We start from the raw sequence: 131357 nt of genomic DNA on the forward strand, positions 1-131357 counted from the left end.
CAGAGAGAAGGAAAGGGTCTTATCCCAGCGCACCAAGCCCGCCACCAGGGTCTCCTTTCCCACCCACGTTCACCACAGCCCCCGGCATGTTTCTTTTCTTTTCAATAATATATTTTTATTGATTTCAGAGAGGAAGGGAGAGGGAGAGAGAAACATCAGCGATGAGGGAGAATCATGGATCAGCTGCCTCCTGCACGCCTCCCACTGGGGATGGAGCCCACAACCCGGGCATGTCCCCTTGACGGGAATCGAACCCGGGACCCTTCAGTCCATAGGTCGACGCTCTATCCACTGAGCCAAACCGGCTAGGGCATGTGTTTCGAGTCAGCTTGGTTGCATACATCCATTTAGGGTCCTCCGTGTTCCTACAGAGAAACTTTCAGAGCCCCCTGAGGGCTCTGTGTTGTTGTTGTTGTTTTTTAAATATTTTATTGATTTTTTTTACAGAGAGGAAGCGAGAGGGATAGAGAGTTAGAAACATCCATGAGAGAGAAACATCGATCAGCTGCCTCCTGCACACCCCCTCCTGGGGATGTGCCTGCAACCAAGGTACATGCCCTTGACCGGAATCAAACCTGGGACCCTTCAGTCCGCAGGCTGACGCTCTATCCACTGAGCCACACCGGTCAGGGCTTTGTTGGTTTTGTTTTGTTTTGTTTTAGATCCCTACGTATTCTCTGTACCCACCACAGGGTCCCCTAGATCCTCACGTGGGTCTGGATAGGATTGTATGTCCCCACGATAGCATATCCATGGATCTGATCAGCTGGATTTCCACACCAGCCAGGGCTCCCCTATATCAGGTACCCCAAGGTGCAAGGCATCCATGGAACCCCAAATCCCCTGCAGAGTGTACCCGGGAGCCTGCAGTCTCCTGGCCATGCACCCTCATTCCGTGGACCTCCCTGAGCACCAGGCGCGCTTGCACGTGGTGGGGGCCGAGAAAGATCCTGGCCCTGTGGCCGAGGCAAAGGATAAAACAAGATAAACAAGCAGAATATGCCCTAATCAGCTTGGCTCAGTGGATAGAGCGTCAGCCTGCGGACTCAAGGGTCCCAGGTTCGATTCAGGTCAAGGGCATGTACCTTGGTTGCGGGCACATCCCCAGTAGGGGGCGTGCAGGAGGCAGCTGATCGATGTTTCTAACTCTCTATCCCTCTCCCTTCCTCTCTGTAAAAAAATCAATAAAATATATTAAAAATAACACAAACAGAATATAGGGTCCATCCAATGGCCACGCTGAGTGCTAAAGAGGAGACTGGAGCAGGGAAGGGAACCGGAAGTGTTTGCGGAGTGCGGTATTTTAGTTACAGTGCCGGCAGGAAACAGGAAGTGAGAAGGCCCCGAGTGGGATTGTGCCAGGCGGGCGATAGGAGTGTGGAAGGGGCCAGTGTGGCTGGAGGGGCTGTGGGGGTGGGGGGTGGCACCAAAGCAGGTGAGGACGCAGGACGTCAGGGGCCCTTAGAAGTCCTGGTTTACTCAGGGTAGTCTGTAATTATTAATAGGGCCTGCTTTCATTCTCAAGTGTCTTTGCCATTAAATGGAAAATTATAGGATTATCCTACCTAGAGGTCATTGTAACCTGAAACCTATATGTGCGTGTTAACCAACATGATCCCAATAAGTTCAATAAAAAAATAAAAATAAAATCTTCAAAAAAAAAAGGTCATTGTAAAGACTATGGCTTTTTAAAAAAAAATCCTCACCTGAGGATATGTTTATTTATTTTAGAGAGAGGGGAAGGCAGAGAGAGAGGGAGAGAGAGAGAGAGAAACATTGATGCAAGAGAGAAGCATCTATTGGTTGCCTCCTGAATGCACCCTGGCTGGGGTTTGAACCCAAACTTAGGTATGTACCCTGACTGGGAATTGAACCTGCAACCTTTTAGTATACGGGATGCTCCAACCAATGGAGCCATCCAGCCAGAGCAAGACTATAGCTTTTATATGCTACCTGGGACCACCATTTAGGCCACTATTATATTATACTTAAACCTATATCCACATATATAATGTTATCTATAGTTACATGTGCATATATACTATATAGTATGATGTATAATTTTATATGTAAATATACATTATCTATAAATAGGCTTGTGCATAGGTGTAGTATTTAGGTATGGTAGGCCCCCAAAGATGTCACATTCATATTCCCAGAACCTATGAATATGTCCCCTTACAGGGCAAAAGAGACTTTGCAGATGGGACTTGAGTCAAGATGATCCAGGTTATCTGCGTGGCTCTAAATGTAATCACAAGAGCCCTTAGGAGAGGGAGGTGGGAGGTTCGGAGTCAGGATATGCGACAGGGAAGCAGAAGGGATGTGCCCACAGTCCAAGGAATGCAGGCGGCCTCCACGAGCTGGACAAGGCAAGAAGGTAGGTGCTCTCCTGGAGGCTCCGGAAGTCACACAGTCTGGCTGACACCTTGATTTTAGCCCAGTGCAAGTCGATGAGTCCAAAACCCATTTAGGACTTCTGATCTCCAGAACGGTAAAATAATAAATCTGTGTTGTTTTAAGCCACCAAGTTTTTTAGTGATTTGTTAATAGCAGACATAGGAAATGAATACAATAGGGTGCCCATGGGTCCAGACCTGTGTCTGATAGTTATCCTACTACCAACACACACACACACACACACACACTCAAACAGGACCTATATGTTTGTCTTCCCATCTCAGCCCAAAATACTGCCCTGCATACCCCAGGCCCAGCAGCTCAATACATTTGAAATGGAGGGCCCCAACTAAAGCTGGCTACAACCTTTTCCTGGATTGGGGGCTCTTATGGAAAAGACTAGAACTAGGGTTTCCTTAAGCCCAGCCCGAAGCAAACACTTCTGCAGACCAGGCCTGCAGGGGCTCCTTCCCAGCCCCGAGCTCCGAATCTGGTGCGTGGAGGCTGTGAGCTTCCTAGACAAACTTGCCTGGGCATTTTGCTTCAAGAATCCCCCTCCTCTGCACCTGGCAGGACCCAGGGAAATTTTTACCGGGTAGAGAGGGGTGATAAGAAGGGTCTGCACATGCCCGGCCAGTACGGCTCAGTGGTTGAGCGTCAGCCTATGAACCAGGAAATCACAGTTTGATTCCCGGTCAGAGCACATGCCCGGGTTGTGGACTCGATCGCCAGTGCGGGGCCTGCAGGAAGCAGCCGATCCATGATTCTCTCTCATCACTGATGTTTCTATTTCTCTCTCCTTCTTTTCTCTCTGAAATCAATAAAAATATCTTTTTAAAAAAAAGAAGGGTCTGCACAGGAGCTGCTTCGTGGAGAACGGGTAGGTGGGGAAACTGAGGCCAAGAGAAGGAGTGGGGTGAGTCAAAAGCTGCCTGGGTTACCCCAATGCGGGGTTTCAGTAAATGTGGGGCGGAGCCTCAGATGCAGGGGAAAAGGCCTGCAGGTGAGGGACCAGCGCAACCTGCAAATAATAGGGGCGGGGCGGGGCCAGAGCAGGGGCGTGGCCACGATGAGGGCGGGGCCGAAAGGCCTAGAACAAGGGCGGGACCTCAGGTGGTGGGGAGGAGCAGAGTGGTGGAGAGGGCGGGAACATGGATGTGGGCGGGGTCTCCTGGAGGCGGGGCCAGACCTGGGAGGGGCGGGGCATACACCAGGGCAGGGGTGGATCTCGCCAGGAGGATGAAGAAACAGGGCTCGCTAAGGGGCGGGACGCGGGACGGGGCGGGGCTTAGCGGGAGAGGCCGCGAGGGGCGGGGCCTGTGCGAGGGGCGGGGCCACCGCGGTAACCGGTCGGGTGGGTCGGGCTTAAGGGCAGAGCAAACGCCGCCGCCCCAGCTACGGAGTTGGGTGGGTGCGCCGGAAATGTTCCCGATGAGACCTGCGTATTTCCGGTCAAGATGGCGGCGCCCACGAGAGTCAGGTGCGGGCGACTCTGTCTTCAGTAGCGGCGGCGACTCGAGGCCCGGAGAGGTGAGGCGCGCCCCGCTCTGGCTCCCCTCTTCGGAGAGGAGGGAGGAGATTCGTTGATAGGACGACCCAAGGGGGGAGCTGGTTGCTTTGGAGGCGGGACAGCGGCGTTGCTAAGAGACGGGGACGCGCGCACTGGACATCGGGGAGGGGGTTGCTAGGAGAGTGGGTGGGGCCTGTTGCTAGGGAGGGAGGCGGGGCTAGTGGCTTTGGGGAAGGGTCCCGCAGGTTTGAAAGAAGGAAAGGAAGCGGGCAGTGGTTAAGTGGGTGTGGGCAGAGCGGTTCCGTGTCATGGGGGGGCGCCGGGCTCCCCTAAAACGCCACCTTCTCAGCAGACCCCCAGGAGTCGACCCTCCAGGACACCAGAGCTCCTTCCGCGGTGACCCTCCCCTACCCCGCAACACACGCTCCCCTTCTCCACAAGCAGCCCATGGCGGACCAAGGCTCGGGGGGCAACCGCCTCCCCCTGGCGCTGCCCCCAGCCTCCCAGGGCTGCTCCTCCGGCGGCGGCGGCGGCGGCGGCGGCGGCTCCTCCACGGGGGGCTCGGGCCACCCCCCGCACCCGCGCAACCTGCAAGGCCTGCTGCAGATGGCCATCACGGCGGGCTCTGACGAGCCGGACCCCCCTCCGGAACCCATGAGTGAGGAGGTAAAGGGTGGGGTGCAAGAAGCCGGGGGAGGGGCGTGGGGACAGCTATATCTGGGGAAGCATGGCTCGGGGGGCTGGGAGCTGGAGTTTTCCGGGGTTTGGGGGGGGGGTGCGGGAGGCCGGGTGTGACGGCGCATCGGCTATTATCTGTGCTAGATGCGGTCCTTGTAGCCGAGATGAGGGTCAGATCTCAGAACTGTCGGAGGGGGCAGATCCCCGGGGGTTCCATGCTGGGAGGTAGACTAGCCTCGTGGGAGAAAGAAAAGCAGACAAAGCTGGATTCCGCCGCATCCAGCTGTGTGACCTTGGGTATCACTCAGTCTCTCTGGGCCTCAAGGTCCCCATTTGCAAGTTGAGGATGATAAGAGTAACGGCACTCAGGGCGGTTCTGAGGTTGCAGTTGCAGTAGCGCTCCTGCAGGCAGCTGGGGCTCCCAGCGGGTGTGGTCAGCTGGTTGAGGGTGGTCCCAGGCACCCAGAGGTCACCTGTTTCCTGTTCCTGGTCAGGGTACATGCCCGGGTTGTGGGCTTGATCCCCGGGTGGGAGGGTTGCAGGAGGCAGCTGATCAGCATGTCTCTCATATCAATGCTTCTAATCTCCTTTCTCTGTCTAAAATAGATAACAATAATAATAATAATAATAATAATAAATATTTTTTTAGCCCTAGCCGGTTTGACTCAGTGGATAGAGAATTGGCCTGCAAACTGAAAGGTCCCAGGTTCGATTGTGGTCAAGGGCACATGCCCGGGTGGTGGGCTCGATCCCCAGTGGGGGACTTGCGGGAGGCAACCGATCCATGATTCTCTCTCATCGTGGATGTTTCTATCTCCCTCTTCCTTCCTCTCTGAAATCAATAAAAATATATTAAAAAAATAAAAATAAAAATAATTAATATTTTTTTAAAAAGAGCACCAGGCTCTGTGGACCGACTGTCTGCTTAGGTCTGACCACAGGCTTTATAGATGGCTGACTGTGTGATCTTGGGCAAGTCACAGCCTTTCTGTGCCTCAGTTTCCACATCTGTGAAGTGGGTTGTTTTGGAGGTTAATAGCAATATTGCCTTTAATGACATTTCGTCAGTGATGGTGGTTGCCGTTCAGGCATACCTCCTTTTACTGTGCCTCACGGATGCTGTCCTTTTTACAAACTGAAGGCAAGATCCTCCACCAGCAAAAAGATTAGGACTGGCTTTCTTGTGATCCTCGCTTTATTGCTGTGATCTGGAGCCGAGCCCCCAATATCCCCTGTATACAAAAACTCCTGCTCATGCAGCTACATCCTCGATGTCTTTGAACCTTAGGACAATGAGCTGGGAAACAGGCCCAGAAGGATTAGCCTCCTGCCCACATTTTCCCAGTGCTGTGTCCTCAGAGCCCTCAGACGAGTACAGGCAGTTAACACAAACACTGTGCATCCGAGAAATAGAAGGAAAAAATTCCAGTGGCCAGTTCTCGGCTCTCACCATATCGGATGGAACAGCAACATCAGTTACTGCCCCTTCCTCGATCTCTTTCTTCACTTCGCTTCCGGAGCAACACAGTGTCCTGGCCCTCCCCCTCCCCACTGGCCCTTCCCCCCATTTCCTCTCGGTTCACCCATGTTCTCCAGCCTCTGAATAGTGGAGGCACTGGGACTCTCCTTTCTCATTATCTTTTATTTTCTTAAAATTATATTTTTATTGATTTCAGAGAGGAAGGAAGAGGGAGAGAGAGAGAGAAACATCAAGAAGATTGGCTGCCTCCTACCCATTCTGCACAGGGAATCGAGCTCAAAACCCAGGCATGTGCCCTGACTGGGAATCGAACCGTGACCTGGCTCACAGGTGGAGGCTCTACCACTGAGCCACGCCAGCGGGGCCTCATTATTTGTTTTAAAATATATTTTTACTGTTTGTTTGTTTGTTTTTAAGAGAGAGAGGGAGGGAAAGGAGAGAGAGATAGAAACATTGATTGGCTGCCACATGCAGGCCCCGTACTGGGGGTCAAATCCGAAACCCTGGACATGTGCCCTGACCTGGACTCGAACCTGTGATCTCTTGGTGCTTGGGTTGGCGCTCAGCCAACTGAGCCACATGGGCCGGGCCAGGCCTCTCCTCTCATTTGCACTCACTTCCTGTGTGAGCTCATGTCCTGTAGAGCTTTACTCTCAAACGTGTACCTATCCACCAGACGACACGGGCAATGTGTGGAGACATTCTCGGTTGTTGCAAGCTATGGTGTCTCACGGGTCGCGGTCAGGGGTGCTGCTCAGCCTCTGGCACCACGCGGACAGCCCCCACCACGGGACTGTCCCGCTCAAGGCTGCGAAACCAGGTGTCGCCTGGGCCTTCCCTCTGAACTCCAGGCAGCCTGCTCAGCACTTCACCTCAGCGTGTAATAGATCCCTCAAACATAACACATTAACAGCGGCTCTAGGCTCTGGACAGGTACTAAGTGGGTTAGAGCATCGTCCTGATGTGCCAAGGTTGCAGGTTCGATCCCGGGTCAGGGTGCATACAAGAATCAACCAATGAATGCATGGATGGGTGGAACAAGAAGCCATTGTTCCTCTCCCCCTCCCCCTCTCTCAAAAACCAAACAAACAGCTCAGATGGTCTGGCTCAGTGGTTGTGCGGCGACCTATGAACCAGGAGGTCACGGTTCGATTCCCAGTCAGGTCACGTGCCCGGGTTGCGGGCTCAATCCCCAGTGTGGGGCGTGCAGGAGGCAACCGATCCATGATTCTCTCTCATCATTGATGTTTCTCTATCTCTCTCTTTCTCCCTTCTGCTCTCTGGAATCATAAAGAAATATGTAAACAAACAAACAAAAAACCAAGTTCTAATCTTCTGTCCTACACCTGCTGCCCTGGCATCTCCTTCTAGGGAGTCAGGACAGACACCGGGGAGCCCTGCCTCCTCTGCCCCCCGCCCCACATCCCGTCTCTCTGTAGATCTCGTGTCTAGACACGTCTGTCAGTAGAAATGAAGCTCCATAGATCGTGTTGATTGAAGGAACTGTCGGCGCTCGATGTTGGCAGTCATTGACAATGACCGTGATTCCTGAATGAACTTATTGATGAATTCACCCACCTTGTCCCCAGAGGCGCCAGTGGCTGCAGGAGGCCATGTCGGCCGCCTGCCGGGGCCAGCGGGAGGAGGTGGAGCAGATGAAGAACTGCCTCCGAGTGCTGTCCCAGCCCACGCCCTCCTCGGCCGGTGAGGCTGAGCTGGCCGTCGACCAGCAGGAGCGTGAGGGGGCCCTGGAGCTGCTGGCTGACCTGTGTGAGAACATGGACAACGCCGCAGGTACCCCCCCTGCCCGCCCCCAGCCGCCGGTGCCACCCCGCTGCCTCCTGCCTGGCCCCCTCCTCAGCGTGTGTGCGGCTGGGCTGCGGCTCATGGCGTATGTGGCCTTCCCCACCCAGTGTGAAGTGTTCAGGGTCCTTCCCGGCTGTTGCCGACCTTGAACTTGATTCCTTTGGGCGGCTGGTGCCCCTGGTGTGGATGGAGAGCGCCGGCCACGGGCGCCTGGGGCGTGTCCCCTTTGGCTGTTCTGAATTCTGCTGCTGTGAACGCAGCAGTCCGAGTTTCTGCCTGAGCCCCCAGGCTCGAGTCCTGGGAGTGGCCATTGGTGACTCTGGGTAACTCTCTCCCCAGTACCACCTGATCTATGCAAACGTGGCTTGCCGACCCCGGCCCAGTATGCGGTTCTCCCACAGGGGTTGTGCTGGTTGTAGGGTGTGTGGGGGTCAGCGCTGGCATTTCATGGGCTGGAGCCTGGGACCTAACCCCCACATGCTGATTTTGTGGAGACACAGCGACCTGGGAGGGACCCCGCTGGTGCTGGAGAGAGCCAGCACAGGTCGGCCTGCCCCTCCGGCCTCACCTGGAGCGCTGGTTTGCTCTGGCTGCCGTAACAAAGGACCACGGGCTGGGCAGTTTAAACAGCAGACGTGGCCCGGCAGGCATGGCTCAGTGGTTGAGTGTCGGCCTATGAACCAGGAGGTCAGGGTTCAGTTCCCAGTCGGCATATACCCGGGTTGCAGGCTTGATCCCTGGCTGGAAGTGCAAGATCAAGGTGTGGGCAGGGCTGGCTGCTTCGGAGGCCCCTCTCCGTGGCTTTCACATGGCTGTCCCGTCCCGTGTCCTCACTTGGTCTCCCCCTGGGGTGTCCGTGTCCTGTTCTTGTCAGGGCACCAGCCATGTGGGGCCAATCCGGTGATGTCATGTCACCTTACGCACCTATCTTAGGCCCCATCTCCACATACAGCGCATTCTCAGGCACTGGGGAGGGGAGGGCTTCAAGGAATGGATTTGGCACAGCTCAGCCGTAACACTGGTTCTCCCCCCCTCTCTGCGACACAGACTTCTGCCAGCTGTCGGGCATGCACCTGCTGGTGGGCCGGTACCTGGAGGCGGGGCCCGCGGGGCTGCGGTGGCGGGCAGCCCAGCTCATCGGCACGTGCAGCCAGAACGTGGCGGCCATCCAGGAGCAGGTGCTGGGCCTGGGCGCCCTGCGCAAGCTGCTGCGGCTGCTCGACCGGGACCCCTGCGACTCGGTGCGCGTCAAGGCCCTCTTCGCCATCTCCTGTGAGTGTCCGGGCTGCGGGGGAGGGGCCTGGAGCTGGCCCGGGAGGCGGGCCCTGTAGGGATCCCCTGGGGGCAGAGGGAGCGGGGCCTCCTTTGTTCATTCACCCCCAGTACCAGTCAGGGTCTGTGCTGGGTGCTGGGAACAGGGTGGTGAGTTTGCCGACCTCCTGCCGGTCGGAGAGCCAGGTCCTAGGGACTCAGGGCTGTCACTCAGCTTAAGTGACGGTGCCATCGGGTTCTCAGCCTCCGCCTGTTGATGGTCCTCTCCCTGGAGCTTGTGGGCGGGGCTGGTTTCAGTTTCTCGTGTGGGTTGGTCTTTCTGGGGACCCGTCCTCATCCTGGAGCCCACCCAGAGCCACATCATTAGAAGAAGGAGGCTCGCCTGGCTGGGGTGGCTCGTTGGTTGGAGCGTTGTCCCACGTACCGGAAGGTTGTGGGTTCGATTCCCCGTCAGGACACATACCTAGGTTGTGGGTTCCATCCCTGTCAGGGTGCACGAGGGAGGCAGCCAATTGATGCACCCCTCACACCGATGTTTCTTTCTCTCTAATGTCAATTTTAAAAAACATTTAAAAAGAAGAAAAGGTGCTACTATCACCAGGAAATTCCAAGGGAGTTGGGGACTCGGTGTCAGGAGTGGAGGACAGAGACCAATTACAGTGGGGCCTTGACTTACGAGTTTAATTCGTTTGGAGACCGAGCTCCTTAAGGAGCTCGTTAAGGAGCTCGTTAAGGAGCTCGTTAACTCAAATTACTCTGTCAACTCAATGCAAAAAACCGGAGGAGAGACAGCTGGTATCTCAAAAAACTCGTTAGTCAGGACACTTGTAAGTCAAGGCCCCACTGTATGTATTATGTTCCCTGGGATAAGGTGGGGGAGCGTGGATAGGAGATTCTGGGGGGAGGAAGGAGTTCTGGCGAGGGAAGGAGTCTTGGAGGAGACGGCATTTGGAAAGTCACATCCAAAAGTAGGGAGACAGATGGACAGACTGGCCCGGGGCAGCCCCGCGGGGAAGGGCGACAGAGGGACTTGGGGCCCCGGAGGTACCACGACCAGAGGCTGGTAGGGGACAGATGGACAGTTTTCTTTAAATGGCTTAATTGTATCAGTGAAAATACACCTTTAGGCCCGGCCAACGTGGTTCCATGGTTGAGCGTCGACCTGTGAACCAGGAGTCACAGTTGATTCATGGTCAGAGCACATGCCCAGGTTTTGGGTTCGATCCCCAGTGGGGGTGTTCAGGAGGCAGCGAATCAGTGATTCTCTCTAATTGTTGATGTTTCTCTCTCTCTCTCCCTCTCCCTTCCTCTGAAATCAATAAAATAGATTTAAAAATACATATACCTTTAAGAAAAGATAATGCTTGTGAAGCACAGGCCCATAAAAATTGATGATGGTGATGATGATGGCGATGATGATGGTGGTGGTGGTGGTGATGATGATGATGGTGATGATGGTGATGATGGTGATGATGGTGATGATAGTGATGATGTTGGTGATGGTGGTGGTGATGGTGGTGATGATGGTGATGATAGTGATGATGATGATGATGATGGTGATGATGATGATGTTGGTGATGGTGATGTTGGTGATGGTGGTGATGATGATGATGGTGATGATGGTCACTGTGACTTTGAGGCCCATCCTCTCTCCCCTCCCCAGGCCTCGTCCGGGAGCAGGAGGCTGGGTTGCTGCAGTTCCTCCGGCTGGACGGCTTCTCGGTGTTGATGCGGGCCATGCAGCAGCAGGTGCAAAAGCTCAAGGTCAAGTCAGCCTTCCTGCTGCAGAACCTGCTGGTGGGCCACCCAGAACACAAAGGTGGGGTGGCCAGGGCAGAGGCTGGGATGGTCCTGGAGGATGGTGGTGGGGGCAGGGAGTGCACAGAGGGGGGGGCGCCCTCTGACCCCGAGTCCTTCCCCCAGGGACGCTGTGCTCCATGGGGATGGTCCAGCAGCTGGTGGCCCTCGTCCGAACAGAACACAGCCCCTTCCACGAGCACGTGCTTGGAGCTCTGTGCAGGTGCGCGGGGGCGAGGGAGCACGTTCCGGGGCGGGTGCCCCCCTCCCAGAATGCACCACTGGGCTCCGGCCTCCTTTTTCCTGGGTCCCAGGAGTGTGGGGCTTCCCCTGCGGAGTGCTGGCCCTCTCCGAGCCTGTGTCCTCACCTGTAAGGGGAGTGACGCAGCAGCCCACGGAGGAGTGGGGGGAAGGCTCTCTTTCACCCCGCACCCCCCACGGTCCAAGGGAATCAGCGTCTGAAAATGACTGGATGGGGCAGCCGAGCAGGCGGGCAGCGGCCCCAGCCAGGCCCTGTGCTCAGTGCCCTGTTTTGTGCAAGTCCCATGAGATCCGCTTTGCAGCGGGGGAGACTGGGGTTCGGTGTGGGGCGCTGTCTTTCCCTGGCCGCCAGGGCGTGTGTGTGTGTGTGTGTGTGTGTGCGCGCGCGCGTGTGTGTGTGTGTGCGTGTGTGTGTGTGTGTGTGTGTGTGGAGGGAGGTGCCAAGAACTGCTGTCCTGTGCCCGCAGCCTGGTGACGGACTTCCCCCAGGGCGTGCGGGAGTGCCGGGAGCCGGAGCTGGGCCTGGAGGAGCTGCTCCGGCACCGCTGCCAGCTGCTGCAGCAGCACGAGGAGTACCAGGTGGGCCGCCCTCCGCCCTTCACCCGCCTCCGGGTCTGTTCTCCACGCTGGTCATGTTCATTCACGTCTCTCCCATCCCCTGTGCAGCCAACGCCCCTGCCACCTCCCATGTGCCTCACACTGTCCCAGGGAGTTTCTTAAAGGGCTAACAAATTCATTTAATCACTATCCACGTTATTTACATTGCATTCAAGTATTTAGTAATTAAATATTAGATCAATAAATACATAAGTGATAAATAGCAGGCAATTACATCTTGAATTAAATAGGTAAGTAACAAGTACATGGTAAAGAACTCCTTAGATATTAGATAACAGTGATCCAGCTCAGGAGCCAATGACATAGATAAGAAATCAGTGGTAGCTCATTTGATAGTTAATTGTATGGATAGTAAGTAACACGTGGTAAGTAGCTCAGGTATTTACATCGATAACGAGCCGCAGATAAGCGATGAGCACAGCCTGTTCCGAGCTCCCCACCTCTCGCGGTGCATGTGGCTTCCGAGGTGCTCTGTGCACAGACAAGCACACGTGCCTGTGACTTCTCCTTCCTTCCCCGCGTGCTGCCCGTGATCGTGTCCTGAGCGCCGTGTGCTCCTGGCCTCGCCCCTCTCCTGGCGTCTCAGGTGCACACTCTTTCCCCTCCTCCTGTCGCTGCCCTTCTGGATGGACATGTTTCCACGCTGAGCACTAACACTGCTGACAGAAGAACCTCTCGCGTATGTTGCTTCCTGTGTGTACGTCTACAGAAGTTCTAGGAAGGGAGAGGCCGAGTTAAAGTGCCATAAGGGTCAAGTTACGCTCTAGCCAGTTTGGCTCAGTGGCTAGGTCATCGGCCTGCGGACTGCAGGTTTCCAAATTCGATTCCGGTCAAAAGGCACCCACCTCAGCTGCAGGCTCGAACCCTGGCTCTGTGGAGGCAACCAGTCGATGTCTGTCTTTCACATCAATGTTTCTCTCTCTCTCTGTCTCTCCTCTCCCTTCCGTTTTCTCTAAAAATCAATGGGAAAATACCCTCAGGTGAGGATTAACAGCAACAAAAGGTGAGGTTACAGGGCTGCCCAGTTGCTGTCCCTGGAGGTTGCACAGGTCCGCGTGCAGCCACAAGGGTCCCCAGCGGCCTGGCCAGGCTGGCCCCAAACCATTGGGCCTTTTTCCAAGCTGATGGGTGGATCCAGCTGCCATTTGCGTTTCTCCCGAGTGAAGTGGGGCCTCTTTTTCCTTTCTTGTTAACCGCTCATGCACATCCGGTGTGATGAGTCGCAATTATTTTCACCACCAACTTGGTTCTCTTTCCGGCATCTCGGTGCCAGGCAGACACCTTGTATGTTTCTGCGTCCAGCCCTTCAGTGCTTGCTTTCCCGGCTTCTGGAGTCTGTATCCGGGGGAGGGGTTCTCAGTGGGATGAGTAGGGTGAGTGGTGGCAGGGAGTTAGAGCCTGAGTGAGCTGATGTGAGGGCAGACCAGTGGGGAGTGACCAGAGGCTGGAGACCCCGGGGTCCAGTTCAGGAGACCAGACGTGGGTGAGAAGAGAAAGAGGGAGCCGGGGATCTGAGCAGAGGTCGGAGAACCCGGGAGGCTTCGGCCGGCAGGGGCCGAGCAGCGAAGAGGAGTGGTCTTGGGTGGGGGGTTTAGAGGCACTCAGGGCGCCCGCTCTTGCCCCTGATCCAGGAGGAGCTGGAGTTCTGCGAAAAGCTGCTGCAGACCTGCTTCTCCAGCCCCACGGACGACAGCATGGATCGGTGAACCCGGCGCTTCCGGCCCCCTCTCCGTGGGAACCCTAGGCCTCTCGCCTCCCGGCCATGGGGCCCTCTCCCAAGGGAGAGCAGGGCCTGCTGGTGCCGGGCCACCCCGTGCCAGCCCGTCTCTGCTCAGCCCCCTGGAGGGGCCCTGGGAAAGGCACCGGCCCCTCGGACCGCCCCCCCCCCCCCCATGCTTTCACTCCACCCCCCATAGCGTCCACACTGTCTTCCAATAAAGGTGTCGCTCTCCCTCCTTTGCAGCAGCCTCTGTCACCTCCCCTGGAGGGTGCCTGGGGAGGGGAGGTGGGGCTCAGTCCTAAGGGACCCGGGGAGCCACCGAGGGGACGGAAGTGGGCGGGACCTGGGAATAAAGTGCTGCTCTCGGAAACCCAGAGCCATTGTCGCCTGTCATTTCCCAGCCCCTCGAGGGGGAGTGTGGGGCGCACCCACTCCTTTTCTCGGCCACCATCCTCGCTGATTTCTCCTCCATTTGGGGAAACCCCCACGGTAGATTCTCACCCAGCAGGCCCCAAGGCTGAAGCCCTCTTCTTGCCCAGCATCCAGGGCAAGGCGTGTCATGTGACTGCAGCCCCACCAATCAGAGCCCTCCCTGCGGCCTGCTGGGCAGCCACTGACAAGGTGGGAGGGAGCACGTGTGCCAACAGCGGGTGGCGCTGCCCAGAGGGTGGAGGCTGGTCTGTGCGCCCAGGACAAGCCCCTGGTTGGGCGTGGGGTAACTTCCCATCTGCAAAGCACCGAGCCTTCTCTCCAGCCTTCTCAGATTGGGGGGGGGGGGGGGGGTTGCCTTGCCTCCTTTAATAAATTGCTTTTCAGATTAAAGGAGGTTTCACGGGCAGCGACCAACAGCCCTGACCGCTGTCATTTTTCAGACGCGGAAGCTGAGCCCAGGATGGTTAGTCCATGGCCAGGTTCACTCGGCCAGGATTCAGACCTGGGCTCACCCCAAACCGGGTTCCTCTGCCCTGTACGTACACTGGCTTCCTAGCCCCGTCTGTCGCCAAACTAATTCCTATGCAATTTCCTGGCACCCCTGGAACTTTGGAGGGGCCCGTTACTTTCACCCCTCCTCCCACATTCAGGATAAGTGGAAGGTGGTTACAGGATCCAAGAATCGGAGGTCAAGTGCCACCTCCGTTCCTGTTAACGCCACTCACAGAAGGTGGCCGTAGCCTTGTGCTTCTCCACCCCAGCATCTGACACCCTCGTCCACGTGGTCACAGGCAGCCCTGGGCGAGCGCGGACCTCTGACTTCACCCCCGCAGCTCCAAGCTGTGAGCATGCCACATGCCCCTCAGGTGGCGGTGGACTGTCACTCCACATTCCCACCTGAGGCAAGGACCGCAAAAGCACCCCATGGCAACAGACACCCTGGAGATAGCAAGGACCAGACGAGGCATGGCGGAAAAATCTAATTACGGACATGTGGTCATCAGTGAGTGCAAGGAAATGAGAACCATTAGGGCAATTAGAAGCTAACAGATGTAACAGGAGAGTGTTTTCAACATGACTCAATTACTCGTAAATGTCCTTGAGCCCTGGCCGGTGTGGCTCAGTGGATAGAGCGTCAGTCTGCGGACTGAAGAGTCCTGGGTTCGATTCCGGTCAAGGGCACATGCCCGGGGTTATGGGCTTGAGCACCACTAGGGGGCGTGCAAGAGGCAGCCGATCAATGATTCTCTCTCATCATTGATGTTTCTATCTCTCCCACTCTCTTCTTCTCTGAAGTCAATATATTTTTAAAAAATGTAACTGAATTGTAAAAGGTCACTCTGCAGGCTAAAAACAGAAGTTTTAGCCTGGCGGTTGTGGCTCAGTGGTTGAGCGGCCACCTATGAACCAGGAGGTCACGGTTCAATCCCAGTCAGGGCACATGCCTGGGCATTGGGCTCCGTCCACATTGTGGGGCGTGCAGGAGGCAGCCAATCAATGATTCTTATCATTGATGTTTCTCTCCCTGAAATCAAAAAATATTTTTTAAAAATAAATAAATAAAAGTTGAGGCCTTACACAAATTTACTCTTCTTACCCTTGCAGTGGGCCTGCAACATGGGCAAGGGGTGGCTATGAAAGTTGGGGAAACTGAGGCTCAGAGCCAGATGGGACCCTGCTGAGCATTGACACAAGGCCTGGGAGAACCTTTCCAGTCGATGCTGTTAGAGGATTTTTTGTGCGGCAATGAAGGCACGGCCGGGGCAAATGCCTGGTGTTGGGACTGAAGTCAGCCCGCAGCCAGAAAAGGCGTCGGGGAAATAGAGAAATAAGATGGTGGGCCCTAGCCGGTTTGGCTCAGTGGATAGAGCATCAGCCTGCGGACTCAAGGGTCCCAGGTTCGATTCCAGCCAAGGGCACATGCCCTGGTTGTGGGCTCCATCACCCCAGTAGGGGTCGTGCAGGATGCAGCCAATCAATGATTCTCATCATTGATGTTTCTATCTCCCTCTCTCTCCCTTCCTCTCTGAAATCAATCTTAAAAAAAGGATATTGTTTTTAAAAAAGAAATAACCGGGCGGGACCCCCGCACGAATTCCCCAGGCGCTGGACCCCGAGCCTAGAAAGGAGTGTGAATGGAGAGAGAATAGAGACCGGCTTCCAGCTGAAGCAAGTGGGAAAAGAAATCCTGGAGCCGGATTTCCTCCGGTTTTGGAACGGAGTCGTAGAGAACGCTGGGTGTGCTTTGGCGCCTGCGCGTTGGGTTGCCAGGGTTTATTCCGGGAGAGACCGTTGGCACCAAGCGGCGCAGGCGCATCCGAGGCCGGGCTGGTCTAGGTGGGCGGGGCCGGGAGAGGCCGGGCCGCACGCGCACGCGCACTGCCGCCCCGGCGCGCGGCCTCCCCGCGCACCCCGACGGCCGCGGGAGGGCGGGGTCTCCTGCGTGCCCCTGCGCGGGGGGGATTGTGGGATAGTGGGGGACTGAGCCGGGCGTCGGAGGCCCTGAGCTGACTGCAAAGCCGGGAGACGCCGCGGGTGTGAGGAAGAGGCGGTGGAGGAAGCGGGCCTCGGCCGCCGCTCAGCACTGCGGCCTGCGCGGAGGACGTCTTCCCGACCGGCCTCGGCTCTGCCGCGGGGCGCTGGGCCCGGCTTCCCGGCTGAGAGCCTGCGCGGGCCTCGCGACCCCGCCGACCGCACCCCTGCACCCCTGCACTCCCACCCGCAGCCGCCGGCGCGGACACCCGAACTCCGGACCTCGGCGCGCGAGGGCCCCCCCGGAGGCCCGAGGGCGCGTGCGCGAGACCCCGCCGCCCCCCGCCCCCACGTACCGGGCCCTGAGCAGGGCCGGAGCCGCCAGCGGCGGGGCGGGGGGGGCGCCCCGATGAGCCCCGAGTGCGAGGAGCCGCCGCCCCTCCGCGCAGGTGAGCTGCCGCCCCGGTCCCCCGGGCCGGGCACCCCGAGTCCCGCACCCCGTCCCCGGGAGCCCCGCCGGGTACCCTCGGGTCCACTCAGCTCTCCTCGGACCCTTCTCTCCTCCTGGGGCTCCTTCCAGTCGCGTCCCTCAGCCCCCCAAGTCCCTTAGACTTCTCAGCCCCCCAAGTCTCTTTGACTCCTCCTCAGCCCCCCAAGTCCCTTTGACTTTTCCTCAGCCCCCCAAGTCCCTTTGACTCCTCCTCAGCCCCCCAAGTCCCTTTGACTTCTCAGCCCCCCAAGTCCCTTAGACTTTTCCTCAGCCCCCCAGTTTCTCCCCTGTAGGTCATCCCCACTCTGCCTCTTGGCCTTCCCCTCCCCCATCCCCTCCCCCTGTCCCCCCACCTCTCCCTGCCCCCTGGGACTCAGCCCCCACCCCCATCTCCCCTCCTCAGACCCTTCCCGTGGCCGCCACCACCCCTTCGCCCGCCCCTGCCCCCCGAACTCCGTGCTGTCTCGCTCTCACCCCGGGGGCTCGGCAGGCAGGGGGGGCTCCCTCGGCCCTGCCCGCTCTCTGGCTCCGGCTTCCTGGGCGCTGGGTGTTGGGGGCACTTCCGTTCTTGACGCTGCGGCCTGGAGGGCAGGGCAGGGCGCCTGGCGGGGAGCTGGCTCTGGGCACCGAGCAGGGCGCCAGCCTTGGCGACCCCAGCCCTGGGCCCCCCGCACCTGCAGAGCCTGCAGTCCCAGTGACCGGCCGAGGGGCAGGTCACTCGGTGCCGGGTGCCGTGGGAGGCCGGGCCAGGCGGCACCGGTGGAACTGGCTCAGCGGGCGGGTGTCTCTCTAGGAAGGAGGCGTAGGTGTGGACAGACGGTGCTGGGAAGAAGGGCCTTCCCTGTGGCAGGAGCAGCACGTGCACACACGTGTGCGCGCACACATGAAGGCGGGGGCCCGGGAGCCTGTGCACCGGGCCTGCGTGTGCGGCTGGGGTGCTGGCGTGTTGGGAGGCAGGGGCCCCGATACCTCAGGGGGCTGCTCATCGTTGTCCTGGAGGGTGACCTGGCGGGGTCTTGTCTTCCTTTTTTTTTTTTAAATATATTTTTATTGGTTTCAGAGAGGAAGGGAGAGGGAGAGGGAGAGGGAGATAGAAACATCAACGATGAGGGAGAATCATTGATCGGCTGCCTCCTGCACACTGGGGACCGAGCCTGCAACCTGGGCCTGTGCCCTGACCAGGAATCGAACCCGGTTCCTAGGTCGATGCTCAGCCACGGAGCCACGCTGGCCGGGCCAGGCGAGGTCTTTCTTGCTGCTCTTGGACGTACAGACGATCCCTTTACCACCAGCCTGGAAAGCAGGGTGCTGCTGTGAGAAAGCGGGGCTGTCAGGTGTGGTTTGGGGTTGAGAGCTGTAAAGCAGCATCCGTGGGGGGTCGGGTGGCGCTGACCCCCACGCTCCCCCGAGGCTGCTCCTGGTGGGTTGGCCGCTCTGGGTACGAGCCCGGCGCAGGGTGCGGGGCCCCGAAGGCAGTGACTTGGTTTGGGATTATCTCGTGTTGTGGTTTTCAACTGGGGGTGATTGTGTCCCCCCAGGGGACACGACATTGGCTGGAGGCATTTTTGGTTGTTAGGACCAGTGTGGGGTGGGGGGGTGGGGGGGGGGTGCGTCCGATGGGTAGAGTCCGCGATGCTGGCGAGCAGTGCCCGGGGCGGAGCCCACACAGTGTCTGCGGGGCCCCGGGGGCTGCACCCTGCCCTCGCTTGGGTGCGATGTAGTCTTGGCTTGTCTGCCCTGTTGCCACCCAAGAGCGGCTGTGTGTTGTGTATTTTGACTGACTTTTGTGATTTTGGTACGTTTTGTCCGGCCGTCTCCGGTCCCTCGGCCCCAGCAACTGCTCCTCAGGATCTGTGGCCCCGGGACCTTCAGTTTTCATTCATTCACACCCCCCTCCAATCCCCTCCAACCCCCGGGTCTGGGGGCCTGCCCTTGTGCTGGGTCCTGGGCACCGGGCAGGGGAGGCAGGTGACCAAACAGACAGATGCTGTCACAGAACCCCCGACGCTGTCACAAGGCGGCCACGGAAGCCGTGGAAGCGTGGAACCGGCCCCTCGGCAGTCAGGGGAGGCTTCTTGGAGGAAGTGGTGCCTGCGCCGAAGCCTGAAGGACCCCGGAGGAGCTAGTGAGGCTCGGAGAGCAGAGCTGGAGGACAGAGGCGGGAGCGCCTGGGCCAGGGCGAGGCCAGGGCGCAGAGGAGCAGTCAGGTGTGGCAGGAGTGTTGAGCGCCATGCGGGTGGCAGGCAGAGATGAGGTGAGAGGCCAGAGTGTTGGTGACAGTGAGGCCTTCCTGTCTGCTGGGCTCCCGGCCCCTCAGTGGGCAGGCTCAGCACGGGGGTGGGGACACGCCACCCTTCAGGGCCAGGCCGTGGTTTCCCTCGGAACCCCCGGCCGTGGCTCTTCCCCGGGAAGTGCGGTCAGCTGGGCCCCGCGGGCTTAGGTCCTGGTCTCAGGCCACGGCGATCTCCATTTGGACAGGCAGGACTGGAGCCCGGGCCTTTCTGACTGGGCCCGGCTAGCACTCACTCTGCCCCTCTCCCTTCTCCAGCGGCCGTTTCAAAATCTGTGTGTTGTGCTTTTTCTTTTTTTCCTTTGAACCCATGTCCCATCCCCGAGACTGTACTGAGTGTGAGCTTTCGGGCCCTGGTCGGCCTCGGCCTGGTGTCCCAGCCCCTTCTGTTTCCTGATTGCGCATCCTCTGGGGTGGGACCGGCACAGCCACCCTCTTAGGGGGGTCAGCTCTGGGGTCAGAGGGCAAGGCACCTAACTGGGGACGCCCAGCCTCCCGAACCACATAGGTCCCAGGCCGTCCTGCCATGTGGCCTGGGCCAGGTCCCTCTCCGGCCTCCTGTCCCCCAGGGTGTCCCACCGCCTACCTTCCGGGGTCTGTGTCGGGTTGCATGGCAGCACACGTACGGAGTCCTGCTGCTACCGGCTCCCCGTCCGTGGAGTCAGACGTCCCCCGTCCCCTTTCCAGATTTGGCTGAGAGGTGACAGTGGGTTGGGGGAGTTAGAGGGAGGTGGTCTTGCTGCCCTCCGACCTGCTGGGCCCTGTGGGGGACGGACTGGCTGCCAGCAGCGGGGTCTCCCCTCTGGGGCTCGCCTGGCCTGCGTCTCACTAGAGCAGCCAGTGTCCCGAGGTGGCAGTGGTCAGCAGGTCCCCGGTGGCCTCTCTGGACACTGGAGCCTCTGCTGAGCCTCCCGGCAGCTCAAGTGGCCGCCTGGAGCCCTCCCAGAGGCCTCCGCACCCTTGACCTCCACTTCCGGGTGCGTGGGGCCGGGGCCGGTGAGGAAGGGGTGTCAGATAGAGGATCTGCCCAGGGGCTCCCGGCAGGCGGAGCTGTGTGGACGGTGGCCCTGCGGGCACTGCAGTCAGGCCCGTCTGGGGGACAGGAGCCCGAGAGCCACGCAGCCGCGCGAGACCCCGGGCGCTGGCAGAGCCAGCCGAGGGGGAGGTGTTTGTGCTTCATGGCTTCCTTTCTCACTACAGTTCCCCCTTCTTCCGTTTGCAGGCAGTCTTCGTTTTCAAACGGTCGCTAAAAACTAGCGGTAGTCACTTCCGTTTTCTTGGTTTGCTACAAGTGGCAAAGGGTGGGGGTGGCGGGGAGTGTGGTGCCCGACAGTATTTGAATGACTCGAGTCACTCAGGCAAACGGGCCCTTCTTTCCCCTTCGGTCACCCAGGGGTGTGGGGCCCCCTTCGCTCCCACAGTGCCCTGGCCCCGCTGGCCCCGGGGACTGACAGGACGGGGCCAGCACCTGCTGGGCTCTGGCCTGTCACCTGCCTGACCCAGCTGTCCTTACAGCGTGGCCCTTCCGGCTGGAGGTGCCCCATTTCGCCGACAGGAAACGAGGCTCCTGGATGCCAGGTGCCTGGCCCAGGCGCACCCCATTGAGAGAAGGAGAGCCACCCTCCTGTCCAGGCCCCAGGAAGGCCCGGAGGACTGGGCTGGAGTGAATTGAGAGTTTGTGGCCGGGAAGGTTTTCCTTTTCCTGTTTTGTGTGTGTTCTCCTTTCCAGTTCGGTTTGTCATTCTGTGCAGCGTTGAGAAGTGACGTGTGTAGGGCACCAACCACTACTCGGTTGCGTCTGGTCCTTGCAGCCTCCTGATTTTCGGAGGGGCAACCTGAGGTTCTGAGAGTTGAAGGGGCCATTGGGTTGTGTGGATCCTGGATCCACAGTCCATGTCACCTAGCTCCACCCCCCCTATCCACCCCCCCTACCCCCAACCCCCGTCTTATTGCAGCCGCCCCCTCCTTACTGTAAATCTCTGGAAAGCCAGCTTTGGGAGGGAAGCCCACCTGTCCAAAGGGGTGGGGCCTGGGGGGATAGCCTGCACCCTCTAACCATGAGCTTTGGAAGTGGATGGGCCTCTCGTCAGGACAGTGGGGCTCACAGGGTCTGGGATCGGGGGTCTGCCTCTTGGCAGTCGGGGCTCCTCCCTGGGGGCCCACGTCCTGCACCTGTCAAATGGGAATAAAACCTGCTCCACCTCCTCACTACGGGCAGTGACGCAAGGTGCCCCACGCGGGTTCAGGTTCTCTGCAGGGTTGGCTGGGTCCCACCCTGCCCCACCCGGAGGGTACCCAGTTCGGGGCCTGTGGTGGTGAGGTGGGACGGGGAGCCTGGGTGGGCTCCGCCTTCGTGAGCTTCAGCTCCGCGGGCAGCTGGCGCCCTGTCAGCCGGGTGACTGCACGCTCGGCAGTCTGGTCTGTTTGTTTTGGTGACGGTTTTTGTTGAGATGTAATTCATACACCGTATGATTCACCCGTTACAGTGCGCAGTTCAGTGGCTCCTCGCACAGCCGCAGAGCCGGGCAGCATCACCACAATGGGTGTTTGGGTGGAGGCATAACTGACAAGGGAAATGGTATGTAATTGATTTTAGAACTTTGGGGGGACTTCTGGTGAACATCCTGTTCCCGAAAGGAAACCCCGTGCCTATTAGCAGTCATCTCCCCGGCTCCTATGGAGTCACACGGCGTGTGGTCCCGGTGACTGCTCTGCCCACTCCGCTTGGGCGGCCTTTTGGCCTCTCTGGGCCCCTCACTGCCACTCGAAAGTCTCCGATGTAAACAGGTGGTGTTCTTCCCACGTCGAGATCCTTGCTTCTCGTGGCCCAGGTGACGGCTGCCCAGCTCAGGTTCTGCCAGGCTCTGCCTCGCGGGGGAGGTGTGGTGCGGTTCTGTCATGCAGTCAGGGCGCGTGCAGTGCCTGTGGATCGTCCCTGTGACCGCGATGTGCTGGGCACTTTGGGACACGTGTCCCGGAAGTGGTGGGCAGGGGCCCTTGGTGCTTAGAATTCGGGGACTGGAGAGGCCATCATGGGGCTTTGGGCCAGGAACCAACGTGAGACACTCAGATATGTGGCTCAGAAAAGTGGCCTGAATGGGGGTGGGGTGAAGGCTGGACCGAGTCTGACTCTGTGGTAGGATAGGACCCTGTGAGGTGCTGTCCCCTCCTGGCTGGCCCTGCACTCGGGCCACACCTCCAGGCGTGTCGGCCGGGGCGTAGGAGCAGACACGAGACCCTCAGGATTGTTGTGGATTTAAAGCCACTTGTTCCTGGGCACGGCCAGGAGGTGCCCCGGACGGCCGAGGGGACTGAGGCTCCGTGGAGGCCAGAGAGGAGAGCCAGGGCAGTGGTGTCTTGAATGGACGGAGACTTGGACAGCTGGTCACCTGCCCCCACTGGCTCCACCTGGCTCAGTCCGGCTGCTTCCCCAGTCAGCGTCGTTCTCCTCGGGCTGTTGCTCTGTCCGTGGCTGGCGTGCCGTCCATGCCGGGCGGGCGGTGTGGGGCAGAGAGGACTTGGGCCTCGGAGAGGAGGGGCTGGCTGGTGGGTCTGGAGGTGCCCAGGAGGGGCTCGTCCTCTAGGTCCGTCCGCGGTGGCCTCTGCCTCGGGGGTCTTCACAGGGCAGGTGACAAGCGTGAGCTGGTCAGGGCCTGTGCTGGGCTGCAGAGCCCCCAGCTTCCCTGGGCCTGAGTTGCCCATGGGTGACGGGGTGATGCATCCCTCAGACGGCCGTGGGGACAGCAGCCCGGGGCCTGGCTGCAAGCTCAGGGGGTTTGCAGCTGGTGGTCTGGCTGTGAGGGGCCTGTAGGGGACACTGAGCTCATGCGCACAGGGGCTTGGGTCCACCCGGTGCCTGGTGAGCGCTCCGCAGGAGGTGCTCCTGAGGCCACAGCCAGGCCTGAAGGTCAAAGCCAGGGCGCCCTCCTCCGGGAGTAAGAGCCGGCCTGTCCTCCCTGCTGAGCCGGGGACCCTATCTGTCATGCATCCTTTGGGACCATCAGTGGCTGTACTGGGAACACCGCCCCCCCCCCCCCCCCATTTCCCTCTTCCCTGTCCTGGGCTGTGGGTGGGGAGGGGGTTGGGTGTATTTGTGTGTGTGTGTGTGGCATCCAGGCAACGGCACAGACTTCCCTCTGCCTGCCACCGCCCCACGCCCTGCACCACGTGGCGATTCGCTGGGCTGGATGGTAGCTGCGTGCTGGCCGTCATGGGCACTTGAATCTGTTCAGCAAATAAATTGAAGCGAGTTTGATGGCCGGGGTTCCAGGATGAGCACAGCTCTGGCCCCGCCTGGGGCCCCTGCCCAGCTGTGGGGACAGTGGACACTGGCCCTGGTGGGGCAGGACCTTGGTTGCTTCCTGCACAGGACTCTCCCTCGCGGGCCCTGAGCACGGTGCACACTCGGGCTTTTCTGGGCCTGGGGCTGAGGGTTGAGCAGGACAGTTGGCCCCAGGGGTCTGGACCGGAGGCAGCTAGGGGAGACACGGGGTCCGGTGCTTGCTGAGTTGGCCGGCGGGCTCAGCGGTGACAGCCCCTACCCGCAGGGCGCCATGTTTTGGAAGTTTGACCTGCACACGAGCTCGCACCTGGACACGCTGCTGGAGCGGGAGGACCTGAGCCTGCCCGAGCTGCTGGACGAGGAGGACGTGCTGCAGGAGTGCAAGGTCGTCAACCGCAAGCTGCTGGACTTCCTGCTGCAGCCGCCGCACCTGCAGGCCATGGTGGCCTGGGTCACCCAGGAGCCGCCGGCCAGTGGCGAGGAGCGGCTGCGCTACAAGTGAGCCTGCGCAGTCTGTCCCAGGGGCTCCTGGTGGGGACGAGGAGGCCGAGGCGGGAGGCCAGGCGCCGGGGTGCAGACCTACAGCCTGGGCGCCAGAGCACTCACGGCAGGGCTCCGTGGAAGCGCCTTTATTGTGGGGAGCAGCGGCTGGCCAGTCTGGTTTCAGTGGCCCCGTCCCCACCCCACCCCAGATTCTTTCTCCTTGCGTTTTCTTCCATTGGGTTTTTGTCGAGGTGAGTGTAGCATCGCGTGCAGTTGTGAGGAGGAATACTGAGCTCCCTGTGCACTGCCTGCTTCCCCGTGGTGACACTGCGTGACACAGACCAGCGTCACAGCTTCTGGTGTGGCTTAGAGCAAGTCCTCTAACTCCAGACAGAACCTTTGTACCTGTAGTTCTCTCGTAACTTTCCCTTCTTTGGAGTATGAGTTGGATGAGATGTGCCTGGTGCCAGGAGCACAGGGCATGGCTGGGAGCAGAGTTGGCATGGACCCTAGGTGGCCGCCGCCCCCTCCTGCACACCCCTCTGCCCTTCTCTCCCACCCACCCCGTCACCCCACGGGTACTTAGGGCCCTGGGTGTGCTGGGGCCAGGCTGGCAGGGCCCCGTTGGCACGATGGGAATCGTCTCCACAACTGGGCACTTCCGTCTGCCCTGGTCCACCGCCCTTCTCAGGCCCTGCACAGCCCATACCTCACTCGGGCTCCCTTCGGTTCATCCTCCCTGTTCCCTGGTGCCACCCTCTGCCCAGCCCCTCACCCCAGGGTGGTATGCGGGCCTCATCTCTGCGACTTCTGTGCCTGAGGCCTGAGCCAGATGGTGCGTGGGTGAGGGCTGCCGTGCCCTTTGTAAAGTGGGAGTTGGTGAGGGTGCGGGGATCTCTGGTAGGGTCGGCCGAACCCTCTGATGTCCATCTGTCTGTCATATACCTGCTCCCACATGTGTTTTCCCTCCTTCGCTCTGACCTCGGTCCGTCGTCCCCCTCCCAGCATCCCCCCTCCTTTGAGTGTGTCCAGTGGCCCCAAGGACTGGGTCTTGCTCACAGAAGCCAGGAACACAGGGAGCCTCCATTTCACCACCTGTGCCCTCCTGGCCCTGGATCCCTGCCCTGCTCCCAGGAACCCAGGGGAGGAGGCACCCAGGGCGCCTACAGCTCACAGGGCATCTCAGCAGGTTGTGGTCCCCCCGGACCAGGGCGGCCTACTGGGCAGAGCGGCCCTCGAGCCAGTATGTGGAGAAGGTGGTGGGTGAGGGTGGTTTTAGATCACTGGACAGACTGTGAAGGGGAGGCTCTGGTGGTGACCAGCAGGCAATGTCAGGAGGGGACAGGCTAGCTCGTTGGGGTCAGGAGGGTGGACATGCTGTGGGGTTCCGACAGGGAGGTGAGAATGGCGCCGCTGGCTCTCCCCCTTATCTGTTTCCCTCTCTGGATGTGACAGCCCCCTGCCCGCCCCCCAGGTACCCCAGTGTGGCCTGCGAGATCCTGACCTCGGACGTGCCCCAAATCAATGACGCCCTGGGCGCCGACGAGTCCCTGCTGAACCGGCTCTACGGCTTCCTGCAGAGCAGCGGCTGCCTCAACCCGCTGCTGGCCAGCTTCTTCAGCAAGGTCATGGGCATCCTCATCAACCGCAAGACAGACCAGGTACCCGCCGTCCGGGGTGCCCCTGCGGGTCGGGGGGCGCCTCCCGGTCCCGCCGTCTGACATGGCCGTGCCCGCAGCTCGTGTCCTTCCTGCGGAAGAAGGACGACTTCGTGGATCTGCTGCTGCAGCACATCGGCACCTCGGCCATCATGGACCTGCTGCTGCGGCTCCTCACCTGCGTGGAGCGGCCCCAGCTGAGGCAGGAGGTGGTCAACGTGAGCTCCAGGGAGGGCCGGGCTGGCCGGGGGGGGTGGGGCCTGGTGGTGGGCCAGTGAGCGGAGCCCCATTTTTTTCTCACCCCAAGTGGCTCAACGAGGAGAAGATTGTCCAGCGGCTCATCGAGCAGATCCACCCATCAAAGGATGACAATGTGAGTGTCTCGGGCACACCAGGCCCCTCCCTCCAGAGGGGGGTTGAGGAGAAAAGGAGGCGCTGGGAACCCTGTGCCCATCTCCCCGCTCCCTGACGTAGTGGCAGAACTGAAAGGGGTTGACCCACATGGACGTTTCTGAGCCAAGAAGTTGGCACATCCTCCCTTGAGCGAGCAGGTCTGGTGAGGGTCCTCTGGGTCGGGGCTCTGTCCCTGCCTCCTCGCTGCTGCCCTCCCCTCCCCGGGGCCACCCACCTCCTCCCCTCCCGCTGGCTCTGCCTGGAGAGCCCTGCTTGTTCCTCAGAGAACCCACCTGGGCCCTCGGCTCTTCCCCGGCCCACAGGTGCAGGTAGTCAGCCCCCAGGGCCAGCCCGTACCCATCCCAGGAGGGTGGCGGCCGTCCAGGCCTCTGTGGCAGAGGGACCAGGGTCCCCACTGTGAGCCTGCCCGGACCCAGGGCTGCCTGTGGGTCCCGGGTCTGTGTGTCCTGGGTCTGCCTACAGCCCATTGGGTTAGGCTCTGCGTTCTGCTCATGTTCTTCCCTTGCTTGGCTTTTCTGGCAACAGCTCTATTGAGACTGAGTTATGCACTACGCCCGCCCACTCCTCACGTGGGACTCAGTGCTCCCGTGTCCTCACAGAGGGGCAGCTGTCACCTTTTGGTTTGCATCGCTCCAAAAGGAAGCCCTGTGCCCATTAGCTGTCACGCCGCTTCCCCTGTAGTTCCCAGCCCCTGGCAGCCACCAGTCTGCATCCTGTCTCTGGGTTTGCCTCTCCTGGGTGTTTCATATACATGGAGTCGCACATGTGGTCCACGGCTGACCTCTGCCTGAGCGCCGTGTCCTGTGCATCCGTGTTGTAGCGTGTCGGTGCTTCATCCTTTGCTGAGGCTGAGGAACGCTCTGCTCATGGAAAGAGCACGGTTGCTTCCCCTTCAGTAGTGGGCGGATGCCCCCTCTTTGGCCACTGACTGGTGCGGGTTTCTGTGGGACGTCTCCTTTTCCAGGAAGCCTTCCTTGGTTTCCCCTTTTCTCTGCCGTCTCTCCCCTCCAGTGTTTGGTGCCTGGAGCTTCCTCCCTAGGTACTTGTGTCCCTGTGCCTGTGCCATTCTCCTCCCTGTTCCTAAGGGCCGGGGCCAGATGGTCAACTCATGGGGGGGTCCAGACACCGGGCCGTGGGGGGCCCGGCAGCCAGGCTGGGGTCCTCAGCTCGCTCTCCCCGCCTCCCCAGCAACATTCCAACGCGTCCCAGTCCCTGTGCGACATCATCCGCCTGAGCCGGGAGCAGGTGATCCAAGTCCAGGACAGCTCGGAGCCCGACCAGCTGTTGGCCACCCTGGAGAAGTGGGTTTGCGGGCAGCGCCCTGGCCCAGGGAGGGACGCTGGCCTGGGAACCTAGGTCCCAGCCCTTGACCCTGACCCCTCTGCCCCAGGCAGGAGACCATCGAGCAGCTCCTGAGCAACATGCTGGAGGGGCAGCTGAACCCGTCCGTGCTCGTCAGCGGGGTCCAGGTGCTGCTGACGCTGCTGGAGCCCAGGCGGCCACGGTGAGGGTGCCTCCCCGCTCTGCGGCTCCCGGAGGGCACGGCCCCTTTCAGGGGTCACTGTGGCCTGACAGCCGAGGAAACAGGCCGAGTCCACTGCCCACAGCTTCCAGCTGGCGTCCCCACCCAGGGCCCCTCGGGCGTCACTGTCCAACACGCAGTGGGGCTTCTACCCTAGGGCCCTCAGGCCCCGGGGTGCCTCCCGCAGGCCCGCCCTCACGTCCTGGCCGCCTCCTGGCCGGGAGCAGCCTCAAGCTCCTCGCTAGGCATGTTCTGCACACGCATGCGCACAGGCTGTCTGGGCCGCTCACTGCCCTCGCCCTGCCCTGCTGCAGGTCCGAGTCTGTGATCGTGAACAACTTCTTCAGCAGCGTGGACGGGCAGCTGGAGCTGCTGGGCCAGGCGACCCTGGACAGCTCCGTGTCCAGCATGGGCGCCCTGCACGCCCTGCGCCCTCGGCTCACCCACTTCCACCAGCTCCTGTTCGAGCCACTGGAGGTGGGCTGGGCAGGCCTGGAGGGTGGCAGGGAAGGTTGCTCCTTAGCCCTGGGCAGCAGGGGGCCAGGAATTGAGCCTCCTCTATGTCTGCAGCTGGAGCCACTGCATACGACGTGGGGCACCCTGGCCCCGCCTCTGGGCAACACACGGCTGCACGTGGTCAAGCTGCTGGCCAGCGCCCTGAGCGCCAACGACGCAGCCTTGACCCAGGAGCTCCTGGCACTGGACGTGCCCAACACCATGCTGGTGCGGGGGCAGGGCAGTGGGCACGGGGGGTGGGTCGGGTGGGGCCTCTGGGATCTCTCCCTGCCAGCCTGCACCTCCCCCCCCAGGACCTCTTCTTCCACTACGTGTTCAACAACTTCCTGCACACGCAAGTGGAGGTGTGTGTGAGCGCCATGCTGAGCGCCGGGCCCCCTGCCGACAGCAGCCTCGAGACACCCGCCCCCAACCTCGGCGTGAAACACGTGAGCTGGGGCTTGCGGGTCCCCTCCCCCTCCACAGGCTGGGCTCTGCCCGTGTCTGTCCCCCGTGTCTGTCCCTCGCCTGCCTGGAGCCAGTGCTTGGTGTGACTTCGCGTCCTGGGGGTGGGGCCTCCGACTTGTCTTTAGGTCAGGTCTGGGGAAAAGTGGGTGACGCGGGGAGCTGAGTGGACGCGGTGAGCTCTGGAGGTGGGGTGTCCTGAGAAGGACTCCCCGGGGTGATGGCTGCCCAGCCATGGGTGTGGCCCAGCCCCAGGGAGGAGCAGTTCAGCGGGAGCTGGGATTTATCTAGATCAGCGGTTCTCATCCTGTGGGTCGCGACCCCTTTGGTGGTCGAACGACCCTTTCACAGGGGTCGCCTAAGACCATCCTGCAGATCAGATATTTACATGACGATTCATCACAGTAGCAACATGACAGTTATGAAGTAGCAACGAAAATAATGTTATGGTTGGGTCACAACATGAGGAACTGTATTTAAAGGGCCAGAAGGTTGAGAACCACTGGTGTAGATGGAGTGGGGTGTGGACAGGCCGAGGATGTTGTGGGGGAGCAGAGTGGGCAGCAGGGGAGGGGCAGGTGCGTGCGCGGGCTGTTTGGATGGGCGCTGCCCGTTCTAGAGGGAGCAGAGGCTCGGCTGCCAGGCGCTGTGGGGAGGCCGCCTCAGTCCCTGGCTGGCCTGCGGGCGGCGCTGTGACCCTGGCTGGTCCCCCCACAGCTGCTGCAGCAGTGCCGCCTGGTGGAACGCATCCTGACGTCCTGGGAGGAGAACGAGCGCGTGCAGTGAGTGTCCCTCCCGCCTTCCTTCCGGGTTGGGGGGGTGGCCGGGTGACCAGTGTCCAGCTTCGGCCTCCACCCCCACCCAGGTCCGCAGGCGGCCCGCGGAAAGGCTACATGGGCCACCTGACGAGAATGGCCAACGCCCTGGTGCAGAACACGGAGAAGGGGCCCAATGCCGAGCAGCTGGGGCAGCTGCTGAAGGGTGAGGGGCTCGCCCGTGGAGGCGGGGCAGGTGGGGGGAGGTGGAGGCCGAGGGCTGCCTCACGTCCTTGTCCCTGTCCCCTCCTGCCGAGCAGAGATGTCGGCTGAGCAGCAGGAGCAGTGGGAGGCCTTCGTGTCGGGACCCCTGGCCGAGACCAACAAGAAGAACATGGTGGACCTGGTGAGGCCCCCGCTTCCCGCTTCTGCAGCGCCCGCTCCCTCGTCCCCCAGACACAGGCCCTCACCCGCCTCCTGCTCCTGCCCCAGGTGAACACCCACCACCTGCATTCCTCCAGCGACGACGAGGACGACCGGCTCAAGGAGTTCAACTTTCCCGAGGAGGCCGTGCTGCAGCAGGTAGGCTGGGGCTCCGGGGGCTGGCCCGCCTGCCTGCGCGCCCGCCCTCCCGCCCTCCCGCCCTCCCGCCCTCCCGCCCTGACCATCACCGCGCTCCTGCAGGCCTTCATGGATTTCCAGATGCAGCGCATGACCTCGGCCTTCATCGACCACTTCGGCTTCAACGACGAGGAGTTTGGGGAGCAGGAGGAAAGTGTGAAGTGAGTGTGCCGCCGCCGGAGGCTGCCTGCGCGTGGCTTCTGCCATCCCCGCCCCCGGGCCTCCCTGGTCGCTGGGAGTGTTGGGAAGGGCCACCTGGCCCCCCTCCAGAGGCCTGTTCAATGGCCAGTTCTGCTTGTTGGTATTTGTGGCGGCAGCACCTTAAAATCGCCTCTGGTGTGTGGGCATGAACATTCTTTCCATCTTCCGAATTTCCTGCCACAGGCACCTGCAGCGTTTACAGTCAGAGAGAAAAATTCCAGTTGAGGAACGTTTTTGTAAACCGTATGGGCAGCCTTGTGACAGCACCACATAGCGAAGGGGCAGGAGCGGCCGGCTGGCACCACCTGCCCAGGGGGCTCCTTGCTGAGTCTGGTCCTGACACTGTCAGCCCTCGGCCAGGAAGGTCACTCAGGGCCTGGTCTCCTCGGGTGGGGTGCTCCTCGGGGCCGCGGGGCCCCCAAGGGAAGTGTCCGCTGAGCGGAAGAAAGAGGTCACTTTTGAAGAAGGAGCCTGTGATGCCCTGAGGCGGGCAGTGGGCTCCAGGGACGGGCAGGCAGGCACAGCTCAGACAGGGTTCCTGCTCCGCTCGGTCCCCTCGGGCACCTCTGCGAGGGCTGGGCAGGCAGGACGTCAGCTCTACGAATGTCCCCCCATGGCGGGCCTGCGCCGCGAGCGGGGAGTGTTAGCCAGTGGGGACGATTGCAGAGACGCAGCTGTGGATAGGGGATAGCCAGGGCGCGTGCCTGAAGGAAGGAGCAGCAGGAGGCAGCCTGTCTCAGCCTCCTCCCCGCCCCTGCTCCTCCCCCAGCGCGCCTTTCGACAAGACGGCCAACATCACCTTTTCCCTCAACGCCGACGATGAGAACGTGAGTGGCGCCCCGTCCTCTGGGGGTGGGGGCTGTGGGCAGTGCCGCCCACCCACCCTGCCGCCTGCACCCCGCAGCCCAACACCAACCTGCTGGAGATCTGCTACAAGGACCGGATCCAGCAGTTCGATGACGACGAGGAGGAGGAGGGCCAGGGCTCTGGGGAGTCCGATGGGGAGGATGGCGCCTGGCAGGGCAGCCAGCTGGCCAGGGGGCCCCGCCTGGGCCAGCCCCTAGGTGTGCGGTGAGTCCGCCCCCCCTCCTTTTCCGGGCCTTGTGGCATCTCTGCAGCTGCAGGGCAGTTCTCATGGGCTCGAGGGCACGAGCAGCCGTGGGAATGGAGTGTGTGTGCCAGTTGGGCCTCTCGGTGCTGAGGGATGGATGCCCCGCGCTGGTGGGTTAAGCTAAACAGGAGTCGGGTCACGGCTGTGGCTGCAGCTCACGGGGGCTCCCTCCGGTCTGGCTGCTCCAGGTGCGTCTCCCACCCTCCGTCCCTGGACTCCGCTCTCAGGGCCGAGCTCATGCAGGCGTTCCCAGAACGGCGGCAGACGGTCCCACCAGCTGCCCCACCCCCTCATTTCAGTCACATGACAGGTGGTGATGGTCCCTTCCTCCCAGGCCGAGCGTCAGGAAGCTGTGACCAGCTCCTTGCGCGACGTTGCCTTGTTTCCCTCCATACTGGCTGGCCCAGCGTCCCTGCCCCGGGCGCCTGCCCTGGAGGGTTCCTGGTGGGAGCACTAGAGGGTTTTACCTTTTTAATGACGGGGACCGAGCATGCAGGCGCGGGTGTGAATCCTGAGGTTTAGCCAGTCCCTGTCCCCCTGCGGACTGCTGCCTGCCCTCCCAGGGGTGCTGCTGCCCGGACCCCTGCTGGGTAGGTGGGTGTGGCTCTCTGCGCCTGAGGGCCATCGCTGTCGGGGTGCTCCCTGGCCCTCCCAGGGGAGCCGCTGTGTGAGCAGCCAAGGCCCAGGTTGTGCTCCCCATGTTTTTCTAAGAGTTTACAGCGTTGGCTCTCACGTCCGGGTTTGGTCTCCTCTGAGCGGCGGGCGGGTCCGCCTTCATTCTTTCACGTGGGCAGCCCCGTCCCAGCAGCCCTTGCTGAGGGGCCTGTCCTTCCCCCACGACTGGGCGTTGGACTGCGTGAGGGTCTGTCTGCCCTCTGTGTCCCGGCCCGGCGGCCCGATGGCCATGTTCGTGCGCACGCTGCCCGGCCTGGATCCTGCTGTGTTGCAGCAGGTGGTGAACCTGGGAGGTGTGAGTCCTGCCGCTGGCTCAGGGTGTGTTGAAGGTTCGGAGTCCCTTGGGATTTCCTGTGAATTTTGGGATCCGCTTGTCAGTTTCAGCGAGAGCGGCCGTGGCCCTCCGCTGGGGGTGGCGTGGGTCCTGGTCCCTGAGCTGGGGTGTGTCTCCATGAATTTAGGTATTTTTCGCTTCCAGTAGCATTTTGAAGTTTCCAGAGCGTAGGTTTTGTTTCTTTTGTTGAATTTATCCCTGAGTGTCAGGTTCTCCTATGCAGCGGTGGATGGCATTGTCTGTCACTGAGGCGGCAACAAGTGGATAGACACGCAGTAGCTTTGGGCGTCGGCCCGCGTCCTGTGCCCTCGAGGAACTCCCCGATCCCTCAGCATTTCCTGCTAGAGTTAAGGCGCCTCTGGGGGCGGCTTCCTCCTTCCTCCGGCCTGGACGGCGTGGAGAAGTGGGGGCGTCTTGTTCCTGACGTGTGGGGACTGGGTATGGTGTGCGTGGTGGGTTAGGAGCGGCCTTTCAGGTTGCAGAAGCTCTCCTCTGTCTCCGTTTGCCGAGTGTCTGGTCTCAGTGATAGCAACACACTCCTTCCAGCCTCGGAGACGGGCCCTGCGCTCAGCATTCGCTCAGCCGCCCCGTCGGCGGGCAGGGTGGCCGGGTGACTTGGTCGTATCTCAGTCACGTCGGTGTTTTTGGAGCAGCTGCACGTGCTGACGTTGCTCTCAGCCAGGGACACAGCCGTGACAAGAGTCCCTCCCAGTCCCCAGCCAGTTTGGCCCATGGGCTGAGTGGTCCTGGGTTAGACTCCAGGCAAGGGCACCTACCTCGTCGCTCAAGCCCTGGCCCTGGCCCTGGTCGGGGCGTGTGCGGGAGGCAGACAGTTGAGGTGTCTCTCTCGCATTGATGTTTCTCTCCCCGCTCCCTTCCGTCCTCTAAATATCAGTGGACAGACATCTTCGGGTCAGGACTAAACAACACAGAGTCCCCCGAGTTTGTCGCCGGGGGAAGCGTGTCCCCTGAGAAGGCGGTGTGCTGGGAACAGTCTGTGAGGGAGGCGGGTGGGGCCTGCCTGCCCTTGTGTGGTGGCGGCTGTCCCCATCCCCACGAACTTCCTCCACCCTTTTATTATCTGTTGTCCCTTCACAGATGCTGGGGGCGGGGGAGGGGGGGAGCCCTGTGGCGTTGGGAGGTGCTGTGGCGTTGGGAGGTGGGGACGGGCGCTTCCCGTTCTCCCTGCACCAACAGCGCTCATGCTGGTTTCTGGGGCAGGAGTGGAGGCAGCACAGATAGCGAGGACGAGGAGGAGGAGGACGAGGAGGAAGACGGCGAGGAGGACGGCCAGGGGGCCCAAGATGGGGCCGGGCCCCCCTCTTACCCCAGCCCTGGCCCCCAGCCTCCCAGTGAGTGACCGCGCCGGCTGGGGGGTCTGGTGGACACAGGGTCTGCCTGCCCTGCTCACTGCTGCCCTGCTCTTACCCCAGGCTCCAGCTGGGCAGCCGCCTTTGACCCAGTGCCTACAGACACCCCGACCGGCCCCCAAGACTCTGGGGAGAAGGAGCCTCGCTCTGGGCCCCCTGCCCCTCAGGGGCCCGTCGGTGTGCCCCAGGACCTCCCCACCCCGAGCCCGGCCGGCCCGGTGGCCCCCCGCACTCTGCAGCTCAGGTGAGGCCACAGGCCAGGCTGGGAGCGGCCCGGTTCTGGTTCCGAGGGTCCAGCCCAACCGCCGGCTCCTTGGCTGCTTCTCCCCTTCAGGTCCCAAGACCCCGCACCCTCCTCAGCACCTCAGGAAGCCTCAGGTGGCGGCAAAGTAGCGGAGCCCTCAGGTCAGCACGGCCCCCTCCCTCCCCCGCGCCTCCCCACGCTGTCCCCCCCGCCTGGCACCCGCTGCTCAGGCTGCGCCTCTGTCTTCCCCAGCCCCCTGCCAGGCCTTGGTCAGCGTCAGGGACCTCCAGGCCGCCCTCCGAAGGACAAACTCCACCCCCTGCCCCTTGGACAGGTGACCTGCTGGGAACAGCTTCGGGGGGGCCGCGTGGGGAGGTGAATAAAGCCTGGCCTTTGGGGTTGTCGCCCTCGAGCTGCTCCAAGGGGCCCTGGCAAGACCGGCCAGGGCTGTAGGGCTGTGCCCGTGCCCACAGGAGTCACATAGGACCCTGCTGCCCAGGGCCTCCAGCCCACGCTCACCTCTGGCTCTGCGGGAGCCCCATGGCGGGAGGGGGCCTCACGAAGGGCCAGGAGGGGAAGGAGCGTGCAGACCCCATGTCCCCGACGACAGAGTTCCTGCCCAGCGGCCCCCGGGGTCTGCGTGTGGGGTCAGGGCTGTGCGCTGCTTCCCTGCCCCCGGGCTGCGGGCGAGGGCCTACACCGGGCGTGAGCGCCTGACCCCCGACTCCCCACAGTGCAACCAGAGACCCTGCTACCTCTGTCCCAGCCCTTGGGGCCCCCCAGCCCCCTCAGACCATGGAGAGGGAGAAGAGCCCAGAGCCCATGGGGCTCCCACAGAACCAGAGGTGAGCATGGGGTGGCCACGGCGGGTGGGGGGCCATCGTGGAGGAGGCACTGACCTCTCGTGTCCCCCTCTCCTGACAGTGCCCAGGCCCTGCAGCTGCCTCCAGTGCCCAACGGCTCTGCCCAGGGAGGGCCGGCGTCCCCAGGCTCCCAGTGAGTCGCCGGCCAGGGCTACAGGTGGGGGTGAGGGCAGGTGGGCCCACGGCTCCTCACCCCCGTCTCCCTCTTGCTTCCCAGGTAGCTGCCTGGTTCCGGTGATGGCGGCCAAACCTGTGCGCAGATCCTGCCCGGGCGGGGTCAGGGTGGGTCCCGTGATGGCCTGTTGCCCCATCACCCCATCCCGTCTCCACCCCCACCCATGTTCTCTCCTCTGGACTCCCAGGAGGCTGGTGCCAGGGAGACAGGCCCCACCCACCCCCATTTGCACTGAGAAAAAAAAAGATGGAGTTTTATCTCCTTGAATAAAGATATAGAGTCAAGTAGAAAGAAAGGAGAAAAGATTGAGAGAGAGAGAGACCTATATTCTATATTATATGTATGTCCAGGGAGGAGAGGGTGGAAGAGCCAGACGGAACGAGGCCTGGGCAGGTGGGGGGGACCTTCATCCCTTCCCAGCGGGGCTGTGTTGGGGTCCCCGAGGCACTGTCCCCCCCTCCCCAGCTGCCGTGCCCCCCGTGGCTCAGATGCCCACACCCACACTCGGCCTTTCAGCTCAGGTCCACCTGGGGGGTCCGAGTGGGGCCGTGCCTTCGCCCAGCCCCACGCCCCAGGCCTGCACTTTCCCCCGGGCCGGGAGCTCAAGGACCCTCGCCTGGCCCGCGGCTCTGGGGGCTGGGGTCCCGGCCAAGGCGCCTCTCCGGTGACATTCCCACGAGACCCCTGCGCCTCCCACAGGCCCTGGGCGGGGGTTTGGTGGGGGTCCAGCTGGGGTCCCCCTCCAGTGCCTGGAGGTCTGGGGTCCAGCCCAGTTGCCAAGTGACCTTGACCCAGCTCCCTCTCCGGCCGCGTGAGTGTGGGTGCCCAGCTGTTTCATACTGCAAATACGAATGAATAAAGGAGACAGTTTAAGACCCTGCTGCTCAGACCTTGAGTTCTGGGGGTGGGGCAGCGTCCTGAGCATCACCCGGCCTCGACTGGGCCTGGTCTCCAGAGCCGTGGCCCGGGGTCCCCTTAGTCACCCCAACCTCACGTGTCCACTGTTCAGCCGCCCTCTGTCCAGCCGCAGGGAGACCCTGCAGAAGCCACGTGCCCAACCCTCCCCCCTCGGGTGGGAGGTGACCCAGGAGCCAGGCTGGCCTCTCGGCGGTGCCTGCCAACGGGGTTCAGTTAAAGAACAGACCAGGCCTGGCCGGTTTGGCTTACTGGACAGAGCCTCTGCCTACGTGTGGAAGGGTCCCGGGTTCGATCCCGGTCCAGGGCACGGACCTCAGTTACAGGCTCCTCCCTGGCCCAGGCCGTGGTCTGGGCTTGTGCAGGAGGCAACCAATGGATGTTTCTCTCACATGGATGTTTCTCTGTCTTTCCCTCTCTCTTCCACTCTCCCTAAAAATCAATGGGAAAATATCCTCAGCTGAGGATTAACAAAAAAAAACATCGGCCATTTCAGCCCCGGTGTCTGCCTCCCGCGGAGGGTCTTTCGTGCACCACACGGTGGCAGGTGGATTCCAGTTCAGGCACACACCTAGGTTGCTGTTTGATCCCCGTCATTCAGTTTGGGTGGGGTGCATCCAGGAGGCAGCCGATCGCTGTGTGTTCTCTCTCTCTCCCTTCCTCCCCCCCCCTTTCCTCTTTCTAAAACCAATAAAGTTCTTCAAAGAAGTCAACCATTAATTTTTTTATTTTTGTTTTTTTTTTTGTTAATCCTCACCCGAGGACACTTGTCCATTGATTTTTAGAGAGAGTGGGAGGGGGAGAGACTGAGAGAAAGAAACATGGATGATGTGAGAGAGAGACAGCGATTGGTTGCCTCACACTCCTGCCCTGACCAGGGCCAGGGATCAAGCCTGCAACCGAGGTACGTGCCCTCGACAAAAAGAAGGGACCGAGAGCACCCCCAGGAAGCCGTGGTCCTGGGCCTCCCAGGCTGGTGCTGACCCGAGAGGGCAGGTCATCCCTGGCATTGATTAGATCAGGAAGTGTTTGTGTGGAGGCGCTGGGCGGGTGCAGGGCCTTGCAGGTTCTACAGGAGGGAGGCCAGTGCAGGAGGACCCAGCGGGGGGCGGCGGGGGGGCAGAGGGAGGTAGAAGGGGTTCCTCCGCCGGCCACAGGGTGATGGTGGCCCCGTCCCCTGGGGAAGGAGAGCTGGGCCTGGCTGGGGGGGGGGGGGGGCTATTGGGGAGGAAGGACCCCGGCCAGGCATAGCCATCCCTGGGCGGGGCAGCATTTCCCAGCGCTGAATCAGTCCCCGAGTTCATCCATAGGACACTACACGGTTAACCAGTAACCACATGCCCTCACTCCACCCACAAAGCCATTACTGCCCATGTCCAGGCCGAGGGAGTGTCACAGGCGAACATGGGCGTCCGGAAAGAGGTGCTGTCCCGATATCCTCACTCAGCCCAAGTGAGAGCCCCCGAGTGTGGGAGGGAGGCTGGGCCTGGGCTCCCGGGGACCCCAGGAGGCTGGAGGAATTGGGGGTCCTGGCCTCCCGAGACACTGGATTTTATGAGGCTTGATATCCTGAGTGAGGGTGGGGCGGGAGCCCCGAGACCTGAGTCCTGGCCAGGTGGGGCCTGTCCTGGGGTCCCTGAGTGGGGGTGGGGTGGGGCGGGAGCCCTGAGACCTGAGTCCTGGCCAGGTGGGGCCTGTCCTGGGGTCCCTGAGTCGGGGTGGGGTGGGGCGGAAACCCCGAGACCTGAGTCCTGGCCAGGTGGGGCCTGTCCTGGGGTCCCTGAGTCGGGGTGGGGTGGGGCGGGAACCCCGAGACCTGAGTCCTGGCCAGGGCTGGGGTGGCTGGAGCCTCCTCCGGGGGCTAAGCTGCGCCTTGTCCGGTAGCAGCCGCACCTGGGCAGCCTGAGCCTCTTCTTCCTCACCTGCACCGCCTACTTCTTCCTCTGGATCCCCGAGGACCCGCCGTCCAGGCTGGGCGCCCTGGTCAAGTGCCTGCCGGTGCTGTGCCTGGTGGGGCTCCTGCAGGTGAACCCCGGCTCTGGCTCTGGCTCCCGCCTGCAGGTGGCCCTGCTCTTCTCGGCCCTCGGGGATGTCTTCCTCATCTGGCCCGAGAACTTCCTCTATGGTGAGCGGGGGAGTGGGCCGCACTGTCCCTTTCCGACCCCCACGCTAGGGCCCCGGGTGTGGGGGCGACTCCCTGATAGCCTCTGCTGGGAGCCAGGGGGCGTTCCCAGGCCCTGGGGCCCAGCAGTGACCAGCACACCCCAGGCCCCTGCCTGGGTAGCTCAGCCTGACCTGGGCAGCTGTGAGTGGCGGGCGTGGAGGGAGGGTGGAGTCCCGGAGTCACAGTCTTGAGTAGGACAGCCTCACACAGAAGGGGGTGCGGGAAGGATGGATGGTCTAGGCCAGTGGTCGGCAAACTGCGGCTCACAAGCCACATGCGGCTCTTGGGCCCCTTGAGTGTGGCTCTTCCTAAGCCTTAGGAGCACCCTAATTAAGTTCATAACAATGGACCTACCTATATAGTTTAAGTTTAAAAAATTTGGCTCTCCAAAGAAATTTCAATCGTTGTACTGTTGATGTTTGGCTCTGTTGACTACTGAGTTTGCCGACCACTGGTCTAGGCCAGTGGTCAGCAAACTGCAGCTCGCGAGCCACATGGGGCTCTTTGGCCCCTTTAGTGTGGCCCTTCCACAAAATACCACGAGCGGGCACGCACGTACAGTGCGATTGGAACTTCGTGATCCATGCGCAGAAGTCGGTATTTTGTGGAAGAGCCACACTCAAGGGGCCAAAGAGCCCCATGTGGCTCGCGAGCCGCAGTTTGCCGACCACTGGTCTAGGCAGAGGGACCAGCAGGTGCAAAGGCCCTGGGGTGGGTGTGCCTTGTGTGTCCAAACAGACTCCATGCTGAAGCCAAGTGGGGAGCAGAGACGTGGGGGTCGAGAGATTTTAGAATTCTGAGCAGAGTAAGGACAGACCCTGGACAGCAGGGGCAGTGAGAAGCGGGACCACCAGGGGACCGTGGGAGCTGGCAGGGGTGACGCAGGGAAGCGGGCCTCACGGGTGCCCCACCCCCTGTCCTCCAGGCATCCTCGCCTGCGCCATGGCCCAGCTGCTCTATGTCTGGGCCTTTGGGTTGAGACCCCTGCGGCCCGGCCTCCTGCTGCCCATCATCCTGGCCTCCCTCCCGTTCTCCGGCCTCCTGCTGCTGCACCTCTCCTCAAGCCTGGTCCTGCCCCTGTCGGCCTACGTGCTGGCCCTGTCCACCGTGCTGTGGCGTGGCCTGTGCCCCTTCCATCTGCTGTCCATCTTCCTGGCCTCCCTCCCGTTCACCGGCCTCCTGCTGATACACCTCCCGCCAGACCTGGTGCTGCCTGTGTCGGCCTACGCGCTGACCCTGTCCACCATGCTGTGGCGTGGCCTGGCCAGGGGCGGGAGCGCCCGCTGGGGCGCCCTGCTCTTCGCCACCTCCGACTCCCTGCTGGCCTGGCACACCTTCATCGAGCCCCTGGCCCACGGCCGCCTGCTGATCATGGCCACCTACTACGCGGCCCAGCTCCTCATCACCCTGTCGGCCTTCCAGAGCCCCAAGCTCAAGACTGACTGACCAGGGCCCCGATGGGCCGGCGTCCACCCACTCCCTTCCTGCAGGGACCCGGGACCAGACACCCGTGGGGGCTGGAGCCAGGCTCGCGGACTCGTGCCTGCAGGCCTCCGCCCACCTGTGGGAACCGTTTGCAGAATTCCGGATGCACCGCCGAGTTCCAAACGCCTTCCCTCGGTTCTGATTCCGGGTTCCAGGCCCCTCAACCAGGCCCAGGCTGGGCCTCCCCAAGCCCCACCCGCTCCTGTGACCTCCGGGGGCCCCAAGTCTGTAGGGAAGCACGGGAGACTCGGCTGGAAAGTCTGTAAGAAGGAAATTCCGAAAAGGGGCGTGGGCTGAAGGTGGACCACGCTGTTTATCGGAATTCCGACTTGGAGTTTGGCCAAGGCGGCCGCCCCCAATTGTTCCGTGACCTTTCCCACCAAGTCCGTGCACGTGCGGCCCCCCAGGTGTTTGCCGGATCCTTATGCTTAATCTTTGCATGTCCTTGCCTAGAGGACACTGCATTCACATGTGCCCTCCCAAGATTGCCCTACTGATCGTATCTAAAAGGTAAACTGTATCTCAAACTGTATCTCAAAGCTGCAATAAAAGCCTGAGGAGGCAGGCGAACGGGGCTGTCTGGTTCCTTCAGCCAGGCCGCCCCTTAGCCCTCTCTTTCACAGCAACCGTGTCAGAGGAGTCATTCATCCGTCGCTCCGGGGCTGCTGGTCAGCCAAGCAGGAGGCCGCTGGCCCCCTCCCTCTGGCCTTTGAGCCAAACCACTATCCACTGAGCCAAACAGGCTAGGGTGGGGCCCGCTGGCTGAGTCTGGTCCTGCTGCTCTCAGCCCCCTGCCGGGCAGGTCACTCAGGGCCTGGTGTTCAGGGCATCTCGGGGCTGCAGGGCCCCCAAGGGAAGTGTCCGCTGAGCGGAAGAAAGAGGTCACTTCTGAAGAAGGAGCCCGTGATGCCTGAGGCGGGCAGTGGGCTCCAGGGATGGGCAGGCGGGCACAGCTGAGACAGGGTTCCTGCTCCACTCGGTCCCCTCAGGCACCTCTGTGAGGGCTGGGCAGGCAGGAGGCGAGGGCAGGACGTCAGCTCTACGAATGTCCCCCCATGGCGGGCCTGCGCCGCGAGCGGGGAGTGTTAGCCAGTGGGGACGATTGCAGAGACACAGCTGTGGATAGGGGATAGCCAGGGCGCGTGCCTGAAGGAAGGAGCAGCAGGAGGCAGCCTGTCTCAGCCTCCTCCCCGCCCCTGCTCCTCCCCCAGCGCGCCTTTCGACAAGACGGCCAACATCACCTTTTCCCTCAACGCCGACGATGAGAACGTGAGTGGCGCCCCGTCCTCTGGGGGTGGGGGCTGTGGGCAGTGCCGCCCACCCACCCTGCCGCCTGCACCCCGCAGCCCAACACCAACCTGCTGGAGATCTGCTACAAGGACCGGATCCAGCAGTTCGATGACGACGAGGAGGAGGAGGAGGAGGAGGGCCAGGGCTCTGGGGAGTCCGATGGGGAGGATGGCGCCTGGCAGGGCAGCCAGCTGGCCAGGGGGCCCCGCCTGGGTCAGCCCCCAGGTGTGCGGTGAGTCCGCCCCCCCTCCTTTTCCGGGCCTTGTGGCATCGCGGGGGCTGCGGGGCAGTTCTCATGGGCTCGAAGGCTCGAGCAGCCCGTGGGAATGGAGTGTGTGTGCCAGTTGGGCCTCTCGGTGCTGAGGAACAGGAGTTGGGTCATGGCTTGTGGCTGCAGCTCCTTCAAGTCTGCCTGATCCAGGTGCATCTGCAACCAGCACCCACCCTCCGTCCCTGGACTCCGCTCTCAGGGCGGAGCTCATGCAGGCGTTCCCAGAACAGCGGCAGATGGTCCCACCAGCTGCCCCACCCCTTCATTTCAGTAACATGACAGGTGATGCCCTGGCCAGTGTGGCTCAATGGATAGAGCATCGGCCTGCAGACTGAAGGGTCCCGGGTTCAATTCTGGTCAAGGACACATGCCTGGATTGCAGGTTTGATCCCCAGTGGGGTGTGTGCAGGAGGCAGCCGATCCATGCACCTCTCTCATCATGGATGTTTCTCTCTCTCTCCCCCGTCTCCCTTCCTCTCTGAAATCAATAAAAATATATTTTTAAAAAAGGTGACAGGTGCCCTGACCAGTTTGGCTCAGTGGCTAGAGCGTCGTCCTGTGGACTGAAGAGTCCCAGGTTCAATTCTGGTCAAGGGCATGTACCTTGGTTTTGGGCACGTCCCCAGTAGAGGGTGTGCAGGAGGCAGCTGATCCATGTTTCTCTCTCATGGATGTTTCTAACTCTCTATCCCTCTCTGTAAAAAAGCAATAAAATATATACATTAAAAAATAAATAAATAAATAAAAAGATGACAGGTGGTTATGGTCCCTTCCTCACAGGCCGAGTGTCAGGAAGCTGTGACCAGCTCCTTGGGCGACGTTGCGTGGTTTCCCTCCATACTGGCTGGCCCAGCGTCCCTGCCCCGGGCGCCTGCCCTGGAGGGTTCCTGGTGGGAGCAGCTCTGCCCTGGGCTTCTGGTGGGAGCACTAGAGGGTTTTACCTTTTTAATGAGGTGGGATGAGCATGCTTGCCTTCCCGGGGTCCCCTTAGTCACCCCAACATCACGTGTCCGCTGTTCCGCCCTCCTCTGTCCGGCCACGGAGAGGACCCTGCAGCTGCCAAGGGCCTGACCCTGTCCCCTGTGGTGGCGCGGTGGGAGGTAGCCCGGGAAGCCGGGCTCTAGGCGAGCCTTCCAGGGGGGATCCAGTCCAAGAACAGACCAAGAGCCCTCACCCCCAGGCCCCGGGGAGCCTTGCTTCGGAGCCTCCCAGGCTGCCTGGGGCTGCGGGGCCCAGGCCGGTGGTGACCTCGGGGGTCATGGGCATTTGTTAGATCAGGAAGTGTTTGTGTGGAGGCGCTGGGGGGTGCAGGGCGGTGCAGGCCCCACAGGAGGGAGGCCAGTGCCGGAGGGCCCGGCGAGGTGGGGGGGAGGCAGGGGGAGGGAGAAGGGGTTCCTCTGCCAGCCACAGGGTGATGGTGGCCCCGTCCCCTGGGGAAGGAGGGCTGGGCCCGGCTGGGAGCGGGGCTGCGAGGGGAATTGGCCCCCACAGCCCACTGCGATGGGGAGGAAGCCTGGTCCCCGGGGTCCAGGGCAGGGGCTGTGGGGGAGGAGGGACCCCAGCTTGGGACGGGCACCTTATCTGCAGGTGCCAGTGAGAGCCATCCCCGGGCGGGGGCAGCATCTCCCGGCGCTGTTATCAGCCCCAGAGTCCACAGGACGCTCCCGGGTTAACGTGTAACTGCTCGCCGGCCCTCCACCCCCAGAGCCATTGGTGCCCAGGCTGCGGCCACTCTGCGTGGGGGTCTCAGGCTGTCATGGACGTCCGCAGGGAGAGGCCGTCGCACAGCCCTCGCTCCTCAGCCCAAGTGAGAGCCCCTGAGTGTGGGAGGGGTGCTCGGGCTGGGCGTGGGCTCCTGGGGACCCCAGGAGGCTGGAGGAATTGGGGGTCTTGGCCTCCCCAGAGGCTGGGTTCTATGGGGCTGGATGTCCTGGGGTCCCCAGAGGCTGGGTTCTATGGGGCTGGATGTCCTGGGGTCCCTGAGTTGGGGTGGGGTGGGGGGGAGCCCCGAGACCTGAGTCCTGGCCAGGTGGGTCCTGTCCTGGGGTCCCTGAGTGGGGGTGGGGTGGGGGGAGCCCCGAGACCTGAGTCCTGGCCAGGTGGGTCCTGTCCTGGGGTCCCTGAGTGGGGGTGGGGTGGGGGGAGCCCCGACACCTGAGTCCTGGCCATTTGGGGCCTGTCCTGGGGTCCCTGAGTCGGGGTGGGGGGGAGCCCCGAGACCTGAGGCCTGGCCAGGTGGGGCCTGTCCTGGGATCCCTGAGTCGGGTTGGGGTGGGGGGAGCCCCGAGACCTGAGTCCTGGCCAGGGCTGGGGGTGGCTGGAGCCTCCTTCTGGGGCTGAGCCGTGCCTTGTCCGGTAGCAACCGCACCTGGGCAGCCTGAGCCCCTTCTTGCTCACCTGCACCGCCTACTTCCTCCTCTGGATCCCTGAGGACCCGCCATCCAGGCTGGGTGCCCTGGTCAAGTGCCTGCCGGTGCTGTGCCTGGTGGGGCTCCTGCGGGCGAACCCCGGCTCCGGCTCCGGCGGGGGCTACAGCCTTCGCCTGCAGGTGGCCCTGCTCTTCTCGGCCCTCGGGGATGTCTTCCTCATCTGGCCCGAGAACTTCCGCTATGGTGAGCTGGGGAGTGGGCCGCACTGTCCCTTTCTGACCCCCAAGCTAGGGGCCCCGGGTGTGGGGGCGACTCCCTGATAGCCTCTGCCAGGAGCCAGGGGCCGTTCCCAGGCCCTGGGGCCCAGCAGTGACCAGCACACACCCAGGCCCCTGCCTCGGGGAGCTCAGCCTGACCTGGGCAGGTGTGAGTGGCGGGCGTGGAGGGACCAGCAGGTGCAAAGGCCCTGGGGTGTGTGTGCCTTGTGCGTCCAAACTGACTCCATTCCGAAGCCAAGTGGGGAGCAGAGAAGATGGGGGTCGAGGGACAGTTCTGAGCAGAGTAAGGACAGACCCTGGACAGCAAGGGCAGGGGGAGGCGGGACCACCAGGAACCAGTGGGAGCTGGCAGGGGTGACGCAGGGAAGCGGGTCTCACGGGTGCCCCACCCCCTGTCCTCCAGGCGTCCTTGCCTTCGGCATGGCCCAGCTGCTCTACTCTTGGGCCTTTGGGTTCAGCCCCCTGCGGTCCGGCCTCCTGGTGCCCATCCTCCTGTACTCCCTCCCGTTCTCCGGCCTCCTGCTGCTGCACCTCCCGCCAGACCTGGTGCTGTCCGTGTCGGCCTACGGGCTGGCCCTGTCCACCACGCTGTGGCGCGGCCTGGCCAGGGGCGGGAGCGCCCGCTGGGGCGCCCTGTTCTTCGCCACCTCCGACTCCTTCCTGTCCTGGCACACCTTCATCCAGCCGCTGGCCCACGGCCGCCTGCTGATCATGGCCACCTACTATGCCGCCCAGCTCCTCATCACCCTGTCGGCCTTCCAGAGCCCCAAGCTCAAGACCCACTGATGGGGGCCCCAGCGGGCTGGGATCCGCCCACTCCCCTCCCGCAGGGACCCGGGCCTTGCAGCCGGGCCCAGACGGGGAGCCGCCTGTGGGGGCCAGAGCCAGGCCCCTGGACTCCCGTCTGCAGGCCGCTGTCCACCTGTGGGAACTGTTTGCAGAATTCCGGATGCACCGCCTTCCCTCGGTTCTGGTTCCAGGTTCCAGGCCCCTCAACCAGGCCCAGGCTGGGCCTCCCCAAGCCCCGGCCGCTCCTGTGACCTCCAGGGGCCTTCAGAGTCCGCTGGCCCCTTCCCCCTGGCCTTGATCTATTTCCCTGTTGCCTGAGTAAAAGGAAGGAGGAAACAACATCTCCTTTATTTGGGGAAGGGAGGGGGGAGGCATGGTCAGAGTCACAGCAAAAGGGTATTTCTTCTTTTTCTTCCTTACAACAAAATTTTCCGTTAAAAAAAAATCCATGTTTTTATTGATTTCAGAGAGGAAGGGAGAGGTAGAGAGAGACACATCAGTGATGAGAGAGAATCATTGATTGGCTGCCTCCTGCATGCCCCCTACTGGGGATGGAGCCAGCAACCCAGGCATGTGCCCTGACTGGAAATCAAACCCGTGACTTCTTGGTTCCTGAGTCAAGGTTTAACCAATGAGCCACACTGTCCAGGCAAAATTTTTCCTTTAAAAAAAAATATATATTTTATTGATTTTTTTTACAAAGAGAAAGGGAAAGGGATAGAGAGTTAGAAACATGGATGAGCTGCCTCCTGCACACCTCCTACTGGGGATGTGCCCGCAACCAAGGTACACGCTCTTGACTGGAATCGAACCTGGGACCCTTCAGTCCGCAGGCCGACACTCTATCCACTGAGCCACACCGGCTAGGGCAGATTTTTCCATTTTTAAGTGAATGATTTGGTGACATTAACTTCAGTCACAGTGGCATGCACTGAATTTTTTTTTTAAATATACTTTTATTGATTTCAGAGAGGAAGGAAGAGGGAGAGAGGGATAGAAACATCAATCTGCTGCCTCCTGCACACCCACACGGGATCGAGCCCGCAACGCCGGGCACGTGCCCTGATGGGGAATGAAACCATGAAATCCTGGTTCATAGGTCGGTGCTCATCCACTGAGCCTCGCCCAGCCAGGCCCTTTTATTGTTGTAGTGAGAACACTCACTGTGAGGTTCACCTCGGGTGACGTTTTTGTGTGCACCTGGCAGTATTGTTGGCTATACACACAGTGAATTTGCCCCTGGGCCCAGGGTGTATGGGACATGGACTCACTCCCAGGGGCTTCGATGGCGGTGGGAGGCGGGATTCCTACGTCCCGGTTGGGATGATGAGGGTCGAGATCGGAGGCCCGGAGGACACTTCGGTCCTTGTGTGTGTTCCTGTGGCTGCTGTCACAAATGACCACACACGGGGGCTTAAAACATCAGGAGTTTGGCCTCTCACAGTTCTGGTGAGCAGGCGTCCAATGTCAAGGTGTGGGCGGGGCCACACGGCGCCCCAGGCCCTGGGGAGGGTCCTTCCTGCCTCTCCAGCTTCCGGTGGCCCCTGCCCCCCCCCCCCCCCCCCCGCCCGCCCCGCACCCCCCTCCATCCCTCTGAGCCTGGGCCTCCGTGTTCACATGGCTTTCTCCCTCTGTGTCCCCTCCCACGGACATCGGTGGTTGCATGTAAGGTCCACCCTAAATCCAGGATGATCTCGTAATTATGTCTGCAAAGGCCCGGGTTCTAAATGATGTCACATCCATAGGGACCGGGACTTAGGACTTGGATACCCATTGTTTTTTGTTTTGTTCTTTATTGTTATTGATTTCAGAGAGGAAGGGAGATAGAAGCATCAATGATGAGAATCATTGATTGGCTGCCTCCTGCACGCCCCCTACTGGGGATCCAGTCTGCAACCTGGGCATGTGCCCTGCACCTGAATCAAACCTGGGACCCTTCAGTCTGCAGGCCGACGCTCTATCCACTGAACGACACCGGCCGGGGCTTGGACACCTGTTTTTAGGGGGCACAATTCACCCCACTGCAGTGACAGACAATACCAGGAGAGGAGGTGGGGAGGTGAGGAGACCCAAAGATGAGGGGTCTTTAGGAAGGCGTTAGAAGCAAGGGGGTGGGAACAAAGACATAAGGGAGGAAGAACCCAGGTGTGGCCCTTGTCCTGCCTGTGACCCTGGCAGCCCACTGCCCCTCTCTGGGCCTCGGGGTCTGCATTTGAGGACATGAAGGGGTCAGAGCTGCTCTCCAAACCCTGCCTGACTTCTACAGCTAGGATGTGTCGTAAGGGACTCTTACAGCAGAGAGGAGACATTTCCACCCATGAGATGCCTTAGGGGACTCTTACAGCAGAGAAGAGACTTGCACCCATAATGTATTTAAAGGGTCCCCCAGAGCCCACCCCTGATTTTTAGTCCCTGCTCCACCTTCAGGCCAGAGCCCCCACTCACCAAGAGGAAAACCGTGGGCCTGAGGAGGCATGACTGCGCGGCACAGTCTGGAGAGGGGCAGGTGTTCCGGGCGGGCACCCTGCTCTTCTCAGTCTCTGATGCCCTGTGGGCCTGGGATGCCTTCATTCAGACCCTGCCCCCCACAACCCCCCACACCCGCCCCATGGTCCCAACCACCTGCTACCCAGGTCCCCATGACCCTGTCCGCCTTCAAGAGTGGGGGGCTCAGGACGGACTATGTGGGGGTAATAAAGTGAGCACCTTCTCTCTTCCCCTCTTAAAGGGCCCCCGAAACCAGCTCCCGCCCCAGTGGAACGTGCTAAGGAGCCACATTCCACCTCCGTCCGTCTGTCCATCCGTCCGTCCGTCCCTCTGTCTCAGACCACATCCTATTATTTTCACGCACAGGCCTGCTTCCCTCTGCGGTCTGTGAGGGACTGTGCCCGCGCCTGCCCCCCAGCTGCTGGTGGCGTTGGAGTCCTCGGCGTCACCAGGGCCAGCCCTTTGGAGCAGCCATCACCTCCTGCCACTCAGCCCCTTCAGGTCACGGGTCTGTGGGGCGTTATTTGGCCGTAAATAGGACTGAAGCTCCCTTACACCTACAAGATGCCTCCTCGCCTTTGGAAACCTCCCCCGAGTGAAAGGGGCCCCTTCCAAAGGCCCCTGTAGGACGGGATGTCCTGGCCAGGGGAGTCAGGAGACAGGGCAGGGTAGGGGCTGCCTAGGGCTGGGGGTGCGGGTGGCAGGATTGGGGGGTGGTAGCTAAATGCAGAGACTGGCCCGGCTGGACTGACTCATTGGTGGAGCGTCGACCTATGAACCAGGAGGTCAGGGTTCAATTCCAGGTCAGGGCACATGCCAGGGTTTTGGGCTCCATCACCAGCAGGGGGTGTGCAGGAGTCAGCCGATCCATGATTCTCCCTCATCATTGATGTTTCTCTCTCTCCCTCACCTTTCCTCTCTGAAAGCAATAAATAAATATATATATCTTCTATCATAATAAAAGCATAATATGCTAATTAGACCGGACGACCTTCCGGGTGTCCTTCCAGACGACCTTCCGGAGGAAGCTGGGGCTGCAATGGAAGCCTGGGTCCTGGGTCCTGGGTGCCAGAGGAAAGCCGGTGGTGGCAGCCAGGGGAAGGAAGGACCTACTCTTGCACGAATTTCGTGCACCGGGCCTCTAGTATATGTATTAAATTGAAAGAAAGAAAAAATTTTAAGAAAGGCAGCGATGGCTTTACCCAGGACCCCAGGGTGTGGTGGCCGCTTTGGGGAACTGAGCTGGGGGCCTGGATGTCACCAGGACCCTCCCTTCCACAGGCCGCCTATTTCTTGCTCAGTTCGTGAGAGAAGGGAGCCAGGACCCCCATCCCCCGCGCCCCCGCACTCAGCCCCAACCCCCATCCCCAGCACCCCATCCTCCTGCAACGTGGCAGGGCAGCCCGATGTTCCCTGGGTCCCCGGAGCCTGGCCCCCGCCCGCCGGGAGGGGCGCGAAGGGAGTCCCGGCTGGTTCCCCGGCGCCAGGCGCAGCGAGCCCGGGTCCCAGGTGCGGGCAGGGGGGCGGGCGCAGTGCGCCTGCGCGGAGCCCAGTCCGGGTCTGGGTCTCGGGTGAACCCGCCGCGCAGAATCCAGTCCCCACGCAGCCGCGAGGGTCCCGAGGCGCCGCGGGCTCAGGGGCTGCAGGAGGAAGGCCCCCCATTCACCCGGGGCCCCCCGCGCTGCTCGGAGGGCGCGGAGCAGACACTTGGGGAGCTCCCGCCGGAGGGGTGCTCCATGCCGCGGCGGCCGGGCCAATGCCGGGAGGACTTGCCAGGCGCAGGGACCGGCACGTGCAGAGACGCCTGGGGTGCCCACCCCCCAAATGCAGAGCCGCGGGGCAGCTGGAGCAGCGCCAGGACAGGCGGGGGCCCGCGAGCGCGCCCCCCCGCGCGCAACAGTGCGCGCCCCTGCGTGTCCCTCGGGGCAAAGGAGGGTCCAGAGGCCGCGACCCGGGGCGAGGGACGGGGCGGGGCGGGGCGCGCTCCCTGCGCTCCCACTTCCTCCTCCGCCCTCCCGACCCGACCTGTGGCCTCGCGGCCCCGGTGCTGGGAAAGGGGAAATGCCTGCGATTAAAGTCCGGCAGGTGGAAGGCCCGGCACTGGTCACCTGGGTCCCTCCGAGGGCGCAAGGATCCCGGCGGGCATGACGGGGGCTGGAGGGGGCCTCGGGGCCTGGGGGCGCCTGGTGCTGCTGGTGAGTGGGGCCTCCGGGAGGGACCGGAGGGAGGGACAGGAGGGGGAAGCCAGGGCGGGGTCTGAAGAGGGGGAACCGGGGTCCCTGAACTCGTGTCCTGAGAAAAAGGGTGCAGGTTCCCCGAAGAAGAAAGCTGGCGTCCAGGTTCCGGGAGATTGTTGGGGAGTCTTACACCTGGGCTCACAGGTGTGTCCTGACCCGGGTGAGAGTAAACTCTGGGTGAGGAAGACCCTGGAGCCCCGGCCCCCAGCCTCCTCCTCCCTCTGACCCAGGAGCCCAGGCCCCCACCCCTCCTCCCTCAGACCCAGGAGCCCAGGCCCCCAGCCCCTCCTCCCTCAGACCCAGGAGTCCAGGCCCCCAGCCCCTCCTCCCTCAGACCCAGGAGCCCAGGCCACCAGCCCCTCCTCCCTCAGACCCAGGAGCCCAGGCCCCCAGACTCCTCCCTCAAACCCAGGAGCCCAGGCCCCCAGCCTCCTCCCTCAGACCCAGAAGCCCAGGTCCCCAGCCCCTCCTCCCTCAGAACCAGGAGTCCAGGTCCCCAGCCTCAGACACCAACAGACCGGGTGTCTGGCCACTGGTTCCCAGCCTATCTCTCCTCCATTTCCAGTTTGTTAATGACTTTTCTTCTTTTCTTTTCCTTTTATTATTATTATTATTATTATTATTATTTACTAGTGGCCCGTTGCACGAAGATTCGCACAATAGGCCTTCCTTCCCCTGGCACCGGTATTCCTCCAGCACCCAGGACCCAGGCTTTTGGCCCATCCACAGCAGCGAGGCTTGGCTTCTCTGCTCCAGCTGCTCCCAGCCCCTCCTTTTTCTTTCTTTCCAACTCCTGGACTGGAGGTCTGGGCGGGCTGGAAGCCTGCGTTGCCCCCGACGACCCAGACCCCCAGCCCTTCCTTGAGCGGAGTCCAGGGCCCGCAAGAAACTTGGCTTCCTCTGTCACCGGGAGCAACCCAAGCCTCCTGCTCCTCCAGCTCCGTGGCCGCTACCATCTTCAGTCATCTTCTGTCTTGGCTCTGTGCCTGCCTATGCAAATTAACCACCATCTTTGTTGGGTTAATTTGCATAGTTTCTCTGATTGGCTGGTGGGCGTAGTGGAGTGACACCAATTTGCATGTTTTTCTTTTATTACTGTAGAATTTTACCAGCAATACGTTGCTTACTTTTCTGCTCCTAGGTGTCCATAGTTTTCGGGAAGTGAAACCATTCACTTTATCTCTGGGCCTTGCCTTATCCGCACAGGTGGAGGGCAGGTGTCCAGCCCAGTTCCTGGGTCCCTGGAGCCCTAGCTGGTTTGGCTCAGCGGATAGAGCATCGGCCTGCGGACTCAAGGGTCCCAGGTTTGATTCTGGTCAAGGGCATGTACCTGGGTCCCTGGAGCCCCACCTGTGCCCCTCCTCTCCCCTCCCCTCCCCACACACCCAGAAAAGGCAGCTGGCCCTGGGGTGACCTTTGTCAAGGCTGAGCCTGGGGGAGCAGTCACCTGCAGTGTCCCTCCCCGGGCTGTGCCTCTGTGGGGCTGAGGCTGGGAGGGTGCGGCTGCTCCCCAGCCCCCCAGTCTCACCTGGGCCTGGAGGGGAGGCTGGGCTCTGACCCTCCCCTGGGCTCCCCCCAGGGCCTGTGCATCTGGACGGGAGCCAAGGTAGCCGGTGAGGAATCCTTGCTGAGTCCACCACCCGCACAGAGAGGTAGCACCTCAAGTCTTGTGTGTGAGCTTTGGGGGGGTGGGGAGGGGTCTCCATGGAGGGCGCCAGGATCCCTGGCAGGCGCTGATGGGAGCCGTCTATCTGGCCTCCTGAGGGGATTAGGGACCCAGTTTGCTCCCCAATTCCCAGCACCCAAGGCCGCCATCAGGAACCTGAATGTGTGGAATCAGACCAGCAGCTCCATCACCCTGCGCTGGGAGGCCCCGGAAGACCCCACCCTGCAGAACTACACCTACTGGGTCAGGTGCACTGGAGACGGTGGCAAAAATGAGACCCGAAGCACGACAAACGTCACTTACACGGCGGAGGGACTCGAACCCGCGTCCCGCTATGAGTTTTCCGTGTGGGTGGAGGGAGGTGGAGCCAGCAGCTCCGAGGCGACCCTCAATGCCAGCACAGGTGAGAGCAGCCGCTGCTTAATCTGTTGTGGTTGGTTGTTTGTTTGTTTTTTTTTTTTATATGTGTGTGTGTTTTAAAAAAAAACTTTTAAAAAAATATTATTTATTTACTTTTTAATCCTCACCCGAGGATATTTTCCCATGGATTTTTAGAGAGAGTGAAGAGACAGAGAGGGAGAGACAGAGAGAAACTTTCATATGAGAGAAACACGTCGATGGGTTGCCTCCTGCACGCACCCCGTCCAGGGCCTGCCCAGGGAGAAGCCTGCCACCAAGGGACATGCCCTTGACCGGAATCGAACCCGGGGCCCTTCGGTCCACAGGCTGACACTCTATCCACTGAGCCACACCGGCCAGGGCGGTTGTTTGGGTTTGGAGGGGGGGTGTCTGGTGGGGCTGGAGCACCCACAGGCGTGCCCGGCAGGTTCCTACACCCACAGAAAGAGGATGGGGGCCCCGCCTGTACCTGCCAGGGTTCTATCAGCCACATTGGCCCCAGTCAGAGGAAAGGGGACCAGCAAGTTCCTTTAGCTCAAGTGGAGTCAACGAGTCATCCTTGTGACCTGTGGCCCGTGTAGTACGGGAGGACCGAGGAGAGATGGTACAGGCTCACCGTCCTCCCAATTCTTCACGCTCCGTGTGTGTATCCATTATGTATTCATTTGTTTCTTTATCCTCACCCCAGGGTATGTCTATTTTTATTTCTTAAAATATATTTTTATTGATTTTACAGAGGAAGGGAGAGGGGGAGAGAGAGGGCAGAGTCAATGATGAGAGAGAATCATTGATCCGCTGCCTCCTGCCCGCCCCACACCTGGGATGGAGCCGGATACCCCTGCCTGTGTCCTGACAGGGAATCGAACCATGACCTCCTGGTTCATAGGTGGACGCTCAACCACTGAGCCACACCGGCTAGGCACAGCTGCCATTTTGGACTTGAGGGTCTAGCCACCGCCTCAGGCTTCCTGGGCCCAGCGGGGAAGGAAGGCCTGGACATGTGGGCCCAGAGTCCACAGCTGATTCCCTCTCCTGTCCCCTCCTCAGCCCCCAACCCCGTCAGGAACCTGACCGTGGAGAGTCAGACCACCAGCTCCATCAGCCTGCGCTGGACAGCTCCCCAGGGCCCGGATCACCTTCCCTACACCTACTGGGTCTCCTGGACCATGGAGGGTGGGGTTGCCACTGGGACCCAGAACACCCCGGATACCAGGGTCACAGTGGACACAGTGGATGCTGGGACCCAGTACACCTTCACCGTGTGGGCGGAGAGGAACGGAGTCAGCAGCAGCAAAGAGACCCTCATGGGGGCCACAGGTGAGACCCTGTCTAGGTCCGGGCCCAGCATACTGGGCTGGGGGGAGAGTGAAGGGGGCATGGTGCAAGGTTCCTGGGAGACGAACTGTGCTTGGCGACCCCTCACCAGCCTCATCAGACCTTGAGCCTGTAGGTCTACCTCCTAGGGCCGTGGTCAGCAAACTGCGGCTCATGAACCACATGTGGCTCCTTGGCCCCTTGAGTATGGCTCTTCCTAAGCCTTAGGAGTACCCTAATTAAGTTAATACAATGTACTTACCTATATAGTTTAAGTTTAAAAAATTTGGCTCTCAAAAGGAATTTCAATTGTACTGTTGATAATTGCCTCTGTTGACTAATGAGTTTGCCGACCACTGTCCTAGGGGGTGTCTGTCCTCAGCGACCCGGGTTTTCTGATTGGAGGGTCTGTCTTTGGAGACAAAGAGAGCCCCTGGCTGTCCAGGAATCTGTAAAGTCACCAGCTATACCAGCGGTTCTCAACCTGTGGGTCGCGACCCCTTTGGCGATTGAACGACCCTTTCACAGGGGTCACCTAAGACCATCCTGCATATCAGATATTTACCGTAAGATTCATCACAGTAGCAACATTACAGTGATGAAGTAGCAACGAAAATAATTTTATGGTTGGGTCACAACATGAGGAACTGTATTTAAAGGGCCAGAAGGTTGAGAACCGCTGAGCTAGATGGTCGCCCACAGCTTGTCCTGGTGAACTGTTGGGTCCAACGGGGCCCCGCCTCCCAGCCGGCAGGTGTGGGTCCCGAGAGTGAGAGGCAGCAGAATGACCCCAGGGACTAGGTGCACTGCTGATGCACCGGACCCGGAACTCTTCAGTCTTTGGCCATTTGGGCTAAGAAGACTGAAGTCAACAGAACGGTCTAGGAACTTGTTGTGTGTGGAAGGGTGGTGAGTGGGACCCCGGTATGTGGACTTAGGACAGAGAGGACCCAGCGACCATGGTCCCCACCTCTTGGGAAGTATGCGATCCGATGGTGGGGGCAGCTGCAGGGAAGGGGAGGTGAGCAGACTCGGTGTGAGGGGCCTTGGGGATCCGCCCCTTGAGTTGTCTCTCTCAATTCTCAGCTCCTAACGAGGTCACAGCTCTGCAGAAGGAAACGCAGACCAACAACTCAATCGCCCTGCGGTGGGCGGCCCCGGCAGACCCCCGCTCTCAGCTCTACATATACTGTGTCCGGTGGGCCGGTGGGGGACCTCCCCAGGGGGAAGGAGACCCCCAAGCACACCAGGTCGACCAGATAGCCAGGACCAAAGAGACTTGGTATGTGGTGAAGGGCCTGGAACCTGGGACTCCATACAACTTCAGCGTGTGGGCGGAGAGGAGCGATGTAGCCGGTTCCACACAGAGCCTCCGCGCATCCACATGTGAGATGGGCCTCCTTTTACCCCTTTGCGGGGGGGTGGGTGGGGGTTTGTGGATGAGAAGTGAGTGGACTACAAATCCCATCAGGCCATGGGGCCCTGACTGTATAAGCTGCAGTGATCCAGAGAGTCAGAGCGCTCATGGGAGTTGTAGTTTTGGGGGACCTGTTGGGAGTCCGTTTGGGTAGAAAGCAAGGGATGAAGAAGTATTTGGATTTGGGGAAGGGAAGGATGAGCTCCTTGTCGAGGTCACAGAATTGGCATCACTGGCGGTGAAGCAGGGGAGGGAGGGAACACCATCTTGGCTGGCACCTACCGAGTCCTCTTGTCTCCGCCTCCCAGACCCAGACCCTGTCACCATCATCTCCTGCACCAGCATCTCTGGTGGCTATGGGGTCACCCTGACCTGGACCTGCCCCCAGGGCGGCTATGAGGCCTTTCAGCTGCAGGTGGGCGGGCAGCAGGTCTCCGGGGACCAAGCCTCCTGCGGGAAGGACAGGGGTGTGTCCGTGTCCAACCTCCAGCCCGCTCAGTCCTACGAAGCCACAGTCAGGACCATCTGGGATGGACTGAGGGCCCCAGCTGCCTCCGTGACCTGCCACACGGATAGTGCAGGTGAGCACAACCCCAGGGGACGCACAGTCTCTCTAGGCCCCCTCAGGCCCTGTGTGGAGGAAGTCTGACCTACCCAGGGGGTCCTTCCTGTTTGTTCCTTTGTGTTTTGTTTTCTGCTGTCTTTAAAACAGTTTTATTTATTTTTAAATTTTTATTTATTGATTTTAGAAACAGAGGAAGGGGGAGAGAGAGAGGGAGAAACATTGAATTTTGTGGTTCCACTTATTTATGCATTCATTAGTTGATTCTTGTAAGTGCCCTGACCGGGGATCGAACCTGGGACCCTTCAGTCTACAGGCCGATGCTCTATCCACTGATCCAAACCGGCTAGGGCATGACTCACCCATTTCAAATGTGCAATGGTGCCCTAACCGGTTTGGCTCAGTGGATGGAGCATCATCCTGCAGACTGAAGGGTCCCAGGTTTGATTCCGGTCAAAGGCATGTACCTTGGTTGCAGACACATCCCCAGTGCGGAGTGTGCAGGAGGCAGCTGATTGATGTTTCTCTCTCATAGATGTTTCTAACTCTCCTTTCCTCTCTGTAAAAAAAAAAAATCAATAAAATATATCTAAAAAATAATAAAGTGTGCAATGGTTTTAAGTGTACCGGCGGTATTATGCAACCATCCCAGTATCAATTTTAGAATGTTTTCATCACCCTATAAAGAAAAATTACCTCCATAAACCATCGCACCCGAATGTCCTCAATTCCCCAGCAACCAGGCCTAGGGAATCTGTAATTTATTTTTTGTCTCTATAGATTTTCCTATTTTGCACCTTTCCTGAAAATACAGTCATACGCTGTGTTCCTCTGTGACTGCCATCTCTCACTTAGTATAATTTTTAAAAATATTTTTATTGGTTTCAGAGAGGGAGGGAGAGGGCGAGAGAGATGGAAACATCCATGAAGAGAGAGAATCGTTGATCTGCTGCCTCTTGCTCACCTCCTACTGGGGATCGAGCCTGCAACCCAGGCATGTGCCCTTGACCCTGGAAATGGAACCCGGGACCCTTCAGTCCATAGGCTGACGCTCTATCCACTGAGCCAAACAGGCTAGGGCTCACTTGTGCACTGTTGTCATTGGGGCTGGATTATTCTTTGCTGTGTGGGGCTGTCCTGTGCATTGTGGAAGGCAGAGCTGCTTTCCTGGCCTCCACCCCTTCAACATGAGTAGCACCACCACCCCAGTTGTGACAAGCCACAGTGTCTCTAGACCTTACCCATGTCGCCAGCAGGGCAGCATCTCCCTTGCTGAGAACCATTGGTTTGGGCCAACCATGTCAAACTCACAGGCTCCCACGGGCCAGATAAACAAGGTCTAAGTGGATGTGGCTGCAAAAAAACAAAAGCTTCCGTTTTCATAGAAACGTAGGTTTATGTGGATAGAGACGTTCTGAATACAAAGGGGTGAAGTAAATGAGTCATTGTTAACATAAAATAGTAGAACATTTTATTAAAAACTAGTATTTTTTCTTGAACATGAACTTCCCAGACACTGAAGAAATGCACAAATTCCTGAGCGTTGCGCAAATAAACCTATTTTTCTTGTTCTCCGAAAGCGAAATATTTCATTGCGCACACCCAACAAGCCAGTCTAAGACGAATGACGTGGCCATCGGCTGCTAGAATATTCACTGCTGGTATTAGTGGAGAGAAAATGGTGCGCCTGCCTGTAAGGCACGTAAGGAAATGAATGCAACACGATGATAGTCATCAGTCATTAGTGAATGTTGTAGCTCGCTATTAATAACCAGAGGCCCGGTGCACAAAAATTTGTGTATGGGGGGGGGGGCCTTAGCCCGGCCTGTGCCCTCTCACAGTCTGGGATCCCTCGGGGCATGTCCACCTGCTGGCTTAGGCCCACTCCCTGGGGGTTTGGGCCTAAGCTGGCACTCAGACATCCCTCTGGCAGCCCGGGAATCCTTGGGGGATGTCCACTTGCCAGCAGGGAGTAGGCCTAAGCTGCAGTCGGACATCCTTAGTGCTGCTGAGGAGGCGGGAGAGGCTCCCGCCACCACCACTGTACTGGCAGCCCTCAGCCTGGCTTGTGGCTCAGCAGAGATCCCCCTGTGGGAGCACACTGACCACCAGGGGGCAGCTCCTGCATTGAGCGTCTGCCCCCTGGTAGTCAGTGTGTGTCATAGTGACCAGTCGTTCTGCTGTTAGGGTCAATTTGCATATTACCCATTTATTATATAGGATTATGTATAACAGGATATTGTAAAAAGTAAGTTATGAAATTTTTATTAAACCGTCCCTTACATGCCGTTATATTGGCTGGGCTGCAAAAATATTCATTGTGGGCTGCTTGCGGCCCGCGGACCGTGAGTTTGACATGCTTGGTAGGCCAAGGAGGGGAGTGGCCTTTAGTAACCAGGTCACCTGAGAAAAGGATGCATTTTTTTTTCTTTTTAAATATATTTTATTGATTTTTTACAGAGAGGAAGGGAGAGAGATAGATAGTTAGAAACATCAATGGGAGAGAAACATCGATCAGCTGCCTCCTGCACATCTCCCACTGGGGATGTGCCCGCAATCAAGGTACATGCCCTTGACCGGAATCGAACCCGGGACCTCCCAGTCCGCAAGCCGACGCTCTATCCACTGAGCCAAACCGGTTTCGGCGAAAAGGATGCATTTGGACCAGGCTCCTGGGCGACTGAGAGATTGAGAGGAAAGGTTGTGGGGGAGATGGGGCTCTCTCCAGAGGTTTCTCCTTTGTCCTCTCAGCCCCAGCATCTATCCCATAGGCCCTCTGGTCACAGTCTGGATGCAAAGATAAGGCCCAGCCAGCGTGGCTCAGGGGTTGAGCATTGACCTGTGAACCAGGAGGTCACTGTTCAATTTCTGGTCAAGAGCACATGCCCAGGTTGCAGGCTCCATCCCCAGTGCGGGGCGTGGAGGAGGCAGCTGATCCATGATTCTCTCTCATCATTGATGTTTCTCTCTCTGTCTCCCTCTCCCTTCCTCTCTGAAATCAATAAAAACATTTAAAAGTAAAAAAGGTGGAGGCAGGAGAGATGGGGTGTCAGGAGCTAGGAGAGCTAGGACCTGGGCCCTAACGGCTCCCCGTGCCTCCTCCGCCAGGGGTCATCGCCGGGGCGGTTGTCGGGGTCCTACTGTTCCTCATCCTGGTGGGCCTGCTGATCTTCTTCCTGAGGAGGTGAGACTCCGTGCAGGGCTGGGCCGACCGAGGGCCCGGAGGTGGGGGCCGGGGCGGGATCAGGGCCTCCGGTCCCAACCTCACTTCCTGAGCCTCTCCTCCCAACATCCTTCTCCCCAGGTATAAAACGAGCCTGGAAGAGGCAGCACTCAGGTGAGCCGGCGGTTGGGGGAGCATCCAGAAGGATCTCTGTCAGGTCAGTCGAGAGGTGTTCGCTGGGCACTGGGTGGGTCAGAGAGCAGGATCCGAAACCCCCTGCCCCCCCTGACACACATACTAGTCTCAGAGGGGCCTGATGCCCTCTGTGCCTGTACAGGGTGACAGCCCGTTCTTTAAAAATATTTTGTAGCCCTAACCGGTTTGGCTCATTGGATAGAGCTTCTGCTTGCCCGGCTTCTATTCTGGTCAAGGGCATGTACCTTGGTTGCGGGCACATTCCCATGAAGGGGTGTGCAGGAGGCAGCTGATCGATGCTTCTCTCTCATCGATGTTTCTCTCTATCCCCCTCCCTTCCTCTCTGTAAACAATCAATAAAATATATTAAAATATATATATATATTTTTTAAAGTATTTTGATTTATTTTTATGCTAGAGGTCCGGTGCATGAAATTCGTGCACTGGCGGGGGGCGGGGGGGTGTCCCTCAGCCCAGCCAGCACCCTCTCTAATCTGGGACCCCTTCGGGGATGTCTGACAGTCAGATGCCGACAGTCAGACATCCCTCTCACAATCTAGGACTGCTGGCTCCCAACCGCTCACCTGCCTGCCTGCCTGATTTCCTGCCAGCTTGATCACCCCCTAACCACTCCCCTGCCAGCCTGGTCAACGCATTACTGCTCCCCGGCCATCCTGATCGCCCCAACTGCGCTCCCCTGCTGCCCTGGTCATCCCCAACTGCCCTCCCCTGCTGGCCCCGCTCCCCCAACGGCCCTCCTCTGCCTGCTCGGTTGCCCCCAACTACCCTCCCCTACTGACCCAGTTACCCCAATTGCCCTGCCCTGCCAGCCTGGTCGCCTCCAGTTGCCCTCCCCTGCCAGCCTGGTCACCCCCAACTGCCCTCCCCTGCTGGCGTGGTCGCCCATAACTGCCCTACCCTGCCAGCCATCTTGTGCCCAATGGGGGCGGCCATCTTTGTGAGGGCATGATGATCAATTTGCATATTACCTCTCTATTATATAGGATATTTTTATTGATATCAGAGAGGAAGGGAGAGGGAGAGATAGAAACATTAATGATGAGAGAGAATCATTGTTCAGCTGCCTCCTGCCCGCCCCCTACTGTGGATCAAGCGTACAACCGGGCATGTGCCCTTGGCTGGAATCGAACCTGGGACCCTTTAGTCCGCAGGCCAACGCTCTATCCACTGACCCACACCTGCCAGGGCTTAAACACCTGTTTTTAGGGGGCACATTTCAACCCACTCCAGTGACAGACAATATTAGGAGAGGAGGTGGGGAGGTGAGGAGACTCAAAGATGAGGGGTCTTTAGGAAGGGGTTGGTAGCAAGGGGGTGGGAACAGAGACATAAGGAAGAAAGTACCCAGGCGTGGCCCTTGTCCTGGCTGTGACCTTGGCAGCCCACTGCCCCTCTCTGGGCCTCAGGGTCTGCATTTGAGGGCATGAAGGGGTCAGAGCTTCTCTCCAAACCCTGCCTGACTTCTACAGCTAGGATGTGTCATAAGGGACTCTTACAGCAGAGAGGAGACTTTTCCACCCATGACATGCCTTAGGGGACTCTTACAGCAGAGAGGAGACGTTTCCTCCCATGATATGCCTTAGGGGACTCTTACAGCACAAGAGACTTTTCCGCCCATGACATGCCTTAGGGGACTCTTATAGCAGAGAGACTTTCCCACCCAGGACATGCTTTAGGGGACTCTTACAGCAGGGAGGAGATGTTTCCACCCATGACATGCTTTGGGGGACTCTTATAGCAGAGAGGAGACTTTTCCTCCCATAACATGCCTTAGGGGACTCTTATAGCAGAGGGACTTTTCCACCCAGGACATGCTTTAGGGGACTCTTAGAGCAGAGAGGAGACTTTTCCACCCATGACATGCCTTAGGGGACTCTTATAGCAGAGAAGAGACTTGCACCCATAATGTGTTTATAGGATCCCCCAGAGCACACCCCTGATTTTTAGTCCCTGCTCCACCTTCAGGCCAGAGCCCCCACTCACCACAGAGCAAAGCCGTGGGCCTGAGGAGGCATGACTGCGCGGCACAGCCTGCAGAGGGGCAGGTGTTCCGGGCGGGCACCCTGCTCTTCTCAATCTCAGATGCCCTGTGGGCCTGGGATGCCTTCATTCAGACCCTGCCCCCCACACACCCCCACACCCGCTCCATGGTCCCAACCACCTGCTATGCTACCCAGGCCCCATGACCCTGTCCTCCTTCAAGAGTGGGGGGCTCAGGACGGACTACGTGGGGTAATAAAGTGAGCACCTTCTCTCTTCCCCTCTTAAAGGGCCCCCGAAACCAGCTCCTGCCCCAGTGGAATGTGCTAAGGAGACACATTCCACCTCCGTCCGTGCGTCCGTCCGTCCCTCTGTCTCAGACCACGTCCTATTATTTTCGCGCACAGGCCTGCTTCCCTCTGCGGTCTGTGAGGGACTCTGCCGCACCTGCCGGGGTTGTGGGCTCCATCCCCAGTGGGGCGTGTGCAGGAGGCAGCTGATCCGTGATTGTCTCTCATCATGGATGTTTCTATCTCTCTCTCCCTCTCCCTTCCTCTCTGAAAGCAATAAAGAATATATATCTTCTATCATAATAAAAGCCTAATATGCTAATTAGACCGGACGACCTTCCGGGTGTCCTTCCAGATGACCTTCTGGAGGAAGTTGGGGCTGCAAGGGAAGCCCCCAGTCCTGGGTCCTGGGTGCCAGAGGAAAGCGGGTGGTGACAGCCAGGGGAAGGAAGGGCCTACTCTTGCACGAATTTTGTGCACCAGGCCCCTGGTATGTGTATAAAATTTAAAGAAAGAAAGAAAAAATAAAGGCAGCTATGGCTTTACCAAGGACCCCAGGGTGTGGTGGCCGCTTTGGGGAACTGAGCTGGGGGTCTGGATGTCACCAGGACCCTCCCTTCCGCAGGCCGCCCCGACTTCTGCTCTATTTCATCCTCAGTCAGTGAGAGATGGGAACCAGGACCCCCCCACCCCCCACCCACGCTCCCAACCCCAACCCCAACCCCAAGCCCAACCCCCAGCCCCACATCCTCCTGCAACGTGGCGGGGCGGCCGGTTGTTCCCTGCGTCCCCCGAGCCTGGCCCCCGCCCAACGGGAGGGGCGCGAAGGGAGTCCCGGGTGGTTCCCCAGCGCCAGGCGCAGCGAGCCCGGGTCCCGGGTGCGGGCAGGGGGGCGGGCGCAGTGCGCCTGCGCGGAGCCGAGCCGCGGTCTCGGGTGAACCCGCCGCGCAGAATCCAGTCCCCACGCAGCCGCGAGGGTCCCGAGGCGCCGCGGGCCCAGGGGCTGCAGGAGGAAAGCCCCCCCATTCCCCCGGGGCCCCCCGCGCTGCTCGGAGGGCGCGGAGCAGACACTTGCAGGGGGGGTCCCGCTGGAGGGGTGCTCCGTGCCGCGGCGGTCGGGCCGATGCCGGGAGGACTTGCCAGGCGCAGGGACCCGCAGGTGCAGAGCCTCCGGCGTCTGGAGCCGCCCGGGGTGCCCGCCCCCCAAATGCAGACCCGCCGGGCAGCTGGAGCAGCGCCGGGACGGACGGGGGCCCGCGAGCGCGCACCCCCCACGCGCAACAGTGCGCGCCCCCGCGTGTCCCTCGGGGCAAAGGAGGGTCCAGAGGCCGCGACCCGGGGCGAGGGACGGGGCGGGGCGGGGCGCGCTCCCTGCGCTCCCACTTCCTCCTCCGCCCTCCCGACCCGACCTGTGGCCTCGCGGCCCCGGTGCTGGGAAAGGGGAAATGCCTGCGTTTAAAGTCCGGCAGGTGGAAGGCCCCGCACTGGTCACCTGGGTCCCTCCGAGGGCGCAAGGGTCCCGGCGGGCATGACGGGGGCTGGAGGGGGCCTCGGGGCCTGGGGGCGCCTGGTGCTGCTGGTGAGTGGGGCCTCCGGGAGGGACCGGAGGGAGGGACAGGAGGGAGGGACCGGAGGGGGGCGCCAGGGCAGGTTCTGACGCGGGGTGGGGGGAACTGGTCCCTGAACTCGGGTCCTGAGGAAAAGGGTGCAGGTTCCCCGGAGAAGAAAGCTGGCGACCAGGTTCCGGGAGATTGTTGGGGAGTCTTACACCTGGGCTCACAGGTGTGTCCTGTCCCGGGTGAGAGTAAACTCTGGGTGAGGAAGACCCTGGAGCCCCGGCCCCCGGCCTCCTCCTCCCTCTGACCCAGGAGTCCAGGCCCCCAGCCCCTCCTCCCTCTGACCCAGGAGTCTAGGCCCCCAGCCCCTCCTCCCTCTGACCCAGGAGCCCAGGCCCCCAGCCCCTCCTCCCTCTGACCCAGGAGTCCAGGCCCCCAACCCCTCCTCCCTCTGACCCAGGAGCCCAGGCCCCCAGCCCCTCCTCCCTCAGACCCAGGAGTCCAGGCCCCCAACCCCTCCTCCCTCTGACCCAGGAGTCCAGGCCCCCAGCCCCTCCTCCCTCTGACCCAGGAGTCCAGGCCCCCAACCCCTCCTCCCTCAGACCCAGGGGTCCAGGCCCCCAGCCCCTCCTCCCTCTGACCCAGGAGTCCAGGCCCCCAACCCCTCCTCCTCCCTCAGACCCAGGAGCCCAGACCCCCAGCCCCTCCTCCCTCAGACCCAGGAGCCCAGACCCCCGGCCCCTCCTCCCTCAGACCCAGGAGCCCAGGCCCCCAGCCCCTCCTCCCTCAGACCCAGGAGTCCAGCCCTCAGCCCCTCCTCCCTCAGACCCAGGAGCCCAGGCCCCCAGCCCCTCCTCCCTCAGACCCAGGAGTCCAGCCCTCAGCCCCTCCTCCCTCAGACCCAGGGGCCCAGGCCCCCAGCCCCTCCTCCCTTAGACCCAGGAGCCCAGGCACCCGGCCCCTCCTCCCTCAGACCCAGGAGCCCAGGCACCCGGCCCCTCCTCCCTCTGACCCAGGAGCCCAGGCCCCCAGCCTCCTCCCTCAGACCCAGCAGCCCAGGACCCAGCCTCAGACATCATCAGACCAGGTGTCTGGCCTCTGGTTCCCAGCCTGTCTCTCCCCTGTTCCCAGGTTGTTGATGACTTTTCTTGTTTTCTTTTCCTTTTAGTATTATTACTATTTCTTTTACCAGCAATATGGTGTTTACTTTTCTGCTCCTAGTCGTCCATACTTTTCGGGAAGTGAAACCATTCACTTTATCTCTGGGCCTTGCCTTATCCGAGCAGCTGGAGGGCAGGTGTCCAGCCCAGCTCCTGGGTCCCTGGAGCCCCGCCTCTGCCCCTCCCTTCCCCACACCCAGAAAAGGCAGTTGGCCCTGGGGTGACCTTTGTCAAGGCTGAGCCTGGGGGAGGATTCGCCCGCAGTCCCTCCCCCCGGGCTGTGCCTCTGTGGGGGCTGAGGCTGGGAGGGTGCCGCTGCCCCCCAGCCCCCCAGTCTCACCTGGGCCTGGAGGGGAGGCTAGGCTCTGACTCTCCCCTGGGCTCCCCCCAGGGCCTGTGCATCTGGACTGGAGCCAAGGCAGCCGGTGATGAATCCTTGCTGAGTCCACCACCCGCCCAGAGAGGTAGCACCTCAAGTCTCGTGTGTGAGCTTTGGGGGGGTAGGGGGGGTCTCCATGGAGGGTGCCAGGATCCCTGGTAGGCGCTGATGGGAGGGGTCAATCTGGTCTCCTGAGGGGATTAGGGACCCAGCCTTGCTTCCCGATTCCCAGCACCCAACGCCACCGTCAACGCCACCGTCAACGCCACCGTCAACGCCACCGTCAGGAACCTGAATGTGTGGAATCAGACCAGCAGCTCCATCACCCTGCGCTGGGAGGCCCCGGAAGACCCTACCCCGTCGAACCACACCTACACCTACTGGGTCAGGTGCACTGGAGACGGTTGCAAAGATGAGCCTCAAAATACGACAGACTTCACTTACACGGCGACAGGACTCAAACCCGCGACCCGCTATGTGTTTTTTGTGTGGGTGGAGGGAGGTGGAGCCAACAGCTCTGAGGCGACCCTCAGTGCCAGCACAGGTGAGAGCAGCCCCTGCTTAATCTGTTGTGGTTGGTTGTGTGTGTGTGTGTGTGTGTGTGTGTGTGTTTTGTTTTTTAAAAAATATATTTTATTGATTTTTTACAGAGAGGAGGGGAGAGGAATAGAGAGTTAGAAACATCCATGAGAGAGAAACATCGATCAGCTGCCTCCTACACACTCCCCACTGGGGATGTGCCCACAACCAAGGTACATGCCCTTGACCAAAATCGAACCTGGGACCCTTGAGTCCACAGGCCAATGCTCTAGCCACTGAGCCAAACTGGTTAGGGCTGTGTGTGTTTAATAAAAGTTTTTTTTAAAATTATATATACATTTTTTAAAACTCATCCGAGGATATTTTTCCATGGATTTTTAGTTATTTATTTATTTATTTATTTATTTATTTTTTTAAATATTTTATTGATTTTTTACAGAGAGGAAGGGAGAGAGATAGAGAGCCAGAAACATGGATGAGCGAGAAACATCGATCAGCTGCCTCCTGCACATCTCCTACTGGGGATGTGCTCGCAACCCAGGTACATGCCCTTGACCGGAATCGAACCCGGGACCTTTCAGTCCGCAGGCCGACGCTCTATTCACTGAGCCAAACCGGTTTCAGCTAGTTATTTATTTTTTAAAAATATATTTCTTTATTGATTTCAGAGAGGACAGGAGAAGGAGAGAGATAGAAACATCAATGATGAGAGAGAATCATGGATCGGTTGCCTCCTGCACGCCCCCTACTGGGGATGGAGCCAGAAACTCAGGCATGTGCCCTTGACTGGATTCGAATCCACAACCCTTCAGTCCACAGGTCGATGATGGCTGATGCTCTACCCACTGAGCCAAGCTGGCTAGGGCTCATTTGTTTGTTTATCCTCACCCCAGGATATGTTTATTTATTTTTTTAAAAAATATGTTTTTATTGATTTTATAGAGGAGGAGAAAGGGAGAGAGAGACAGAAGCGTCAACGATGAGAGAGAAGCATTCATTGGCTGCCTCCTGCCTGCCCCACACCTGGGATGGAGCCCGCAACCCCGGCATGTGCCCCGACCGGGAATCGAACCGTGACCTCCTGGTTCATAGGTGGACGCTCAACCACTGAGCCACGCGGGCCGGGCATGGCTGCCATTTTGGACTTGAGGGTCTAGCCACTGCCCCAGGCTTCCCAGGCCCAGCGGGGAAGGAAGGCCTGGACATGTGGCTCCAGAGTCCAGGCTGATTCCCTCTCCTGTCCCCTCCTCAGCCCCCAACCCCGTCAGCAAACTGACCATGAAGAATCAGACCACCAACTCTATCACCCTGCTCTGGGAGGCCCCAGACCCCCAAAGCTACACCTACTGGGTCCGGTGCACGGGAGACGATGGCAAGAATGAGACCCGGAACACGACAGATGTCACGTACACGGTGCAGGGACTCACGCCGGCAACCTCCTACCTGTTCTCCGTGTGGGCGGAGAAGCACGGAGTCCCCAGTTCCGTGCAGACCCAGGAGGGCTCCACAGGTCAGCCGCACCCCGTCCGATGGCTGGGTTCCCCCCTGGGGGTGGGAGGAGGCGGCTGGGACCCGGTGGGAGCAGGGCCAACCCAGGGCAGCCGGCAGGACCTGCCGCCGGGCCCCAGGAGAGCTGACCACAGCCCAGGGTTGTCCCTGGGTCCTCCTGCCTCTGAGTTAGGGCTGGGGAGCTTTCTAGACCATCATGCTAGTGGGGGGGGCCAGGAGGGTGTCTCTGTTTAGCACCCAGAGCGGGCAGGGGCCACACTGGGAACTGGGAGGGTCAGCGATGACCGGCTCCCCTGCGGACACTGAGCCTTCCTCCTGTCGTCCAGCCCCCAACCCCGTCAGCAACCTGACCGTGGAGAATCAGACCACCAGCTCCATCACCCTGTGCTGGGGGCCGCCCCAGGGTCCTGACCGGAACTACACCTACTGGGTCGAGTGGACGGGTGGCGGTGGCGAAACTGGGAACCAGAGCACAACACACACCAGTGTCACAGTGGACGGACTGAAACCTGGGTCTGCCTACGAGCTCGCCGTGTGGGTGGAGAACGGAAACATCAGCAGCTCCCGGACCCCTCTCAGCGCAGCCACAGGTGACGGGGGGGGGGGGGGGGGGGGGGTATTGATTTTGTCGTCATTATCCTGTTTTTGTTTTTTAAATATATTTTTATTGATCTCGGAGAGGAAGGAAGGAGAGAGAGAAAAACACAGTGATGAGGGAGAATCATGGATCTCCTGCACGCCCCCTACTGGGGATGGAGCCTGCAGCTTGGCATGAGCCCTGATGGGGAATCGAACCCATGACCTCCTGGTTCATAGGTCAACGCTCAACCGCTGAGCCACGCTGCCCAGCTTTGTGGGGGTTTTTTGGGTATTTTTTTATGGGAGGTGATAGGTGGAGGTGGTGGGTCATCAGGAGAAGGTGGCAGAGTCTCTAGCCCCACGTCTCTCTGGGTCACGTTGTGCAGGAGATGAAGAAAGAACATCCATGGGGCCCTGGCTGGTTTGGCTCAATGGATAGAGCGTCGGCCTGGGGACTGAGGGGTCCCAGGTTCGATTCCGGCCAAGGGCACATGCCCTGGTTGTGGGCTCGATTTCCAGTGGGGGACGTGCAGGAGGCAGCTGATCAATGATTCTGCCTCATCATTGATGTTTCTCTCTCTCTCTCTCTCTCTCTCTCTCTCTCTCTCTCTCTCTCATTGAAACATTGATCATCCCCCTCCTGCACACTCCCCACTGGGGATGTGCCCGCAACATCATGGGGTTCTGAGCTGGGATCAGTCCGGGTGTGAGACTTAAAGCCCAGTCCAGGCCGGGGAGTGTCTTCCTCAGCAGCCATGCTGGGTGGGGCAGGGCCTGTTCCCTCCGCTCTGGGGCGGGGGGCGGGGGTACTGTGGCCTGTGGACACGCGGACCCTCGGCTCTCCTAGCTCCCAGCTATGTCAGGGTCTAGAGCAGCGGTTCTCAACCTGTGGGTCTCCACCCCTTTGGCGGTCGCACGACCCTTTCACAGGGGTCGCCAAAGACCATCCTGCATATCAGATATTTCCATGACGATTCATAACAGCAGCAACATGACAGTGATGAAGCAGCAACGAAAATAATTTTATGGTTGGGTCACAACATGAGGAGCTGTATTTAAAGAACCACTGGTCTTGAGGCTGGAAGCTCAGGCCACCAGCTCCACCCCCTCCCCTGCTCCACCCCCTCCCCTGCTCCCGCTGGCCACTCGTCATGCTTGGCTGTTTACATGTGAGCTCGCTCTAACGGCAAAGCCGGTTCCTCATTTCACGGGCCCGAGAGCTCAGGCCAGGGGCCCCCTCCGTCTCCCGCTGGCCCAGAGCCTGCTGTGTGGGGCCTCGGGAGAGCACTCCCCTCCTTCCCTGCAGAAATGTGAGTGGGGTGCTCCGGTCCAGAGCCTTGCTCCCCAGAGCATGGTCCCTGGGGGGGCCCCCAGCGACCCCGGAGGACTGCCTGGAGGGGCAGCGTCTCCGTCTGTTCCGGACCCACCGAGTCAGGACCTGCGTGTGAACAAGATCTCAGGGTCCCGTGTGCACATCGCCCCCGTGCAGACCCCTCCCCTCCATCTCCTGGGACCCCTGGTGGAGGCAGGACCGGGAACTGTGAGGGTTAGAAATGCCACCGGTCCCGGCCCCCCGAGTGGCTCCGTGGTTGAGCGTTGACCTATGAACCTGGGGGTCACGGTTCAATTCCAGGTCAGGGCACATGAAAGAGTTGGGGCCTCGATCCCCAGTGGGGGACGTGCAGGAGGCAGCCAATCAGTGACTCTCTCTCATCATTGATGTTTCTCTCTCTCTCTCTCTCTCTCTCCCTCTCTCTCCCTTCCTCTCTGAAATCAATACAAATATTTTTTTAAAGTGCCCACCTTGTGTCCCCTCTGATCGGCTCCCTGTGGACACTGATCCTTCTCCCTCATGTCTCAGCCCCCAACCACGTCAGGAATCTGAACAGCACGAAGCAGACGCCCGGCTCCATCACCCTGAGCTGGGAGGCGCCCGAAGACGATGACCCTGACCCTCAGAACTACACCTACTGGGTTGAGTACGCTGGCGGCAGTAGCGAAACTAAAAAGCAAAGCACGGCTGACACCGATGCCACGGTGGAGGGACTCGAACCCGGGACCCTGTACGTGTTCTCGGTGTGGGCGGAAAAGAACGCCGTGCCTAGCTCCAGGCAGAACCTCAGCGTCTCCACAGGTGAGCGCCGCCCCCCTGTGTCCGCTCTGCTTTGGGGAGAGGCCTGGGACGGCCGCAATGGCACCTTCTCTGGGCCCCACGCTCTGGCTTTAGCCTCAGTGAGCCGGACCCACCCACCGAGGAGAGATGTGGCTGTATCTGGGGACTGACCGGGCCAGGAGGGTGACACTGCGCATAGTTTATTGATTTATAGAGAGATGGGAATGGAGAGGGCGCGCACACGAGAGAGAGAGAGAGAGAGAGAGAGAGAGAGAGAGAGAAACAATGTGAGAGGGAAACATCAATCTGCTGCCTCCTACATGCTTCCTACCTGGGAATGAGCCTGCAACCCAGGCGTGTGCTCTGACCAGGAATTGAACTGGTGACCTCCTGGCACGTGGGAAAAGGCCCTACCAACTGCGCCACACCTGCCAGAGCAGGAAGTGTTTCTTTCTTATATTTCTTGATTTTATTTAAAAACATTTTTTATTTTATTTATTTATTTATTAAATATATTTTATTGATTTTTTACAGAGAGGAAGGGAGAGGGACAGAGAGTTAGAAACATCGATGAGAGAGGAACATCGATCAGCTGCCTCCTGCACATCCCCCACTGGGGATGTGCCCGCAACCCAGGTACATGCCCTTGACCAGAATCGAACCTGGGACCCTTGAGTCCGCAGGCCGACGCTCTATCCACTGAGCCAAACCAGTCAGGGCAAAAAAAAAAACCCCCATTTTTTAAATATATATTTTTTACTAGAGGCCCAGTGCACAAAATTTGTGCAAAGGGCTCAGCCTCTCGCAGCCATGGCTGCCTTGGGCCCTCAGCCCTGCCTTCATCCAGAAGATCATCTGGACGGTCGTTCTGCTGTTCAGTCTAATTAGCATATTAGCTCTTTATTATCTAGGATTGATTTCAGAGATGAAGGGAGGGGGAGAGAGAGACAGATACATCAATGATGAGAGCGAATCATCGATTGGCTGCCTCCTACACACCCCACACCGGGGATCAAGCCTGGCACCTGGGCATGTGCCCTGACCCGGAATCGAACCGGGACCTCCTGGTTATACGTGGATGCTCAACCACTGAGCCACGCCGGCTGGGTGGTGGGAGAGGTGGGCAGTGAGAGAAAGAAACAGAAATATGGATTTGTTGTTCCCCTGGATGCATTCATTGGTTGATTCTTGTATGTGCCCTGACCGGGGATCAGACTCCAATCTTGACATATTGAGACAACACTCTAATCCACTGAGCTACCCAGCCAGGGCCAGGAAGCTGGGCTGCGCAGGGAGCAGGAACATGGCTGTGTCCGGATCTTGCGGACGAGGGGCGAGGAAGCCTGACTTTCCCTCTGTTCCTTCTGCCAGTCCCCAATGCGGTGACAAGTCTCGGGATCCAGGACCAGACCACCAGCTCCATCACCCTGAACTGGACAGCTCCCCAGGGCCCAGATCACCCTCCCTACACCTACTGGGTCTCCTGGACCATGGAGGGCGGGGTTGCCACTGGGACCCAGAACACCCCGGATACCAGGGTCACATTGAACGCAATGGAAGCTGGGACCCTGTACACCTTCACCGTGTGGGCGGAGAGGAACGGAGTCAGCAGCAGCAATGAGACCCTCATGGGGGCCACAGGTGAGACCCCATATAGTTCCGGGCCCAGCATACTGGGGTGGAAGGAGAGCGATGGGGGCATGGTGCAAGGTTCCTGGGAGACGAACTGTGCTCGGCGACCCCTCACCGGCCTCATCAGACCTTGAGCTTGTAGGTCTGCCTCCTAGGGTCGTGGCCGGCAAACTCGGCTCGAGAGCCACATGCAGCTCTTTGGCCCCTTGAGTGTGGCTCTTCCTAAGCCTTAGGAGTACCCTATTTAAGTTAATAACAATGTACCTTCCTATATAGTTTAAGTTTAAAAAATTTGGCTCTCAAAAGAAATTTCAATTGTTGTACTGTTGATATTTGGCTCTGTTGACAAATGAGTTTGCCGACCACTGTCCTAGGGGGTGTCTGTCCTCAGCGACCGGGTTTTCTGGTTGGAGGGTCTGTCTTTGGGGAGGAAGAGAGCCCCTGGCTGTCCAGGAATCTGTAAAGTCACCAGCTAGACCAGCGGTTCTCAACCTCTGGGTCGCCACCCCTTTGGCGGTGGAATGACCCTTTCACAGGTGTTGCCTAAGACCATGATGAGAGCGAATCATTGATTGGCTGCCTCCTACACACCCCACACCATGGATCAAGCCTGGCACCTGGGCATGTGCCCTGACCGGGAATCGAACCAGGACCTCCTGGTTATACGTGGATGCTCAACCACCGAGCCACGCCGGCTGGGCGGTGGGGGTGGGGTGGGGGTGGGGTAGACAGTGAGAGAAAGAGACAGAAATACTGATTTGTTGTTCCCTTTGATGCGTTCATTGGTTGATTCTTGTATGTGCCCTGACCGGGGATCGGACTCCAATCTTAACATATTGAGACGACACTCTGACCCACTGAGCTACCCAGCCAGGGCCAGGAAGTATTTCCTAACAAGCTGGGCTGCGCAGGGAGCAGGAACATGACTGTGTCCAGATGAGGGGCGAGGAAGCCTGACTTTCTCTCTGTTCCTTCTGCCAGTCCCCAATGCGGTGACAAGTCTCAGGGTCCAGGACCAGACCACCAGCTCCATCACCCTGAGCTGGACAGCTCCCCAGGGCCCAGATTACCCTCCCTACACCTACCGGGTCTCCTGGACCATGGAGGGCGGGGTTGCCACTGGGATCCGGAACACCCCGGATACCAGGATCACAGTGGACGCAATGGAAGCTGGGACCCTGTACACCTTCACCGTGTGGGCGGAGAGGAACGGAGTCAGCAGCAGCAAAGAGACCCTCATGCGGGCCACAGGTGAGACCCTGTCTAGGTCGGGGCCCAGCATACTGGGCTGAGGGGAGAGTGATGGGGGCATGGAGCAAGGTTCCTGGGAGACGAACTGTGCTCGGCGACCCCTCACCAGCCCCATCAGACCTTGAGCCTGTAGGTCTGCCTCCCAGGGTGTGTCTGTCCTCAGCGACCAGGTTTTTCTGATTGGAGGGTCCGTCTTTGGGGACAAAGAGAGCCCCTGGCTATCCAGGGATCAGCACAGTCACCAGCTAGACCAGCGGTTCTCAACCTTCTGGCCCTTTAAATACAGTTCCTCACGTTGTGACCCAACCATAAAATTATTTTCGTTGCTACCTCATCACTGTCATGTTGCTACTGTGATGAATCATCATGTAAATATCTGATATGCAGGATGGTCTTAGGCGACCCCTGTGAAAGGGTCGTTCGACTGCCAAAGGGGTCGCGACCCACAGGTTGAGAACCGCTGAGCTAGACGGTCGCCCACAGCTTGTCCTGGTGAACTGTTGGGTCCAACGGGGCCCCGCCTCCCAGCCGGCAGGTGTGGTTCCCAATAGTGAGAGGCAGCAGAATGACCCCAGGGACTAGGTGCACTGCTGATGCACGGGAACCGGAACTCTTCAGTCTTTGGCCATTTGGGCTAAGAAGACTGACGTCAGCAGAACCGTCTAGGAACTTGTTGTGTGTGGAAGGGTGGTGAGTGGGACCCGGGTATGTGGACTTAGGACAGAGAGGACCCAGCGACCATGGTCCCCGCCTCTTGGGAAGTATGCGATCCGATGGCGGGGGCACCTGCAGGGAAGGGGAGGTGAGCAGACTCGGTGTGAGGGGCCTTGGGGATCTGCCCCTTGAGTTGTCTCTCTCAATTCTCAGCTCCTAACGAGGTCACAGCTCTGCAGAAGGAAACGCAGACCAACAACTCAATCGCCCTGCGGTGGGCGGCCCCGGCAGACCCCCGCTCTCAGCTCTACATATACTGTGTCCGGTGGGCCGGTGGGGGACCTCCCCAGGGGGAAGGAGACCCCCAAGCACACCAGGTCGACCAGATAGCCAGGACCAAAGAGACTTGGTATGTGGTGAAGGGCCTGGAACCTGGGACTCCATACAACTTCAGCGTGTGGGCGGAGAGGAGCGATGTAGCCGGTTCCACACAGAGCCTCCGCGCATCCACAAGTGAGATGGGCCCCCTTTTACCCCTTTGCGGGGGGGGGGGGGGGGGGGGGGGGGGGGTTTGTGGATGAGAAGTGAGTAGACTACAAATCCCATCAGGCCATGGGGCCCTGACTGTATAAGCTGCAGTGATCCAGAGAGTCAGAGCGCTCATGGGAGTTGTAGTTTTGGGGGACATGTTGGGAGTCAGTTTGGGTATTTAGAAAGCAAGGGATGAAGAAGTATTTGGATTTGGGGAAGGGAAGGATGAGCTCCTTGTCGAGGTCACAGAATTGGCATCACTGGCGGTGAAGCGGGGGAGGGAGGGAACACCATCTTGGCTGGCACCTACCGAGTCCTCTTTCCCCTCCTCCCAGACCCGGACCCCGTCACCATCATCTCCTGCACCAGCATCTCTGGTGGCTATGGGGTCACCCTGACCTGGACCTGCCCCCTGGGCGGCTATGAGGCCTTTGAGCTGCAGGTGGGCGGGCAGCAGGTCTCCGGGGACCAAGCCTCCTGCGGGAAGGACAGGGGCATGTCCGTGTCCAACCTCCAGCCGGCTCAGTCCTACGCAGCCACGGTCAAGACCATCTGGGACGGACTGAGGGCCCCAGCTGCCTCCGTGACCTGCCACACGGAGAGTGCAGGTGAGCAGAGCCCCAGGGGACGCACAGTCTCTCCAGGCCCCCTCAGGCCCTGTGTGGAGGGAGTCTGACCTACTCAGGGGGTCCTTCCTGTTTGCTCGTTTGTGTTTTGTTTTCTGCTTTCTTTAAAACAGTTTTATTGAGATGTAAGTCACAGGACATAGAACTCACCCATTTATATATTTAATTATTTAGAATACTTTTTTATTGATTTCAGAGAGGAAGGGAGAAGGAGGGAGAGAAACATCAATGCTGAGAGAGAAGCATCGATCGGCCGCCTCCCTCACACACCCCCACTGGGGACCGAGCCCACAGCCCGGGCATGTGCCCTTGACCAGAATTGAACCTGGGACCCTTCAGTCCACAGGCGCACGCTCTATCCATTGAGCCAAACCAGCTAGGGCTCAACTCACCCATTTAAAGTGTACAGTGTGCCCTAGCCGGTTTGGCTGAATGGATAGAGCATCGGCCTGCAGACTGAAGGGTCCCAGGTTTGAATCCAGCCAAGGGCACATGCCTGGGTTGTGGGCTCGATCCCCAGTAGGGGGTGTGCAGGAGGCAGCCAATCCATGATTCTCTCTCAACATTGATGTTTCTATCTCTCTCTCTCCGTCTCCCTTCCTCTCTGAAATAAGTAAAAACATATCTACACTAATAAAAGACAAAGATGCTAATTGACCATACCTTCGCTATGCCCTGAGCCATGCCCACCAGCCAATCAGAGTGGCTATATGCAAATTAACCCAACCAAGATGGCGGCCGGCAGCCACGGAGCTGGAGCAAGCAGGAGACTTGGTTGCACGGGTGATGGAGGAAGCCAAGCTTCCCGCTTGCCGTGAGCCTGCTGTGGCCTCCGCTCATGGCAACAAAGTTTCAATTATAGAAGACAAATAAATCCCAGATACTTGCTTCCAGCCAGCCTCCACTGAGAGTTTGGGTGGCTGGGGCTTGTGGCCAGCCTGCAAACAGCCATCAGCCCCTCACCCAGGCTGGCCAGGCACTCCTATATAATAAAAGGGTAATATGCAAATTGACTCTAAAAGCAGAACCACTGGGAATGACTGGTCACTATGACACACACTGACCACCAGGGGGCAGACGCTCAATGCAGGAGCTGACCCCTGGTGGTCAGTGCGTTCCCACAGCGGGGGCTCTGCTCAGCCACAAGCCAGGCTGAGGACTGCCAGTACAGCGGTGGTGGTGGGAGCCTCTCCCGCCTCCTCAGCAGCGCTAAGGATGTCCGACTGCAGCTTAGGTCTGCTCCCTGCTGGCAAGTGGACATCCCCCAAGGATTCCCGGGCTGCCAGAGGGATGTCTGAGTGCCAGCTTGGGCCTGATCCCCCAGGGAGTAGGCCTAAGCCAGCAGGTGGTTATCCCCCGAGGGTTCCCAGACTGAGAGAGGGCACAGGCTGGGCTGAGGGACCCCCCCCCCCCCCAGTGCACAAATTTTTGTGCACCGGGCCTCTAGTTTAAAAATAAAAAAGGTGGAGACAGGAGAGTTGGGGTGTCAGGAGCTAGGACCTGGGCCCTAATGGCTCCCGTGCCTCCTCCCCCAGGGGTCATCGCTGGGGCCGTTGTCGGGGTCCTGCTGTTCCTCATCCTGGTGGGCCTGCTGATCTTCTTCCTGAGGAGGTGAGACTGTGCAGGGCTGGGCTGACCGAGCGCCCGGAGGTGGGAGTCAGGGAGGGATCAGGGCCTCCGGTCCAACCTCACTTCCTGAGCCTTTCCTCCCAACATCCTTTCCCCCAGGTATAAAAAGAGCCTGAAGGAGCCAGCACTCAGGTGAGCCGGCGGTTGGGGGAGCATCCAGAAGGATCTCTGAAAGGTCACATGGGAGGGGGGTGTTCGCTGGGCACTGGGTAGGTCATAGGGCAGGATCAGAGACCCCTCCCCCCACACTAGTCTCAGACGGGCCTGATGCCCTTGGTGACAGAGATCACAGGCCTTTCTTAAAATATATTTTTTATTTTTTTATATGTTTATTTTTATATATTTTTATTGATATCAGAGAGGAAGGGAGAGGGAGAGAGAGAGAAACTTTTATGATGAGAAAGAATCATTGATCCGCTGCCTCCTGCGCGTCCCCTACTGGGGATCGAGCCTGCAACCCGGGCACGTGCCCTTGACTGGAGTTGAACCTGGGACCCTTCAGTCCCCAGGCCGACGCTCTACCCACTGAGCCACACCAGCCAGGGCATAAAAATATATTAAGAGAAAGAAAAAGAGCGTTGATAAGACTATCTTACAAGGAATGGAGTGAGAAAGAGCTGCAGTTGCAGTGACACAGGGTCAGATGATTTCTTTTTCATGAGAGAGATTAGCAGGGTTACAAGCTCAAGGGAAAGAGAAGTGGGTCCCAAAACGGAAGGCAAGGAGGGGGTTGGAGCCCAGGGGGAGGGGAGTGGCTTGAAATGGAGATGGCCCACCTTTTCCTTTTTTGAGTGAATTTAAACAAAAAAATGAGCCGTTGGCCGGTGTGGCTCCGCTGTTTGGGTGCAGTTCCTGGTCAGGATTCCTGGGAGTGGGGAGCGTGCAGGAGGCAGCCTATTGCTATTACGCTTCTCTCTCTCCCTCTCGCTTCTTCTCTGAGAATCAAGTTTAAAATCTTTTCAATTAATGGGGCCCTAGCCAGTTTGGTTCAGTGGATAGAGCATTGCCCGGCAGACTGAAGGGTCTCAGGTTCAATCAATTCCAGTGAAAGGCACGTACCTCGCCAGCCAATCCATGTGTCTCTCTCAGATTGCTGTGTTTCTCTCTCTGTCTCCCCTCTTTTCCACTCACTGGAAAAAAAAAAAGAAAAAAGAAATTAATTTCGGTAAAACCGTATAGGATTTGTCCTTTTGTGAGTGGCTCCTCTCGCACAACACAATGTCCCCGGGTCCATCCGAGCCATGTCGATGTGGGAATTCCCCCTCTCTGAAGGCGGAACAGTTCCCCACTGTGTGTGGGGAGACACACGGCTTATCCACTCACCCACCAATGGACACGTGGTTGCTTCCAGCTTCCGTCCTGTGAAGGATGCTGCTCCGAATAGGAGTGCTCACTTACCTTTTCGAGACACTGCTTTCAATTCCTTTTCATGTATGTCCGGGAGTGGAATTGATGAATGAAAATCACCTTATTATTACTATTATTATTGCTACTAGAGGCCCAGTGCACAGAATTCGTGCACAGGAGAGGGGGGGTTGTCCCTCAGCCCGGCCTGCACCCTCTCCATTCAGGGACCCCTCAGGGGATGTCCGACTGCCGGTTTAGTCCTGATCCCACAGGGGATCGCGGGACTAAACCGGCAGTCAGACATGCCTCTCGCCATCCAGGACCACTGACTCCTAACCACTCACCTGCCTGCTGCCTGCCTAATGCACCCAACGGCCCTCCCCTGCTGGCCTGGTCGCCCCCAACAGGGAAGGGCAGTTGTGGGCGATCAGGTGGGGCCAAGTGGGGGGAGGCGTCAAGGGCTCCAGGCTTCCGGTTATGAGATACATACGTCCTGGGGACGTGAACAACAATAAGAGCACCTTTTCTCCATCCCAACAGCACAGGGTTAAAGGCAGCTAAAATCTCTGTGTGTCCCCCCCCCCCCCCCCCCAGCTTCCCCAGGGATATCCCTGCGGCTGACTTTGCTGACCACGTCCGCAAAAATGAGAAGGACAGCAACTGCGGCTTTGCTGAGGAATACCAGGTGGGTGGGGGATGGGGCAGGGGAGCACCAGGTGGGTGGGGGATGGGGCAGGGGAGCACCAGGTGGGTGGGGGTGGGGGATGGGGCAGGGGAGCACCAGGTGGATAGGGGTGGGGGATGGGGCAGGGGAGCACCAGGTGGGTGAGGGATGGGGCAGGGGAGCAGCAGGTGGATGGGGGTGGGGAATGGGGCAGGGGAGCACCAGGTGGGTGAGGGATGGGGCAGGGGAGCACCAGGTGGATAGGGGTGGGGAATGGGGCAGGGGAGCACCAGGTGGGTGGGGGATGGGGCAGGGGAGCACCAGGTGGGTGGGGGTGGGGAATGGGGCAGGGGAGCACCAGGTGGGTGGGGGTGGGGAATGGGGCAGGGGAGCACCAGGTGGGTGGGGGTGGGGAATGGGGCAGGGGAGCACCAGGTGGGTGGGGGTGGGGAATGGGGCAGGGGAGCACCAGGTGGGTGGGGGTGGGGAATGGGGCAGGGGAGCACCAGGTGGGTGGGGGTGGGGAATGGGGCAGGGGAGCACCAGGTGGGTGGGGGTGGGGAATGGGGCAGGGGAGCACCAGGTGGGTGGGGGTGGGGAATGGGGCAGGGGAGCACCAGGTGGGTGGGGGTGGGGAATGGGGCAGGGGAGCACCAGGTGGGTGGGGGTGGGGAATGGGGCAGGGGAGCACCAGGTGGGTGGGGGTGGGGAATGGGGCAGGGGAGCACCAGGTGGGTGGGGGGTGGGGAATGGGGCAGGGGAGCACCAGGTGGATAGGGATGGGGGTGGGGCAGGGAGCAGCAGGTGGGTAAGGACAGAGGAGCTCAGCTGAGCCCCACATGCCCATCCAGACCTCCCCCCTCTTGTTATTAAACAAAATCAGTGCCCAGTGCCTGTCCACTGGCACAGCCATCCTCAGGCTGACTGTGTCTGTGCGGTGGGACCTGTGGCAGGGCCGTGTCAGCCCTAGAGACACACGTGGGTTTTCCCCTGACACCCCCTCTCTAGGCGGCCCCCCTCTTGCCCCCACAGTCTCCTCAATCATCCCCAATGCGCACACGTTCCATTCCTGGGGGGCCACAGACCTCCAGGGCACAAGGAGTAAATGGGGGGGGGGGGCGGCCAAGGGAGCCCGGGGGGTGTCCTTGGGGGAAGCTGGAGGAACCCTTACACCATGCACCCCTCCTCTGCCTGCGCCCCAGAACCTGGCCATGGAGGGCCACGGCCAGTCTCAGACGGTGGCCTCGGCTCCAGAAAACAGCGCCAAGAACCGCTACCGGAACGTGCTGCCTTGTGAGTCTGTGTCTTTTAATATGTTTTTATTGATGTCAGAGAGGGAGGGAGAGAGAAACATCAATGATGAGAGAATCATGGCTTGGCTGCCTCCTGCACGCCCCACACTGGGGATCGGGCCTGCGACCCGGGCCTGTGCCCCTACCAGGAATTGAACCGTGACCTCCAGGTTCCTAGGTCGACGCTCAACCACTGAGCCACCCTGTGAGTCTTGAGCTGCTGCTGGCTTTGTCCGCAGGCATGACTTTGCCAGCTCCCTGTCCCTCTGGCCCGGCCCTGACCCCCTGGGACATGCGGGCTCCGCCCCCAGCAGGTCCTTGCTCCGCCCCCTGGGAGCTCCGGGTGTCTGTCCGCCCCTCAGCCTGACTCCTGTCTCCTCCTCCCCAGACGACTGGTCCCGCGTGCCCCTGCGGTCCCTCGGAGGGGCCCCGGGCTCCGACTACATCAACGCCAGCTTCATGCCCGTAGGTCCCCCCGGGAGCAGGAATGGGGGGAGGGGGCCCCGGAAGCTCAGGGCCCCGAGGGGTCACCGCTGCCCGCCTCCCTCCCCCAGGGTCTCTGGAGCCCCCGGGAGTTCATTGCGACCCAGGGCCCCCTGCCCCAGACGGTGGGCGACTTCTGGCGCCTGGTGTGGGAGCAGCAGAGCCACACCCTCGTCATGCTGACCAACTGCATGGAGTTGGGCCGGGTGAGCAGACGCCGGCAGGGACCCGGGGACTGACCCCCGAGCTCCATCCATGACACCTCCCCACCCTGGCATCCCCCCCGACATTGATCCCAGTGTGGACCCTGCCTCGCACCCCAGGATTCCCTCCCTGGGACCCCAACCTCCCCCATCCCCCCAGCCCATCCTGTGCCCACCTGTGGGGTGAGTCCGATCCCAATGACCTGGGAACCGAGGCTCCTCCTGGCCAGGGTGGACCTGCACCCCGAGCCACCATGGGGGGCGGGGGGGCGGCCTTGGCAGGTTCCCTGGGCCCCCCGTGCCCTGACCCTGCAGTCCTCCCCCAGGTGAAGTGTGAGCATTACTGGCCTCTGGACGCCCAGCCCTGCACCCACGGGCACCTGCAGGTGACCCTGGAGGGGGAGAAGGTGATGGAGAACTGGACAGTCCGAGACCTGAAGCTGCGACACGTGAGTCCCTGCCCCCCCCGCTACCCGGCACCTCAATTCCTCTCCCAGGACATTCCGGGGATTCCCCTCCCCACAGCTCCCCGGGACTATGGGGTGCCCCAGGGATGCCCCTCCCACCCCCCAGTCCGCAGCCAGGCCCCTCTCCCCCGTTCTGAGCTCTCCACCCCCACCCCCCACCCTCGGTCTAGACGCAGGAGCAGAAGACTCTGTCGGTGCGACAGTTCCACTACGTGGCCTGGCCGGACCACGGTGTCCCCCACTCCCCGGACCCCCTGCTGGCCTTCTGGAAGGTGCTCAGGCAGTGGCTGGACAAGACCCCGCAGGGGGGCCCCCCCATCGTGCACTGCAGGTGAGGACCACCCCGACCCTGTCCTCGGGCCTCCCGTGCCTGACCCAGACGTGCTCTCTCCGGTGAAGGTCGCGGGTTCGATTCCCGGTCAGGGCACATGCCTGAGTTTACTTGTGAGAGATGCCCCCTGGGGACTCCAAAAAAGGGGGTGATTTGGGTGCAAGGGAACTTGTAGAGGAGGGAGAAGGCGGTGGAGACAGAGGTAAGGGAGGCAGCGTGGGGACGACGGTCCCGATGAGAAGATGGGAAAGAAAAGGAGGAGGTAACGGAGGAGAAGGCCTGAGAGAGGAGGAGGAGGGGCAGGGAGGACGGGGTTGGAGAACGGGAGGGAGAAGCACCAGAGGCTTGGAGAAGCTTCGGAAACTCCTCCCTGGGCTCCTGTGCCAGCCTCAGCCCTCCATCCAGGTCCGTTTTTGCTGGAGCCTCTCCGATAACATTTCAGGGGATGTAAGTCAGAGGAGGATGAGGAGGGGGTGCTTCTGAGGGTCAGCCACCCTCTGCTTGGGGCTCTCACTCTCTTTAACATTTGTATTGATTTGAGAGAGAGAGAGAGAGAGAGAAACATTTCCTGCCTCCTGCACACCCTCTTGCACACCCCCGCACTGGGGATTGAGCCCGAAACTCAGGCACGTGCCCTGACCGGGAATCGAACCTGCAACCTTTTGAACAACTGAACCACACTGGCCAGGGTTCTGGGAGAGATGGAAACATCAATGATGAGAGAGAATCATGGATCGGCTGCCTCCCGCACGCCCCCTACTGAGGACCGAGCCCGCAACCCGGGCACGTGCCCTTGACCGGAACCGAACCCGGGACCCTTCAGTCCGCAGGCCGGTGCTCCATCCACTGAGCCACGCCAGCCAGGGCCTGCGTCTGGCTCCTAACCCGTCTGCCCGATGGTGCGCTAACACCTGCCTGGTCCCCGCAGAGCGCCCTCTGGAGGCGCCTCCGCAGACTGCCGTCCCTTCCCCCAGTGCAGAGGGCGCGAGCCTGGCTGTGCAGAGCCTTAGCTAGAGCCATAAAAAGGCATGAAGCTCAGGTTCAGGAGATGGGGGGGCGGTGGGGGGGGGGGGGGGGCAGGGGACCTTGGAAGCGGCAGGCCGAGTGAGAGAAGCCAGACGCCGCAGGTCACAGTGGGCGACCCTGTTTACAGGCAATGCTCGGAGCAGGCCAGCGGCCAGGGAACACGCTGGCGGTTGCCAGGGGCGGGAGGCAGAGGAGGGTGGGCCCATGGGCGCGGCGCCTCCTTCGGGCGAGAGGAGTGTTTGGGAAAGTGGCCAGAGGTCATGCTGGCCCAGCATGGCCAACGCCGTTGCATTGTTTAAAGTGGTGAGTTTTTTGTGTAAATTTTTTAAAAATATGTTTGTATTGATTTTAGAGACAGAGGAAGGGAGAGGGAGAGAAAGAGAAAGATCCGTGAGAGAGAGAAACACCGATCGGCTGCCTCCTGCACGCACGCCCCTTCCTGGGAATCAAGCCCACAACCCCGGGCTCGTGTCCTGACCGGGAATCAAACCAGTGACCTTTGGTGCACGGGATGATACTCAACCACTGAGCAGCATGGCCAGGGGTTAAAATTTTTTTATTTGCCCTGGCTGGTTTGGCTCTGGATTGAGCATCGGCCTGCGGACTGAAGAGTCCCAGGTTCGAGTCCAGTCAAGGGCACAGGCCCGGCTTGTAGGTTCGATCCCCAGTAGGGGGAGTGCAGGAGGCAGCCGATCAATGATTCTCATCATTGATGTTTCTGTCTCTCCCTCTCCCTTCCTCTCTGAAATCAATAAAAAATATATTAAACAAAAAAACATGCCCTAGCTGGTTTGGCTCAGTGGATAGAGCGTCAGCCTGTGGACTGAAGGGTCCCAGGTTCGATTCCAGTCGAGGGCATGTACCTTGGTTGCAGGCACATCCCCAGTAGGGGGCATGCAAGAGGCAGCTGATCGGTGTTTCTCTCTCATCGATGTTTCTATCCCTCTCCCTTCCTCTCTAAAAAATCAATAGAATATATTTTATCCCCACTTAAGTGCTATGCTTTCTGTAAATGTCTATATCTAGCTTATAAGCCAAAGCGAAACAAGGCATTCTTTCGCTTCTGTATCAACTTCTGTAATACCTCTCCCCTAAATGTTTTGTTTTTGGTGTTGTTTTTTGTCTTAAAGAAAATGTGCAAAAAAAAAAAAAAAGAATATATTTTAAAACAAAACAAAATTCAGACCCCTGCCCTCTGTCTCAAAAATCCCTCCGGTGACCTGACCCTCCCTGTCCCCGTCCAGCGCCGGCGTGGGCCGCACGGGCACCCTCATCGCCCTGGACGTCCTGCTGCGGCAGCTGGAGTGCGAGGGGGTGGTGGGGCCCTACAGCTTCGTGAAGAAGATGAGGGAGAGTCGGCCCCTGATGGTGCAGACCGAGGTGACTGGGGTCTTTGGGGGCTGGGGCGGCGGGTGGAGGTGGAATCCGGGGTCAAGCAGGCCACCGCTCAGGAGGGCACCCCTCACCGCCCCCTCTGCCCCTCCCCAGGCCCAGTACGTCTTCCTGCACCAGTGCCTCCTCCGGTACCTGCAGCAGTCGGCCCCGCCGACCGCCCAGAAGAACGAGGCCGTATACGAGAACCTGGTCTTCGAGAACGATGAAGCCCTCGATGTTTAGGGGAAGCTGAGCTTTGGGGCCCGGAGATCCTCGCCCAGCCAGACTCACCCTCGGGATCCAGACTTTTGCCCAGATTCCTGGACCCCTGGGACAGCAAGGGGCTGGGGTCCCAGACTCCTGGGCCCTGGAGGAGGGGGGCTGGCAGCCCTGGGGGTGAGAGGTCCGCTGGGAGCCAGGATCCTGGTTCCATGAAGGAGGAGAGGGATGGGGGCTAGGATGTCCTAGTTCTTGGCGGGAGGAGGAGACCAGGGCCCCCTTGGGCTACAGGGTCTCCCAGAAACAAGCTGGATTCTGAGGAAGGAAGGAAGGAGAAGGGATGAGGGTCCCGGGTTCAGGTTCTGGCCACCCAAGGAGTAAGGTAGGCAGGATCCCACTTTTCACTCCAGAAACCAAATCTCCTAAGACCTCAGGTTCCCAGCACCCACTCCCTGTACATATTTCCCCCCTCCATCCCATAACTTATTAAATCACTATTCTCTGCAGAAATGCCTCAGTGGGTTTCTGGGTCTAGGAATAATCTGGGGGTGGGGTCCCAGGGATGGGGTCCTCAGGCACTGAGGCGTGAGTCCTAGGGAGGTAGCTAGGGGGACCCACAGGTTTGCACCCAAAAAAGAGCAGGTGCAGATGGCGTAGAAGGCTGCCCGCCCAGAGTCCCGCATCCACGGCCCTGTGCATGGGTTCCCTGGGGCTGGTGTCCTGGGCCTGGAGACAGGGGGACCTCGAAGGGGGAGGAGGGGTGATGCCTGGGGGACACTTTCACAATGAGTCTGGCATCTGGATATCTGAATACTAGGGAGAGAGGGGCGGCCGGATGCCAGGTGGCTGGGCGAGAAGGCAGGAAATATGGGGACCAGGATGAATATCGCTGGGGGGCTCCTGGCTGGGGGCGGGGCGGGGTTCTCCACCTACTCAGGACTGAGCACGCACGCGCTGGCGCAACCACACACACACACACACAATCACACACACACGCACACACATACACACGTCTCCACACACGGCCGTCTCCGCCCAGCCGCGCCCCCGCCCACCGCTCTCCACTATCAGCACCGCGGACAGCGCCGCCCGCCTGCGTCAGTCCCGGCGCCGGGGTGTCTCCGGGGGAGGGTCCTGTGCGGCCGCTGAGCAGGTAAGGAGCTGCGGGGATCCCCTCCCGAAGCCGCATCCTCACGCCCATCCCGAGAGGGACAGGAGGTGGGGGGCATGGGGGGGACCCGGAGAGGGACCAACAGAGGGCGTGGGAGGGCTGGAGCCTGGAGGGGGGACAGGTGTGGGGAGCAAGAGCCAGAGGGGAGGGAGGAGCAGTCCCGGGAGCGAGAGTGAGCGACCCCGGGAGACAGAGACCAGACAACCGGCGGCGGCGGCGGCGGAGGGCAGGGGAGACCCAGGGGGAACCCGCGGGGGAGAGGCCGTGGGAGAACGGACGGCGGGAGGGAGTCCAGCGGGAGGGGTGGACGCCGCGACGGTCACGAGGACGGGTGTGAAGACGGTGCTCGAGGTGCGCGGGAGGCACGAACGGGCCGAGAAGGACGTGGGAGCCGGGGAGAAGCAGCAGGGCACCCCCGCCCCCGCCCCGACCCCCACACTGCCGGGAAGAGTAGGAGAGGAAGAGACTGAGTCCCCGCCTCCATGGCCAGATGTGGAGGAGGGGCCAGCTGTGGGTGCCTGGACCGACGGGCCGGGCCGTCCCTCCCACCTTCGCTGGTCCCGGGATCCAGGTCTGGGGTTCCAGGCCCAACAGAGAACTGAGTCAGCGGGCCTCCCCCCACGACACCCCCCCCGGAGACAGGTCTTTAGTCTGTGGAGCCCCGCCCGTTGTCGTGGCAACAGGCCGTTTCCGGGGCAACCAGAGTGACTCCCACCCCGGCCCCAGCGGAGCCAGGCGTTGCTCTGGGCAACTGGGTGCGCTGGTTCCCACGCTCGCCTTCGCCCGCTTCCGATTCAGGTCCTGGAAAGGCGCAAAGAAAGGGGACAAGTCAGCGGGATTCCTGGGGGGACCTGGGACCGAGGAGGTGTCCCTTTGGGATGGAACTAAGTCCTGGAACGCACCCCCAGCGCACTCCCTCCTTCTCGGGGAGGCTGAAACTACAACCCCCAACATGCCCTGCGGCGGCGGGCCGGCTCCCGTGCGGCCGGTCGCCCAGGGTGCCAATGGGATTTGTAGTTCTTTGTTGTTCGGAGGACTCAATGATTGCACGGGTGGGCGTGGGAGGCGAGGGCGCTTGGGTGCCTCCGCAGAAAGGACCGTAGGACCCCGCCGCCATGTTTCCGGAGCCCCCAACCCCGGGTCCTCCAGCGTCAGACACGCCTCCGGACTCAAGTCGCATCAGCCACGGCCCTGGTGAGCCGGATCCCGGGTTGGAGCGGAGGGAAAGTCGGGCCAGGATTTACTGGGGCGGGATTCGGACGGGTGTGCTTGGCGGGTGGCAAATTCGGATGGGATCCTGGTCGGAATCCTGGGCTGGAATCTAAATGAAATGGAAAAAGAGCAGGTTTGCTACAAAAAAAATAAAACAAACAAACAAACAAAAACACAACAAAAAAGGACAAAACAAAACAAAAATCCTGCACGAGAACTAGACCAAGGGGGCGTGAAATGGAACGGGCTCTGGCATTGGTGAATTAGAGGGTCCACCTGTCCCTCTTTTATTTTTTTCTTTCTTTTTAAAAAATATTTTTATTGATTTCAGAGAGGAAGGGAGAGGGAGAGAGAGATAGAAGCATCAATGATGAGAGAATCACGGATGGGCTGCCTCCTGCACGCTCCCTACTCGGGATCTAGCCCACAACTGGGGCATGTGCCTGACCCAGAATTGAACCCTGACCTCCTGGTTGATAGCTGTTCACGCTCTGCCGCTGAGCTGTCCCTTTTTAAAGATAAGGAAACAGGCTCGAGGAGGGGTTCAGGCTTCCAAAAGCATCAGGAGTTGAGCAGAAACATTAGAATGGGGGGTGGAAGTGATGGGCAAAAAAAAAATCAGACGGTGTCAGGCTGGGTTAGGGCATCAAATGGCTTCATAGGTGGGATCACACCGACGTCCCAGGACCTCAGTGTCTCTGTGCCCTTGTCCTCCGCAGTGCCCCCCTGGGCCCTGGCCACAGTCGTGCTGGTCTCAGGCCTCCTCGTCTTCAGCTGCTGTTTCTGTCTGTACCGGAAGCGTTGTCGGAGGCGGCTGGGCAAGAAGAGCCAGGCCCAAGCCCAGGTCCACCTTCAGGAAGTGAAGGAGCTGGGCCGCAGTTACATAAACAAGGTGTGGCCCTGCCCCTTCCCTCCCCTGCCTGCCTTGTTTGCCCATCTCCTCGGTGGGTCTGGCCCCAAACCGGACCCTGGGGAACTGGGGATGGGCCGGACCCAGTAGTCACTGGTCACAAGAACCTTTCGGTTTGGCGGGGAAGTCAGACACTCACATACTCACAATGCAAGGCGGTAGGTGCCCCATCAGAGGCAGCACCAGGCGTATGGAAATACCTCACAGCCTAGAAGGTCCCTGAAGGCTTCCCAGAGGAGGTGACTTCTGTGCTGAGACCCAGGGGACCCGCAGAGTTAACTGAGAGCAGAGGGTAGGACTTTCTAGCCCAAAGAGCATATGCTGGGGCCTGGAATCCAGGTTCTCGGGGGTATTTGGGGAACAATGGGTCACTTTCACAATGGGCAGAGCCTGTACTGTGCTCTAGAGCAGCGGTTCTCAACCTTCTGGCCCTTTAAATACAGTTCCTCATATTGTGACCCAACCATAAAATTATTTTCATTGCTACTTCATAAACTAATGTTGCTATTGTTATGAATCATTATGTAAATATCTGATATGCAGGATGGTCTTAGGCGACCCCTGTGAAAGGGTCGTTCGACCGCCAAAGGGGTCACGACCCACAGGTTGAGAACCACTGCTCTAGAGTGAGGCGGCTGGAGAGCCAGCAGTGTTCACGGAAGGAGGGTGATTAGGAGCCATGGGAGCTTTGAGAAGGACGGGGGCAGGGCCAGTTGGATGTTAGGAATCCATGGAATCCGTGTGGAGGACAGACACTGGGGATGGAGCCCAGCGAGGAGGAAGGAGCCCTGAGTTGGAAGAAGCGATTGGCATGGGAAATGCAAGGTTACAGGTGCGAGGACTTGAGCATCAGGTCTCTGGATGCAACATGCAATGATGCTCACCTGGGAGCCAGAGAGCCCGGCGTTTCCAACCAGCTGTGTGGCCTTGGGGAATCCTCTGTCCCTCTCTGAGCCTCAAGTGCATGGTCCATAACTCATATTTCCCCCTCTTCTCTTCTCAAAAGTAGCGGCCAGAATTCTTACCCATAGTGATGCCCTTGAGGGTTCTGGTATCCAGTTCCCATCCCTATCCCTTAAGCCAATGACTTCCAGAGACCATTGTGTCAGAATCACCTCCGGTGTCCTTGAAAGGCAAATTCTGGATCTCGCACCAAACCCACTGAGTCAGAATCTCTGAAGTGAAGGCGCATTCTGCCACCCCAATCAGGGAAATTCTGCTTCACGTCGGATGTTGAAAATGGGTGGCCTGGGTTAAGGAGAAGTCATCTGACTTTGCTGTTCTAGTTTAGAAGGGCAAATACACAGTAAATACGCCATTTCACCCCCATAGTTTGCCTTTGTCTAAACATTGTAGCAATTTGCACAACCCCGATACATCCACGTGAAATAAAATCTCCTGCCTCTTCCCTGAAGGCAGGGAAATCCTATTACACTTGTTTTTCTAGGCTACCATGGGTGCCTATTTCACCACTGTCTAGCCCAGTGATGGCGAACCTATGACACACGTGTCAGAGGTGACACGCAAACTCATTTTTCTGGTTGATTTTTCTTTGTTAAATGGCATTTAAATATATAAAATAAGTATCAAAAATATAAGTCTTTTACTATGGTTGCAAATATCAAAAAATTTCTACATGTGACATGGCACCAGAGTTAAGTTAGGGTTTTTCAAAATGCTGACACGCGGAGCTCAAAAGGTTCGCCATCACTGGTCTAGCCCCAACCACAGCAGACATCACTAATCAAACACTGAAAATATACTACACCCGTGTGTTGCTATGGCTATTCCCACCCCAGTGGCAGACATCACCAATCAAACACCGAAAATACACACCCCTGTGTTGCTGTCATTATTCCCTGCCAGTGGCAGACATCACTAATCAAACACTGAAAAAATACACTACACCCATGTGTTGCTATGGTTATTCCCTCCCCGGTGGCAGACATCACTAATCGAACACCGAGGCTGCTTAGTCCCCAAGTGCTCAGGTATAACCTAGAGATGTGTGAGTCTCCCTTGGCTTCTGGGCCTGGAGGATGACACCCTCAGGGGAAGAGTTTACCCGCCCTTGCCCCTGGCTCCCCAAGGTGCAACCGGAAGTGGAGGAGCTGGAGCCGGCACTGTCCGGGCCAGGGCAGCAGGTGGCGGAGAAGCACGAGCTGGGACGACTGCAGTACTCCCTGGATTACGATTTCCAGAGTGGCCAGGTGGGTGCGGAGGAGGGGGAGGCTTTGGAGAAGAGGGACCCAGGAGGGTGCAGAAGGGCAGCTCAGACCAGGGATCCTCCTCCCTGAACAGCTGCTGGTGGGCATCCTGCAAGCCGAGGGGTTGGCGGCCTTGGATCTGGGCGGTTCTTCGGACCCCTATGTGCGGGTTTACCTGCTGCCAGACAAGCGGAGGCGGCATGAGACCAAGGTGCATCGGCAGACGCTGAACCCACACTTTGGGGAGACCTTTGCCTTCAAGGTGAGCACCAGGCCTCAGGGCCCCACCCTGGGCAGCCTGCCCCGAGTCCCTGGAACATTGGGGACCAATCCCTTCAACTTTTTTTTCCCTTAAAAACATATTTTTTGCCCTGACCGACCAGGTTCGATTCCGGTCAAGGGCATGTACCTTGGTTTCCGGCACGTCCCCAGTGGGGGGCGTACAGGAGGCAGCTGGTCGATGTTTCTCTCTCATCTATGTTTCTAACTCTCTCTCCCTCTCCCCTCCTTTCTGTAAAAAAATCAATAAAATATATTTTTTAAAAAACCCTTAGATACAGCATCAGTAAGCAGGTAAGGTTTTTTGTTGTTTTTTAAAAAACACACAAAAACAAAACATTTTTATTGATGTCAGAGAGGAAGGGAGAGATAGAAACATCAACGATGAGAGAGAATCCTTGATCGGTGCCTCCTGCACGCCCCAAAAGGGGAATCGAACCCGAAACCTGGGCATGTGCCCTGACAGGGAATCAAACCGTGACCTTCTGGTTCATAGGTCGATGCTCCACCACTGAGCCACGCTGGCCGCCTCCTTCAGCTTTTTCTGGAGGCAGCCACAGCTCAGCTGGCCGCTAACAGGCCTGGAGACTCTTCATTCCACTGACCCCTGGGCTGTTCCCATTTGGGTTCCATGGACCCCCCTCACCTGTCCCCTGTGCCCCTCGCTGCCCCACTTGTCGCTTCCCACCCTGATCTGCCTTCGTGCTCTCTCTGCGCTCGCCCCCCACCCAGGTCCCTTACGTGGAGCTGGGAGGCAGGATCCTGGTCATGGCGGTGTATGACTTCGACCGCTTCTCCCGCAACGATGCCATCGGGGAGGTGCGGGTCCCCATGAGCTCCGTGGACTTGGGGAGACCCGTGCTGGCCTGGCGGGAGCTGCAGGCGGCTCCGAAGGAGGAGGTGAGCGCGTGTGGCCACGCCCACCACAGCCCCCGGCCAATCAGATCACAGACCTCCAGGGCCAATCAGATCTCAGACCTCCAGGGCCAATCAGATCTCAGGCTTCTCGGGCCAATCAGATCACAAACTTCCAGGGCCAATCGGATCTCAGACCTCCAGGGCCAATCAGATCATAGACTTCCAGAGCCAATTGGATCATAGTCCCCAGGGCCAATCAGATCTCAGGCCTCCAGGGCCAATCAGATCACAGACCCCCAGGGCCAATCAGATCACAGACCTCCAGGGCCAATCAGCTCTCAGGCTCCCGACCCGGGCTCCAGCCCTTGCACTTGCAGCAGAGGGCTGCCTCCTGTGTTAACTCTGGACCCTTCCATTCCCAGGCGGGCGGGAGGGGTGGGAGCGGGGAGAGTGGTCGCAGGGGAGGCGGATATGCTTGGGGGGCTCTGGTGACCCGTCCCTCTCCGGCCTTTAGCAGGAGAAACTGGGGGATATCTGCTTCTCCCTCCGCTACGTCCCCACTGCGGGGAAGCTCACCGTCATCGTGCTGGAGGCTAAAAACCTGAAGAAGATGGACGTGGGAGGGCTGTCAGGTGTGTGGGAAGCAAGGCCACGGGGCTGGGGGTGCAAGAGGGGCCCCCTGGCTGAGGGTGAGAGTTTCTGGGCCCCGGGGGGGCGGGTCTCCTGGGGGAGAGGGAGGTCCCGGCTGCCTTGGGAGGATACAGATTCGATCTGGGCACAGACAGAGGGGACCTGAGAGGTGCAGGGGGCAGCTCTGTGTTGTTCCAAAGCGGTCTCGTGCGTCCCCCTCAATCCGATCCCTCCACTAAGCAGGGGGGCGGGGCCCTGAGACGCCTCCTCTCTCTCCCCAGATCCTTACGTCAAGGTTCACCTGCTGCAGGGCGGCAAGAAGATGCGGAAAAAGAAGACGACCATCAAGAAGAACACGCTGAACCCCTATTACAACGAGGCCTTCAGCTTCGAGGTGCCCTGTGACCTGGTCCAGGTGAGGGAGGCCTGCCTGGGCCCCCGCAGAGCAGCCCCAGGAACCCCTTAGGAATCCCGCTGCTAGAGGAAGGGAGACTCCTTAGCTACCTCCAGAGACCAGGGGGTCCCAGGTTGTGTCCCCAGTTTCCTCCTAGGAGGAGCGGGTTACCCTCCCTCTAGGCAATTCCAGGATGCCCCGCCCCCTCAGGAGCCATGATTACTGAGGAAAAGATTCTCCACCACCCTGTAGAGCAGCGGTTCTCAACCTGTGGGTCGCGACCCCTTTAGGGGTCGAACGACCCTTTCACAGGGGTCGCCTAGGACCATCGGAAAACATATATATAATTACATATTGTTTTTGTGATGAATCACTATGCTTTAATGATGTTCAATTTGTAACAATGAAAATACATCCTGCATAGCAGCTATTTACATGACGATTCATAACAGTAGCAAAATTACAGTTATGAAGTAGCAACGAAAATAATTTCATGGTTGGGGGTCACCACAACATGAGGAACTGTATTAAAGGGTCGCGGCATTAGGAAGGTTGAGAACCACTGCTTTAAAGACAGATCCCTTCACTCACTTAAGAGGCCTGGAGGTAGCCAGGCTGGTGTGGCTCAGTGGCTGAGTGTTGACCTGTGAGCCAGGAGGTCACGGTTTAATTCCCTGTCAGGGTATATGCCCAGGTTGTGGGCTCGATTCCCAGTGGGGGGCATGCAGGAAGCAGCCGATCAAGGATTCTCTCTCGTCATTGATGTTTCTATCCTTTCTCCCTCTTCCTTCCTCTCTGAAATAATAATTTTTAAAAATGTCTATATTTACGACTCCTGGAGGTTTGCCTCCCCTTAGGAAGCAGCTCCCAAAGGAGGCCCCTAACAATCCGTCAGCAATGAGGCCCCTAGGCTTTCTCCCCTGTGGAGTCTGATCTCACAGGAAGAATGACTATAGAAGACTGTAGAACCCCTGTCCAACCGCAGGGCTCTCCCACTCACACCCTATCCCCGTCCCCTCAGCCCGAGCTCCTGGTGGGTTTTTTAAAAACATATTTTTATTAATTACAGAGGGGAAGGGAGAGGGAGAGAGAGATAGAAACATCACTGATGAGAGAGAATCATGGATCGGCTGCCTCCTGCACGCCCCACACCGGGGATCCAGCCTGCAACCCAGGCATGTGCCCTTGACCAGAATCAAACCTGGGACTTTTTAGTCTGCAGGCTGGCGCTCTATCCACTGAGCAACACCAGCTAGGGCTCCAGGTGGCTTTTAACCCGGGGCCCTAACAAGGACCCCCAGGACCCTTTGAGGGAGTCCCTCCTGGTGCCTCCAACCCTGACTCTCCTGTTGTAACCGGACAAACAATGGGTCCGCGCTGCCTGTCACTCCGTGAGCCAATTCAGCAGAGACAGGGGCGAATCATTATGAGCGTTTATTCCAATCCTGCCGGCAGCAGGGAGAGCAGCAGGTCAGCCACTGAAATCTGCTCTGCCCCCTCCATAAGGCGGCTGCCTATATTGGGTGGGAGGATGAAGGTTACATGGGGACGTAGCCATAGGGTGTGCCAAAGGGGCAGTTCACAGGTGAGCAGAGGGCTGGGGGTCTTCAAAGGGCTGGTGATTCTGGTTTCTGGCTCTGGTCTCTGCAACAAGGTTGTCCATCTTCCATGCTAATAGGCAGCTCCCTGATAGGGAGGATGGGCTGCCTCCCCCGGTGAGCTCCCAGGTCCCCTGTGCACCTCCCAGCCAGGTGAGGATGTGCCTTCTTTAACCAGAACGAAGCAGTCACAGTTAACAGGGCAGGATTAGTATTTCTTAAAATTCTAGCTGGTCCCCCAACATCCTATTCCTGCCCCTCTCACTGTCTCCTCTTCCCCTTCTGCCCACCCCAGAAGGTGCAGGTGGAGCTGACCGTGCTGGACTACGACAAGCTGGGCAAGAACGAGGCCATCGGGAGGGTGGCCGTGGGGGCAGCGGTCGGCGGGGCCGGCCTCCGGCACTGGGCGGACATGCTGGCCAACCCTCGGCGGCCCATCGCCCAGTGGCACTCGCTGCGGCCCCCCGACCGAGTGAGGCCACTGCCTGTGCCCTGACCCACCTTAACAGCCCTGACCCCGGACTCCTGGCCAGAGCCACGCCCAGGCCCACCTATAAGCCTTCTCTGAGCACTAACCCGCACCCACCCCTCCACCCCAACCATCTGGCCCATTCCTACCGTCTCTCCCCCATTATGCCAATCACGATAACTTGCCAACTTCCCAGCACACACACCCAGGAGCCCCAGGGACCCCTTGGGGAGGGGAGCAGTGTGGCCTCCCCCCAACCCACCCAGGGTCCCCCTGCTCTGCTCTGACAATCAGTGATCCCATCGGACTGTCCCCTTCGCCCTACACAGGATCAGCCATCCTGTCCCCAGTCTCACCCCTGCATTGTTCCTCTGGGGCCAAATAAATACTCAGCAACTCGGTGGCCTGGCTGGGTGCTCCTTGTTGGGGGTGGGCAGGGGCCAGGCCGGGGCCCAGGAGGGAACCTCACCTCCAGGGGTGGGATCACACAAGGGCAGGGGCAGGGCAGTTCATCCTCGGAACGTGCTGAGGGAAATGCACCCTCCCACCCACCCGCTCACCCATCCATCCATCCATATATCCATCCATCCATATATCCATCCATCCATATATCCATCCATCCATCCATCCATCCATCCATCCATCCATCCATATATCCATCCATCCATATATCCATCCATCCATCCATCCATCCATCCATCCATCCATCCATCCATATATCCATCCATATATCCATCCATCCATCCATATATCCATCCATCCATCCATCCATCCATCCATCCATCCATCCATCCATATATCCATCCATCCATCCATCCATCCATCCATATATCCATCCATCCATCCATCCATCCATCCATCCATCCATCCATCCATCCATATATCCATCCATCCATCCATCCATCCATCCATCCATCCATCCATCCATATATCCATCCATCCATCCATCCATCCATCCATCCATCCATCCATCCATATATCCATCCATCCATCCATCCATACATCCATACATCCATACATCCATGCATACATACATACATACATTCATCCATCCATTTATGCATTCACTCACCCAAGTGCTGTGAGGAGTCCATGAGCATTTACTTCCTTATTCGGGAATGTATCGTGACTTGTCTAAGGTCACGCGGCGGGGTGAGGAGAGGAGGCAGAGCCCGGCCCCCTGGTGCATCACCCTGTGCTGGGTGCTGGAGCTGCCCTGGAGACGTGTCTCCTTCGATTCTCTGCCCTCGTGCAACTCACAGGCAGGTTCTCACCCGGCCACGGCCTCTCGGCCAGCAGGTAACAGGACAGCATGGAAACCCAGGCATGTCTGACACCAAAGCCACCTTGTCAAGCGTCCTGCTGTCTGGTCCCTTGAATCTAAAGTAGTGGGAGCCCAGGCCCGTGTGACTCGGTTGATTGCCCATCGTCCCATGCACCAGAAGGTCACCGGTGAGATTCCTGGTCAGGGCACGTGCCAGGGTTGTGGGCTCAGTCCCCAGTAGAGGGTGTGCAGCAGGCAGCCCATTAATGTCTCACTCTCCCCCTCTCCCTTCCCCTCTCTCTGAAATCAATAAAAAACACATTAAAAAAAATAAAGTCATGTGAGTGCCAGCGGGGGACTGTTGTGGACATTCTGCTGGGAAGGCAGGAGCAGAAGAACTCGAAGGATGACCCCCAGCTGGGGCTGAAAGGATGAGCTGGATTTTTCCAGGGGGAGAACGGGGGAGGATGTTGGCAGGAACAACGCAAAGAATACAGCCCTGGAGGCAGAGGATGTGAGTGCTTCCCATGATGTGCTGTTACCAACTTTCTGAAGCCCTGGTGTGTCGTTTACCCATTCCCGTGGTGTAAATGCTCCTGCTGTGGCTGATTTCAAGCCCCCAATGTGAAGTCATTGACTATGGAGTTGAGATTTCTACTAGCACACCAGCCAACATGCAGTATTTCCCGTGGTCAGGACAAGGATCCGAAAATTTAAGGCAAAGCCAAACAAACAAAACCCCCAAAACAAAATACTCAAGATAAAGAGTATTTTAATGCAATATTTAAAAATTTAATGCAAAAAAAGACATACACAATGGATAAAATATAAAAACTTTAGCCCAGCCCCGGTGGCTCAGTGGTTGAGTGTCAACCTATGAACCAAGAGATCACAGTTAGATTCCAATCAGGGCACATGCCCAGGTTAGGTGCTCGATCTCCAGTAGGGGGCCTGTAGGAGGCAGCCAATCAATCCACAATTTTTATCATTGATGTTTCTATCTCTTTCTCCCCCCCTCTCTCTAAATATATATATTAAACCTTTAAAGACAGGATCTGACCTTACACTTGGACCACTGTGCCTCATACTAACCCTGGCCCTGATTTTAATAAAACTTTTTTACAAAGACAGCTTATGGTGGCAATTTACCATTTTGATTTTTAAAATGGTTTCATTAAAATAGTGCCCTGACCGGTGGGGCTCAGTTGCCTGGAGCATCACCCTGTGCACCGAAAGGTGGCAGATTTGATTCCTGGTCAGGGCACATAGCCAGGTTTTGGGTTTGATCCCCACATGGGAGGTAACCTATTGATGTTTCTCTCTCTGTCTTCCTCTCTCTGAAATTTAAAAAAAACACACGTATTTCCTTCATACAGGTACAATAGATATAAATAACCTTAAGACCATAATAGTAAAAATATAGTAAAACTAGAAGCCCAGTGCATGAAATTCATGCAGTGGTAGTGTCCCTAGCAGCTGCTGCCTGCCTCCGGGGCCTCCCTCTCTTCCCCAGGTAGGCCCCGCCCCCTGGTCGAACTCCCGGACATCCTCCCGGTGGAGGGGACAATTTTCATACTAACCTTTTATTATATAGGACAAGAAGTGATGAGTTTTGAGTGTTACCTTTATTTTAATATAAGGTATTTAATTGAAATTTAACTTTTAGTAATTCAGTAAAAACAACTTTAATAATCACGAAGTATGATGCCCAGGTCACAGAATTCCTGAAAATGTACAACCAGCGCCAGTGCTGGCTGGCCGTGACCCTCAGTTGTGCTTCCTGCCAGGTGAGGAGCCCTGTGTGGTAGTCAGGGTGTGAGGGGGAAAGCGGGGGTCTGTAGTTTAAGGCCGAGGCCACCTCAGTTTAATTTGAATTAATCAAGATTCCATTCAGTTCTTTCAAATTTTGAATCAGCTCAGGCTTCATCCAGACCAGAAGCTTGGACTTCCCCAGGCTCCGCCCCGGCCTCTTCCCGCACCGTCGTCATGACAACCGCGTCCTCACGCCCTCCTTTGGGGTAGGACGTGAGAGAGCGGAGCCACACTCCTATTGGTGCAAAGTTTGAAGTGGGCGGGTTCCACTCGCTCGCATTGGTGGATTGATAGGGGCGCTGCCATCCCGCTTATTCCCATTGATGGATTGACTAAAAGGGGCGGGGCTATGGGCCGCAGTTGTGGGACTGGAGCCGGACCGCAGGGCTGCACCTAGGAGGGAGGGAGGGAGGAGAAGTCCTGGGATATTTGAAAAGATAAAGGTGAGGGGGGTCTCACCTGGCGGAAAGGGCGAGAAATCAGGGGCGGTGAGAGGGGGGTGGGTGGGTGACGCAGAGACGATGTTCGGGGGTTCCCTGGATGTCTGTCCCGCAGGGCGATGACCACCCCGGCGGGCTCCGGCACGGGCTTCGGCTCCGTGTCCTGGTGGGGCCTGTCCCCGGCGCTGGACCTGCAGGCTGAGAGTGAGTCCCCCCGCCCGGCACCTCCACCCCCCGACCCCAGGACCACACCTGCCACCGCGGCCGCCTCCCCAGATGGTGCAGTAACGTTCTCCGAGGTTCCAACGGCGGGGGGCGCCCCCGAGTGGGCAGCCACACAGGTGGCCTCTCTGAGGACTACGACTCCCAGAATGCTTAGAGGCACAGCTCCTTTCAGAACCTAAGGGGGAGTTGTGCAAGTTCTGCTGGGAGTTGTAGTCATCGTGCTAAGGGAGGCTGCCGAGGGCGCTCTTCAGGCCACCAACCCTAGCCCGTTGTCGCCTCGTTAGGTCCTCCTGTGGACCCGGACTCGCAGGCCAGTGCAGAGCACGGGACCCCCGAGCTAGATGTGCTGCTACTGGGCTCCGTGGACGGGCGCCACCTGCTGCAAACCCTGGCCCGCGCGGCGCGCTGGCCACGCAGGAGGTTTCACGTGAGTTGGGAATCTGGGGTATGAGAGGAGAAGGATGAAGATAAGAGTCCCGCCCGGTCGGTGTGGCTGGATCCAGCCCAGTAGTTGAGCATTGATCTAGGGAGGTCACGGTTCGATTCCCAGTCAGGGCACCTGCCCGGGTTGTGGGCTCGATCCTCAGTGTGGGGCGTGCAGGTGGCAGCTGATCCATGACTCTCTCTCATCATATTGATGTTTCTCTCTCTCTCTCCCTCTCCCTGCCTCTCTGAAATTAATTAAATAAATTTTAAAATAAGAATTCAGATTCCCAAGTCCCTGTGAGAGAGGGAAGCTGAGGGCCTGGACCCCTAGATCTGAGGGAGGTGGAAGGGGAGCCCAGCGCATGCGTCCTGAGGAAAGAAGTGTCTGCGGTTGGGGATCCTGGGTTCAAGTGAGAGAAAGAGGCCTAAGGACGGGGTCTCCTGAGTCGTGCTGGGGAGGAGGGTCCCGAGAGCCCAGACCCTTGTGTTTGAAGTGTAGGGCGGGGGGGTGCAGGGGTTGGTGTACAGGAGGGGGCCTGGGCTCCCACTCCCAAGTCTCCTAGGAGTCAGAGACAGGGATCTCAGAGCCGCTCTGCCTGCCCATCCTCCCAGTTCTACGTGCTGGAGAACAATCTGGAAGCGGTGGCCCGGCACATGCTGTTCTTCAGCCTGGCCCTGGAGGATCCTGAGAAGATGGGACTGCAAGGTCAGTTGCAAGGACCCGGGTGGAAGGGCGTTCTGCGCTCCCCCCTCCCCGCTCCCTTCCTCATCCCTGCAGGGTGTCTGGCTTCCCAATGGTGCAAGGTAAAACTTTGGCCATTGTTCCCCATTTCATCGTTGGCTCACTTATTGGAAAGAATTCCAGCCGAAACCGGTTTGGCTCAGTGGATGGAGCGTCAGCCTGCGGACTGAGGGGTCCCAGGTTCGATTCCGGTCAAGGGCATGTACCTGGGTTGCGGGCACATCCCCAGTAGGAGATGTGCAGGAGGCAGCTGATCTATATTTCTAACTCTCTATCTCTCTCCCTTCCTCTCTCTAAAAAATCAATAAAATATGTTAAAAAAAAAAAAAGAATTCCAAGAGAGAAACCCATGCAAAATACTCAGAACCGTGCATGGCAGGGTCTATGCGTTCAAAACCTCCTACAGCGGGAGAAGCCCAAGAGAGGTCAGGGGACTTCCGGAGCGAGAGCTAGTGAGTCTGCAGATGTGGAGAGGGTTTGGCTGAGCTGAGCTCAGTCCTGCCCCAAGCCTCCCCCAGTGAGAGGTGTGAATCCCAGGGAGCCAGCCTGGAGGAGGCAGCCTCCGACGTGAGACTAAAAGGAGAAGGGGGCACAGGAGGATGGGCAGGGAGGCAGAAAGTGATTGTTTCTTGGTAACAATTTCAGCCTAGCACCTAGAGCGAACTCTGGATTCAGACAAGCTGTGCTCAGATTCTGGCTCTGCTCCACTGAGTACTTAAAAAACACCAAAAACTTATTCTAAATAATTTTTTAAATATGGTTTTATTGATTTTGAGAGAGAGAGAGATAGAAACATCGATGAGAGAGAAACATCATTGATCGGCTGCCTCCTGCACACAACCCCACTTGGGATCAAGCCTGCAAACCGGGCATGTGTCCTGACCGGGAATCGAACCGGTGACCCTTTGGTTCCTGGGTCGACTCCTGATAAGATTCTGTAAAGAAAGCCCGTGTCATACAGAATGCGTCATCCTATAGACAGGTTATGAGCCGCTGCTGTCATTTCCGGGCCCACCCCTCCGCCCCCCCATTGCTTCTCTCCCCGCTCCCTGCCCACAGAGAGGAGCGAGGCCTTCCTGGAGGTGTGGGGGAACGCGCTGCTGCGCCCCCCGGTGGCCGCCTTCGTGCGCGCCCAGGCCGACCGCCTGGCGCACCTGGTCCCGGAGCCCGACCGCCTGGCTGAGCAGCTGCCCTGGCTGAGCCTGCGCGCCCTGAAGGTGCCTCCGCCCGCGCCCACCCCTCTCCCCCGGGGGGCTGGGCGGCCGCGGGAGAACGGGGCTGGGACGTCCGTCCAGAGCGCTGGGCGTGGATGGCGTGAGCTGGGGTCCCGGGAGTCTGCACCCCAGCTCCCCAGCTCCCACTGTGGGGTTTGGCCTAGGGGGGTGGCTTCTACTTTCTGAGCCTCCGTTTCTTTTGTGTGTTTTTTTCCTTTTTGTTAATCCTCACCTGAGGATATTTTTTTCCATTGATTTTTATTTTTTATTGTATTTTCTAAAATATATAATTTAATTGATTTCAAAGAGGAAGGCAGAGGGAGGGAGAGCTAAAACATCAATAATGAGAGAGAATCATGGATCGGCTGCCCCCTGCACCCACCCCCCCCTCCGCTCCTCCCCACTGGGGGTCGAGTCCGCAACCCGGGCAGGTGCCCTTGCCCAGGAATCAAACCGTGACCTCCTGGTTCATGGGTCCACGCGAAACTACTGAGCCATGTGGCCGGGTTCCATTGATTTTTAGAGAGAGTGGAAGGGAGGGAAGGAGGGAGGGGGGCAGAGAGAGAAACATGGATGGGAGGGATCGAACCTGAAACCCTTCCGTGTGCGGGCCGACGCTCTAACCACTGAGCAACCCGCTGGGGCAGAGCCTCAGTTTCTTCATCCGAGAAAAGGGAGAATCGTGCCCACACCCTGGGGGGCGGGAGGGAGGGTCAGCCCGGGAAGGCGGCTCTCCCTGCAGCCCCCCCATCGCCCCCCCGCCCCCCGCCTGGATGCGCAGTTCCGGGAGCGCGACGCCCTGGAGGCCGTGTTCCGCTTCTGGGCCGGCGGGGAGAAGGGGCCCGAGGCCTTCCCCATGGGCCGCCTCTGGGACCTGCGGCTGCGCCACTACCTGGGCTCCCGCTACGACGCCAGGCGCGGAGTCAGCGACTGGGACCTGCACATGAAGCTGCACGACCGCGGGGTGAGGGCCCGGGGCCCGGTGCTGGGGGCGGAGGAGGCCGGGCTGGGGCCCCGCGTACAGGGTTCACCGAGTCCCCTCTCCCGCCCCCGCCCCCCGCCCCCCGCAGGCCCGCGTCATCCACACCAGCGAGTTCCGGCGCTGGAGGGACACGGGCGTCGCCTTTGAGCTCAGGGACCCCAGCGCCTACCAGGTGCCCAACCGGACTCTGGCGTCCGGTCGCCTCCTGAGCCACGTGCGTGTCCACGCCCCGCCCTGGCCCGTTCCACCTTTGGAGGGCGGGAGGGGGGAACCCAGGAGCCCAGGTCCCCAACATCGACCCCGCCCGCCTCCTCTCGCCCTGCTTTCCCAGCGCGGGGAGCGCGTGGCAGCGCGAGGGTACTGGGGGGACATCGCCACGGGGCCCTTCGTAGCCTTCGGCATCGAAACGGACGACCAGAGCCTCCTGCGGACCAGCAACGGGCAGCCGGTCAAGGTGTGCGGTCCGGGATGGGTTCCCAGGCCCCGCCTCCTGCAGCCAAGGCCCCGCCCCCTACGCTCCAGGCCTCTCCCCCTACGCTCCAGGCCCCGCCCCCTGTACGCCAGGCCCCGCCCACCTGGCCCTGGGCCCCGCCTCCACGGCCTAGGCTCCACCCTCTCCATTTCCTAAACCCAGTCCCGGGAATCGGAGCTCTCTGCTCAGATGCTAGCTCTGGGGGGGCACTCGGAAGTGGGAGGGGTGACGTACCCCAAACCCCTGCCTGCCCCGAGGTCCTAACCCAGCGTCTGGCCACGCCCCTTCCCTCCCCTCCCCCGCCCCAGACGGCGGGCGACATCACGCAGCACAATGTGACAGAGCTGTTCCGCACCCTGGCCGCCTGGGGGCGCCCGAGCGCTGCCCAGGGAGACCCCCAGGAGGTGCCAGACAAGGCGAATGGAACCGGGGAGCCTGGTAGGCAAGGGACTCGGCTCTCCCTCCCTGGAGATTCGAGGCGGGCTCGGGCGGGGGAGGGGGAGGGGCAAAGTGGACACGTCATCTTCTGGGGCGAGTGGGACCCAGGCCCCGCCCCGGGCTTCGGGCCCCAGGGGTTTCAAGCATCAGCGCACCGACCTGGTTCCCGGGGCCTGGCCCAGTGGGCGGCCTTCCTCCTCTCTCTCCTCTGTGTAAGTCTCCCCTGGTCCTTAGCACTCCCAGTCCCGATGCTAGAATCCTGACACCACCTGCAGAGGCTAAGGCTCGAGGCTAAGAACATTCTGACACGGTGCTGGGTCCCCGGTCACTTTTGGAGAGACACCCCTCTCCCCACATCTGACCACACCTTCGGACCATCCCCACCCCACCCAGCCCTCCCCCGCGTCTGGGTGCGCTGTCTGGCCACGGGCCCCTCTCTTTCCCTCTCTCAAGTCTCAGTTGCCTGGTCTGTAAAATGGGTTTCTGCCTACCAGGCCGGCCGGCCCAGAAATTTCCCCAGGAGTCCACCGAGGAGAAAGGCTGAGAAAGGGCTTCCAGAGGGCCGAGCCGTGTCATCTCCCAGCTCTGTGTGTCCCCTCACTCACTGTGCCGGTCTCCCCCGCAGCCCCTGGCCCGGCACCCTTCACCGTCCACTTCCTGCCCCTCGGCTCTGCCCAGACCCTCCACCACAAGAGCTGCTACAAGGGTCGGTTCCAACTCCTCTATGTGGCCTGTGGGTAAGAGGGCCTGGGGGTCCGGGGCTTCCCTCTGCAGCCCTCCTTCCTCAGACCCAGGAGTCCAGGCCCCCAGCCCCTCCTCCCTCAGACCCAGGAGTCCAGGCCCCCAGCCCCTCCTCCTTTAGACCCAGGAGTCCAGGCCCCCAACCCTCCTCCCTCAGACCCAGGAGTCCAGGCCCCCAGCTCCTCCTCCCTCAGACCCAGGAGGCCAGGCCCCCAGCCCCTCCCTCTGACCCAGGAGCCCAGGCCCCCAGCCCCTCCTCTCTCAGGACCTCAGCCCTCCCATGTTCTCTCTGCCCTAGGATGGTCCATCTTCTCAGCCCTGAGCTCGGGGCCTGCGTGGCCCCTGGGGGACGCCTGGTTGTGGAATTAGCCCGGTGAGTCCCTGGAGCGCAGGGCAGGGCACCCAGCTGGGGACCGAGAGCCGCCGGGTCCCCTACCACACGGCTTCTCCATCTCAGGTACCTGGTGGACGTGCGGCCGGAGCAGCTGCAGGGATTCTCCAACCGGGTCGGAGAACTGGCTCAGGCAGCGGGGTTCTCCCCACAGCCCGGGGCCGGGCCCTCCGAGACCTTCAGGCGCTTCTGCAAGTCGGGGGACTCAGCTCCCGGAGGCCCAGCATTGGAACCCGGGACTCCGCCCCCTGAAGCCCTGGCTCCGCCTCCTGCAGCCCTGGCTCCGCCTCCTGATGTCCTGGCTCCGCCCCCCGAGGCAACAAACCCGCCCTCGGAGGGCCTGACCCAGCCCCTCCAAGGTCAAAGCCCCCCTGAACCCCTCAAATTGCCCTCAGAGTCTCAGACTTCTTCACTCGAGGCTTTGGCTCCGCCCACAGGGGGTCAGACCCCCCAAATCAGAGAGTCTGAGGGGACCCTCAGAGACCACCCCCCCACCTAACTTCTCAAGTCGGGTCCTGGAGTTGGACCGGCCTCTGGGACACTCAGCTACACCCTCCACAACATTCTCGCTCAGTCCCAGAGGTGTTGCTCGAATTTCAGACTCCATTTCTGAGATTCTATACAGTGGGGCCTTGACTTACGCGTGTCCCGACCATCGAGTTTTTTGAGATACCAGCTGTCTCTCCGTCGATTTTTTGCATTGAGTTGATAGAGTAATTTGAGTTAACAAGCTCCTTAACGAGCTCCTTAACGAGCTCGGTCTCGGAACGAATGAAACTCGTAAGTCAAGGCCCCACTGTATTCTGTCCCTAGGATTCTAGATGGTTCTCTCAGAGGTCCACACTCCACTCCCCGACCGGGCCCTGAGTCTCAGGTGCTCTGCGGGGTCCCCAGGGGTCCCCTGCCTAAGCGGGGGTTGGGGATGTCTCCTCTCCCGCGGCTGCTCAGCACCCACGTTCCAAATAAAGACAGCAGAGACTTCTCTGTGTCCCTTTGTCCTATCCTCAGTCCGGCTCCAGGGCTGGGGGCAGGGAGGAGCCAGGAGAGGACAGGAGAGGACAGCGGAGACCAGATTCCTGGTTTTCCAAGTGGAGGGGCAGTGGCTTTCCCAGTGCTGGGCCTGAGTGCCCCCCACCACACACGTGGATTCTCAAATAAGTCAACACAATGTATTGCGTGCCAATGGCTTCCGGCACTGACACTCACCATCAGGTGATGGAAAAGACAGACAGGCTCCGCCCTCATGGAGGGTGCACTTTAGTGAGGGGCTGGGGCGCAGACTCCTGGGTCTGAGGGAGGAGGGGCTGGGGGCCTGGACTTCTGGGTCTGAGGGAGGAGGGGTGGGGGCCTGGGCTCCTGGGTCTGAGGGAGGAGGGGTGGGGGCCTGGACTCCTGGGTCTGAGGGAGGAGGGGCTGGGGGCCTGGGTTCCTGGGTCTGAGGGAGGAGAGGCAGGGGGCCTGGGTTCCTGGGTCTGAGGGAGGAGGGGCTGGGGGCCTGGGTTCCTGGGTCTGAGGGAGGAGGGGCTGGGGGCCTGGACCCCTGGGTCTGAGGGAGGAGGGCTGGGGGCCTGGGCTCCTGGGTCTGAGGGAGGAGGACTGGGGGCCTGAACTCCTGGGTTTGAGGGAGGAGGATTGGGGGCCCAGACCTCTGGGTCTGAAGGAGGAGGCTGGGAGCCTGGACTCCTGGGTCTGAAGGAGGAGGCTGGGGGCCTGGACTCCTGGGTCTGAGGGAGGAGGGCTGGGGGCCCAGACTCCTGGGTCTGAGGGAGGGGGGGTTAGAGGCCTGGACTCCTATCAGAGTGAAGGGGCCGGATTCCCAGGCATCTCTGTGTGGGGATGATCCAGCTGGAGCACCGCCCGCCCCACCCCTCACGCGCCCCGTTATCTCCCATCCTGGGCAGGGGGAGGGGGAAGCAGTATATTTAGTCGCTGCCCTCGCCCTTTATCAGTGTCCTCAGTGAGGCTTGAGCGGCCGGGAGGAGACTGAAGTCCCTGGGGCCTCCAAGGTCACCCCGGACGCCCCCTCGCTGACTCTCCAAGAGCCTCTTGTCCCTTCTCTGCCCCCTCCAGCTCCTGGCCAGAGTCTCAGCATGGCGGACGAGTGAGTGCAGCCAGTCCCCTGAGCCCGAGGCAGGGGGAGGTGGGGCGACCTCCTTCAGGGGTGAGGCCTGCGAGGCTGGACCCCTGGCCTGAGAAGGGAGGGGTGGGGGTCAGGACTCCTGGGGGTCGGGATGCGGTAAGAGTTTGGGAATCAGACTCCTTGGACCCGAGACGGGGAAGCTGGTGGCAGGACCACTTGGTCAGAGGGGATCTTGGGGTCCCTTTGGAGACAGACTGGACAGACCACAGGCCCAACATGAACCCCCTTTCTTGCTTTCTCTCCCCCCAGGAGCGGCGATGCGGTGAGAGCGGGATGGGCTGGACCCCGAGCGAGGCGGGGCGGGAGGCTGCAGCCCTAGCGGAGGGCAGGGAGGGGGGCTGAGGGTCCGGGTGGTGACGCGGCTCGGTCCCCTGACCCCAGGCTGGGGAACCCCAACCCGCTCCCATGCGACGGCGCTCCTCCGCCAACTACCGCGCCTACGCCACGGAGCCGCACGCCAAGGTGAGATGGGCCCGCGCGGTGGGCGGGTCTGGGGCGGGGCCGGGATTCAGAGTCTTAGGAGGTTACCCCGCACCGTGGGAAAAAGGGGCGGAGCCATGGCCATCAGGGAGGCGGGGTTTGGGCCTTGGGCGGAGCCCAGGCGGATGACGGGGGCTTGAGGAATGGAGTTTCGCACCCGACCGGGCTCGGATTGGTGAGAGCTGCCTATGGGCGGAGTTTCGCACCGGACCGGCCTCGGATTGGTGAGCGCTGCCTGTGGGCGGAGCTCCGTTGCTCGTGGGAACCGCGGTTGCGTAGGAGGTGGTGGGCGGGGCCGTCCCATAGTCAGAGGCCCAGATTGGTGGATGGGACTGAGGGGTGTGGTCTCTCGTACGCCTAGTGCTGGAATTGGAGGCGGGCTCAAATCGGAACCTGGCTTGAGGGGCGGGTTCTTACGCCCCTCCCACTGCCTACCTGTGCGCTCCCCTCCCTGCTCCTTCCTCTCTCCATCTCATCCCCGCAGAAAAAGTCCAAGATCTCCGCCTCGAGAAAACTGCAGCTGAAGGTGAGACCCGGCCTGGAGAGGCAGCCTAGGCGTCCCTGGGGGACGGAGCTTGAGGCTTCGAATGTGGGAGTGGGTGGGGCTTGGAGTGTTGGGTTTGGGGGCGTGGCTTTGCGGCGGGCCTTGGAATGATGGACCTTGAGGGGGCGGGACCCGGAAAGACCGAAGGCCAGAGCTGGCATTAGAGGACTGGCGACAGAGGCAGCCTTCCAGCGGGTCTTCATCCCGCTCCCCATCGCGGGTTGAGGTCCAGCCTCCCCTCGCAGACCCTGATGCTGCAGATAGCGAAGCAGGAGCTGGAGCGCGAAGCAGAGGATCGGCGCGGGGAGAAGGGGCGCGCTCTGAGCACACGGTGCCAGCCCCTGGAAGTGGCCGGGCTGAGCTTCGAGGAGCTGCAGGTACAGGCTTGAAGCAGGGTCCCCTGCCCAGCCCGAGGCCCTGGGCTCCTCTGTCCGGTCTTGCATCTTGGGGCTCGGGTACAGTCACTATCCTCCCCCTTCTGCTCAGGACCTTGGGGCTCGATCTCCCAATATTTAGCCTCACGAGTTGAGTTCATTCATGTGTGTGGCCTGCAAGCTGCCTATAGTCTCAAAACCCAGAGGGCGGTTCCTCTGTCCCTAATTCTGTAGATTCGCAGGGTTAGTGGCTCTGGAGTTCGGCTTTGTTCTCAGCTCCCCAGAGACCAGCTTCAGTCTACTTCACAACCAGATATCCATCCCCCAGCCCCTCCTCCCTCAGACCCAGGAGTCCAGGCCCCCAGCCCCTCCTCCCTCAGACCCAGGAGTCCAGGCCCCCAGACCCTCCTCCCTCACACCCATGGGTCTGGGTCCTCAGCCTTCCCCTACCACACATGCCACGTTTCTTTACCAGGACTTGTGCCGACAGCTCCATGCCCGCATAGACAAAGTGGACGAGGAGAGATACGATGTGGAGGCAAAAGTCACCAAGAACATCACGGAGGTGGGAGGCATGGGCCTTGCGGGTCCCGTCAGGGTGTGAGGCAGTGCCTGGGGCTGTGGTCTCAGCCTGGCCCCTTGTGGTGGAGGATACCAGGGGACCCAGGTCAGCTCTGTGAGTCTGGCAGGGAGCGAGCAGAAGGTTGGCTACCATATGGCCAGGCACAGCTGTTCCAGGCAGGGGAGGTGGGACAGCAGAAAACATGTGAAATGTGTGCCTGGAGCGCCAGGTGTTGGTAAAGGAGCTGAGGCGTGGACTGTGAACCGTGAGATGCCGGTTGCTGGGTTGCTGGGCGGGGATGTGTCACTGGTTCTCAGAGAGACGTGGCTGGGCGGATCCGGGAGGGTTTCCAGGTTGGGATGGGGAGCTGGGATTTTACCCCAGAGGCAGTGGGAGCTTGAGCTAGGAAAAGCCTGGATGGGGCCTGGGTAGGGATAGGAGGCCAGGGGCGGGTGGAGGAGTGGGGGGAGGGGGAAGTGGAGGGAGAGGTCTCCACCTCCCCTTGTGCCCCCCCTCTCACCCCCAGATCGCAGATCTGACCCAGAAGATCCTTGACCTCCGGGGCAAGTTCAAGCGGCCCACCCTGCGGCGGGTGCGGATCTCCGCGGATGCCATGATGCAGGCGCTGCTGGGGACCAAGGCTAAGGAGTCCTTGGACCTGCGGGCCCACCTCAAGCAGGTGAAGAAGGAGGACACGGAGAAGGTGAGTGTGGCTGGGCCCGGAAAGGGGACCCAGCGGAGAGGGTGTGGGGGCAAAGGTCCCAGGGCCTGGCCTGAGGGCGAGGACTTTTGGAATTTTGGGGAGAAGACTCTGGCGAGGAATCTTCAACAGGAAGTAGAGGAGGGGCACAGGAAGTGCAACAGGAAGACAGGAAGTAGAAGGGGGAGACTAGATGTGCATTAGGAGAAGGGAAGTAGCATGGAGTCAGAATAGGAATGGGGGTTACAGGAAGTGCATGAGAGAAAAGAGACAGGAAGTACAGGAGGGAGCCAGGAAATGCAGGAGGGAGATAGGCAGTGCAGGAGGGAGACAGGAAGTACAGGAGGGAGACAGGAAGTGCAGGAGGAAGATAGGCAGTGCAGGAGGGAGATAGGCAGTGCAGGAGGGAGACAGAAAGTACAGGAGGGAGACAGGAAGTACAGGAGGGAGATAGGCAGTGCAGGACGGAGACAGGAAGTGCAGGAGGGAGACAGGAAGTGCAGGAGGGAGATAGGCAGTGCAGGAGGGAGACAGGAAATGCAGGAGGGAGACAGGAAGTGCAGGAGGGAGACAGGAAGTGCAGGAGGGAGAAAGGAAGTGCATGGATCAATGTGGATGGGATGTGGAGAGGCAGGGAGAGCTCCAGACCAAGACCCTTGGTCAGCCGTCCAGAGTGGCCCCGCGGGCTGGAGGGCAGTCGGAGGATATTTGAGGGAAGACATTCTAACCTCTGACCCCGTTTCCCCAGGAAAACCGGGAGGTGGGAGACTGGCGCAAGAACATCGATCTGCTGAGCGGCATGGAGGGCCGCAAGAAGAAGTTTGAGGGCTGAGCCGCCCACCCTCAAACTTATATCCCTGAGGAATAAAGCTTGTGTCTGAGCTGGGAGAGGCTGTGTGTGTGTGTGTGTCTGCCACGCGGGGACCTGGGTGTGGGAGTCGGGAGAACCGAGGGCCAGGCTCCCGGAAGCCACAGGCACATCAGAGCAGAGCTGGGTCTCCAGCAGGGGGCGTCCTGGGCTCCTCTGCCCTGGGTGGAGGGCCCACAGAGACACACACAGAATGGAAGAGAGAGGGGGAAGCCGGGTTCATGGGAAGAAGTGCAAAGGACCGGAAACTGGAGAGAGAGACACACAGGCAGGGAGACGGAGCTGAGATAGAAATGAGGGCCCCCGGAGGGGTGACTGCAGGGACACAGAGACCCAGAGGAGCTCAAAAGGGGGGGGGGGGGACAGGGACACAGAGCCAGAGAGAGACAGACACGGGGTCACAGACAGACACCCGGGAGACCAGGAGACACGGCACCAAGAGAAGCAGACACACAGGCTCCCACAGATGTAGCGACGGGGACACACAGAGAACTTTGGCCAGTGAGCTCAGTGGTTAGAGCTCTGGCCCCAGCACTGCAGGCTCTTGGGTTTGACTCCTGGCCAAGGGCACCGACCTGGTTGCAGCTACTACCCCCAGCCCCGGGTTGAGGCACGTACAGAAGGCAAGCAATCCATGTGTCTCTCACATCAATGTTTCTCTCTCTCTCTCTGTTCCTCCTCCTCTCTTCCACTCTCTAAAACATCATTGGGAAAATATCCTCAAATGAGGATTAACAAACAAGCAAAGGAACACTCGGAGGGACATTCGGAGTGAAGAACAGAGAGGCATGGAGAGCCCAAAGCAGAGGCCCAAAGGGAAATGCGGAGACATGCATAGAAAGGGAGACAGGGAGGCCTAGGAGAGACACCCACAGGCCCGGAGGCCCGTAGGGGTGAGGGGTGAGGTGCTTGCTCGCTGGCCAGGGCTGGCTCCCCTGGAGGTCAAGGTCGTGGTTTGGCAGGGGAGGAGGGAGGGAGATACCAAAAAAGGTCCCTGTCAGATGGAGGTGTGGGGGGGATAAGGTCATGCGTGCCTGACCCCCCTCCCTCCACCCTCCCCCCACGCACACCTGCTGCCCCGCTTTAGCGCCTGTTGTCACCGGGGTGGAATCCGGTGGCAGACAAAGGGTGGGGGCGGGGAGAGAGGGGGGGCCAGAGAGATGGATGGAGAGACACACAGTGGAGAGTCACAGAGACAAAGGAGAGACGACAGAGAGACAGAAAGGGGGACAGGAGCCTTGGGAAGGGAAACCGTCCGTGCACCCCTCATCCACATGCATTCTCGCCCTGGCCGGTGTGGCTCAATGGATAGAGCATCAGCCTGCGGACCGAGGGGTCCCGGGTTCGATTCCAGTCAAGGGCACAGGCCCGGGTTGCGGGCTCGATCCCCAGTGTGGGCCGTGCAGGAGGCGGCCGATCCATGATTCTCATCATTGATGTTTCTCTCTCTTCCTCTCTGAAATCAATAAAAATATATTTCTTAAAATAATGCATTCTCCAAGGGCCTCTGTGTGCTGAGCCCAGGGACTGCAAAGCAGAGAGGGCCACCTCGGGTAGTGCCGCAGGGCGTGGGGAGCACGGGGTCCCTGGCCCAGCCCTGAGCCCCCAGGAGGCGCTGATGGGGTGCAGAAGGGTCTCAGCAGTCAGGAGGGGCCTGGATCTTTGTCCTGGAGCCTGAGTGGGGACAGGGCAGCCTCTGGAGGAGGAGGGGGGCTTGGGGGGGGACTAGTGTTTTGGGAAAGGAATTCTCCCTCCCCCTGGGGGCGGGGCTGAGCTCACTATAAAAGGGGTGCTGCAGCTGCCCCTCACATTCATGCCTCTGCAGACCCAGCCCTAGGTAAGGCTTCCTGCGATGAGGGTGGGAGGAGAGGCATGAGGCGGAGGGGCCTGGAGATGAGCCTTTGGGGGACACAGAATCTGGGGGAGCCTGGATTGGGGGGGTCCCAGAAAATAACCTTAGGCCCTCGGAAGCCGGAGTCAGGGAATCTCAGAACTTGGGGGTGTCTGGGCTCGGATGTCAGTCCAGTGGCCTGAAGGTCAGGGACGGGGGTCCGAACCGGGTTCTAGGAGCTGAGGGGTCAAGGTCTGTGCTTCTTGTGACTGGAGGGGGCGGAACCTCTTGTGTCACCATCAGGGGCGTCGGGAATTAGGGCTCTGAGGTTGGGCATGGGTGTTGGGGTCTCACGATCGAGAGGTTTCAGAGCTCAGGAGGTATCAAACCCCGGTCTCCGAGTCAGGGCCAGGCCTGGTGAGCCGTACACTGGGCGAGTCAGGATCTGTGGGCACTGGGGTTTAGGCACCTCGGGGCCGGGGGGATGCCAGGGATTGGGGGGGTCTATTTAGGGGTGAGGGTGAGGCCTGCGGAGAGACGCTGGTCTTGGGGCACCCTGCCTCCCCCCAGAGCCCAGCCAGACGGGAGGGGTGGGGTCAGGGGTGGGAGAGGACCTCACCCTCCTGGCCTTTGGGTGTCTTCTCCCAGGAGCCCCCCCCCCCCATTACACACAGGCGAGACCCTTTTTAGGAGATGTCTCCTGTGTTCCTGTCCACGGCATCCCCCGAAATAGCCCCTGGGGGTGGGCCAGCTATTGTCTTCAGGCGCCCTCTGTCCCCAATGCCTTCTCCTAATCCCACTCAGATCAGGTTCCCAGGGACGTGTCATAAGACAAAAGAGGACAGCTGGGGGGCGGGGAGCTATGGGGGGAGGGCCTGGACCGCACCTCCCCAAGCCCTGTGTCCTCACTCGGCTCAGGAGGCAAACCCCAGCCCCCAGCCTCCTCCCTCTGACCCAGGAGTCCAGGCCCCCAGCCCCTCCTCCCTCAGACCCAGGAGCCCAGGCCCCCAGCCCCTCCTCCCTCAGACCCAGGAGCCCAGACCCCCAGCCCTCCTCCTTCAGACCCAGGAGTCCAGGCCCCCAGCCCCTCCTCCCTCAGACCCAGGAACCCAGGCCCCCAGCCCTCCTCCCTCAGACCCAGGAGTCCAGGCCCCCAGCCCCTCCTCCCTCAGACCCAGGAGCCCAGGCCCCCAGCCCCTCCTCCCTCAGACCCAGGAGCCCAGGCCCCCAGCCCTCCTCCCTCAGACCCAGGAGTCCAGGCCCCCAGCCCCTCCTCCCTCAGACCCAGGAGCCCAGGCCCCCAGCCCCTCCTCCTCCCTCAGACCCAGGAGCCCAGGCCCCCAGCCCCTCCTTGGGGACTCCCCCCCAACTCCCCCTGTTCTCTGTGGTCCTCAGGTCGCACCAGGATGTCGGACACCGAGGAGCAGGAATATGAGGAGTGAGTGATGCTGGCGGGAGGGCGGGGGGCCCTGGATAAGGGGGGCCCCTCTCCCTCCTCTCAGGTGTCTAACTCTCTCTCTCCTCCCTCTTTCCTCCCCCCCCCCCCCCCCAATCTCCCTCCGCAGGGAGCAGCCCGAAGGTGAGTGGGGAGAGCGTGGACCAGGCGGTCTCCTGGGAGGGGCGGTGCAGAGAGGCCGGCGAGCTCACCCTCCTGGTTTCCCGAACGTTTTCTTGTTTCTTTTCTTTTTATTTTTTAAAATGTATTTTATTAATTTTTTTACAGAGAGGAAGGGAGAGGGATAGAGAGTTAGAAACATCCATCAGCTGCCTCCTGCACACCTCCCACTGGGGATGTGCCCACAATCAAGGTGCATGCCCTTGACCGAAATCGAACCCGGGACCCTTCAGTCCGCAGGCCGACGCTCTATCCACTGAGCCAAACCGGTTACGGCTCTTTTTTCTTTTTAATGTATCTTTATAGATTTCAGAGAGGAAGGGAGAGGGAGAGATAGAAACATCCATGATGGGAGAGAATCATGGACCGGCTGCCTCCCGCACGCCCCCTAGCGGGGATGGAGCCACACCCGGGCCTGTGCCGCGACCGGGAATCGAACCCGGGTCCTCCTGGTTCCTAGGTCGCCGCTCACCCACTGAGCCAGCCCAGCGGGGTTCGGGGCGTTCCCAGCGCGACCTCCGCGCGGCCAGTGGGAAAGCTCACTGCCCCCCGCACCCCGACCCCTCGCACCCCCAGCTGTGACTCCCCCGGGTTCTCTGCCGCCGCCCGCCCCCGACTCCCGGGGCTCCTAACGGCCTCTCCCCTTTGCCCCCCGCCCCTTCCAGAGGAGGAGGCTGCCGAGGAGGAGGAGGAGGAAGGTGAGGCCCCGGACCCCGCAGGCTGGAGCTGGACGCGGGGCCGGGGTGGGGGAGGGGGGCCTGGGCGGGTGGGGACCTCTGTCCCCCGGTGGCAGCCGGGTTGGGGACCCCCCGATGGCCTGGGTTTCAGTTCCTCTAACAGCCTCTCCCCTCTCTCCCCCCCCGCACCCCGCTCCCCGCACCTCGCTCCCCGCACCCCGCTCCCCGCACCCCGGCGTGGCCGCTCCCCCTCCCCGCACCTCCCTCCCCCACCCTCGCTTCTCCCCTGCGCCTCCCCAGCCCCCGAGGAGCCGGAGCCGGTGGTAGAGCGAGGTAACCGCGGCGGCTTCGCTTCCCGAGAATGATTTCGGGGCTCCCCCCGCACCCCGATATCCTCGGGAACCAGACGTCCCCGGGGGACTCTCTCCCGCCGCCCCCCCCACCGCCCCGGACGCGGTCCTTTAAGCCGCGAGCGCGCGCGCCCCCTGGCGGCCGGGAAGGGAATCGCCCTTTCCCTTCCTCCTTAAAGGGACCGACACCCAAGCCTTCTCCCCGCCCCCTCCCCGCCGGGAGGGGAGCTTAGAGAAGGGTTGGGTGTTTGCGGGGAGGCACCCGCCCCCCACCTTCACCCCCGACCCCGGCTACCAGTTTTCTCCTCCATATACATTCAATCGAAGGTCGGGGCCTGGGGTGCAGAAGGGTCAGGCGCCTGGAGTCTGGGTGCCTGTGTCCCCCCCACCCCCCACCAAGGGCTGGGGGCTGGGGACCCCGAATGAAGAGAGGACTGGGGGGTGGGGAGAGTCCCCCTGCACCGCTAGGTCCCGATGGAGGAGGGCAGGAGCTCTGGGTATGTCGAAGCGGGAGGGCCTGGGGTCTGGGGCTTGGCTGCTGGGTCCCCAGAAAGGTGGGAGGGGTCCCCATGCCAGTTCTGAATGTATATATGATGCGTGTGACCCTCTGTTTTCCTTTGCGGTACCCTGGTTTCCCTTCCCCCGTCTCCGTCCCCACCCCATGCCCTCCCGCCCCCCGAGAGCGGCTGGAGGAGGGAACTGGGCTCCCGGAGGGGGCAAGGCTTGGGGGTTCCCTCCTCAGCCCCCCATGAGCTCTGGCTAATTCTCTCTTTGCATCCTTTCACCAGAGGAGGAGCGCCCCAAACCAAGGTGAGATCCTAGCGGGGGTGTGTGTGTGTGTCCCCCAATCACATCCTCCTGAGTATGTCGCCCACCTTCAGGGATAGGGTGGGAGGGAGGCAGAGAGAGAGAGAGAGAGAGAGAGAGAGAGAGAGAGGAGGGAGGGATGACCGCACCCCTGCAGCCCCGCCCAATACAAATATAATGCAAGCTCTGCATGTACCAGTAACCTTAAATTTGACTATGTTTACCCTGGCCGGTTTGGCTCAGTGGCTAGAGCCTTGACCTGTGGACTGAAAGGTCCCAGGTTCGATTCCAGTCAAGGGCACATGCCTGGTTGTGGGCTCAACTCCCAATAGGGGGCGTGCAGGAGGCAGCCAATCGATGATTTGCTCTCATCATTGATGTTTCTATCTCCCTCTCTCTCTCAAATCAATAAAATCTATTTGAAAATATTTTACTAGTCGCATTTTACAAAGTAAGACAAAACACATAGAACTAATCTTTTTCCTCCTCCCAGAAATCTTCTTAGTGATTTCAGAGAGGAGGGAGATGGAGAGAAATGTCAATGATAAGAAGAAGTCATGGCCCTAACCGGTGTGGCTCAGTGGATAGAGCGTCGGCCTGCGGACTGAAGGGTCCCAGGTTCGATTCCGGTCAAGGGCATGTGCCTTGGTTGCAGGCACATCCCCAGTAGGGGGTGTGCAGGAGGCAGCTGATGGATGTTTCTAACTCTCTATTCCCTCTCCCTTCTTCTCTGTAAAAAATCAGTAAAATATATTTTTTAAAAAAGAGAGAGAGAATCATGAACCGGCTGCCTCCTGCACACCCCACATTGGGGATGTAGCCTGCAACCCCGGCAGGTGCCCTGACCGGGAATCGAACCCGGGACCTCCTGGCTCATAGGTGGACGCTCAACCACTGAACCATCCAGGCCCAGCTAATCTTAATGTCATATTTATTCAACCTGTGATCTGTGACATTTCATCATTGCAACATGTAATTAACATAACACGTGAGAGTAGTTTGTTCGTAGCAAGTCCTGGAAATCAGATGTGCGTGTCCCTGCGTTCCTGGGATTGGGCCCAGGCACCTCGCCGGTGCCCAGAACCCGGATAGCTGGTGGCGGGGAGTATCAGGGACCCCCAACCCTCACTGTCTTCCTCTTCTTCCCCGTCCCCCCAGCCGCCCCGTGGTACCTCCACTGATCCCCCCAAAGATCCCGGAAGGGGAACGTGTGGACTTCGATGTAAGTAACACCCCCCACCCCCACCACCACCAGCAGCAGCTGCAAACGCTTAGGCCAGCGGTTCTCAACCTGTGGGTCGCGACCCCTTTGGGGGTCGAACGACCCTTTCACAGGGGTCGCCTAAGACCATTGGAAAACACATATAATTGCATATTGTTTTTGTGATTAATCACTATGCTTTAATGATGTTCAATGTGTAACAATGAAAATACATCCTGCGTATCAGATATTTACATGACGATTCATAACAGCAGCAAAATTACAGTTAAGTAGCAACAAAAATAATTTTATGGTTTGGGGGTCACCACCACATGAGGAACTGTATTAAAGGGTCGCGGCATTAGGAAGGTTGAGAACCACTGCCTTAGGCTGCCCTGATGCAAATTAGAAAAAAAAAAAAGCAAAAAAAAAAAAAAAAAAGCCAAGTAGGGTCCGAACACGGTGCTTTGCTGCCACCTGCTGGGCATTTATTGAACTGTCAACGCCGCGGATTCCTGCGGGGAAGGGCGCTGCCCCGGAATGATGGGGTCCCCACGGGAATGCTGGGGCTCCCACGGGAATGATGGGGCTCCCACGCCGCGTCCTGCAGGACATCCACCGGAAGCGCATGGAGAAAGACCTGTTGGAGCTGCAGACGCTCATCGACGTGCACTTCGAGCAGCGCAAGAAGGAGGAGGAGGAGCTCATTGCGCTGAAAGACCGCATTGTGAGTCGGGGTGGCGGTGGGGCTCCCCAAAGTCCTCCTCCCTCCCCCGCGGTGGTGCCATCCTCTGAGTCTTGGGGGGATAACGGAGAACAGGTCCTGTCCAATACAATCCCGAGGCCGAAACATTAGGAAATGGACCCACGTCTGGCCACACTCAGACGTGCACTTTTTTTTTTTTTTTTTTGCTCTGGACCTCATCTGGAGGGGGGGGGGGGTCGCGGGTGGGTGGTGGTGCCTGCACCCCCTCATTCTTCTCCGCCCCCCAGGAGCGGCGCCGGGCGGAGAGAGCGCAGCAGCAGCGCTTCAGAACCGAGAAGGAGCGGGAGCGGCAGGCCCGGCTGGCGGTGGGTGCCTCCTTGGGGGAGCCCCAATGTTCCTTCTTGCGCTGGGCTGATCTCTCCAGTTTCCATTCATGATATTCTCTGGGGTCCCGCAAAGGTCCTCCCGCTGTGTTAGTCAAGGACCTTTCCGTTGGAAGGAACAGGAACCCCAACCCAGGCCGGATTCAGCAGGAAGAAAGTTTTATTGGCTCCTGTCAAACAAAAGTCTAGGGCGAGCCTGCTTCAGGCATGACTGGATCAAGCAACTCAAACAAATCTATCTATCTATAATAATAAAAGCATAATATTCTAATTAGACTGGACAGCCTAACAACCTTCTGGATGTCATTCCAGACCTCCTTCCTGATGAAGCCACAGTGGTGGGGGTCGAGGAAGAGGTGGTTAGGGGCAATCAGGCAGGCAGGCGAGCAGTTAGGAGCAATCAGGTGGGCAGGTGAGTGGTTAGGGGTGATCAGGATTAGGCAGGCAGGCAAGCAGTTAGGGGTGATGAGGCAGGCAGGCAGAGTGGTTAGGGGTGATCAGGCAGGGATCGGGCCTAAACTGGCAGTTGGACATCCCCTGAGGGGTCCTGGATTGCGAGAGGGTGCAGGGCGGGCTGAGGGGACTCCCCTCCCGTGCACAAATTTTGTGCACCAGGCCTCTAGTATATATATATATATATATATATATATATATAAAAGCGCAATATGCAAATCAACCGGACAGCAGAGCGACTGGTCAGCTATGATTCCCACTGACCACCAGGGGGCAGATGCTTAAAGCAGGAGCTGCCCCCAGCCCACAGGCCCCGATCGCCCAATGGGGAACCAGGAACCGGGGGTGGGTGGCAGCGGTCGCAGGCGGTGCTGGGTCCTGATTGCCCTGCCAGTCTCCCCCAACATAGAGGGCAAGCGGGGGGCGACGGTGGGGGGCAGGGAGATGGGCCCTGATTGCAGGCCAGGCCTAGGGACCCTCCCCATGCAGGAATTTCATGCGCTGGGCCTCTGGTACTACCCTAAAGACCCAGTGTTTCTTTTCCCATCTTTCCGTGGATGTCTCGGTGACCAGCTCACCCCTGCTTGCGGGGGGGCTTCCCTGGTCTGAGCCCTGATAATCCTGCATCCCGTCTGTCCCAGGCAAACTGGAGTGGTCCCCCTGTCCCTAACTGGTGAGAGTGTTTAGAACGCACCCGTGGCTTCAGGCCTTGGAACCGCGATCTGTGGTGGCATCCGGGAAGCGCCCGCTAGGACCACTTTTAAGGACCAGGAGTAGGGTGCTGTGGGGGGCAGAATAAGGGTGTCCCCAAGCAGCTCACACCCTGATTCCTGGGACCTGACACGGGAAAAGGGACTTTGCAGATGTGGCTGAGGGTCTGGAGACACGGAGACGGTCTCGGGTGATCCGGGTGGGCTCAGTGCCCTCACCGGGTGCTGGTGGGAGGGAGTCAGAAGGGTCCGGGATATTTGACGAGGGAGGGAGGGGCCAGGAGCAAAGGGATGCAGGCAGCGCCCGGAATCCGGGGAAGGTCAGGCCTCAGGGTTGAACCCCTTTTCCCACAGGAGGAGAAAATGCGGAAGGAAGAGGAGGAGGCCAAGAAGCGGGCGGAGGATGATGCCAAGAAGAAGAAGGTCCTGTCCAACATGGGGGCCCATTTTGGGGGCTACCTGGTCAAGGTGAGCTCAGCTGCCTGGGGCCTGAGGTCTAGGTTCCCAGGGAGGAGGGGCTGGGGGCCTGGACTCCTGGGTCTGAGGGAGGAGGGGCTGGGGGCCTGGACTCCTGGGTCTGAGGGAGGAGGGGCTGGGGGCCTGGACTCCTGGGTCTGAGGGAGGAGGGGCTGGGGGCCTGGGCTCCTGGGTCTGAGGGAGGAGGGGCTGGGGGCCTGGGCTCCTGGGTCTGAGGGAGGAGGGGCTGGGGGCCTGGACCCCTGGGTCTGAGGGAGGAGGGGCTGGGGGCCTGGGCTCCTGGGTCTGAGGGAGGAGGGGCTGGGGGCCTGGACCCCTGGGTCTGAGGGAGGAGGGGCTGGGGTCCTGGACTCCTGGGTCTGAGGGAGGAGGCTGGGGGCCTGGACTCCTGGGTCTGAGGGAGGAGGGGCTGGGGGCCTGGACTCCTGGGTCTGAGGGAGGAGGGGCTGGGGGCCTGGGCTCCTGGGTCTGAGGGAGGAGGGGCTGGGGGCCTGGACTTCTGGGTCTGAGGGAGGAGGGGCTGGGGGCCTGGACTCCTGGGTCTGAGGGAGGAGGCTGGGGGCCTGGATGCCTGAGGTCCTGGGGAGATGGCGGCCTGGATCCCGGGCCCCTGGGTGCTGACACGGGAAACAATCTGGAGGATTCATACCCCAACTCAAGGCGTCCCCTTCCCAATCCTCAGGCGGAACAAAAGCGGGGGAAGCGCCAGACGGGGCGGGAGATGAAGCTCCGCATCCTGTCGGAGCGGAAGAAGCCTCTGGACATTGACCACTTGGGCGAGGAGCAGCTCCGGTAGGTGGGGGGGGTAGGTGGGGGGGGGTAGGTGGGGGGGGTAGGTGGGGGGGTAGGTGGGGGGGGTAGGTGGGGAGGTAGGTGGGGAGTTAGGTGGGGAGGTAGGTGGGGAGTTAGGTGGGGAGGTAGGTGGGAGGGCCTGGGTGTGAGACCGGGAGCTAGGGACCCCCCTCCCGATCCAGGTCGCAGACGCCGGGTGCTGTGTGGCTTTGGGCCAGTGCCTCCCCCTCTCTGGGCCCCTGTAGCGTCCTCTGTGAAACATGTCACGGATACAGGGCCCACTCTGTGGGTGCTGAGACCCGTGACTGAAGGTCGGCAAGATGATATTTTAGATCCTTTATCTCACCCTACAACAGCTCAGTGCAGTAGACTTTTATCAGTTAAGAATAAATTTGCGCCAAAACCGGTGTGGCTCAGTGGATAGAGCGTCGTCCTGCGGACTGAAGGGTCCCAGGTTCGATTCCGGTCAAGGGCATGTACCTGGGTTGCAGGCACATCCCCAGTAGGGGGTGTGCAGGAGGCAGCTGATCGATGTTTCTCTCTCATCGATGTTTCTAACTCTCTATCTTTCTCCCTTCCTCTCTGTAAAAAATCAATAAAATATAATTTAAAAAAACACAATAAATTTGGGCCCTGGCTGGTTTGCCTCAGTGGATGAGTGTCAGCCTGTAGACTGAAGGGTCCTGGGTTCGATTCCAGTCAAGGGCACATGCCTGGGTTGTGGGCTCAGTCCCCTGGGGATGTGCAGGAGGCAGCCAATCAATGATTCTCTCTTATCATTGATGTTTCTCTCTCTCTCTCTCCCTCTCCCTTCCTCTCTGAAATCAATAAAAATGTATAATTTTTAAAAAAGAATACATTTGGCACCCGGCCAGTGTGGCTCAGTGGTTTAACCTCGACCCAAGAACTAAGAGGTCCCTGGTTCAATTCCCGGTCAGGGCACACGCCCAGGTTGCGGGCTTGATCCCCATTAGGGGTCGTGCAGGAGGCAGCTGATCAATGATTCTTTCTCATCAATGTTTCTATCCCTCTCCCGTCTTCTCTTCTGTAAATCAATAAAAGTATACCTCCTGCTCGCACCCACACTAGGGCTGGGGGGGTGCAGCCTGCAGCCGAGGTACCTGCCCTGGACTGGAACGCTCCAACCATGGAGCCAAACTGGCCAGAGCTCTTTCCCAGTTTTAAATATATATACCACATTCCGAGTCTCGCTGTGTGGCTGCGGACAGCCCCCTGGCCCTCTCTGAGCCGGGGCATGGCCCGGCCCCGTCCTGACCCCCGTCTGCCCCGCCAGGACCAAGGCCCAGGAACTGTCCGACTGGATCCACCAGCTGGAGTCGGAGAAGTTTGACCTGATGGAGAAGATGAAGCAGCAGAAGTACGAGGTGAGACCGGCTGGCCTGGGGCCTGGGGTCCGGGCTGGGGCAGGGCCAGGCGGGCGGGTGGACGGGCGGGTGGATGGGCCTGTCCCCTGCTGTCCCAGCATCACCCTCCCTCCCTCCCCAGATCAACCTGCTCTACAATCGCATCAGCCACGCCCAGAAGTTGTAAGTGTGACTGAGCCCCACGCCCTCGCCCCCTCTTGCCCTCCGCCCCTCCCTCTGGCTTTGTCCCTCGTCCCCTGTCACTTCTCTCTAACCTCATCTCTCTTCTGGGGCCTCCATCACCGTCCCCATGTCCCTCTATTTTTTTAAAAAAATTGATTTCAGCCCTTCCTGGTTTGGCTCAGTGGATAGAGCATCGGCCTGCGGACTGAAGGGTCCCGGGTTCGATTCCAGGTGGGGCACGTGTCCGGGTTGCGGGCTTGATTCCCAGTGGGGGACGTGCAGGAGGCAGCCAGTCAGTGATTCTCTCTCATCATTGATGTTTCTCTCTCTCTCCCTCTCCCTCTCCCTTCCTCTCTGAAATCAATTTTTTAAAATATTTTTATTGATTTCAGAGAGGAAGGGAGAGGGAGAGAGGGAGAGAGAAACATCAATGATGAGAGAGAATCATTGATCGGCTGCATCCTGCCCTCAGCTGGGGATCGAGTTGCAACCCGGGCACATGCCCTTGACCGGAATTGAACCCGGGACCCTTCAGTCCGCAGGCCGACGCTCTATCCACTGGGCCACACCAGCCAGGGCCATTTCCCTCTAAGTCTCTGGTTCTCAAGGATGGGGGTGACCTTGCTGCCCAGGGGACGTCCGGCAAAGACCGGCCTGCTTTTTGCTGTCCCCCCTGCCCAGTGCTCCCAGAGGCTGCTCAACACCCTCCAGGGCCCAGGACAGAGCCCCAGAGCAGAGACCTGGCCCCAGTCATGGGCGTAACTCCCAGGAGCACCCCCCCAGCACCTCAATTCAGCACAGACACCCCATGAGACACTGGGGTCTTCAAGCATGAACCCCACCGCCCCAGCCAGCGAACCCCGATGAGAAGGCACTTGCCCGCTTCTTCCTCTGGGCCTGGAGGGCGGGTCTCTTGGGGGTCCCATCTCAGAGGTCTGAGGAGCCCTCCTTCCTGACACCCCCTCCTTCTCCCGCAGCCGGAAGGGGGCAGCGAAGGGCCGCCTTGGAGGCCGCTGGAAGTGAGGATGGGTGGGCCCACCCCGAGGCGTCGGAGCCCCTGGAGTGCTGGTCCCGTCTGTGTCCTGAAATAAAGGCTCCGCCCGCGGGCACCTGCTGAGGTCGTTGTTATTATTATTTTAAATATGTTTGTGTTGATTTCAGAGAGGAAGGGAGAGGGAGGGAGAGAGAAACATCCATGATGAGAGAGAATCATGGATCGGCTGCCTCCTGCACGCCCCACACTGGGGATCAAGGCCACAACCCGAGCATGTGCCCTTGAGAGGATTCGAACCCACAACCCTTTGGTGTACGGGATGACACTCCAGCCACGCTAGCTCCTTCATTTCTGAGGCTACGTTTCTAGGGTGTTGCGTTTGTCCCAGGGGTAAGTGCTATGGACTAAAGGTTTGTGTCCCCCCAAATCCATATGTTGAAGCCCTGCCCCCGCCCCCATGAATGGTGTTTGAAGGTGGGCACCCTGGGAAGTGACTAGGATTAGATGAGGTCCTGGGGGTGGAGCCCCTATGGTGGGCTTAGGGTTTTTTATTTTTTTAAATACATTTTTATTGATTTCAGCGGGGAAAGGAGAGAGAGATAGAAACATCAATGAGCGAGATTCATTGATCAGCTGCCTCCCGCACGCCCCACACTGGGGATGGAGCCTGCAACCCGGGCATGTGCCCTGACCGGGAATCGAACCGTGACCTCCAGGTTCATAGGTGGACGCTCAACCACTGAGCCACACGGGCCGGGCTAGGGTGTTTGAGAAGTGGATGAAGAGACCAGAGCTTTCTCTCCACCATGTGAGGACACAGCGAGAAGGTGACGGTCGACAAGCCAGGAGGAGGGCTCTCACCTGAGCCCCCCACACTGGCACCCGCTCTCAGGCGTCCAGACCCCAGCAGCTGGGAGACGGACTCGCTGGTGCATGAGCCACGCTGTGGACAGTGTGCTTGTCCGAGCAGCCTGCGTTGGCTGGGACAGTCCGCACTCCAGCAGCCTCCCCCCGGCGGCCTGCCCTGACGGCTCACAGTGCACTTCCCTCTCACACGCAACAGGCCCTTTTGTGCAAGTGGCTCTCGCAAGAGCTGTGTCTAAATGCCAGGAGCCAGAGCTGACTGGTCACATGCTCGGCCAGTCCTGTTTCCACACCGGGCGGGAGAGTGCACCCGGGGCTCCGCCCGCGAACATTCGCGGTTCATCCCGGGATCTGAACCGCCTTTACGACGCGGACCAGCATCTGGGCTTCAGCCAGTTGCAGGGGAAGAGGGAACATCTTTTTTTTTTTTTTTCTTAAGAAAAGTATATATATATATGTATATGTATGTATATGTGTGTACATATATATATATATTGATTGATTGATTGATTTCAGAGAGGAAGGGAGAGGGGGAGAGAGAGAGAGACATCAATGATGAGAATCATTGATCGGCTGCCTCCTGCACGCCCCCTACTGGGGATCGAGCCCACAACCCTGGCATGTGCCCTTCACTGGAATCAAATCTGGGACCCTTCAGTCCGTAGGCCAATGCTCTATCCACTGAGCCAAACCAGCTAGGGCTAAAAAATATATATTTTTTAAAATTGATTTTAGAGAGAAGAAGGGAAAGGGAGAGAGAGAGAGAGAAACATCAATGAGAGAGGAACATCGATTGGCTGCCTCCTGCACGATCCCCCCCTCCCCCGACCCCATGGGGATTGAGCCTGCAACCCGGGCCTGTGCCCTGACTGGGAATTGAACCATGACCTCCTGGTTTATGGGCTGCCGCTCAACCACTGAGCCACAACAGCCGGGCGGGGAACATTTTTATTATTATTATTTGAAACCATTGAGGCTATTTTCACCAGCAGTGAGGAGGGCCTGCAGCTCTGAGGTCAAGCATGGATACTCCAGGGTTAGCACTGAGAGAAAACAGGACTGAGGGCAGAAGAGAATTTAACGAGTGGAGTCTGAAAATGCCTGCACACGGCCACCGTCTTGCACCTAGCAGATACTTTACGCCTGCTGCCTCGACAACCCCAGAGATGGAGAGACTGGGCCAGGTCCCAGAGCTAGGAAGGGGACCGAGACGAGGTTCCAACTCAGGACTGCCTAAGCCACAGCTGGAATGCTTCACCATGGCCGTGGAATAGAATTTTTAAAATAGAAGTTAAAGTCGATTAAAAATTGCCGAGAGAGCTTATGGTGGGAGCGCGTCCTGCAGATCCTTCTGTGGGTTGAGCAGATTCCTCAAATGGTGTCTCCCACAAACAAATGGTCACAGTCACACAAACATGCAGATGGATTTTACACCAAAGCTTATGGACACCATAAAGCAGAGGCACCCACCCAGCCACAGACACAACTGCAAATGCACACGATTATAATGTGTCACAGTATGCACAGGCATGGAGACACATCTAGCAACCTACGGATGATTTACTGCCTAACGAGGTTGATAGGTAGGTGCATGAGATGAGTGAGGCTGAGGACTACATATCCCAAGAGACATCGAGACTGGTATGCCCTTTTGTACCTATGGCCGGTCCTCCCAAAGCCTCATGGGATTTGTAGTTTATTTCTTTGCATAGGCCCTAGGACTTCAGAGTGGGTAGAATCTGTTGCTTCTGTCCAGATTTCAGCCCCTTTCTATGTGTCTTATTCTGGTCTCAGAGTGACTGCAGGATACTTAAGGTGAGGATTATTTTGTGCTTCATAGTGCTAGGTATGAGACCACTCGCCCTGAACTACAAATCCCAGCATGGCTTGCAGGGGTGTGTAGGGACTGGACTACATTTCCCAGCATGCTTCACTACCCAGGGTGAGACCAAGGGAAGCGAGAGCCAATAGGTTCTGTGGATGCTCATTGTGGATCTCTCCTCTTGGGTTCCTTTCCCCATATGATCCAGGAGTTATCAGGGACTTGGGACTTCTCTTGCCAATGAGCCTGATTTCTTGGGGTGGTACCAACTGAGCCTTTAGGGGCGTGGCCATGCGGACTACATTTCCCAGCAGGCCCCCAGGCTGTTGGCCCATTGCTGTGAACTTTGTGCCAAAAAAGTGAATTTCCCAGCATGCCGCGGGCGGCCATCCAGGGAGGCTTGGACATGCATTGCCTTTAATGATTTAGGGATTGTGGACTCAATTTCCCATGGTGCCCTGAAGTTTTTCAGGACCTAGGAAATCCCCTTACTCATTCATTCAGAAACTATTTTCAATTACTATTAGGCGTGGTTTTGGGCTCTGAGAATAAGGAGTGCACGAAGAAGCCAAATTCGCTGTCCTCCTGTAGCTTATTTCTGGTTGAAGGGAGACAGCCCATAATACATCAATTCGATGGTACGAGGAAAGCTGATAAGGAAAAATTATCTTTATATTTTTAGGACTTCTGGGCTGCAGAGTCCCTTTTCCTACCAGGTCCCGTCCCTGAGATACTCAACTACATTTCCCAGCATGCCGTGGGGGGCCACACCTCCGACCAACAAACTCCATTTCCCAGTGTCGCTCGGGGCATCCCCTCCGTTAGATTTCCATTTGACCCCTGACACTAGCGGATTTCCCAGTCTGCCTGGGGGCAGCTAGAGGCTGGAACGCAGCCCTTAGCAACCTCCTCTTGCTGGAGATTCCACTTCCCAGCGCTCCCCGCGGCTCTCTGTGACCCGTGGACTACATTTCCCAGCGACCCCCGGGCCGGCGTGGTGACGTCGCGCGCCGGGCGGGGCCGGCAGCGCCTCCGGCGGGCGGCGCGAGACCCGCGGCAGTTCCCGGCGGCCCCGGGGCGGGCGGCGGCGGCGGCGGAGGCGGCGGAGGCTGGGCGCTCGCTCGCTCGCTCGCTCACGGAGCGGGCGGGCGACGCGATGTCGGGCGAGGACGGGGCGTGCCCGGGGGCGGCGGCGGCGGCGGCCCGCGAGCGGCGGCGGGAGCAGCTGCGGCAGTGGGGGGCGCGGGCGGGCGCCGAGCCGGGCCCCGGGGAGCGGCGCGTCCGCACCGTGCGCTTCGAGCGCGCCGCCGAGTTCCTGGCGGCCTGCGCGGGCGGCGACCTGGACGAGGCCCGCCTGATGCTGCGCGCGGCCGACCCCGGCCCCGGCGCCGACCCCGACCCCGCCGCCCCGCCGCCCGCCCGCGCCGTGCTCGACTCCACCAACGCCGACGGCATCAGCGCCCTGCACCAGGTCAGCGCCCCGCCCCGCCCGCCGCCTCCCTCCCTCCTTCCCTCCCTCCCCTGCACCCGCGATGCGGACCCCGTTCCTTCCGTCCCGGGCGATCTGACCCCCTGTCCGAGCCCCCCTTCTCCAGCTCACGCACCTCGAGCTCCCGGGTCCAGCCCGGAGCCCCTGGAACCGGCCTTGGGCTGTGCCACCCTGCGCTTACCCTCTCCCTGCACCCCATCCCTTGCTGATGCGGGGGGTGGGGGGTGGGGCGTCCGGTCCCTTCCCGCTGTCCTCGCCCGCCCGACCCCGAGCGCCCTTTCCCCACGTCGTCTGGGCTGTGCCGCCCCCACCGGTGCCGTCACACGCGGCCACGCTTTCCTGAGCCGGTGCCTCCTCTTCCGGCAACAGTGGGGCCCCGTCTGGCCCGCGGTCGCCCCCTTCCAGGCAGGCACCGCCTCCCCGAGGAGCGTCCTCTCTCACCCCGGGCCTCTGCTTCCTCCTCCGCCGCCCCGGCCCTGCGCCACCTCTGCGCCCGCGCCCAGGTCCCTGCGTGCCTTTCAGGGTCCCCCTCTCCCCTCCGGCTCCCCCTGGCGCTGGCCCATCTGTTGCTGTCTGAGGGTGCGCTTGCCTGAACGCTCTCACCGCGGCCCAGGCTCTGCACCCTCCAAGGGGGTGATGCCTCCCTGGTCGGGTCCCCCCGCGCCCTCCACTCCCACGCCCTCCACATTCTCCTTCTGGCCCCGGGCCACCCCCTGCCTCCCTGCAGACGCCTTCTCCCCGGGATGTTTCTCCTGCAGGCACCTCGCATCGCCCCCTTCCCCTCGCTCCCCTCGCCCAGGCTGGGTCTGCATCGGCACCTTTTTTTCTGGGCACACTCTCAGCACCCACCCCACCCCTTCCTGGCGCCGGGCCACCCCTCCATCCTCTGCCCATCTTGCTCTCTCTGCCCAGACACCCTCTCCTCCTGTGGGTTTGGCCAGCGTCTCCCGGCCACAGGCTGTGCCATCGCCTGGCCTTCTGCCCTGTCGCCTTCCCCGGGGGCTCGAGAACCCCGATCGTCCACTTCTCCCTGCACAACCTGGGCCCCTGTGCTTTTCTTTTCTTTTTTAATACATTTTTATTGATTTCAGAGAGGAAGGAGAGATGGAAACATCCATGATGAGAGAGAATCGGTGGTTGAGCGGCTGCCTCCTGCAACCCCCACTCCCCTCCACACTGAGGACCGAGCCCACAACCCGGGCCTGTGCCCTGACGGGGAATCAAACTGTGACCTCCTGGTTCCTAGGTCGACGACGTTCAACCACGGAGCCACGCCGGCTGGGCCCGTGTGCTTTTCGGAGACACCCTGGTTGCCTCTGAGTCCCAGGACCAGGCCGCTTATGCCCCAGGGTGCTCCCTGGTTCTGGGTGATTTTATCTGTCTCCCCCTCCCCCCACCGACACACAGTGGGACCGCCAGGGACAAGACCAGCCACAGGAGACCCTCCATCCCCTCCCCGTCCCCCAGGCCTTCTCCCTTCTGGTCTCCTAATGATGGATCCAGGCCCAGCCCCTTCCTCCTGCCAGGACCCCTGGGAGAGGAAGGAAAGGTGGGCAGGGCGAGGGGGTCAGCGTGTGCACAGTCCACTTCTCAGGAAGGGGAGCCGTACAGGGACACAAGGTAGTTCTGAGCTCCTCACAACTGAGACCTCCAGGCAGTGTGTTTTCTCTCTGGGCCTCAGTTGTCGTATCTGTAAAATGGGGCCAGTCGTGGAGCCCTCCCTGGCAGGGCCGGGAAGGAGGATACCGTGTGTGTGTGTGTGTGTGTGTGTGTGTGTGTGTGTGTGTGTGTAACTCCCTTTGGGAGGCAGCCTAGCTGGTCAGCGAGGCGTCGCTGTCCCTGGTCTAAGTGCTACTCCCCCGTTCCTCCCCCCACCCCCAGGCTTGTCCCCTGCAGAGCCCTAGTGCCACCTGGGAGGGTCCCCCACCAGAGGAGGGTCCGCTTCCACGGGGCCATGTAGGGCCGGCGGGGAGAGGGTCGCCAGGCTTCAGCGTCCCCTGGACCTTCCCTAGGGGCTCCTGGCCCTGCTCTTCCGGCCGAGCCCTGATGCCCAGCAGCCCCCGTGGCCTGGTCCCTGCAAAGGCCACCCTGGCCTCGCCCAGCAGGCTGCCTTGCAGGTGGGGTCTCTCTCCCGCTGCAGGTCCACACTGGGTAGACTCTGCCAGGGCTCAGGACGCCTGCGGGTCAGGGGGTCCCAGGCTCAGGAGAGAGCAGGTCCTGTCTCAGAGGTCACGGCCGGCCACCGAGAGCTGGGTGTGCGTCAGGCCTGGGTCTGGGGGGACCAGGTGGTGCTGGTTTGCCCGAGACGGGCCTGGTTTTCCCACTGAAGGTCCCAGGGGCCCTGGAAGCCCCCAGCCCTGGGCAGACGGGCATGGCTGCTCCCCTGGCTGGGGAGCCCTGGGCTGCGGATTCTGTTGTGAATCTTCCCCAGCGGGCCCTCAGGCACCCGCCCCCTGCCCTGCCTGTGTCCCCAGGAGTTCTCCAGGCTCAGCCTGGTACACGCTCCCCTCCTCCCCGAAATCGCCTTGTGAATCCCTGGCTAGGGCTCCGGATGGGCTGGAGGGACTGGGAGCCAGGGTTCTGTGGTCTGAACGGGGAGGTGCGGGGACCCAGTCCCCTGGGTGTGGGGGGGCGGGGCCGGGGCCTGGATTCCTGGGTCCCTGGTGCCCAGGCCTCAGGCATCTTTCACACGGGATGCCTGTGCCCGGCCAGGCCCTTGAAAGGGAAAGGCCCATCTCCCTCCCGGCCCCCCTCCACCATCGCCATGGCGACCGGGTGGAAATAAACGGAGCCCAGAGTTCATCCCGTTCCCAGGGCACGTGTGGCCCCCCTCGCACCGCCTGAGTTTCCATGACTTCATGCTCTTGGCCCTTGCAGCTGCCTCCCCCCTCTCCCGATGGGCAGCTTGGGAGAGGTGAGGGGCTGGGGGCTCAACTCACCCCGCGGCCCCGGGAGTCCAGGTCCGCGGCCGCCGTGGGCCCACCCAGCGTCTGCGTGCGCCTGGGGCTTCGGTCTCTGGAGCTTTGAATCTTCCTTCATACGACAGCATCCTGCCCGGCCGGGGTGGCTCAGTGGTTGAGTATCGACCTATGAACCAGGAGGTCACGGTTCCATTCCCGGTCAGGGCACAGGCCCGGGATGCGGGCTCGATTCCCAGTGTGGGGCGTGCAGAAGGCAGCCGATCAGTGATCCTCTCTCATCATTGATGCTTCTTTCTCTCCCTCTCCCTTCCTCTCTGAAATCAATAAAAATATATTAAAAACACACACACAGAAGAACAGGGGTCGGCGCCCGTCGCAGTGACTGGTCCTCAGTGCTGTGAGCTGCGGCTCCTCGGCCCCAGGCCCGGCACAGGCTGACGCCTCTCCCACCTCGCGGTCCTGCCCCGGCCCGCACTCCGCCCTGCGCTCCAGGGACCCGCAGCAGCTGTGGGCTGCAGGGGCCAGTGGTCTTCCCTCAGGGCAGCCCCTGGAGAGCCCCTGCTGGGCCTGGGGCGGCTGGGCCTCTTCCCTCGGTCCCTCCCTGCAGCCCGACCTGTCGGTGCGGACTGGGGAGGGGACTGGGGACTGGGGGGAGGTCCTGTCCCGTCAGACGACAAGCACCAGCCAGGATTCCGGCCGGGGGTTAGGAGCACCTTCTCCATCCAGTTCCGATGCGCAGGGAGCTGGGAGCCCCTCATGGTCTCCCTGGATTCCGGGTGCCGGCTCACCTACCCGCCGGGGAGCCAGCTATCACAAACAGCTGGGTGGCCGCAGGGGCTCCAGGGTCCGGATGGTGCCTTCAGGGCCCGTCCCAGGGCCATCGGGGCCTCCTCCTTGAACTTCATGGCCACTTGGCGCCTGGATCCGTCCCAAGGCCCCCGTTGGGAGCCCTGCCCAGTGGACATGTGATGAGCCGAGGGCTGACAACCTGTCTCCTCCCTCCCACCCCCTTCCCCCCCAGGCCTGTATTGATGAGAACCTGGAGGTGGTGCGCTTCCTGGTGGAGCAGGGCGCCACGGTGAACCAGGCGGACAACGAGGGCTGGACGCCCCTGCACGTGGCCGCCTCCTGCGGGTACCTGGACATCGCCAGGTGAGGCGTGGGGCAGGCAGCGGGGCCTGGCAGGGGGGCCAGGGCTTGGACCCTCAGCCCTGACCGCCTCCCGCCCCCAGGTACCTCCTGAGCCACGGGGCCAACATTGCCGCCGTCAACAGCGACGGGGACCTGCCGCTGGACCTGGCCGAGTCCGACGCCATGGAGGGCCTCCTGAAGGCGGAGATCGCCCACCGAGGTGGGCCCTGGGGATGGGCTCCCCCTCCCGCGGCCCCGAGGTGCAGAGCTTGGGGGTCAGGCGGTCGGGGCTCAGAGGCCGGCCCCTCCATTTCCTAGGGCTCTGACTCCCTCTGTGCCTCAGTTTCCTTACCTGTGAAATGGGGGTGTCAGTACCTCCTCCCAGGGTTGCCTGGCACCTTGAATAAGTGAACGTGTAAGTGCTTGTGCCACCCCTGGGCACTGAAGTGGAGCTCAGACTGACATGGACCCTCCGCGTAGCTGAGAACATGGCGAGGGCGGGTGTGGCTCGTCCAGGGGTCTCCGAGGTGGGATTGGGGGACCCCCGACGGAGGTGTTCTCAGGAGTGTTTGCTGAAGGGAGTAGGATGCAGGTGCCCTGGGGACGGGTTCCCCATGCTTACCGAACCCCAGGGGTCCTTCGCGTGGGGTCCAGGACCCCCACGTGCCTGGCCGTGTTTATTTTTCTAAGGAGCGCGCATTGCTTCTAGCAGGTTCTCAGCGGGGCTGTACCGCTCCCCAGACCTAAAAATAGCCGTCCAGGACGCGTGTACGTGAGGGCTGCTGGGACGGGCGGAGGAGGCGGGGCAGGTGGTCTGGGGGCCTGAGCAGCCTGGGTCTCGGGGCTGTTGACGCCCGCAGGACCTGCAGGAGCCGGGGGCCGAGGGTGTGGCTGCGACGCCCAGCGTCTCCGGTCGGCATCCTTGCCGGTGGGAGACAGGAGGCTGCCAGCGCCGCCTGGGGGGGATGGGGGTGGGGAGGCAGGGCTCAGTCGGGCCTGGAGAAGGTACCTGATGCCAGGTGCCCCGCTGCGGCCCGGGTGGGGTGGTCAGGGCCTGGCCTCAGGCAGGGGGAGTGCCTGCAAGAGAGAGAGAGAGAGAGAGAGAGAGCGCGCGGGCACATCAGCCTGGGCGCCCTGCTGGGGTTCAGGTGGGGAGTGAGGGCGGCAGAGGCGGAGCTGGGGGCTCCCTCCTCGCCTGCGACTTCTCATTAGGAACTTCCAGCTCCGAGCAGTCGTGACCTTCGCTGAGGCTCCCCCGGTTGTAGCAGGTTTAAGGGGGTCGCAGCCCCACCGCGCTGGCGCCCATCGCCACGTGGGTTCAGATGATTTTTTTTTTTAAAAAGCCTTGAATTTTCTTCTGGTTAATATATTTTTATTGACTTCAGAGAAGAAGGGAGAGGGAGAGAGAGAGAAACATCAGTGATGAGAGAGAGCCACTGATTGGCTGCCTCCTGCACTCCCCACACTGGGGATCCAGCCCACCACCTGGGCCTGTGCCCTGGCCGGGTATTAAACCGTGACCTCCTGGTTCCTAGGTCGATGCTCCACCCCTGAGCCACGGCGGCCAGGCTGGGTTCAGATGAAAGTAGAGATTCGTCAGTTTTGTAACTAGTGGGTGCATTTCTGTGGCTTCCCTCCTCCTCCCCCGCCCCATACAGAAACCCACCTTTTCCCTCCCCTCCCTCCTTCCCTGGCTTCCTCCCTCTCTCCTCAACCACGTTGAGAATATGTTGCTGGCACCGTGGCCTCCACCAGGCACAGGGGCCAGGGTCTCCCAGAGCGAGGACCCTCTCCGGAAACCGTGGGATGGACATCGTTGCTCTCCGAGCAGCGGGCAGCGTGTGGCTGCTGCCATCTGCGGGGCGGGACCCTCGGGGGCTCTGGGAGACAGGTCCTGTCGGTCCGCCCTGTCACTGGGAAGTTCACCTTGAACTTGTCCCGGGTGCGGCCAGGTGGCTGTGCCCTGGAGCCCCTCCTCCCTTGTGCTGAAGCGGGCGATGTGTGGAGGCTGCTTTCCTGGGTCTCCACCTGGAGTCCCGGGCCCGGGGGCGAGAACGGCCATCAGTGGTCCTCAAGCTCCTGGACACTCGGGCCTTCCCTGGAGGAATGGCCCGTAGCGCGCATCAGCTTCGCCAAGGGCCCTGGTGCCCCGCTCTGAGGCGAGGCGAAGCCTGGGAGCATGGCTTGTAGGACAGGCGTCAGCGGTGCGGCTGGAGGGACCCTCGGCTGCACTGCTGGGGGTGGGAGCTGCTGCCTACGCAGAACCTGGACCCCGGGCTGCACCCCAGCTGCAAGGAGGGTGCGGGGAACCCCCAAGCGTGCTGCGCCTCCGGACGGGTGCCCGCTGCAGCCGCGCACAGCAGGGCCAGGCCCGGTGACGGAGGTGGTCGGGGCTGGACACTCCAGGCAGGAAGGTGTGTCAGCAGGGCGGACGCTGCCCGGAGCTCGGCTGCTGCGTCTTTCTTTTTTTATATTGATTTCAGAGAAGAAGGGAGAGGGCGAGAGATACGGAAATAGGAAATATTGACAATAAGGAGAGAATCATCGATCGGCTGCCTCCCGCATAGCACACAGCGGGGACCGAGCCTGCAGCCTGGGCGTGTGCCCCGACCTGGACTCGAGCCGTGGCCTCCTGGTTCGTAGGTGTACATGCCCGGCTACTGAGCCACGCCGGCCGGCCACTGTCTCAAGCACATCCGCCCCCCCCGCTGCCGCTCCTCACTGCCTCTGCCTCTCGAGGCTGCTGGCCATTGAGGTCTGTCCGCCAGCCCGGTCCGGAGCACAGGTGCCGCCCGGCGCGCAGGCCTCTGGCTGTTGTGATAGAAGTGGTCTGTGGGTGGTGAACCAGCCGAGGCCGAGGGCGAGGGCGAGGGCCAGCCTCCGTGCAGCCTGGCTCAGCGCAGAACAGTTTGCGCCCCTGTTCCCAGCAGCGTTCCTCTCGGCCGCTGACAGGTGGGCACCCGGTGCCCATCCACAGGCGAGTGGACAGGACGTGGCCTGGCTGTTCAGGGGACATCGTGCAGCCTGAAAGGGAACGAAATCCTGACACACGACAACGTGGGTGGTCCTTAGGGACAACCCGCTGAGTCACAGGAACACAAGGCGTGACTCCAGGTTCATGACCACCCGGAAGTCAGACTCACAGACAGACGGCAGGATGGTGGCGACCGCAGGGGCGAGGTGTTTAATGGGGACCGAGTGTCAGTGTTGTCAGCTGAAGAGGGTTCTGGTCCCGGCCCGTGTGGCTCAGTCGGTTCAGTGTCCTCTTTGCACTGAGGGGTTTCGGGTTCGGTTCCCGGTCAGCGCCCATGCCCGGGTTGTGGGCTCGATCTCTAGTGGGGACCATGCAGCAGGCAGCTGGTCGATGTTCCCCTCTCACATGGATGTTTTTCTCTCTTGCAAATCAATTTTTTAAAAACCACGTTTAGCCCGGCTGGCGTGGTTCAGTGGTTGAGTGTTGACCGAGGAGGTCAGGGCACAGGCTCGGGTTGTGGGCTCGATCCCCAGTGTGGGGTGTGCAGGAGGCGGTCGATCCGAGATTCTCTCTCATCATTGATGTTCCTCTCTCTCTCCCTCTCCCTTCCTTCTGAAATCAATAAAAATATACTTTTTAAAAAACATTGATATTTTAGAGAAAAGATGATGGGAGTTCTGGGGCTGGATGGCGGGGACTTTGTGCAGCCTGCTCTCTGCCACCTGCTGCCACAGTGGGGAAGAGGGCCAGGCACAGTCGTAAGTGTGTGAGCCTGGCTGTGTTCCAATAAAACTTTATTTACAAACAGGCAACTCTAAAGTGACAGGAAGTAGACTGGTGGACGCAGGGGCTGAGGAAGGGCGGCCCGGGGAGCCAGTGCTCACTGGGGATGGCTGGGGTTCAGGAGCTAGACAGTCGGACGGCTTGCACAGCATGGTGGCTGTGCTAAATGCCGCTCGATTGGGCATTTTCAAATAGCTCCATCGGTACATTTGATGTTCATCTTTATTTTACCGCCACAAAAAAAAAAAAAAAAACCACTTAAAAAATCCGGTGGCCTGTACCCCCCGGCTGTCGTCTGTCAGCAGACACAGGCAGGTCTCCAGAAAAAGCAAACTTGAGGAGGATGAGTAGGAACATGCGAAAGAACGCAGTCCTCCTGCGGCTGCCGAGCAGAGTCAGTGAACGCGGCCCCTGCCCTCCCCGGAGCCTGGCACATCCAGCTGTCCCGGGGTTGGGTGGAGGTGATTCCCTTTAAGGAAGTGGCCGAGGGTGAGGGAGAGGGAGCGGGCGGGCCCCTGAGACACCAGCACACTCCA

The 131357-nt window shown here is 60.0% G+C and overlaps 10 protein-coding genes across 25 annotated transcripts in view; all 10 read left to right on the forward strand.

Annotated features, from left to right (window-relative positions):
• The first annotated feature begins 3806 nt into the window (after nucleotides 1-3806).
• Nucleotides 3807-13775, forward strand: HSPBP1 (HSPA (Hsp70) binding protein 1). Of its 4 annotated transcripts, none has more exons than XM_070401955.1 (8): nucleotides 3814-3930; nucleotides 4260-4576; nucleotides 7658-7862; nucleotides 8922-9146; nucleotides 10810-10965; nucleotides 11070-11166; nucleotides 11672-11783; nucleotides 13454-13775. In XM_070401955.1, exons 2-8 carry the CDS (start codon nucleotides 4358-4360, stop codon nucleotides 13526-13528), a joined length of 1089 nt encoding a protein of 362 aa, XP_070258056.1. In that variant the 5' UTR covers nucleotides 3814-3930; nucleotides 4260-4357; the 3' UTR covers nucleotides 13529-13775. The 4 variants fall into 4 exon arrangements, with proteins under 4 accessions (XP_070258058.1, XP_070258056.1, XP_070258055.1 ...); XM_070401954.1 differs by having other exon boundaries at nucleotides 4263-4576; XM_070401957.1 differs by lacking the exon at nucleotides 13454-13775 and having other exon boundaries at nucleotides 3807-3930; nucleotides 4263-4576; nucleotides 10810-10943; nucleotides 11672-11763.
• A 2650-nt stretch (nucleotides 13776-16425) lies between these two features.
• PPP6R1 (protein phosphatase 6 regulatory subunit 1) lies at nucleotides 16426-36529 on the forward strand. 5 transcript variants are annotated; one of them, XM_070401825.1, is made up of 24 exons: nucleotides 16426-16895; nucleotides 23774-24006; nucleotides 25466-25652; nucleotides 25730-25867; nucleotides 25957-26022; nucleotides 27252-27364; nucleotides 27454-27567; nucleotides 27900-28062; nucleotides 28156-28308; nucleotides 28395-28529; nucleotides 29263-29327; nucleotides 29411-29526; nucleotides 29621-29706; nucleotides 29793-29882; nucleotides 29985-30082; nucleotides 30892-30949; nucleotides 31027-31193; nucleotides 33464-33594; nucleotides 33676-33856; nucleotides 33947-34017; nucleotides 34109-34190; nucleotides 34591-34701; nucleotides 34781-34852; nucleotides 34937-36529. In XM_070401825.1, the coding sequence occupies exons 2-24, from the start codon at nucleotides 23780-23782 to the stop codon at nucleotides 34938-34940; spliced, it is 2628 nt and encodes an 875-aa protein (XP_070257926.1). In that variant the 5' UTR covers nucleotides 16426-16895; nucleotides 23774-23779; the 3' UTR covers nucleotides 34941-36529. The 5 variants fall into 5 exon arrangements, with proteins under 5 accessions (XP_070257926.1, XP_070257927.1, XP_070257925.1 ...); XM_070401823.1 differs by lacking the exon at nucleotides 16426-16895 and adding an exon at nucleotides 19173-19190; XM_070401826.1 differs by lacking the exons at nucleotides 16426-16895; nucleotides 34781-34852 and adding an exon at nucleotides 19172-19190.
• Nucleotides 36530-37036: 507 nt separating this feature from the next.
• LOC138999651 (lysoplasmalogenase TMEM86B-like) lies at nucleotides 37037-40084 on the forward strand. 4 transcript variants are annotated; one of them, XM_070401828.1, is made up of 3 exons: nucleotides 37037-37261; nucleotides 37694-37934; nucleotides 38899-40084. In XM_070401828.1, exons 1-3 carry the CDS (start codon nucleotides 37214-37216, stop codon nucleotides 39417-39419), a joined length of 810 nt encoding a protein of 269 aa, XP_070257929.1. In that variant the 5' UTR covers nucleotides 37037-37213; the 3' UTR covers nucleotides 39420-40084. The 4 variants fall into 4 exon arrangements, with proteins under 4 accessions (XP_070257929.1, XP_070257930.1, XP_070257931.1 ...); XM_070401829.1 differs by having other exon boundaries at nucleotides 37697-37934; XM_070401830.1 differs by having other exon boundaries at nucleotides 37037-37231.
• A 2512-nt stretch (nucleotides 40085-42596) lies between these two features.
• LOC138999653 (lysoplasmalogenase TMEM86B-like) lies at nucleotides 42597-44794 on the forward strand. Its single transcript, XM_070401832.1, has 3 exons — nucleotides 42597-42826; nucleotides 43379-43631; nucleotides 44070-44794. Exons 1-3 carry the CDS (start codon nucleotides 42776-42778, stop codon nucleotides 44450-44452), a joined length of 687 nt encoding a protein of 228 aa, XP_070257933.1. The 5' UTR covers nucleotides 42597-42775; the 3' UTR covers nucleotides 44453-44794.
• A 4281-nt stretch (nucleotides 44795-49075) lies between these two features.
• On the forward strand, nucleotides 49076-82261 carry PTPRH (protein tyrosine phosphatase receptor type H). 3 transcript variants are annotated; one of them, XM_070401822.1, is made up of 21 exons: nucleotides 49076-49137; nucleotides 50759-50831; nucleotides 50979-51248; nucleotides 52292-52561; nucleotides 65074-65331; nucleotides 65657-65920; nucleotides 67771-68043; nucleotides 69394-69663; nucleotides 70636-70905; nucleotides 71773-72072; nucleotides 72426-72698; nucleotides 74252-74327; nucleotides 74445-74477; nucleotides 76287-76377; nucleotides 77559-77649; nucleotides 78037-78113; nucleotides 78203-78337; nucleotides 78661-78783; nucleotides 78972-79132; nucleotides 81403-81538; nucleotides 81647-82261. In XM_070401822.1, the coding sequence occupies exons 1-21, from the start codon at nucleotides 49087-49089 to the stop codon at nucleotides 81773-81775; spliced, it is 3624 nt and encodes a 1207-aa protein (XP_070257923.1). In that variant the 5' UTR covers nucleotides 49076-49086; the 3' UTR covers nucleotides 81776-82261. The 3 variants fall into 3 exon arrangements, with proteins under 3 accessions (XP_070257923.1, XP_070257922.1, XP_070257921.1); XM_070401821.1 differs by lacking the exons at nucleotides 49076-49137; nucleotides 50759-50831; nucleotides 50979-51248; nucleotides 52292-52561 and adding exons at nucleotides 61148-61345; nucleotides 63294-63366; nucleotides 63514-63825; XM_070401820.1 differs by lacking the exons at nucleotides 49076-49137; nucleotides 50759-50831; nucleotides 50979-51248; nucleotides 52292-52561 and adding exons at nucleotides 61522-61765; nucleotides 63294-63366; nucleotides 63514-63825.
• Nucleotides 82262-82824: 563 nt separating this feature from the next.
• On the forward strand, nucleotides 82825-91878 carry SYT5 (synaptotagmin 5). Of its 2 annotated transcripts, none has more exons than XM_070401522.1 (9): nucleotides 82825-82904; nucleotides 83988-84116; nucleotides 84854-85026; nucleotides 87135-87254; nucleotides 87346-87513; nucleotides 88263-88430; nucleotides 88903-89020; nucleotides 89300-89433; nucleotides 91306-91878. In XM_070401522.1, the coding sequence occupies exons 2-9, from the start codon at nucleotides 84038-84040 to the stop codon at nucleotides 91504-91506; spliced, it is 1161 nt and encodes a 386-aa protein (XP_070257623.1). In that variant the 5' UTR covers nucleotides 82825-82904; nucleotides 83988-84037; the 3' UTR covers nucleotides 91507-91878. The 2 variants fall into 2 exon arrangements, with proteins under 2 accessions (XP_070257623.1, XP_070257624.1); XM_070401523.1 differs by having other exon boundaries at nucleotides 88906-89020.
• A 3039-nt stretch (nucleotides 91879-94917) lies between these two features.
• On the forward strand, nucleotides 94918-101596 carry DNAAF3 (dynein axonemal assembly factor 3). The gene is made up of 12 exons (XM_070401614.1): nucleotides 94918-94998; nucleotides 95111-95199; nucleotides 95505-95647; nucleotides 96259-96352; nucleotides 97448-97605; nucleotides 98384-98566; nucleotides 98673-98798; nucleotides 98916-99038; nucleotides 99365-99494; nucleotides 100120-100231; nucleotides 100534-100608; nucleotides 100693-101596. The coding sequence occupies exons 2-12, from the start codon at nucleotides 95115-95117 to the stop codon at nucleotides 101123-101125; spliced, it is 1662 nt and encodes a 553-aa protein (XP_070257715.1). The 5' UTR covers nucleotides 94918-94998; nucleotides 95111-95114; the 3' UTR covers nucleotides 101126-101596.
• A 979-nt stretch (nucleotides 101597-102575) lies between these two features.
• TNNI3 (troponin I3, cardiac type) lies at nucleotides 102576-106314 on the forward strand. The gene is made up of 8 exons (XM_070402135.1): nucleotides 102576-102727; nucleotides 103016-103028; nucleotides 103148-103228; nucleotides 103731-103772; nucleotides 104036-104167; nucleotides 104640-104729; nucleotides 105253-105429; nucleotides 106175-106314. Exons 1-8 carry the CDS (start codon nucleotides 102717-102719, stop codon nucleotides 106256-106258), a joined length of 630 nt encoding a protein of 209 aa, XP_070258236.1. The 5' UTR covers nucleotides 102576-102716; the 3' UTR covers nucleotides 106259-106314.
• A 4043-nt stretch (nucleotides 106315-110357) lies between these two features.
• TNNT1 (troponin T1, slow skeletal type) lies at nucleotides 110358-118920 on the forward strand. Of its 2 annotated transcripts, XM_070401556.1 has the most exons (10): nucleotides 110358-110438; nucleotides 111556-111577; nucleotides 112733-112796; nucleotides 113386-113502; nucleotides 113769-113846; nucleotides 115382-115495; nucleotides 116187-116296; nucleotides 117591-117681; nucleotides 117803-117843; nucleotides 118821-118920. In XM_070401556.1, the coding sequence occupies exons 4-10, from the start codon at nucleotides 113404-113406 to the stop codon at nucleotides 118864-118866; spliced, it is 579 nt and encodes a 192-aa protein (XP_070257657.1). In that variant the 5' UTR covers nucleotides 110358-110438; nucleotides 111556-111577; nucleotides 112733-112796; nucleotides 113386-113403; the 3' UTR covers nucleotides 118867-118920. The 2 variants fall into 2 exon arrangements, with proteins under 2 accessions (XP_070257657.1, XP_070257656.1); XM_070401555.1 differs by lacking the exons at nucleotides 110358-110438; nucleotides 111556-111577; nucleotides 112733-112796 and having other exon boundaries at nucleotides 113307-113502.
• Nucleotides 118921-122664: 3744 nt separating this feature from the next.
• PPP1R12C (protein phosphatase 1 regulatory subunit 12C) overlaps nucleotides 122665-131357 on the forward strand; it is an 18890-nt gene continuing 10197 nt past the window's right edge. For both annotated transcript variants that reach the window (XM_070402188.1, XM_070402189.1), the window contains exons 1-3: nucleotides 122665-122994; nucleotides 126955-127085; nucleotides 127166-127284. In XM_070402188.1, coding sequence (XP_070258289.1) covers nucleotides 122680-122994; nucleotides 126955-127085; nucleotides 127166-127284 — 565 coding nt within the window. In that variant the 5' untranslated portion in view covers nucleotides 122665-122679. The remainder of the gene's footprint in view (nucleotides 122995-126954; nucleotides 127086-127165; nucleotides 127285-131357) is intronic.

The sequence above is a fragment of the Myotis yumanensis genome, unplaced genomic scaffold, assembly GCF_028538775.1.
Source record: "Myotis yumanensis isolate MYYU_CA2020_CCGP unplaced genomic scaffold, mMyoYum1.0.hap1 SCAF_23, whole genome shotgun sequence".
NCBI classification, from domain to species: Eukaryota; Metazoa; Chordata; class Mammalia; order Chiroptera; family Vespertilionidae; genus Myotis; species Myotis yumanensis.

Bases quoted from the DNA above. Each gene is read 5' to 3' on its own strand.
- HSPBP1 (XM_070401955.1), top strand. From the start codon at position 4,358: ATGGCGGACCAAGGCTCGGGGGGCAACCGCCTCCCCCTGGCGCTGCCC. The intron at 4,577-7,657 runs GTAAAGGGTGGG...CCTTGTCCCCAG, and splicing joins CGGAACCCATGAGTGAGGAG to AGGCGCCAGTGGCTGCAGGA. The intron at 11,167-11,671 runs GTGCGCGGGGGC...CTGTGCCCGCAG, and splicing joins GTGCTTGGAGCTCTGTGCAG to CCTGGTGACGGACTTCCCCC.
- PPP6R1 (XM_070401825.1), top strand. From the start codon at position 23,780: ATGTTTTGGAAGTTTGACCTGCACACGAGCTCGCACCTGGACACGCTG. The intron at 28,063-28,155 runs GTGGGCTGGGCA...CTATGTCTGCAG, and splicing joins TCCTGTTCGAGCCACTGGAG to CTGGAGCCACTGCATACGAC. The intron at 34,018-34,108 runs GTCAGCACGGCC...TGTCTTCCCCAG, and splicing joins CAAAGTAGCGGAGCCCTCAG to CCCCCTGCCAGGCCTTGGTC.
- LOC138999651 (XM_070401828.1), top strand. From the start codon at position 37,214: ATGGGCGTCCGGAAAGAGGTGCTGTCCCGATATCCTCACTCAGCCCAA. The intron at 37,262-37,693 runs GTGAGAGCCCCC...CTTGTCCGGTAG, and splicing joins GATATCCTCACTCAGCCCAA to CAGCCGCACCTGGGCAGCCT. The intron at 37,935-38,898 runs GTGAGCGGGGGA...CCTGTCCTCCAG, and splicing joins GCCCGAGAACTTCCTCTATG to GCATCCTCGCCTGCGCCATG.
- LOC138999653 (XM_070401832.1), top strand. From the start codon at position 42,776: ATGGACGTCCGCAGGGAGAGGCCGTCGCACAGCCCTCGCTCCTCAGCC. The intron at 42,827-43,378 runs GTGAGAGCCCCT...CTTGTCCGGTAG, and splicing joins GCCCTCGCTCCTCAGCCCAA to CAACCGCACCTGGGCAGCCT. The intron at 43,632-44,069 runs GTGAGCTGGGGA...CCTGTCCTCCAG, and splicing joins GCCCGAGAACTTCCGCTATG to GCGTCCTTGCCTTCGGCATG.
- PTPRH (XM_070401822.1), top strand. From the start codon at position 49,087: ATGACGGGGGCTGGAGGGGGCCTCGGGGCCTGGGGGCGCCTGGTGCTG. The intron at 69,664-70,635 runs GTGAGACCCCAT...TCCTTCTGCCAG, and splicing joins GACCCTCATGGGGGCCACAG to TCCCCAATGCGGTGACAAGT. The intron at 72,699-74,251 runs GTGAGCAGAGCC...CTCCTCCCCCAG, and splicing joins CTGCCACACGGAGAGTGCAG to GGGTCATCGCTGGGGCCGTT.
- SYT5 (XM_070401522.1), top strand. From the start codon at position 84,038: ATGTTTCCGGAGCCCCCAACCCCGGGTCCTCCAGCGTCAGACACGCCT. The intron at 84,117-84,853 runs GTGAGCCGGATC...TGTCCTCCGCAG, and splicing joins TCGCATCAGCCACGGCCCTG to TGCCCCCCTGGGCCCTGGCC. The intron at 85,027-87,134 runs GTGTGGCCCTGC...TGGCTCCCCAAG, and splicing joins GCCGCAGTTACATAAACAAG to GTGCAACCGGAAGTGGAGGA.
- DNAAF3 (XM_070401614.1), top strand. From the start codon at position 95,115: ATGACCACCCCGGCGGGCTCCGGCACGGGCTTCGGCTCCGTGTCCTGG. The intron at 95,648-96,258 runs GTGAGTTGGGAA...CCATCCTCCCAG, and splicing joins GGCCACGCAGGAGGTTTCAC to TTCTACGTGCTGGAGAACAA. The intron at 98,799-98,915 runs GTGCGTGTCCAC...CTGCTTTCCCAG, and splicing joins CCGGTCGCCTCCTGAGCCAC to CGCGGGGAGCGCGTGGCAGC.
- TNNI3 (XM_070402135.1), top strand. The intron at 103,229-103,730 runs GTGAGATGGGCC...TCATCCCCGCAG, and splicing joins CCACGGAGCCGCACGCCAAG to AAAAAGTCCAAGATCTCCGC. The intron at 104,168-104,639 runs GTACAGGCTTGA...TTTCTTTACCAG, and splicing joins TGAGCTTCGAGGAGCTGCAG to GACTTGTGCCGACAGCTCCA.
- TNNT1 (XM_070401555.1), top strand. From the start codon at position 113,356: ATGATGGGGCTCCCACGCCGCGTCCTGCAGGACATCCACCGGAAGCGC. The intron at 113,503-113,768 runs GTGAGTCGGGGT...TCCGCCCCCCAG, and splicing joins TTGCGCTGAAAGACCGCATT to GAGCGGCGCCGGGCGGAGAG. The intron at 117,682-117,802 runs GTGAGACCGGCT...CTCCCTCCCCAG, and splicing joins TGAAGCAGCAGAAGTACGAG to ATCAACCTGCTCTACAATCG.